Below are 144,179 nucleotides of genomic sequence, written 5' to 3'. Positions count from 1 at the left end.
CATTTTCCATAGGCTTCTCCAAAAACAACCACCACCACAACAAAGTTATCCTTATATAAATCCCCTTGACTAGCATTTATTCTACATCCATCATTTGATCTAAAATCAATACTCATGTCTCTAGTCACCTGCTCAGAGATGCTATTCATTAATTTTTAACAGCTGAAATCTAACTTGATCTCATTACAAATGGATGAGCGTAGGCTGACTTTGCTGTTCATTTTTTTTTTTTTTTTTTTCCCGCTTTCTGTCATAGAGAGCCAGCCTGGCATCTTTAAAAAGAAAATGGGCCAAATGAAACTTAAGCTTCTCATTTTGGCATGCTTAAAACCCAGCATGTAAATATGGCCCCTGAGAGAAGCAAAGACAAGCTTACAAACAGATGTTTTCACAGGTAAACCATTGATTTTTAACCTTGAGGAGATAATAAAGCAATGTCAACTTCTCTTTATCAGCAAGACAGGGAAGTCATCTATCACCCCCAGGGGTTTATGATGCTTATAAATGAACAGTGGTGGCAATGTCAGTGTGACACCTTTGATACTGTAAACCCTTAGATCTCTTTGAGGTTGGGATCTTAATACTGAGAGACTGAACTAGAAGCAGTGTATTTATAGAGCTGTCCTATGGCTGCAGGTACCAATAGATTTTTCTACATATCTTCAAGCTCTTTCACATTGGCATTGGCCAGAACAACTCCTCTAATTTTTCAGATTATGGTGCCCATTGCAAACTTTTCTAAAAGTAGTTAAAACGGTACAAAATTTTCAAATAGATTTATTTCCTTTTGAAACGTATTTTATTTAAAAATCATCAGGAAATATTAATAAATAAATGAGCAGAGAATCCAAAGGCAATAATGAAGTCAAAGTGCCTCTAATCTCACACCAAGAGAAATCCACCATCCGTTCCTGTGCAGATTCCTCTAGGCTGAGATCTTAATATGTTTGTGTCATTAAAAAAATACTCATTTGGTAGACACTTTTTTTTTTTTTTTTTAAATGTTGCTGGGAATTGAACCCAGGGCCTTGTGCTTGTGAGCAAGCACTCTACTAACTGAGCTACATCCCCAGCCTGGCAGACACTTTTTAAGTTCTCCTTCATTTCAGATAGTTTCTTTAGCATCTTTCTATATAAATAAATATTCCTTTATGAACTCATTGTTTTGTGGTTGTATATGATCCCACTGTATGTATGGGTAAGCTATAACTTATTTAACCAAGATTGTTGTTGGTGGACAATGAGATTTATTATCATTTTTACCTATTCCAAATAAATGCCATGGTGTGTTTCTTTGCTAATTGGTATGCAGAATAACAGCTTTTCTCTAAATTTTATTAAGCATACATGCACATAGAAAAGTATACACTACTATGAGAGTACGGTTCTAGACTTTGCCAAGTTGAATGCTACTGTGCAAACTGTGTGTGAATTAAGGCAGAAGTTGCTGTCACATTCCCAGGAGCCCTGCTGTGCCCTCTTATGACTATCCACCTTCCAAGGGACCTGCTATTCTGACTCTTGAAGTCCTAGACAAGTTTTGCCCCACTTTGTACCTTTTTAAAGGAATTGCACTTTACGTTCTTTCTTACATCTGGTACTTTCTCTCAGCACTATGATATTCATCCCTGTTATTTTCCAGAGTTGTAGCTACTTATACTCACTTTTCTGTATCAAGAACCAATACATATTTTCGGAAGAGAAAATATGTTGAGTTTTGTTGGATATATTTAGATCTGTAGAATATACTGAAAAGAGAAATGCTCTTCCTGTTTTCAATTTGTAAGTCATACAAAAACAGACCTCAGACTGTAATTGGCTCACAGATGATAACTTCCTGACCCTTCCTGTATATTATTCAATTCTTTGAAAATAACAGACTTTATCTGTTCTATTGTGGGTGGACATTTGCTTTCAATTTTTGCTTCTCAAGAAGAGTACAAGTATGAGCACTCTTATGCATTAATGTCTTTAGTGAGCATATAGTTCAGTTACTTTGGAATATTTAAAATGCATAATCATAAATTACTTGTCATAAGTTGATGTGTATGCTCTGTTTTAGTGGATGTTGCCAAATGTTTCCCAAACTGATTATACCAAGATACGTAAGTACCTGATAATTTCTGTAATTTCATATCTTTGTTAACAATTGGGATCATGTGTCATTGCATTTTAAATTTTGTACTAATCTGTTATATGTGTAATGGTATTGCATGCAGTTTTAATATTCATTTTTAATAATGCAATATGAAGTTGAGTGCTTTATCTTATATCAAATGGCCATTTTTATTTGTTTTATTATGAAGGTACTATACAAGGTTTTTGACAATTTTTTATTGATTCTTATGCCTTTTTCTTAATTTGAAGGATAAATTTATATATATATTCTGGGTTTAGTGGAATCTATGTATAGTAATTTTTTTCTCCCACTAGTAGCTTGCGAATTAATGTTTTCTTTGGATGAATTTCAAGAATTCTTGAAGTCAAATAAATAATTTCATCTGTAGTTAACACTTTTTGCATCTCACCAAAGAATCTTTGTCTCATACGATATCATGATGCTATCTACCATCTTTTCTTACCGAAAGCTTTATTGTTTTACCACTTGCATTTACCTATGATGTGTTTGGCATTATTTTTTGGAGAGTTCAAGTAGGAATCAGTATACTTTTCCCCCTCTTATGGAGAGCCAGTTGACCTAGCACTATTTAGTGAGAAGACTGTCTTCCCTTCTGTTTTTCAGTAACCACCTACTAAAAACCATACACAGTTTAGGCAAACACATACATGTGGTCACTTGTGGATATTATCTCCTATTGAACTTATTTTGGGTTGCTTTTAAGTGTTGTTTGTTTTAAAAAAATCCAAAACCTGTTGAAGAAGTATATTTCTGATTTTTATTTTGTTCACCTTTCAGATGGAGGATTAACAGATTTTCAGACTTTATGGTTTGCCATCCTAAAAGTGCTTATATACAAAAGAGGACATTGTGAATTTTGACAAAATTTGAAGAATTCGAAAGCTCTGTATTCCTCATCAGCAGATGGAAAGCTAGATGCTATGGAGATATTAAGCATGGAAGAAAGAAGTAGGGAATAAATATTTGGGGAACAGCATGAAGCTGGTTTCTCTAGCCAAGGAGAGCTCCACTTCTGAAATGATAACTCTAGCAAGACCTTCCCCACTATCCTCCTAGTCTCGTTATGATTTGTAGCTATTGGTTTTGTTTTTGTACTGACTTGTTAATTTCTTTTCTGTTTCCTTATTCTAAAAGGGAAACTCTCTGAAAGCAGAAGTTCCTCAGTATTTGCCCCTTCCCCATGTTTAAAATGACAGCTCCCTCTCCTAAGTACTCAATATTTGTTGATTGATTGGACCTGAAAACATATTTGTAACAACTAGCAAAGCTGAGTAAGTAAAAACAACCATCATTGGGCTATCTTTTATGGGTAGATGTCTGGTCAAAACAGAGCAGCTTTTGAAGAAATATTTAAAAATGTCAAGATGCTGCCTTTGCATCTAATGACACAAGTGAGACCTTATTTCATGGTTAAGTGATTTGTGTTAGAATGCATTTATAAAATGCAAGCAGATTTAACATTTTCATTTCTCAAAAAGAATGTATTTCATTCATGACGACATCATCAGTGTTAATCAATCTTTGAACTCTGTTTTTCTCTATGCATTACAGTGAATATGTTCCTTTGATGTGGCATAAGCCCAGTGACTCACAAAAAGGAAAGCAAACATGTTTGGAGGGGAGTGTGTGTTCATGGAAGTGGAGGTAGGAAAAAATAATCTAGAGGTAGGATAAAAATAATCTAGTAGAATATGTGCAGAGTAGAGATGGTGGATTGAACTATATGTAAAAGTAATTACAATCAATCTAATGCCTTTCTAGAAAGTTTATTTTGAATTAAAGAATTTGAAGCATCATATTAACTTAAACCATGTGCTTCTAGCCTCAACAGGTTGTCCAAAGTTTACTAGCTTGCAGTCACATCTGCTTATATAGAACAAAGTGGCACAATCAGATTATTTATTTTCAAATCGAGGGATGTGTTCTACCGACTAAAAAAAAAAAAAAAAAAAAGTTGAAGAACTGCCAAGTTGATGTTGATGTGTGTCAGAAATGAGTGTATATCAGTGGTCCACTTCACCTGCTGAATGTGGCCCTATTTTTAAAGGGGACATGTTTTTACTTTTCTTTCTCTTTCTTTCCCCCTCCCTAATATCTCCATGTCTTTGGCCTCTGCTCTTCAATCTTGGGAAAAATAGGATTACCCTTCTTTCTCATCCTAGGCCAAGTTATCTGTCCTTGAGTACAGCTCACTACAGGAATGAAGTAGTTCAGACTTCAGGATCGAGCGAGAAGATCTAAGAAATCTTGCACATGGGCATGGTGGTGCACACCTGTAATTCCAGTCACTGGGGAGGATGAGGTGGGAGGATTGCAAGTTCAAGGCCAGCATCAGCAACTTTGCAAGGCCCTAAGCAACTTAGAGAGATCCTGTCTCAAAATGAAAAGTAAAAAAGGTCTAGGGATGTGGCTCAGTGGTTAAGCACACCTGGGTTCAATCGCTGACACAAAAAATAATAATAAGTGAATTGTCCATTTTTGCTGCTGTCAGAGCATACCTGGAATACATTCAGCCATGATTCAGGGCTACAACCTTTGAATCATCTCTTTAAAAACCAGCTGTACCCCTGAAGGGCAGAATCACAACTTTTGGAACAGGAGTTTCCTGTGTTCCTCCTTTGCTAGCAAAGTAATAAAACTTCTTTGTCCTTTTTTCTCAAAACCTTATCTTCATTATTGGATAGGCATTGGGGATGAGGACTGAAATTTTAGGAACAGGTGACCATAGATGGGTGACTGTCTAGTCTGTCTCGGAGAACCCTGATTTATATCTACTGCTTGGTGAAATGGTTAACGGGACCCGTTTTGATCCTCCACAGTGCTTCTGTTTGTCCACGCCAGCCGTGGACACTGTGGGTGGCCTTTCTGGTGTAGTGAGATTCATATAGGTAGGACAAACCCCGAGGAAGAGTTTTAAGCGCACAGAAAGGATGTTTAATGGTTGCTGCTGTTGATGTCTCTCTCTCGCTTGGCATATAGCAAAATTTGCATTATCTCCTCAAGTGAAAGGCAGAGGTTCAAGGAAGGTCAATCGTAGAGTTCGCCAAGCCAAACAAGATAGCTGACACTTAGGGAAATCAGTTCTGGGTTGCTTTCTCAGCTCTGATGGGAGCTTACCCACTGCCAGTGTTATTTTGGCAGCCAGACCCAACAAAGCTGCTCACATGCCAATGCATTTAAAAGCTCCAGGAAAAAAAAAAAAAGTCCATTTGCCTCTCTCCACCACATACCACACTTCTGGGATTCTGAAATGTCTTACTGAGCACTTTATTCAATCTAAATTTAAATAGAACTTTTCACCACTTCCCAAGAGAGAAACAACAATGAACTAGATGAGAATGAGAGGAACTGGAAGAAGGTAATGCTCCATATCATTTGGTTAATCTATTCTTGTTTATTAATTTATTACATGGAACAGTAAGTTTAATGGCTTTAACTTTGAAGTGGAAAAGAAGCCCCTAAAGTATACTTTCAAAAAAATGCAATAATGACTTTAGGAAGATCTAGGACAAGGATTGCATTTAATGTTTTAAGTTTATTTTTCAAGGCCTGCTTTAACCTTAGCCTTCAGATTTATCATCTTACATTAGCCAAAATAAACTACCACCATAAGAAACCATGTATTATTAAAATCAGAACAGTTTCCTGTATTTATTAGTTTAGTCATAAAATTGCTATTAGAAATAGCATACAGATGAGTTTGATATCCATAAAATCATTGAAACATAACATGACATTTACTACCTGTGGTACATAATTATACTCACATACTTTTAGATGCATCTATTTCTGTCACTGAATCATTATTTTCAGCAAGTTGTACTGCATTTCCAGAAGTAGAATTTTAATTTTCTCATTCCTTTTTTTATACTTCTAAGTTTGAAGATATGTAATTTCAAGAAAGGTTCTTCAGCAGGGAAACATCTTCTTAGGGTACACATCATTTTTCAATCTTTTTGATTTTTCAGTAATTTTACTTCTTGGTCTTGTTTATGCTATGAAATCTATCAAACTGTACAATAGTGTTTAATTATGGATGCATTCACCTATTGAGATATCTGGGACTGCACCTTAACTTTTAAAATAAATGTCATAAACTTCCAAATCACATGAATGAAAATGTGCTTAAAATGTGACTTTTATGACTCATGTCTGTCTCCTGCATTGTTTTTACTTTGTCTCCTCATTAAACTTATAGAACACTACAAATTAACATTAGCAGTCTTAAGATTTTGAGTCTTTTAAATGTAGAGTACAGAGCATACATTATAAATTTGTTGAGTTATATTTTTAAATAATGAATTCATTGAGGAGGGTGTGAAGGAAGTGAGTGAGGCCAGCCAGCCACTCAATACCACCAGCCAATGTGACTTTATGATTTTTCTCCTCATCAACTCTATAGTTTCAGGGAAAATTAAAGACTTCAATTTGGAAATTCAAGAAAATTGTAAAACGTTCATCCAATGAAAGTCCATTATATTATCAACATTGAGATTTTGTGTATTTCGTCTGAGGAAAAGTAAAAATCTAATGCTAGCAGTGGGTTGTAAACTTAAAAGAAGAAAACATTTACAAATAAACATTCAAATGAGTACACGTGTCTCCTGGATGCTTTGTGTTGTGGAATATTGTTTGCTGACAAAAAAAAAATAAAAATAAATAAATAAACTTCTCCATCTATAAAAATGCCAGATAATATTTGAATATAGAATAGCATCGCTTAACAGTCTTCGTTAACATCTACACTTCCAAGTTAAAATACCCAGATTTATTTAAATGAAATTTACCTGTGACAAATATCAGAAAATGGACATGAAGGAGCTAAGACCCCTGTGGAAATTCCAATTTTCTAGCTGCCTTCCATGGACCTAACAATGGGGTACTGTGCAGAGAATCTTTTCAGTTCTACTTTCTCATGGCCTCAGTTTCACAGCTTCAAAGAATTTGGATTCTCCAATTTTATTTGTAACATCACCTGTTTAAATTATGATAAGATCATATGCTAAAATATCAATTGTTGTGCTGATTTAATTTTTAGTGTCTAGGACAAATTGGAGGGAGACATCAAGGGCTGGTGAGAAGAGAAGGAAAGTTTCATAGAGACAGGAAAATGTGATGGAGAGACTGGGAATCCCACGGGTCCCTTGTCAGAGTCATTGGAGAACTAACTGCAGTGCCAGTGGCCTTTCTCCTATTATCAGGGGAGATTGGTGAGGCAAACTCCCAAAGGGCCAAAGTGTCCAGGCTGATTCTTGATTTTTTGAAGATTTTATCCATTCATCTGATCTACCTTTTTTAAAAATTTATTTTTTATTTTAAAAATATTTTTACCTTTATTCTACATATTATTTTTATATGGTGCTGAGGAACAAACCCAGTGTCTCATACATGCCAGATGAGCACTCTACCATTGAGCCACAACCTTAGCCCCTGATCTACTTTTTAAAAATGACTTAATATATTATACACACACACACACACACACACATTATGTGTCAATTACGTAATACTTGTACATAACTTTGGGGTAAAGTATGGTATTTCCATCCATATATATAACATATTATAATCAGATCAGGGTAATTGGCATATCCATCACCTCAAATATGTGTCATTTCTTTATGTTAAGAACATTCAAAACCCTGTCTACCAGCTGTTTTGAAATATACAATTAACTGTTGTCTGCCATAGTTAACCTACTGTAGAACATTAGAAGTTATTCCTCCTATTGAATTGCACTTCTCTACCCACTAAGCACCTCCTCTCCATCCTTCCCCAACCCTTCCCAGTCTAGGTTAACCACTATCCTACGAGATGAAATCTTTAACCTGCTTTTTCAAGCAGCTCAGAATATGTTTGTCTTCTCAGGGGCAGGAAAGTCCTCCATATCTATAAGGTAAAATAGCTGCAATGAATCAATGTGAGACTAATGAAATCAACTCAAATTCTGCCAAGGCAAGATGAAGGGGGAGAGGCAGCCCCTGTGACCCTCATTTTCATGCCAAGTCACATTATATAAATAACTATACTTTAAGCCAAGCCAACTGCTGTCAGCCTCATTTTGAGGATAATTTCACCATGTTTGCTTCATAGTTACATATTTTCAGTCCTTGTTTTTGGCAATATTCACTTTCACAGGACGCTTTCCTTGTTTAAAATTCAATGGCAACCTTCTTGAATCATTGGAAAGAACTACGAAGCTGGTACTGTCTTTGGAATGCCAGTTGCATAGATTACACAATCTATTCTTTGAAACATATGCTTTAATAATTTCTGTGGATCAGAAGTGTAACCACATAGCAAAAAAATGCAAACACTCCCACAAGGGGTAAAAAGTAAAAGCAGGTTTCATGGAAATACTTTTAAGAAACATGGCAAGTATTACATACTTTTTTTTTTAATTTTAAAAATTTATTTGTATTGTAAACGAATGGGAAACATCTTGTTTCTCTGTACATGAAGTAGAGGCATACCATTTGTGTAATCATACATTTACCTAGGGTAATAGTTTTTGATTCATTCTGTTAATTTCCCCCCCCCCCCAACCCTCTTTTCCCTCTATACAGTCCCTCCTTCCTCCATTCTTCTCTCAGCAAAGGAAACTATCAGCAATGCGAAGACAGAACCTACAGAGTGGGAGAAAATCTTTGCCACTCATACTTCAGATAGAGCACTAATTTATAGAATATATAAAGAACTCAAAAAACTCCACACCAAGAATACAAATAACCCAATCAACAAATGGGCTAAGGAAATGAACAGACACTTCACAAAAGAAGATCTACAAGCAATGAACAGATATATGAAAAAATGTTCAACATCTTTAGTAATAAGAGAAATGCATATCAAAACTACCCTAAGATTCCATCACACCCCAATTAGAATGGCGATTATCAAGAATACTAGCAAAAATAGGTGTTGGCAAGGATGTGGGGAAAAAGGTACACTGATTTGCAGCCACTCTGGAAAGCAGTGTGGAGATTCCTTAGAAAACTTGGAATGGAATCACCATTTGACCCAGTTATCCCACTCCTTGGCCTATACCCAAAGGACTTAAAATCAGTATTACATACTTTTAATATTAATGAAGTCATGTAAGTCAATAAGGAAAATACTAAAATCTTAAAACTATACTATATAAAATATAAATAATATATATTGCTTTAAACTTCATATACATATCCATAGAGAGGATACTACATACTCTCAGGGTACTTGGCATGTCCATCACCTCAAATGCAATATAGTATGCAAGCGTGCCCATTTGGTGTGTTTGGAGCCTCCACACTTTCTCTGTGTCTCTCTGTGTATACAGACAGGTGGACGCTATTCCATACACACCTATGCATAACCACACAACTCCCCTTCCTTAATTTCTTTTAAAATTCCCAGTGTGTCATGTATGTCCCTCTATGTCACATAGATTTAGCCCATTCTTTAGGTATCCCAGGCTGTGGCAATACAAGCTATCACAGGATGCTCCAAGGACACCTGGTTGTTAGGTTTTCCAGTGGTTAAAAAATGGAAACAACACAAGCTTCCACCAGTAAGAGGATGAGGGTTCAGTGAATTATGGTGCATCGTGCTGTAAGATAGTTCTGGGCAAAAGGATATTATGCATATTAAATAAAATATCATTGAATCCTCATAGCAGCCTCATGAGAAAGGGAAACTGTTGCCTCCATTTAATATTGAGAAGAGTGAGGTTCAAACAAGTGGCATTATACCCCTAATAATGGCATAGCCTGGATTCAAGTTTAGGGCTAGGGTTTGGATATGTCTTCCAAAGAAACATATATTAAAGGCTTGGTCACCAGCCTTTTGTGCTACTGGGTAATAGTAGAACCTTTAAGAGGTGGGGCCTAGTGGGAGGAAGTTAAAACACTGGAGGTGTACCCTGACCCCTTTCTCTTTTTTTCCCTATCTCCTTGGGGTGAAAAGGTCCATTGTGTCATGCTTTCCCACCATGACATACTGTGCTAATGTGGGCCCAAGTGAACATGCACTGAAACCTCGGAAACTCTAAGCCAGAAAGCTCTCCTCCTTATTAAAAATGTGCATATGTATATAATAATATTTTGATAATTTAATATTTATAATATATTTTGTCCTATATTTTGCATATTATATATATGTTCACACATACAAAATTTAAAAGAATGATATAGTTTTATCTAGAAAATGTGGTGGCAATGAAAAATACTAGTTTGGGAGAATAGTTAGAGTATACTAAAAAAAATTAATTCACAAAATCATGATGTAGTATTGCATTTGAGTTGATGGATTGCATATGTGATTCTTTTCTACTGTTATGTTTTTTGTTTTGTCAGTGAATATTATTTTTATAATAAAGATACAGTTTAGTCAATAAGATGAATCTACTATCTTCCAGAAAGGTTAATTATGCTTAAGGAAATATTTGAAGTCATTTTTGTCCACTAAAGGAGAGTAGCTAAGTATAAAAAGGAACAAAATTATTATATTATTACAGTGTTACATCACATATTCACCGATTTAAATGAGACACATGTATTATTATGATCACATTTATAGTAGTTTTAATTCTTTGCTCTTGTATTAGTAAACTTTTTTTTCTATTATAATATTTAACATCCTGCTTCTTTCCTGGAATATGGGGATTGATTTTGCTTCTGCATTTGTATAAGATAAAGCTCTCTTTCTAGTTTTTAATTTTTTTCTAACACTTATTGAAGACCATATGGAAGAATTTTTTTTTTTTTGTATTTGCACTTTATAAACTGCAATGATGAAATCTGCATGGCTGAATTTAGCAATACAAGTCCAACTTGTGTCATCAAATTATTAAAATTGAAATGTCCAAAAATACTAAGAATAACCTCAGGAACAGAAGTAAACAAAGAGTGAGACCTATCTGTACTGTCTCATTTCATTCACTCTATTATGTTCTCCCTGGGTCAAAAAAGGATGTTGAGGCTATTTTTCTTAAACTAAAGGTGTTATTGTTTAGATCTGAGGTGTCCCTAGAGAAACTCATGTGTCAATGCAGAAATGTTCAGAGGTGAAATGATTAGATTATGAGAGCTGTAACCTTCTCAGTCTATCATTTTGATGAATTAATCATTTGAATGGACTATTGGTGGTTACTGTAGGCAAATGGGGCATGGTTGGAGGAAGTAAGTCACTGGGAGCACGCCAGTTATATTCTGTCCCTGGCTTCTTACCCTTTCTGTCCTCTGCTTTCTGGCTGCCATAAGCAAGCTCCTTCAGATTGTGTATGTGTGTGTGCATTTCCTTGATTTTTGATGGTTTACCAAATGCATTTTTTTCTCTAATTTTTCGTATACGTGGATGAACAATATCAAGATATGCTTTTTATCTTTACATAGACTTAATTCCAGAACTGATTGAAATACCTTTCTTTCGTGCCAGCTTCCTGATTAAAGGCCTTATTCTTGGCGATATGATATGGTGCGACCTGGGCTTCTTATCTTTTTTAGAGGCTCTTTATCTTTTTGAGAGGTTGAGAGCTGTCATGTAACTGTCACTGTTAGCATCTGAAGGGATTTCAAAATTCTTGTTATCTGCAAAAGTGTAACTGATAGCCTAGAGTATGTGCATTAGGTTGACGATCTCTGTCTGTCTCTCTCTTTTACTCAGAAACAGTTTATCTTAGGTGTCTAATTATTGTTGATATAACCTGCATATTGTTCTCACTTCATAAGACATACTTTTCTAGTCTTTCACATAATGGTAACACCTTATTGTTCCCGATAGAGTTAGATATTTCTACTCCAATGCTGTTAAGCCCATTGCATTTTAAAGTCAATCCTGTAAATAATATTTACCACAATGATCTGTTGTTCCATGCCACTTAGAAATATCATCTTGCTTAGTCCTTTTCTTTTTAATCAATTGAAATTTTACTCTGAGGAAGGGAAGAGATTTTTCAATGCATACAAAGCATGTGCAGCAAAACAAAAATGCTTTTAGACAAGACTCAAAGGGTTATTTCTCATTATTTTTGGCATCCTTCTTTTCAGTGAGACAGGTCACAAGCATATCTACAGTTGATCAGTTGACAGATCAGCAATTCTATTAAGATGAAAACTAACCTTGGAAATGCTTAGAAGGAAAGGGTGTCCTTTGATTTATTATGCCATTTTATGCCTGTGCCATTATTTTCCTTTCAGCTATTCAGGCTATGTTAAGTGGAAACATCTAGCATTTTTAATAAAGTGCTTCATTCAGACCAAATATTAACCAGAAGCATTTTAGAAGTCTTCTGATTAAAGTAAATGAAATAAAGATCATCCAGTTCTGTTCAATATAGAGAGTAATGTGTAATGAAGAGAATACAGCAACATTTTGGGGATGACAAACAATGCTGTCATTTCTTTTTAGTACCAACTAAGGTCTGGGAGTTTTTCTCGGGAATTATGGGGACATGTGCTTTTTAGTAGGTGGTAATGCATGCTAGTTATCTTTCATCTTGATAAAAGTTATTGAGTGATATGTGGTTCATTTTTATGATTATGTAATGTTATTTTGAGTTGTTTTTACCAAGAGTCAAGATTAGCATCTATTTTATATAATTTAGATTTTTATAGCTTAATTAAAAGTTAAATATTCAAATTTCCTTAAATTTCAAAATATTCTTATCAATTTATCTGTCATATCTTTAGAATTCCATAAACTAATTTCCTCAGTATATTCTTTTACAACTTCTAAATGACTGTTCTTAAATTATTTCAGAATGTATATTTTTCTAAAGTATAAGATTTAGAGGAAGGGTTTCTCAGAATGAATGAGAAGCTGAAAGGAGAAACTGCTAAAATTAGATTTCTTTTGCATAAAATTTTGCATTTTCCATTTAACTTTAATTTTAGAAACTTTATTTCTAATTCATCATAATATTTAATGACATTCTTGGTTGAAATAGACTTATGAAAACAATAGCTCATTAGAAAATTTTTACTCCTAATATTAAAAATTATAATTGGATCTCTGTTAGTGTCTACCTCACAACTAATATATTACATGTGATTTTTGTAATAAAGTGGTTGTTTCAAAATAGATTAGATCATTGAAATCTTCTTACTGAATTTAAGAACTATTAAGAAAAACCCTTGGGTCAGATGAACAATCACACAAGTGCATTTTGACAAACAAAACTTCAGAAGAGTAAAGAATTTTCTTAAATTGGGGAAAAGTGGTTGATCTAAAAATAATAACATTGAAAGATTATGAGAAAACACATGGAAATATTTTAATGGTAATAAATAAGAAAAACTTGAAAGTTGCATTTTTATCACTTGTTTGATGACAAAATAAACTAAAAATGAAAGTTACTGATTTTTTATTTCATTACCAAAATTTCACTGAGTCCCTGCTGCATTTCTGTTAATATTTGTTGTGGTTTGGTTTTGAAGTGTCTCTCAAAGTCACGTGTTGAAGGTTTGGTCCCCAATGCAGTGATATTTGGAGACGGTGCTTTTGGGAAGTAATTAGACCTTAAGAAATCTGACCATCAATGATTAATAATTTGGTGGCATTATTGGGATGTGGTGAAAACATACCTCACTGGGGGAAGTAGGTTCTTGGGAGAATGTACTTGGGGACTGTGTCTTGTGCCTGGTCCCTTCTTCTCTCTCACTCTGCTTCCTAACTGCCCTGAGCTGAGAAGCTCTCCTTGGTCATGCCCTTCTGTAATCATGGTCTGCCTCATCTTAGGTCTTAAGCAATGGAACCAGCCTACCATGAATTGTAACCCCTGAAACCATGAGGCAGAATAAATCTTTCCTTTTTAAAGTTTTTATTCAGGTATTTTGGTCACAGCAATGAAAAGCTGACCAACACACCATTCTAGGCTCAGAGTAGGCAAAACACCTGCTTAGGCAAAACAGGGCCTTGTAGAGCTTCTCAGTGTACCTGAGAAAAGAAGCATCAGCGTCAGCTCTTACTCAAACCATTGAAGAATAACACCAGGATCCTAAGAAAATGCTTGAGTCCCAACATTGGCAAGCCCCTGGTTCTGCCAGATGAGCAAAACAGCATGTCAACCTTTATGAGTATGTCTGTACTTAACCAAATTATTGGAAGTGAATGGGCCTTATTTGAAATTAAGCTAATATAGGATAAGCGTAACATCTGAATTCTTAGTTGTCTTTTGAACTGTTAATATATTATACCACTTTGATATTTCGTTTTACATATATTAAGTGGAATGTTGTCAATAATAACTTCACATAAGTGTTAATGGTTTCAAGGTGTTAAGTTCCTAAGATAGTTAGATTTTTCTCTAGATGTTGATATCAATGTTCTTTTTTTTTATTGTAAACAAATGGGATACATGTTGTTTCTCTGTTTGTACATGGTGTAAAGGCATACCATGTGTGTAATCATAAATTTACATAGGGTAATGTTGTTTGATTCATTCTGTTATTTTTTCCCTTCCCACCACCCCTCCCACCCCTCTTTTCCCTCTATACAGTCCTTCCTTCCTCCATACTTGCCCCCCTCCCTAACCCTAACTCTAAGCCTAACACTAACTCCTCGCTCCCCCCATTATGTGTCATCATCCACTTATTAGCGATATCATTCGTCCTTTGGTTCTTTTAGATTGGCTTACCTCACTTAGCATGATATTCTCCAATTTCATCCATTTGCCTGCAAATGCCATAATTTTATCATTCTTTATGGCGGAGTAATATTCCATTGTGTGTGTGTGTGTGTGTGTGTGTGTGTGTGTGTGTGTGTGTATGTGTGTATGTATATATGTGTATATATATATCACAGTTTCTTTGTCCATCCATCAATTGAAGGACATCTAGGTTGGTTCCACAATCTGGCTATTGTGAATTGAGCAGTTATGAACATTGATGTGGCTGTATCTCTGTAGTATGCTGATTTTAAGTCCTCTTTGGCTGAGGAGTGGGATAGCTGGGTCAAATGGTGGTTCCATTCCAAGTTTTCTAAGGAATCTCCACACTGTTTTCCAGAGTGGCTGCACTAATTTGCAGCCCCACCAGCAATGTATGACTGTACCTTTCTCCCCACATCCTCGCCAACACCTGTTGTTGCTCGTATTCTTGATAATCACCATTATAATTGGGGTGAGATGGAATCTTAGGGTGGTTTTGATTTGCATTTCTCTTATTACTAGAGATGTTGAACATTTTTCTGTATGTTTGTTGATTGCTTGTAGATCATCTTCTGTGAAGTGTCTGTTCATTTCCTTAGCCCATTTGTCAATTGGATTATTTTTATTCTTGGTGTAGAGCTTTTTGAGTTCTTTATAGATTCTGGAGATTAGGGGTCTATCTGAAGTATGAGAGGTAAAGATATTCCCCCACTCTGTAGGCTCTCTCTTCACATTACTGACAGTTTCCTTTACTAAGAAAAAGCTTTTTAGTTGAAATCTATTCCAGTTGTTGATTCTTGCTTTTATTTCTTGTGCTATGGGAGTCCTGTTAAGAAAGTCTGATCCTAAGCAACAAGTTGAAGGTTTGGACCTACTTTTTCTTCTATAAGATGCAGGGTCTCTGGTCTGATTCCGAGGTCCTTAATCCATTTTGAGGTGAGTTTTGTGCATGGTGAGAGATAGGGGTTTAATTTCATTCTGTTGCATATGGTTTTCCAGTTTTCCCAGCACCATTTGTTGAAGAGGCTATCTTTTCTCCATTGCATATTTTTGGCACCTTTGTCTACTATGAGAAAATTGTATTTATTTGGGTTTGTGTCCATGTCTTCTATTCTGTACCATTGATCTACTTGTCTATTTTGGTACCAATACCATGTCGTTTTTGTTACTATTGCTTTGTAATAGAGTTGAAGATCTGGTATTGCGATACCCCCTGATTCGCTCTTTCTACTGAGGATTGCTTTACTATTCTGGGTTTTTTATTCTTCCAGATGAATTTCATAATTGCTTTCTCTATTTCTGTAAGGTACATCATTGGGATTTTAATTGGAATTGCATTGAATCTGTATAGCACTTTAGGTAGTATGGCCATTTTGACAATATTAATTCTTCCTATTCAAGAACATGGGAGATCTTTCCACCTTCTAAGGTTTTCTTTAATTTTTTTCTTTAGTGTTCTGTAGTTCTCATTGTAGAGGTCTTTCACCTCTTTTGTGAGATTGATTCCCAAGTATTTTATTTTTATCAATGCTATTGTAAATGGAGTAGTTTTCCTAATTTCTCTTTCTGCAGATTCATCACTTATGTATAAAAATGCATTGGATTTATGAGCATTGATCTTGTAACCTACTACTTTACTGAATTCACTTGTAAGTTCTAAGATTTTTCTGGTGGAATTTCCAGGTTCCTCTAAGTATATAATCATATCATCAGCAAATAGGGATAGTTTGAGATCATCTTTTCCTATTCGTATCCCTTTAATTTCTTTGGTCTGTCTAATTGCTCTGGCTAGAGTTTCAAGGACGATATTGAATAGAAGTGGTGAAAGAGGGCATCCCTGCCTTGTTCCAGTTTTTAGGGGGAATGCTTTCAGTTTTTCACCATTTAGAATGATATTAGCCAGGGGCTTAGCATAGATAGCCTTTACAATGTTAAGGAATGTTCCCACTATCCCTTTTTTTCTAGTGTTTTGAGCATGAAGGGGTGCTGTATTTTTTCAAATGCTTTTTCTGCATCTATTGAAATAATCATGTGATTCTTGACTTTAAGTCTATTGATATGGTGAATTACATTTATTGATTTCCTGATGTTGAACCAAACTTGCATCCCTGGGATGAAACCCACTTGATCGTGGTGCACTATCTTTTCAATGTGGTTTTTGTATGCGATTTGCTAAAATTTTTTGAGAATTTTTGTGTCGATGTTCATTAAGGATATTGGTCTGAAATTTTTTTTCCTCAATGTGTCTCTGTCTGGTTTAGGTATCAGGGTGATATTGGCTTCATAGAATGAGTTTGGGAAGGTTCCCTTCTCTTCTATTTTATGGAATACTTGGAGAAGTATTGGAATGAGCTCTTCTTTAAAGGTTTTGTAGAACTCGGCTGAGAACCCATCTGGTCCCGGACTTTTCTTTGTTGGTAGGCTTTTGATGACCTCTTTTATTTCATTGCTTGAAATTGGTCTATTTAAATTGTGTATGTGCTCCTCGTTCAGTTTAGGTAATTCATATGTCTCTAGAAACTTGTTGATGTCTTCGAGGTTTTCTATTTTGTTGGAGTATAGATTTTCAAAATAGCTTCTAATTATGTTTTTGTATTTCACTCGTGTCTGTTGTGATATTTCCTTGTTCATTCCAAATTTTAGTGATTTGGGTTTTCTCTCGTCTTCTCTTTGTTAGAGTGGCTAAAGGTTTATCAATTTTGTTTATTTTTTCAAAGAACGAACTATTTATTTTGTCAATTTTTTGTATTGTTTCTTTTGTTTTAATTTCGTTGATTTCAGCTCTGAGCTTAACTATTTCCTGTCTTCTACTACTTTTGGTGCTGTTCTGTTCTTTTTCTAAGACTTTGAGCTATAGTGTTAGGTCATTTATTTGTTGAATTTTACTTCTTTTATTAAATGCGCTCCATGAAATAAATTTTCCTCTAAGTACTGCTTTCATAGTGTCCCAGAGATTTTGATATGATGTTCTTTGTTCTCATTTACCTCTAAGAATTTTTAAGTTTCCTTCCTAATATCTTCTCTTATCCATTCATCATATAATAGCATATTGTTTAATCTCCAGGTGTTGGAGTAGTTTCTGTTTTTTACTCTTTCTTTTATTTCTAACTTCAATCCATTATGATCTGATAGAATACAAGGTAGTGTATCTATCTTCTTGTATTTGCTAACATTAGCTTTGTGGCATAATATATGGTCTATTTTAGAGAAGGATCCATGTGCTGCTGAGAAGAAAGTATATTCGCTCTTGGTTGGATGGTGAGATCTATGGTTTCTTTGTTCAATTTTTGTTTGGAAGATCTGTCCAGTGGTGAGAGAGGTGTGTTAAAATCACCTAGTATTATTGTGTTATGGTCTATTTGGTTTCTGAAATTGAGAAGGATTTGTTTGACATACATGGATGAGCCACTGTTTGGTGCATAGATGTTTATGATTGTTATACCTTGCTGAATTATGCTTCCCTTAAGCAGTATGAAATGTCCTTCTTTATCCCTTCTGACTAACTTTGGCTTGAAGTCCACAGTATCTGAAATGACGATGGATACTCCAGCTTTTTTGCTGAGTCCATGTGCATGGTATGTTTTTTCCCATCCTTTCACCTTTAGTCTACGGGTATCTTTTTCTATGAGGTGAGTCTCTTGCAGGCAACATATTGTTGGATCTTTCTCTTTAATCCAATCTGCCAGTCTATGTCTTTTGATTGATGAATTCAGGCCATTAACATTCAGGGTTATTATTGAGATATGATTTGTATTCCCGGTCATTTGGTTCATTTTTTAAATTTTATTTATTTATTTATTTATTTGACACGACTTGGTTCCTCCTTTATTTGACAATTCCTTTAGGATAATTCCTCCCTTTGCTGATTTGCTTTTTGTGTTTCATCTCTTCCTCATGGAGTATTTTGCTGAGAATGTTCTGTAATGCTGGCTTTCTTTTTGTAAATTCCTTTAGCTTTTGTTTATCATGGAAGGATTTTATTTCATTGTCAAATTTGAAGGTAAGTTTTGCTGGGTATAAGATTCTTGGTTGGCATCCATTTTGTTTCAGGGCTTGAAAAATGTTGTTCCATGCCCTTCTAGCTTTTAGGGTCTGGATTGAAAAATCTGCTGATATCCATATTGGTTTCCCCTTGAATGTAATTTGGTTCTTTTCTCTCTCAGCCTTTAAAATTCTGTCTTTATTTTGTATGTTAGGTATTTTCATTATAATGTGCCTTGGTATGGGTCTGTTGTAATTTTGTGTATTTGGAGTCCTATAAGCCTCTTGTACTTGGTTTTCCATTTCATTCTTCAGATTTGGGAAGTTTTCTGATATTATTTCATTGAATAGATTGTTCATTCCTTTGGTTTGTTTCTCTAAGCCTTCCTCAATCCCAATAATTCTTTAATTTGGCCTTTTCATTATATCCCATAGTTCTTGGAGATTCTGTTCATGATTTCTTACCATCTTCTGTGTTTGTTCAACTTTGTTTTCAAGGTTAAATATTTTGTCTTCAATGTCTGAAGTTCTGTCTTCCAGGTGTTCTATCCTATTGGATATGCTTTCTATGGAGTTCTTAATTTGGTTTATTGTTTCCTTCATGTCAAGGATGTCTGTTTGTTTTTTTTTTTTTCAATCATTGAAAGATCTTTTGCTTTCTGTATTTGCTCTTTTAACTGTCGATTGGTGTGATCATTCAATGCCTGTATTTGCTCTTTCATCTCATCATTCAGTGCCTGCATTTGCTCTTTCTTCTCCTTGTTTGCTTCCCTGATCATTTTAATTATGTACATTCTGAACTCCCTTTCTGTCATTTCTTCTGCCATGTTGTCATTGGATTTTATTGATGTAACATCTAGATTTGTTTGGGGCAATTTCTTCCCTTGTTTTCTCATATTGTTCAGGTATCGGTGGATGGCTGAGATATTGCAGATTTCCTCTATTGACTTATAATGTCCCTGAAGATTTCTAGTATATCCCCTCTTAGCCTTCAGTAGGCTGAAGTCTTGGAGGAAGTTGATAGTGCGGTGCTCCACAAGGAAGCTGCCTCTCTAGGGGTGGTGGCCTTCAGGTGGGGTATATTCCCTGCTAGTGGGCAGAGGTACCTCCACTTGTTGACCAATGGTCATCCAAAGGGGAACTAGGCTGCGGGCTGAGGCAAGGCCTGTTTGGGCCTGTGTCTCTGGTTTTACCGTCCTTGTGGGAAAACCTCACCCAGCAGGAAAGACTCACCTGGTGGGGAGGTCTCGCTGGTCAGTTCCCCTCCTAGAGTTTCCCCTCAATCTACAACTACTGCCTGGGCTGGGCTGCCTTCCTCTGCAACATTCCCAGTGTCCCGGACCTACCTCCTGGGCCTGGGAGCCTCACCCTTCACAGATGAGTCTCCTTAGGCTGCCTCTCCTAAGAGAATCTGCCCACAGTCCTGGAACCTTCACTCCGCCCCTAAGCATGTCTCTGTGTGACTCTTCCACCAAGAAGTCTCCTAGATCCTGGGACCCTGCTCTGCACCTAATCACCTGGCTATGTGGCCCCTCCTCTGAGCAGCCACCTGGGGCCCCGTATAATCGCTCCGAGTCCCAGCGACCCACCACATGCCTCTTCCTCCAGACAGCCGCCCAGTGTTCCGGTGGGGTCACTAGGAGTCCAAGCAACTCACTGCGTGCCACCTTCTCCCGCCAACCACCCGTAGCCCTGGGCACTCACTCCGCGCTTCTCCTCCTCCTCCTCCAGGCAGCCCCCTGGTGTTCAGGAGCAGTTGCTCTGAGTCCAAACAACTCACCACTCGCCTCCTCCTCTTGCAACCGCCTGAAGCTCTGGTGCAGTTACTCCGAGTCCAAGAGACCCGCCAGGGTCCTCCTCCTCCTCCTCAGGGCAGGCCCTGGCGTTCAGGAGTGGTTGCTCTGAGTCCAAACAGCTCTCCTCGTAGCTCCTCCTCTGGGCAGCTGCCCAGAGCCCCAGTGGTGGCTCCAAGTCCAAGCGCTGTGCTGAGCGGCCTCCTCTATGATGCTCCCAGTTGTGCGAGTTCACTGCTCCAGCGGGGGGAGGGGCGTCTCGCCGGCAGCTCTACTTCACAAAGTTCCCTGCGTTCCAGGACTACCACCCCATCCAGGACACCTCCCCAACGGGAGAGACTCACCTGGCTTCTTTGAGTTGGTCCCAAGTCTCTCAATATCTCCTCTTTTGAATCCTGAGTCCTGGAGCAACATGAAATTCAGCCACCCTCTAGTCCACCATCTTGAAACCCACCCCACCCCATATCAATGTTCTTGAAATGAAATACATTCTTTCCCTGGTGACAGTCCATAAAGTGGGAAGGCCAAAGTACTGAATGAAAATTAATAGTGTATTTAAACTGCACAATGAATCTTGAACTTGGCCTGAAGTTTGGTATTTAATTATCATATGAGAAATAATAAAAAGAAAATATCTGAAGCATTCTAATGTCCAATACATGAAACTATCACCCAGATTCTTAGGACATGTTGGCCAAGTAATACACATTAGAGTGATTGAATGTGGTTAAAAAGTTACAATACCAATATCTGTAAAATAAAATCACAGTTTTAATCCCCACAGATGAAAATATTTGTTTTCTGAAGAATATAAAGCTGGAAATGTAAACAAGCATCCTGTAAGATTTGTGATTGAAATTGGCTTATGTGAAAATAAAAAAGAAAAAGTAAATGATAAGATACAATGACCATTTCCTTGCCATTCTTCCACTATATCTGTCTATATTCATATCTATATCTGTGATCTAGGTAGTGAGCTACCAATTCTCTGTATGTAAAATTTATATCGATTTGTATATTATAAACAAAACACTTTCCATGCAAACTCTATATGGGTATGTAAACAGATAAAATTTTTAGATAATTATGTTTGTATGTATACACACAGTTTTTGATACAATAAATATTACAGCATTTTATATTTTTGCTTCCTTCACTTTTCATGTAAAGATGATGTAGTTTTCACATAAAAGTAATCAGCAATTAGTTTTCTCACTTAAATTTATTTTTCTATATTAGCATCTCTCAAAATGAATAATGTAGCTTAGTTTCAGGAGGCAAAGAAAGCAACACCAGATTAAGCAGGTTAAACTCCTAGAGCCAAATTAAATGTGTTCAAGAAAGGAAATTCATTAAAACAAAATGCTAAATATTGCTAATAAATTTTCCTAATGCTGCAAGAATCAAATGCTAAATATAAAAAAACCCATCTATTTCACACATTCCATCAAACACAAAATTTAGAAATGTAGTTCACAAATCACCTGCTGTCAGACAAATCCTTAAATATATACTTGTGAATGGACTATAGAATAATGTTGACACTAATTTCCTACCTACATAATAGTTGATACTCTCCTAAAATTCTTGTTTGGTTTTTAAAACTTGCTCCACTTTCTTTCTTTTCTTTCTTTCTTTCTTTTTTTTTTTTCTTTTTTAAATACAGCACCATAGTGGCATTTGTCCTTCGAAAGAAAAATCATTCCACACAAGCAGAATTGTCAAAGAATGTCAGATGTTGAGAAATGTAGTGACAAATTAGAAGGGGCCAAGTCACTTAAGAAGTGATGTGCAGACAGCTGAGGGTAACAAGCACCAAACTGAAGAAGAGAAAGCTGGTGAACAGCATCCCAGCCAAACATAGTCTGTACTTGGCACAATGTCCAGAAGACGTGTTGATGTTATTGGTAGATATCTGTTTATTACCCAAGGCTTGATCGTGATGCTTTCAAATTAAGTACTTTAATAAATTTGTCAGATGTTTTTGTTTTCTGATATTTACTACTTCTTCATATCAATATGACATTATTTATAAAGACCTTGATTTTGCCTAGCTTAAATTTCTAACAGTGCTCAAAATAGTTGTATGAATATAGTTCCAAGTCAAAGATTGTATTGTTGCAGTTTTTACAAAGCATAACTAGTGAAATTTTGTGTATAAAATTTGAACCTCTGAAAATAGAACCACAAGAAATTTAATCAAATTAAACAGTCTTCTAATTCAAAAAGACTGTTGAAAAGTCATGATATGAAATACCATATAGGATATTATGATGTATAGAAGACCCTCCTTATCCATGACAGATGTATTACAAGATTTCTAGGTGATACTTGAAATCAGATAGTAACTAATCTTTTGTATACTTAAGGTTTTTTGCCTCTACATACATATCTAATAAAAGTTTAACAAATTAAGCACAGTAGGAGATAGTAACAATATGAAATAATAAAATAGAAAATAATAAAATAGAATAAAATAATAAATATAAGAGTGCACTGTAGTGAAATTGCTTGCATCACTACTCTTTGGGACCATTATTAATGAAAATAAGGTCACTTGATCACATGCACGGTGACATCACAGTAGTTGCTCTGATAAACAAGACTAAGTGACAGCAGATAGCACACACCACATGAGAATGCTGTACAAAGGAATAATTCACATCTCAGGTGCAATGGGCAAAGATGGCATGAGATCTCATCATACTGTCACCAAATTCAAAGTAAAATCAGCTAAAATGGTGCTATATGAAGAAGGGTGGCAAACTGCACCACTATAATAATATGGTTCTGTTTGTGGGAAAGTGATATGAACTCATATAAATCTGGTTTGTCTTCTCCCCAGAGTCCCATTGATTCCTTATACTTGGACTGATATCTCAAATAAAATACATATCCTTAGAATTTTTCATAGGTTTGAGAAAGAATTTCCAAAGACTTTTCTTTGTTTTCTTTTCTTTTTTTGTTTTTTCTTCAGGTATATTTTCCAGGGAAGAAAAAAGGCTCAGTACCATTAGAATATAGAGGTTTCATTTCAGAGCTATCTTCAAAGATCTCATTTATTCAACCTGAATATATGTATGTATTTCCTAGCCTCTAGGAAAGTTTATATTTCTTCAGGAATAAATATATTATTCCTATAGTGGTTCACCAGAGCTGGGTCTAATTTTCTAAAATGTGTTTCAGGTAATTGGGTTTAGGAAAAGTTACAAATGTCTTTCTAACTTTATTCCATGTAAAGAGGTTATCTACACCTTTCTTCCTTGGATGTGGTAAAACTTTTAACATATGCACCCTGATAACTCATGCACATTACAAAATTCTCATTCAAATTACATATTCTCAGGGTGGGAGTTGTAGCTCAGCATGAGGCACTGGGTTTGAGTCTCAGTACCACAAATAAATAAATAAAACTAAGGTCCATCAACAACTAAATTTTTTTTTTCAATTATGCATATACATCAAAGAAATTTGTGGATTTTCTCTTAAATTGCTCCAGACCCTGCATAAACCCTGAAGAATTTTAGTTGTATGTTAAACTTATACAGTCAAATTTCTAGTCTCCCATTCTTGATCCTGTTGTTCCTATACATACCAACATTTTTTTTAATTGCTATTAGTCACCTTACTGTCTCAGTAACTCCTTCAATTTTGAGAAATTGTCTTTTCAACAAGTGGAGTAAATTGAGGATCCAAAAAAAGCTCTGGTAAGTCTACTGTGAAATTGTATGCATACAAAATGGAGTTCTACTCAACCATAGAGAAGAATAAAATTATGCCATTTACTGGTAAATGGATGGAACTGGAGAGCATTATGCTAAGTGCAAAAAAGTCAGACTCTGAAAGTCAAGGATTGAATATCTTCTGTCATATGCAGCAGTTAGAAGGAAAAAGGAATAAAAAAGAGTGATATCATGGAATAGAAGAGATAAGTAGAGTAAAGGCAGGTGACCAAGGGCAAGTAAGGAGGTGAGGGAAAGAAGGAGAAATGGTAAATAAAGTTGACCAAATTATGCTGTGTGCATGTATGAATACACAGTGAATTCCATTTTTACATATAACTTTAATGCACCAATTCAAAAGTAAATAAATGGAAGCAAAACTAATAGAGTATTACTGTCATTTAAATTGAAAAATGGGGTCCAAATCTTCAACATGTCGGCTTAGGATCAGACTTTGTTAACAGGACTCCCATAGCACAAGAAATAAAAGCAAGAATCAACAACTGGGATAGATTCAAACTAAAAAGCTTTCTCTCAGCAAAGGAAACTATCAGTAATGTGAAGAGAGAGCCTACAGAGTGGAAGAAAATCTTTGCCATTCATACTTCAGATAGAGCACTAATTTCCAGAATATATAAAGAACTCAAAAAGCTCTACACCAAGAATACAAATAATCCAATCAACAAATGGGCTAAGGAAAGAACAGACACTTCACAGAAGAAGATGTACAAGCAATCAACAGATACATGAAAAAATGTTCAACATCTCTAGTTATAAGAGAAATGCAAATCAAAACTACCCTAAGATTCCATCTCACCCTAATTAGAATGGTGATTATCAAGAACACAAGCAACAATAGGTGTTGGCGAAGATGTGGGGAAAAAGGTACATTCATACATTGCTGGTGGGATTGCAAATTAGTGCAGCAACTCTGGAAAGCAGTATGGAGATTCCTCAGAAATCTTGGAATGGACCCACCATTTGACCCAGCTATCCCACTCCTCAGCCAAAGAGGACTTAAAATCAGCATACTACAGATATACAGCCACATCAATGTTCATAGCTGCTCAATTCACAATAGATTGTGGAACCAACCTAGATGTCCTTCAATTGATGAATGGATAAAGAAATTGCTATACACACACATACACACACACACACACACACACACACACACACACACACACAATGGAATATTACTCCACCATAAAGAATGATAAAATTATGGCATTTGCAGGCAAATGGATGAAATTGGAGAATATCATGCTAAGTGAGATAAGCCAATCTCAAAAAACCAAAGGACGAATGGTCTCGCTGATAAGCAGATGATGACACATAATGGGGGGTAGGAGGAGTTAGTGTTAGGGTTAGGGTTAGGTTTAGGGTTAGGGTTAGGTTTAGGGTTAGGGTTAGGGAGGGGGGTAAGAATGGAGGAAGGAAGGACTGTATAGAGGGAAAAGAGGGGTGGGAGGGGCGGAGGGGAAGGGAAAAAATAACAGAATGAATCAAACAACATTACTCTATGTAAATTTATGATTACACAAATGGTATGCCTTTGCTCCATGTACAAACAAAGAAAAAACATGTATCCCATTTGTTTACAATAAAAACAAAAAAAGAATAACCATTCTAACAGTGGAAAAAAATGACAAATGGTAATTGTATTATATTTATGGAGTACACTGTGATGTTTGGATACATGTATACAGCGTAGAATGATTAAATCAATCTAATTGTCACAACCATCAAGCCCACTTTAACATGTATTTTTGCAGTGACGCATTTGAATGTGGTCTCTTGGTTATCTGAAACTATACAATATATTCTTAACCACTAAGATCTGTAGTGCAACAGATCTCACTGTCTTGCTATCTTTTCTGAAACTTCAGACCCTTTGTTCAGCACCTCCTCATTCAAGAGGGGACATTCTGATAACCCTGACAGCTTAGACCAGGACTACCTCTTCCTCTAGGCACTGTCAAACCACTGGAGCGTGGACTTCTTTGATTGACAGCGTTTGACTAGGAATTCAAATTACTTAATAACCCTTGGGTTACACCGCATACCTGTTTTTTTTTGTAATCTGATTTTGTAGTTCTTATCTTTTCAGGAATTTACCCATTTCATTTATATTGTTGAATTTATAAATATAAGGTGGTTTGTAATAGCCCTTTATTATCTTTAAAATAACCCTGTGACCACAGTGATGTTCTAGTGCCTATTTTTGGTGTTGGTAATTCATGGATATTATACTTCTTTCCGTTTCTCTCATCTTGTTTGCTCAGTCTGAACAAAGGCTGATTTATTATGTTGCTGTCCTCAAATAACCAGCTTTAGACTGCATTGAATTTTCTCCACTGATTTTAAAATTTTAATTCAACGATTTCTGCTCATAATTTTAAGTTTTTAATTTTTTTCCCTTCAATTTGGCAGCCTTGATTTTTAAAAACTACTTTACTGAGTTATCATTGACATGAAATAGTAGTACATGTCTAGTATATATGATCTGATCACTTTGGGGGTAAGTGTACATCCATAAACCTATCAGCAAAATTTATGCCATAAACATATCCTCCCCAGTCTCCTCCCACCCTCTTTATTACTATTTATGTAATAGGAACACAAATTGAAGACCCACCCTCTTAGGACATTTTAAATATGTAGTATAGTATTGTTAACTATGGGTTATATGTCTATATATCTCTAACACAATGTTCATGTTGCATAACTGAAACTTTACACCTCTAATTCTTTCCTATTCCCTTTCCCTTTAGCCCCTGGTAACTACTCTAGTTTTACAAGGTGACTCCATATAAGTAGTACTATATAGTATTTGTCTGTCTGTGTCTGGCTCATTTCACTTAACATAGTGTCTTTCAGATTCATGTATATAGTCACCAATTACAGAATTTCATTTTATGGTGCATGACATTTTATTGTATGCTTATATCAAAATTTTCTATCCATTAATCTGATAATGGGCATTTGGGTTGTTTCCATGTCTTGACTCTTGTGGAAAATACTGCAATAAACATGGGAGTCCACATATCACCCTGAGATTCTGACTTCATTTTTTTTTTTTTTAATAAAAGCCTGGAAATGGGATTGCCAAATCATGTGACAGTTCTAATTTTAATATTTTAGGTACCTCCCGACTATTTCCCTTAGTGTCTGCATTACTTCACACAGCCCCTAAGAGTGAACACTTCTTCCTTTTTCTCCACATCTTCATCAGCACTTATCTTAGAGTTATGAATAGTCATCCCAATACGTGTGGGGTGACATCTCATTGGGATTTTGATTTGTGTTTACCAGATGATTTGTGAGATGGAGCATTTTTCATATTCTTGTTTGCCATTTGTATGTTTTCTTAGGTAAAACTGTCTATTCATTTCCTTTGCCCATTTCTCATTTGGATCATACTTTCCTTGCTATTGATGTTTTGGAGTTCTTACATAATTTAGAAAATACTTCTTTATCACATATGGTTTGCAAATATATTTTTCATTCCGTATGTTGGCTTTTCATTTTATTGATTTTTTCCCATGCTGTGCAAAAGCTTTTTAGTTTGATATAGTCCTTCCTGTCTATATTTGCTTTAATTGCTTGTGTTTTTGGAGTGATATACTGGAAATCATTGTTTACACCAATGCCAAGGATCTTTATGCCTATTTTCTTCTGTTTAATGATTTCAGATCTCACATTGAAGTCTGAAATCCATTTTGAATTATTATTTGTATGGTATAGGTAAGCATCCAAAATGAAATAAAATAAATTCCTAGGAACATACACTATACCAACAGTGATACAAAGAGAAAGAGCAACCTAAACAGATCAATAAAAATTAAGATGGAATCAGTAAATACAAACCACCCAGAAATAAAATCCCAGGACCAGATGGCTGCACAGTCAAATTCTACAATACTTTTAAATAATTAATGCTAAACTTTCTAAAACACTTTCAGAAAATAGATTAGGAGACATTTCCAAACTATTTTTATGAGGTCAACATTCACCCTGAAATCAAAGCCAGAAGAAAACACCACAGGGAAAGAAAAATACAGTGAAATATCCCTTATTAACATAGATGTAAAAATATCAACAAAATATTTTCAAACTGAACTTAATAGTACAATGAAAAAGGATCATACAACAAGACCAAGTGGGATTTATCTCTATGATGCAAGCATGATTCAACACCTACACAAGTCAATCAAAGTGATATAACACATTAACTGTATGAAAAATACAAATCACAGGTGAAGAAAAAACATTTGATAAAATGTATTACTTGATAAATAACTTTCAAAAAGATAGGTATACAAATAACTTCTCTAAAACAAAGATCATATATAAAAATGCCACAACTGACATCATACTCAATGACAGAGAAGCTAAAGATTCCCCACTACATGAAAGGTATGAATCTACATCATGTACAACCATAGAAATGAAATGATGTAGCCCATTTGTGTACAATGAATTAAAATGCAGTCTGCAAAAAGTAAAAATACATAATTTAAAAAAGGATTTCCCACTAAGATCTGGGAAAAGGCAAAGATGTTCACTCTTGCTACTTTTGTTTGACAAAAGTCAATTATTCAAGAAAAAGAAAGAAAAGGCATACACATTAGAAGGAAGAAATTTACATTATCTCTATTTTCATATGAAGAAAATCCTAAAAATTCCACAAGAAAAACTATTAGAATTAAAAATTCAGTAAAGTTGTAGCATCAACATAAAAAAAAATTGCATTACTAGACACCCACTTCTATCCAAAGGAATTGAAGAAAAATCCCATTTACAATAATAAAAAGAATTAGCTGGGTGCAGTATCATATACCTGTAATCCCAGCAATTTGGGAGGCTGAGTCAGGAGAATCCCAAGTTCAAAGCCAGCATTAGCAATTTAGTGAGGCCCTAAGCAGCTTAGGGAGTCCTTGTCTTGAAATAAAAAATTAAAAGACCTGAGGATGTGGCTCAGTGTTAAAGCACCCCTGAGGTCCATTCCAGTACCCCTGCCCCACAAAATAAAATAAAATAAAACTTAAGAACAAATAAAAATAAGAAATGAAAAACTTTTATACTAAAAACTATAAAACACTGATGAAAGAAATGAGACAAATAAATATGATATTCAATGTTCATGGATTGAAATAATTAATGTTGGTACAATGTCCATGCTACCCAAAATGATCTACAGAGTCAATGCAATTGCCATCAAAATCCCAATGGCATTTTGCACAGAAATTAAAAAGAAAATCATTCTCAAAATTCATACGGAATCACAAAAGACCCCTGAATAGCAAGAAAAAGTGAATGCATGACTTTTTTTTTTTTTTTTTTTTTTTTAATTTTTGGTACTGGGGATTGAACCTAAGGGCTTTTAACCACTGAGGCACATCCCCAGCCCTTTTAATTTATTTTATTTAGTTTTGAGACAGTCTATCTAAGTTGCTTCGTCCCACTTCTTAATTGCCTCTGCATGGGTTGCACATTCCTTTTTTAGTTCTCACTCAGACGTTGCCAATTTGTACAGTTTCTGATGAATTAACATCCTTTTGGGTGCGTCCAGCAGAATTAGTTTCAGATGAGAAAGTGCCTGCTTGCTGTTTATTTTTACAGGGGCCTGTCTTTCCTTAGATTTGAGATTTGTTTGTTGAGATTGGATGAATTAAAAAGAAAAGTATGTAGTTTCATATTTTCTAGTGTTTCTTCCTTGCTTTCTACATATAAATTTTAAGCCTGAAATATACCAGTTTCCTTCTGAATGTTTACCCACACAAATTTTTAATATTCTTCTGTCCTTACAGAATAATAATAAATGTTAATAACATTTATTTATTTAATAACTTTTCATTGATTACTCTGTGTGTGAAAGGTATTATCTGGTAGGCAGAAATGAACACAACAGAGAAATATCTGGAAGCTCACATTCTCAATATGGTGGGCAGACCGATAAATACGGAAAATAATGGATGCAAGTTTTATAATGTTTTAACTTCAAAGTTAGATATTATGACAAAAGAGATAAAGAAGAGTAAAGGGGTAAGTAGTGCCATTAGAGAAGAGCTGTTGACCTTAATTTTAATAAAAAGGTCTTGGAAAGCTTTCTTGAAAAGGGAAAATTCGATCAGAGTTGAACATAAGTGAATTCATCCGGTGGACATCTGGGATGGAGAACCATCACTTCCAGGAGATGAAATAGTCAGTACAAAAGGCCCTTGACATTTGTGGAAGAACACGGAGACCAGTCTGACTGCAGTAGAGTGGGCGAGGGGAAAAGCAATGAGCATGGTGTCAGGGAGGTGGGAGGAGGTGAACAGGTCTGGTGAGCTTTGATCATAATACCTTTGGCCTTTATTCAGGGGGACTGTGCAGGCTTAGTAGGGTGTCCAGTAGAGGCATAACATGATCTGACTTTCATTTAAAAAAAAAAGCATCAGTCCAGCCACTGTGTTGGGAATAGTCTGGGGTATTGAGCATGAATGGCATAATCAAATTTTCATGCCATTTAATAAGGGTGACCTTTAAAGAAGATTTCTCCTTTGAGTCCAATTCAGAGTCCTTTCTCCCTTCCAGTAAAATTGTATTTAATTGTCAAAAATGAAGCATGACTTTATTCTACAATTAATGGGACTTAAAATGCTAAACTGCAAATCATAATGGCTTAAACTATGCACCAGGAAAATTTGGAAAGTATTCTGATGCATTTCACACAACCAATTTTTTCGTGCTATTTCCATCTTTGTTACTAATCATATACGTTTAAAACATCCTAAAAGGAGCATATATTAAATTTGTAATATTGTCATCAGTCTTAAAATTTATTTAACCTGTAGTACCTATAATTCTCATTGAACCAGACAATGAAATAGTTAAGGTTAATATTCTGTAGTTTAAATTTAAGAAGAGCAACAGACATGATGTTTTTAAGCAATATATTTTGCTACCCATTTCCCTACTCTTTCTCCTAAAGTAGAATCATTGTGTATAAAATTTACTCTCACTCCAGCTTCCCATTAAGCTTATTTACAGTTTGTATGGTGGTATAATTAGCAGACCTATACTCATTGTGCTTACTGCAGGGACAGACCAAAAGTTATAGCAAACAAAAATGTTGAAAATGATACTGATCAAGAGTATCCTTATGTTTTTGTTAGTGCATTTTGATGTTTTCAGTAATATTTTTTAAAAATACAAATCTCATCATAATACTTAATCACAATTTTTCATAAGTAGCATCAAATTCAGTTCAAGTTAAATCCATGTGAATCTCATTTTTTGGACTGCCTATAAATTTTAGTCCCAAATAATACCTCCCAAATTAGCTTATGTTGGCCATCAGATTCACTTCTAAATACCAAATGATGAAATAGTGCCTAGAAAAACAGGCTTTTGATTTTGTTATTATTGTTGAATGACTGAAGTGTGATGACATAATATCTGAAACAGTTTTCTTATCTCATGTATATGCACATCTGCCTTCTTGCTCTCAACATTGATAATGTACAAATACCTCATATTCAATATGTATATAACTGAGCAAATTTCACCCAATTTATTCTTTCTGAAGTGTTTTTACTGTAACCACTATCCATTTGGTTCTTTAAATTAGAAATTCAGGGTCACCCCTGACTCATATTTTTCTTTTAACTTCTACATGCAATCATTCCCTATTAAATGACAGAACTTGTACCTCTCGACTGTTTTGAAACCCTTTTTGTTCATTGTATTTCAACCACTGCCACCTGAGTTGAAGCCATCATCTCTCATCTTGATGACTGCACTGGCCTTTTAAAACATGCAACTCAGCTGCTGTCCAGCACAATCTCCTTTCTCCACAGCCCACATGACCAATCAAGTTCAGATCTATTTTCTCACTTCCTTATCTAAATCATTTTGGTAGTTACCCATCACTCTTAAGGACAGAATTTCATGTTATGGTCTCCAAGTCCTATGCAGGTGAGCCTCACACCATGCTATAATTTGCTCCGGTTCACTCCCAGCCTGTTCCTCCCTAGAGTCCTTAGGATGTGGGCTGAATTTTCCCAGCAGGATGCTTTTTCCAGGTCTAGAATGGTCTTGGACTTTCCTACCTCTGTTCTCACTCCCAAGTCACTCCTACCTCCCCTAACTCGTCTTTATGAGAGGTTCACTTCTCAGGTCTTGGCTTCAGCATCTTGTTTATACTTGGGTGCGTGGTCTCTTTTGGGTTTTTGTTTTACTTTATAAACTGAGTACTTCTAAGGTACTATGCACTTTTCTTGACCAATCTTCACTTTTAATTATTATTTTATTATAGACCTTATCCCAATATATTGTAGGTACTGTGAGTTATCAATACTGTTTGGTTTAATGCTTTAACACCAGTTCTTTGCACAGTGTTTGAGACATCATATACAATCAATAAGTATAAGTTGGATCAATTAATAGACGAATTTCAAAAGAACTTTTGGAATTGAACTACATTTTTATCAAGTAAACTCTGACCAATGTCAACCCTACTTCTAGTGATATGTTTCAAATTATTTTTAAATATTGTATTTTTGTAATCATATATTTTCATAATAAATTTGAGCTATATTTTCAAAGAATTGTTTTTCATATTTTAGCATTTTCATAATTATTTAAAAGTGCATTTTTCTCAACATTTGATCTTTGAGGGTTATTGCAGTCTACTTATTGAAATTCTTGTATAAGTACTAGAATTTCTATTTATGACTTAAGGCATTAAGGAAAAAGTACATGGATAGTGACAGAGAAAAACCAAATATACAAAGCATTCCAGAAAATAATGACAAATAAGTATACTTCAAGTAATTTAATAATACAGAAAAGCTATGTACAGAATAAAACATTATATTTAAATTATATTTATAAACATATCATAAACAGGATTTATGGCGTGCATTTACAATAGTTCCTTTTTTGTTAAAATATGCCACTGGTGTTTGTAATATGGAACAAATACCTAAATTCTAATATCATTAATATATGCCAAGTATTACTACTTTATCTGACACTATTCATCACATTCTAATTAATCATCAAAGAAGAATCTGCGATTCTTTTTAGATATAGACCAATAACTCTTGGGAAAATTAAATCATCTTTCAGAAACATTTCATTCCTTGATGCTAATAATTCAGAGCAAATGAATAACAGCCAGATCATATTATATAATTTTCTTTAACACTCTGCATCTAATGTATGGAAATTTCATTCTGCATGTGAAATCTGCTTTTTTTTTTTTTCTCAAAGTCATTTGCAGTATTGTGATAAGTAGCAAAAGGTCGTTCACAAACTATCATGTGAGCTTCAGCTGAAACTGGAAATGTTAAAAAGAGCGTTGTTGGTAAAGGCAAGATGAGGTAGGTGGGTCACTGTGAACCAGAACAGAAACGCAGGGTGTTCTCATCCATTTAGTAATATGTAATCTCATTTTAACCTCTGTCTTTTCAATGTTGTACTTAATAACATGACAATGACTCAATTTTCTAGGTTAATTTGCAATTCATTCTTGTACTCCTCATAGTACATAAACAGAAAAATGGTCCTATGGTCTGAATATTTGTGTCTTCTGCTAGATTCATGTTGAAATCCTAACTCCTGGGGTGACAATACTGAGAAATGGAACCTTTGGAAGGTGATTAGATCACAAAGATTCTGCCTTCAGAGTCTTTATGGCATAGACCCAAGGGAGTTTGTCCCTCTTACCCACCATGTAAATGCATCGCAAAAAAGAACCATCTATGAATGAGGATACAGGCCCTTGCCAGACCCGGAAACTTCTTTGACCATGGACTTCCCAGTCTCTATAACCCAAAGAAATATATTTCTGTCCTTTACAGGTTACCTTGTCATTGACAGTTTGTTATAGCAGACCAAATGGACTAAGGAAAATGGAAAGGAAAAAAAAAATTCTTTAAGGTCCATTACATATATTATTTCTTGAATGATAATCTCTGTTTTGATAAGTAGTAGTTGGTATGGGTAGTTGAGAATTTCTATGCCCATTTAGTGACATACTAGGTGATAAACCCTGAGTTATCAAGGCAATTAACTCTGGATCATCGGCCTTCGTACCTGCCGCCCACTGCCGTATTCCAAGAACTGCTTTATATTCCTGGATCAGGGAGCAACACAGAAAGCATGAAGGGATTGCTGTAAGGAATTCTACCTTTTATCACAGAAATTCAAGGATAACTGCTCCTACTTATATTTTTAAGAAAAACAATCGTCTTTGTTATCACTTTAAAAGTTACTAGTGGCTGTTTGAATGCCAAGTCCCATTATAGACAATGAACTTATAAACACATAAATATGAGTTAGGTGACATTAACATCTTCGGCTAAACTGTAATGCTTTAGAATACCCTCTTTTGCAAAGATGAACCTCAGATTCCCCATTTCTACCTTCTTTGAAAATTCTCTTCTATCTTTCCTAGTAGCATATTTTAGAATAAAATAATAACTCTTCAGATATGTTTCTTTTCCTACCTTTTGGATTTGCATAATAATTTACATACTACTATGTGCCAAGAAATGTTAGTGGCCACTATAATCACAGTGATTAATAATGTGCTATTTCAGGACAGTGTATGAAAACATCATCTCCTACATAAAAATAGCAAGAGTAGCTGGGCACGGTGGCACACAGCTATAATCCCAACAGCTTGGGAGGCTGAGGCAGGAGGATCAAAGCCAGCCTCAGCAAAAGTGAGGCACTAAGCAACTCAGTGAGACCCTGTCTCTAAAGGAAATACAGGATAGGGCTGGGGATGTGGCTCAGTGGTAGAGTGCCCCTGAGTTCAATTCCTGGCACCAAAAAAAAAAAAAAATAATAGAAGTATTAAAAATATTTTACATGGGATAGATGTATAAAATATGGAAAAATTAATTTACAAAATAGTGCTAACTGAATCATGTGTACTAATGATGTTCTGTGTACCAAAAGTTCTCCTTGAAGAAGAAACTAAGACACACTTGGTGCAGAGTCATCACTGTGTTTCATTTATCAATATATCCCCCAAATAAATTGGCTTTTATTATAGAGAATTGGTGTTACAAAAACTTAATATAATTTATCTACATAGCCAATTATGAAGACTAGAATAAACTTCTGCCTATTCATCTTTTCAAAGATCAGGATTAAGTGTGAGTTAATTACTCTAGATGAGGAAGATCCAAGGACATCCTACTAAAAGTTACATATATAGGGGAAGCCTACGTTTTCCCCAAAAGATTCACATTAATACTTAAAATTTAGGCCATGGGTGGATATTACGCGTGAAGACCTACAGTGACATGTAATTTAGCACATTTTGAGAAGGTACCTCTAAAACCATAGTTTGGTTGACCATGAAGTCCCAACGTGAATGAGACCCGTGGAGAAGAATGGCATAACTTATATGAACCACAGAATTAAGTATTTCTTAGGATGATTATTGGTGTCTAATATCGCTTAGAGAATCACAAATACCCAAGGGTGTAGCTTCCTACACTGACTTCATTGGGTCACATTAGAAAACAGTATCCCAACATTGGTGCATTTCCTGCAGTCAGATATTTTATGCTTAAATAGTGTCATCATGACAGCAGCATTGTTAGCTTCTCTGCAGGTGCTGTGGATGCCTTCATACTTGATGCCCAGTCATTGGACTTGTTTGACCAGTGATGTGCAGAAGGAAATGAGTACGCCAGGTCAATACGTAAAGCTGAGAACTTTATGTGCCACCTTGTAGCAACTGCCAGAAAAAGGCTGCCCAGCTAGCCCACTTATCCAAGAAGAATGTCAAACGCATGATGAAAACTGTCCCAGGTGAGCCACAGACAGGGGGTGAGAAGCAATGCTGTCCCAACTTCTGTTTCTGGAAACAGAGATTCCCAGCAGAGTCTAACCTAGATCAGATCAACCCAGCTCATCTGCAGATTTGGGAACCACAATAAATCACTGTTGTTTCAAGCCACTGAGTTTTTGGGTGATTTGAAACTCAGCAATAGATGACAGATATAATCATGGATAACAATCCAGCCCAGAATCACCTTTACCTGGCCTCCTTTTTTTTGTACACCCACATCATCCCCTGCAGTGTCAGATGAAGGTCAGGTCCTCCTACTCTTATTCAGTCGCTTCTGTTTCAGCTCAGGGTCTCTTGCAAGTGATTACTGAAAAGAGAACACAGTTCCACAAATAAGGTGACGTGCATAGCTCAAAGTCATCAAATTCCTTACTTAGAACAAGAATCATAAATTCTAAAAGACACGATTTCTGCAGAGACAAAGCTTTCACTAAAACATATACCATAATAAAATGCATTGCACACAAAACATTTGGTTCCTCTGACTACAATATTTGCATACACAATAGTTTCTTCTCAGTTTTTCCTTCAAAACAGAGAGTATATGTGCGCCTTCTATGTGAGTAATTAAAGGGCTTACTGAAGAAATTTTCCCAAATAGGAAAACATTAAAGAATAATTCAAGTCCTCATTAGTGAAATGACCAAACTTTTCGTACATTTAAATGTCTTTTGTAAATGTTTTACAGACAATATGTTTCATAAAAAATAACAAATTTTGAAATAAGAGTGTATTTTACATGTATATATACAGTTTTATATATGTTAGACCTTTCTCATTCAATATATTATGAGCACTTAATCACATTTAAATTTTGTAAAGCACAATATTAATTGCTGCATATCAAGTCAATATATTAGTACTTTATTCTTAACCAGTTGTTTTTTTGTCCTGTTACAAAATTGCAATTGAACACTCTTATGCACACTTTTATTTTTGTTTCTCTATTTCAAGTTAAACACTATAAATTGAATTATTTGCTCAAGACATTAAAATGCTCTTAAGGTTTCTGATTGCTATTTTTAAAAATGATTTTGGACACTTTGAATGATATATTCAGAATTATATCAACTGAATCAAATTATATAGTTGGTATTTCAATAGTTTCCTCCCTAAATGCCATTTATATAACATATAGTACATATTACATATAATCCATATAGTATGTATAAAGACAAATAGGTATTAATTCAGCATGAATGCCTCTGTTAAAATAGAGCCATGAAGTTTGAAACTATTTCTTCAACATTGTATTCAAACACTACAATAAAATCTGAAAAAAAATGTTCCATAAATGGTTGCTCAATGAATGAATAAAACATGAAGTGGTTGTCTCAACAATTTGTAAGACTAAGGTTTATTTTCATCTTCATATAATGCTTACATGATTCTCAGTTATTTCAAGTACTGCTTATGTGGTTTAAGTGTTCCCGTTGTTTGTTCTTCTCTGAGAACTTTTTATAAATTTTGAAAATGTCTCCAGGATGGTTCTGGTAAAATTCAAAGGGTGGCCAGATCTTCTACGGTTAGTTATACCAAAAACTGCTCTGAAAGGAAGCTGCAAAATCATATTCAACATTGCAGATCCATCCTAAATTTAAAATGAGTATCCAGAGTGGTTTCCAGTGGAGCCACAAAATGAACAAATTTATGGGAATATCTGTGGGAAATTCCAGTGGGATTGTTAATCTCCTGAATGATGAGGAGCATCTAATATCTGACGTGGTTTTGTTTGAAAGGATCTGGTAGCTTACTTTGAACTAGAATTTCATGAAGGTTTTCTTTGATTACCCCAGTGGACATATCCTTTTTTCAAATCTAGGTAGTTGGCACCTTACATTTTAATGTCTATGACTTTCTCTATACATGTTCTTTTCTTGTTTCTGTAGAATATTTTACGATCAAGAAATACATTTGTGTTTTCCAGTAGGTACAATTCTACCTTTTCTAGTGCTAGAAAAGCTTTCCACAATCCCAATTGTGGAAAATCACAATTTAGAAGTAATCATTGGAGTTATAAATTAAAGTTGATCTTTGAAACAAATGCTATGTATGCTATTTTAAAAATGTTTAGCAAGCTAAATGAAATCTACTTTGTAAAGGTAAATAGAAAACTAAGAACCAGAACCAAAGTGTTTGCTTAAAATAGACTATGTCAGTTAGCTTGAACAGATACCTGAGTATCTGATTGCTTACTGTGGCTAGAAAAAGAATTGAAGGTATTAGTAGTCCACTTTCTTTTTTTCAAACAAGACTTCCTAAATGAAGAACCACTGCAGAGTCTAAACAAATGTCAGTGTTCAAAACATGCTAGAAAACATTGGCACACAGAAGATTAACAAAACTGGGCTGCAAGAGAAAATTTGCCAAAGGCATAGTATGCTTAAAATATCCCAAAGAGACTGGGTTTTGGAAAACAATTCTTATAGAAATAAAGCTATGAGCAACCTATAAACATCTGTTTCATTTTGGTCTGGGGTTAGGAGTTAATCTCATATTCAGTTAACAGATGAAAAACAAGGCTTGCTCCCTGCAAACACATGAATATTTAGTTTACACAAGCACATGCACCTTCTGAGAGAAAAAGACCCGGGTACCTGTTATCTATTGCCACAACAATGCTGCTGAACAATCAGCAAAGCTTGGTGGTATGTAATTTAGCATGTGTTTTTCAAGGTTATGGAGTAACTGGTCTTGGCAGGATCTGGCCAGTGCTGTTTGTTTCTTCAGCAGAAGTTGTCATCCTCTTCTGGAAGCCTCGGACTTGCAGGGCAGAACCTTCTTATGATGGCAGCATTCCAAGGGAAAAGTGCAGAAACACAGAAGGTCTCTCGAAATCTAACATTAGAACTGGCAAGCCATACTTCTGCTACATTCAATTGACGGAAGCAATTTTATTATGAGAGTCAGATGGAAAGAGTGGATAAACAGACCCTACTTCTTTCTTTGCTTTGTCTGCAATAGCCATTGGAAAGACTACAGCTTACCGAGGGGTGAGATATGGGGACTATTAATGCAACCCACTGCAGCTCGTAGCTTTCTTACTCTTCAGGTTTTACAACCACTGGTCTAGAGTATCAGGCACCTACCTATACATTAGAAATATGGGATAAAGGTAAGATGCTCTGTTTTAGTTTTTTCCTCTTAAATGATGCTCCCTGAGACAAGGCACTACAGAAGCTGATTCCATTTTTCTATCTGTACGTTGATTTAACCTGTCAAGATGCCGAAACAAGAGAAACAATAGTTTCTTCTCCTGCCTCCTTGATCTGCCATCCACAATTATTTTATCACATATTAAAAACAAATATCTTGTAATCCTAACGGCTTAGGAAGCTGAGACAGGAGGATCAAGAGTTCAAAGCCAGCCTCAGCAAAAGTGAGGCACTAAGCAACTCAATGAGACCCTGTCTCTAAATAAAGAACAAAATAGAGCTGGGGATGTGGCTCAGTGGTTGAGCGCCCCTAAGTTCAATCCCCAAAATAAATGTCTTAAAAATGTCAACTTAACCTGGTGATTCCTTTTTAACTTTAAAGATGATTTAAAGAATCATTTTTAAAGAAAGTGCAATTGTCACTAGCAAAGTAAGAAAGGAAATGGTCTTGAGTAAAAATAGGAAAAATTCAAAGCAGCATAAAGATTGCAGGCAATTCTATGGACAGTGACTGGCCAATGGACAAGTAGCAAGCACTTCATTTCTTTGGGTTCACATTCTTTTTTTTTTTTTTATTATTAAGGGTCTATACTGGATTGAAATGGTAATCTGTATTTGACTAGTCATTTTCAGCCTCTGGCATGAATATAGTCTCAGCTGATGCATAAAATGCTTGGTCATTTTGGGTTTTTTTTGTGGGGGTTAGTGTGTAGGGTGATCATTGTCAGTAATCATAATTGCCACTTTATCTTATTAAAAGAGATGACAACCTCTGCTCTAAAACAGTATGCAACTCATGACAGCCATTGAAAATAGTGGAGACACTTTGATGATTGAGGTCATTTGCCAGCAGGTCACTAATGAATGTCCTCAGGATCCTGCTACTCACCTCTGTTTTGCTCAGCCCTGCCTCTTCTCTGTCCCACAAACATTCATCTACGTTCTTTCCTTTTGGTCTCTTGCAGTGAGCCAATCATTTGACATCCTTACTTCTGCTGTAGTTATAGAGCTTCCCTGCCGTACAATTTTAATTTATGCTTGGAACTGTCGTTTACACATTGCAGATATCTCTAATCACACTTATATAGTGATGTAATGACGCAAATCATTTATGTTTTTCTTCCTCCGTCTATGGACACGTTACTTAGCATATGGTCGATGTTCATATTCTCAAATTAATAATTTAAAAAATCTATAAGGCAACAACAGATCCTGAGTGGGTTATCAATGAGAATTATGTAAATTAAATAACGAATTACAATGTAGGGGAATTTTTGTGTTTTATTGAAGACTGTGTATTGTCTAGAGCACACTGTCATGGGTTATCCAGTTATGGTCATGTTTATTTTATATCTTATATAAATCATAATTTTAATTTTGAAATTATTCTTTAGTATTTTGAGTTTTTGATATTGAGTCTATGATTACTACACGTAAATAACTATTATTGCACTTCAGTACTACAGGACCCAACATTAAAGTATCAGCCATAGCATAATTCTTTTAATAAAGAACATGGTTTTCCCAGAGTCTTTGTGAAGAATTGCTGCTGTAAACATAGAAAAGAAATTGTGCTTTATAAGAGTATTTTTTACTCTAGGGTAGTATAAACTGGCTCTGTGTTCATTTGAAAAAAAAATTATTAATATCTCCTTCTGTCTAACCTGACTTTTTAATTCTTTAACTATAGGCATTTGAAATGATCTGAAGCATGATGATATTTTAAAATTAGTATAGAGACAGAAAGAAATAGAAGTCACAAAACATCTGCCCTCTTGATGTTTTCCCTGGTCCAAGTTACCCTACCTAAATGTCAGACACTATTTCCCAATTATTATGTTTTGATTACATTACATAATTTCATTCATTAATTACATGGCTTTTCTGAAAATTTTCCTTGGATGTTTTGAGCAACTCATTGTGTATTTATAAAATGCCCTCTCCATATACCTGTATTTATGGTTCTAAAGATCATACATATTCTAAAGCTTATATGGAAAGTGCAAAGAGCTAACCAATTCAGGACTGAAAACAAGAGGACTCATGCTATCTTATTCTGAGTTATTATAAAGCTTCAGTAATCAAAACAGTGTTTTATTAACAAAATAATGGACACATCAATCAATATAACAGAATAGACAACACAGAAACAGAGTCACACGGATATATCCAAATCAAATAGATGAAGGCACAAAAAGCAATTCAATGGAAAAAGTATAATCCTACCAACAAAAACCACAGTAATGTATGTTTATAGACAAAAGCCAACAAGCAGAATGTCATCAACATAGACTTTACAAAAATCAATTCAAAATGGATCATAAACCTAAATGTAATATGCACCAGAATAAAATTTGTGAAAGGAAGTATATGACAAAAATGTAACTGATCTTGGGTTTGGTGATGAGTTTTTAGATGAAATATCAAAAGCACAATTTGCAAAAAAAGTTGACAAACTGAATAGAAAAAAAAAACAAGTCAGAGGATCAGAGAAAATATTTGTGAAATACATAACTGATAAAGAACTTTTAATCAAAACATACAAATAACTTTTAAAATTCAATAATAAGAAAATGAATATTTCTACTTAAAAATGGACAGAAAGGTCAGAAAAGACACTTCACCAAGAAAGATGTACTGATGTCAAATAGACATAGCAAAAGATATTCAACATCATAGATCATTAAGAAAATTCAAATGAAAACATGATATCATTACACATCTACGAAAAGGAATCAATTCCCAAAAAGCATGCAGTCCATCAAACACACTCCAAGGTAGTTATCCATGTATCTGAAAACCTACATACTCTCAAAAGCTTGCATGTGCATTTTTATTTCATAACCACTAAAAAACTGGAAGCAACCAACATGTTTTTCTGTAGGTAAATGGATATTGGAATAGAACTACCAAGCGAATGGATAGCAGGAGAGATATCTTACTGTTGGAGCAGGACTATGTGGACAACCAAAGGTAGCAGGCTAGAATGATTCATACATTCATAGAGTTGGAAATGTCAATATGAACTCATGTTTAGCTTGCCGTGGATAGGCATCTCCACATGTAGAAATTTCTATGGCTGTATGTATGCCTACTGGATAGTATATACACAGTCTATCAATTGAGAAGACCTGGAAGCAATGACACCCCAGTTGCAAAGAACATACATAGTAGCCAGGACTTGGTTTTTATTTCCATTCTAAAATAAACATACAACATGAAGTAGGACTCCTTTGAGAATGTCTGATTCTCAACAGAAAAATATACAAAATTAATGAAACACAGCATCATGGACTGCCACAAAGACAGGAAGTTCTCAAATTCACATCCATGATGGTATGGATATTTTATATGATGCAGAAACCAAATGGAAGATTTCCTGAGGGTCAGAGCTGTAAAATTTGAGCAAGATAAGATAGTATTTACAGTTCAAAGTATGAAATAGACATCTATGAGTCTATACTCATATAAATAAATAATTGAATAAGTAATAAATAAATCAATGAATGGGGGAGAACAAACAAATTCCTAACGCAAAAGAATCCCTAAAAATTTAAATAGATAGACCACTCTTAAGCAGATGAAGTATATTTTCCAGTACAAAACTGCTGGTTGCCCATAGAGACTTCTTATCAAAGAGCCCATTATGGTAAAAAGGAGGAAACTTTGGAGCAGAGAAAACTAATGAACACTAGCTGATTAGTTAATCAAAGTTCATATCAATAGAAATAAGTCATGTGAATTCTGTGTAACTTGATACACTGTGATGAGAGATGCACTCTTCCCCTGTGATCTTCCTCCCCAAACCCAATCCAATCATGAGAAAAGTCTCAGAAAATTCACAAATGAGGTTCCACTCAGAAAATGCATCTCAAAACGAACAAGGTCATCAAACACACGGAAAGTATTAGAAACCGTCACAGCCAAGAGAAACCTAAGGAGATGTAATAATTAAATGTAATGTGATATTCTAGAAGGTATCCTGGAAAAAGGACAGGAAAAATTTTAAATCAGAATAAAGTATGAACTTTAGTTAATAATGTATCAGTATTGGTTCATTAATTCTGACAAATGTATTATACCAATGGAAGGAGTTTGTCGTAACTTGGGAAACTGGGTAATGTGTAGAAATTCTTATATTCTTAGTGGTTCTGTAAATAAAAATCTCTTCCAAAGTTAAATGTTTATTCTTTAAAAGGTGTGTTTTGATTCATAGTTGTATATTGCAGGGTGAAAAATATGGATTTTTATTAACTTACAACCACCCAACACAAGTATCTTAAGAATATAGTTAACATAGATAGATATAACCGAACACTTTTAAGGCTTGACTACATTTTATTGTACTGCCTTTTTAAAAAATCTCTCTTAAGCACTTCTTAGGGAATATTTGAAAACATTTTAAAAGTTCATTAATTCTGTATTTCAATAGCTTCTGTATTAAATGTTTCTAATTCTTGTAAATATGGCATAATGCATTATAATTTTGGCCTTGGAGAAATAAAAGGCCAAGCTTTTTCAGCTATGTCTTGGAATCAGTTTTGACATCGTGTTTACACAGCAAACAAAGGGGCAAAACACTTACGACTTTTCTGAATGGTCTAAGCCAAGATGTAATTTAATCCATATGTTTTCCACAAATGGTTCATCAATTATTGATTAAGCTTAATGAGTATGCTAATAAGAAGAACTCAAGTGGCTTCTTTAGCCCTTCTGTGCTTTCCAGGACCTCATAAATTTTTGAAATGGTGACTGCTGGAAATAGATTATGGATTGGTGCCAAGAAGCCATAATGCAGACCACATATGGTGTTCAAGGGCTGATGTTTGTCCTTTTAGGATAGTATCAAAAATGTACTTTGTGTGACTTTTGTTCTCAAACATAAATCATAAAGTTTCCCCTGGTGTACTTGTTACATGTCTTATTCATGTTCACAGGAGATTGTAAAATACAGATTTTGCTCATTTTGGAGAGTAAATCATGAAGGATCAAATTTGACTCACATTGTCTTTAGAGATAGTCATGGCAACTGAAGTTGTAAACAGAAACTTCTGTTGATTGATTTTACTTTAAGAAGTTTTACTATTACCAAAGTCCTGAAAATAATTTCAAGAACCTACTCATTTACCTCCACATCATAAATGACGTGGGGTTGAATAATCTTGCTTTTAAATTCTGACTATTAATTCATCAGAAGAAAAAAAATTCAAGCTCAATTGCCTTCTTGACTGACTCTTGGTAAAGACAAAAATATAATATATTTAAAGCATAAAGTATGATTTTTGCATGAGACAACCAACTACCCCCTGTTGTATTTATATATAACCAATCTTGTAAAACATTATCTTGAAATAAAATGAATGTGAAGCCATTAAAATGTTTTCTTAGAAACGATTACTTGAAGTTTGCTTCACATGTTTAGAATTTACATCCTAGTTAACTAAACTCTCTCTGAATGAATATTATAATGATGATTTGTTAAAATGTTGAAAACTTCTCATTCAGCATTGTAGGTGTTATTATTGTATTTCAGAAGATATTTTTCTGATGTAACTTCAATTCTTTCTCAAGATTTTGCTAACTCAAAAACACCCAGAGAACTAAGTAAGAGGTATAATGAGAATAAACCACATTAGAATATCAAATTCTCTGTGTTAGGTATTCAGAAATGACACCATTATGAAAGTATCACTCTGCATACATCACTCACAACCTACATAATGAAATCAATAGTTAGGATGTTACTGAGTATGTAAATAAACATGACTGGTTTTGTTTTGCTGCTTTGATATTTTTTTAATGACAGTGATATTTAATATGTCTGAGTTCTTAAGCATCAAATGCTAATTTATTTTAGATAATTTAAGTAATAAGTTTAATGCTTTTATCTTGAACTATAGTAAAATAACAAAATGTCAAATCATTTATTTCCTGATGTCCCTACTATTGTTCCTGACATAACTATCACAAAATAGGTATAAGAAACCCATAAACAACAAACTAAAGAATACATAAAATTTAATTGTTGTTACTCAAGAGCAAGAGTTTCAAATGATGAGTAAAATATTGGTCAATTATTCAAATATTTTTAATCAAGGGATAAATAATTTATTCAAACTTCTGAAACAAAGCTTTTATCCAGGTATTTTGTCCATTTGTTAATGCTGCTTAAAACTAATGCTGATAGTATTTGCTTATACTGATGTTTACTCTTTTTTACTACTTTCATTTGTTGAGTAAGCTTAAAAATGTGTAGCCACTGGAAATATCATTTTCCTCAAAATTTCTTCAATACTGTTTAATATCAACAGGTAAGATGACTGCAGAAAGAGATTTCACAATTAAGTCATGACATAATTAAAACTGTGACTGACAGCTACCATGCCCTTTAGCTTCAAAAGCTGTTTGTGATGTTATATCATTCTTTCTAGGTCAATTTATTTCTGTAAGTTATCAATTTCAGTTTAAAGGTATTTTACTCTCAAACACATTAATTCTTTCACTCCAAGAAAAATCAAACTTTACCAGAAAACCATAAATAATCATAGAAATAAATAGCAGGATACTAATTTACATTTAACCTTTGTTTTAAATGATTAATGGATGCTATTTATGTAAACTATTTCTACAATGCAGCATGAAATGAAATTTAAATTGCAGATTTTACAGTGGCGTATTTTAACTAGTGACCCTATCCCTATGAAGAAAAATAAAAGAAAACCAATTACATTTGTAATAAAGATGCTAATGCATTTCTTGTTTTAAAGTTATTTTAAGTTGTGATTGTGTAAGAAACTTTTGTTTCTAACGAAATTGTAAAAAGACTCTCTGGTGAAAGTTTGTCTTCTTCATAAAAAAAAAAAATGGATTTGTTTCTTTCTTGACTTGCAACTAAACAAATTGCCCTCTCTGGACCAGTTTTTATGGGGTCAGCAAATGGTTTGGTGCTTATCAGCTTCTGCATCCATGCTGAGGGAGAGTAGGGGACTTTCATTTTGCAAGTCTGTGGAGAAGCTGGGCACCTGATCAGACTGCCCTAGTGTAGTGTGGTCTGAGGAAAACTGAGTTCACAGATATATGTAGACTTTGCAGTGGGAAGGCTGACATCTGTCCCTTTGAGTTCACCTGATCCTTTTGTTCCCCTAGCATCCTAAAAGGAAATAAAAAGGAGGTCTTTTTTCCCCTACTTCCAAGGTTTACAGACTAAAAGAAAATGGCAGCCCTGTACTGGTGGTATAAGGGCAGACTGAAAGCTGGCCAGTGCTCCAATCCAGGCACAGAGCAGAAGATGCCCTTGCTAACACATTCACAGATCTACTGAAGCTCACAACTTATACCTAACCTCTAATGTCAAATAACATACAGTGAAATAACATAAAACCAGAAGGGACACAGATGGAAAAGCTGAATCTGAAGAGGATTCCACCAAATAAAGCCAACATGGGAGACACAACATCTTAAACATGCATACTGATATAAAATCATTTAAAAAACAATTTTAAGTATACACATTTTATTGGTAAAATGTAAATTTTTAAAAACATTACGTACTTTGTAAAAAAATGCATCATGAGAAAAATATTTCCCATCGTTTACCATTATCAGGGCTAAAAAATCTTGAAATACAATCCAATATCCATTTTTATCAGTATACACTTATATATATATGTTCTCTGTTGAAGAACCTTACAAAGACACTTTGAAGTAGGAAGATGGCTTTGAGTCCTTCCATCATTGTTTAAAATGATTTTTATTACTGCATTGTAGTTACACATAATATTGGGGTTTGTTTTGACATAATCATACGTACATGGAATATAATTTGCTCCATTTCAGTTCCCAGTACCTCCTTTTTCCCTCTTCTCATCCTTTCCCTGGTTCCCTTCCTCTAACCTACTCATTTTCCTTCTGTTTATTTTTTTTATTGTTGTTTTATAGACATATATAAAGGTGAGATTCACTGTGGTATATTCACATATATACAGTCTATAATTTGGTCAATTCAATTCTGCAGTTCCTCCTTTTTTCCATCCCTCCTCCCTCCCCTTATTTCCCATTCTTCTGCTCCAATGATCTCCCATATATTTTCATGGGCTCTCTCCCACACATTTTTTATCCTTATTTTGCTCTAGCTTCTGCATATGAGAAAAAGCATTTGACTCTTGGCTTTCTGAGGTTATTTCACTTATTTCACTTAGCATGATGTTCTCCAGTTCCATTCATTTACAGTGAAGGCCACAATTTCATTCTTCTTTATGGGTAAGTAGCATTTTGTAAATATACCACATTTTCCTTATCTGTTCTTCTGAATTATTTTAGATAAATACCAAGGAGTGGGATAGTGGTGTCATATGGTAGTTCCATTCCTAGCTTTTAGAGGAATCTCCATACTGCTTTCCAAAGTGGTTTTCCTAATTTGTAGCCACACTAATAGTGTATGAGTGTAACTCTCACCATGACTTATTATTATTTGTTTTCTTAATGATTGTCATGCTAACTGGAAATGAAATCTGTATAGTTTTGATTTGAATTTACCTGATGGCTAAGAATGTTCAATATATTTTCATATATTTGTTGATCATTGATATTTCTTCTTTTGAGAAATATCTTTTTCCTATTTATTGATGGAGTTTTTTATGTTAAGCTTTTTGAGTACTTTGTATATTCTAAAGATTAATTCCCTGTTGTAGGAGTAGTTGGCAAAGATTTTTCTCTCTAGATTCTCTCTTCATATTGTAAGAGCCATTTTTTTAAGTGAGACAAAAATTAATAGTTTAGAAAAACAAGAAGGAATTTATTTTGAAGCCACAGAACAAACATACAAAAATATAGAAATCTTAAGAATCTTAGGACTGATCCATATGAATGCTATCAAATGTAGAATAAGAAAATGGCAGAAGAAACAATGAGCCCACTATAGAATATTTGAGTTGAGAAATGATTTATACCTACCCAAGATATCATGTACCTGTGCAGATAGATGAAACAATTCATGAATATGACATTTATGATATAGAATATCACACATATAGCTTATATGAGAAAAATACCAAGCAAAGACTAAAATCTGAAAATAAATTAGGAAAAGATGATAGAATGAAAGAAAATAAAACTGAGATGAAAGACTACTGAGCAAGTAACAATATACGTATGTATATTGGAAAACTGTGAAATACCAAAATAAATGGGACCAAAAACTCAATTTTATATGTAAGAGTTTGCATCATTGTGACATCTATGAGAGCAATATTTTTAGTCAATCCTGTCATTCTGAAAGCAAAAATGTGCAAGTAGAATAAGAAATAAATACACATATTTCATGAAACTTCAATGAATTCTCTTCAGATTTGGACAGAATCAGTACAGAGGTTAGTAAATCCAATTAGGTTTATATATTATATATATTATATATGTGTGTATATATTATATATAAAGTAATACACATACTTATCCTATTAGTATAATTAAACAAAATAAGTTCAGAAAATTAGCTGAAAATAAAATTTTATTTAGAAATTAAGAAATAATTATTGGGTAATATTGCCCCCAAAATTTTTTAAGCAAAGAAAAAAACTATAATTGCACAATTATTGAATTTAGATATGTACATATAAACACATGGATATAAATATTTTATGTATACATGTACACATGACTTGTGAGACACAAAGAACCATCCAGAGGAAAAGAGAAGTATTTAAAGGTACTTATTTCCATTATTAAGAAAGACGGTTCTTTAGTGTTCATATTAAATCGTTTAGCCTGATGTTCATTTTAAGAAAAAGAACAACAGAATAGCTTATAAAATGAACAAAAAAGTCTATAATTATACAAATTGAAATGAATGAAATAGAAGTTTGAGAAATAATAGTAAGAATGCATTAATCCACTTATTAGCGATATCATTCGACCTTTGGTTTTTTGAGATTGGCTTATCTCACTTAGCATGATATTCTCCAATTTCATCCATTTGCCTGCAAATGCCATAATTTTATCATTCTTTATGGCTGAGTAATATTCCATTGTATATGATGAGGACACATAATGGGGTAGGGAGGGGTTAGTGTTAGGGTTAGAGTTAGGGTTAGGGAGGGGGGCAAGAATGGAGGAAGGAAGGTCTGTATAGAGGGAAAAGAGGGATGGGAGGGGTGGGGGGAAGGGAAAAAATAACAGAATGAATCAAACAACAATAACCTATGTAAATTTATGATTACACAAATGGTATGCCTTTACGCCATGTACAAACAGAGAAACAACATGTATCCCATTCGTTTACAATAAAAAAAAAAGAATGCATTAATCCAAAACTGCTGCTTTAAAAGTACCAGTTTAATAGTTAAGTAGTATAGCCTGATATTAGGAGACTCAAAACATACAAGATTAGAAATAATAAATAATGTATAATCTTAGATATCAAAGAGATTAAACCACTACTAGCTTTAATTCTATGATTAAAGTTTAAACCTTAAGGCATTGATGATAATGAGCAAAAGACTGCTAAGATTTCCCATGGACAGTGTTATAGTATCTATATAATTCAGATGAGGGGTACACAATTTAATTATATGTATGTAATATACACACACATATGTATTATATATACCTTAATTATAAATGCAGGTATATGATTAAATTATAGATCTAGTTTATATGTATCCCCCATCTAAATTATGTCAGAGTTCTACTGAGATAATTACACATCAAAAAAGTTGCTGAATAGCTTTAACAGTTTTCAAAACTTGAAAATCTATACTTAGAATTTTAGGGAGTAGGTATTCCATTTGCTCTCATTTTCACCTGTTGATAAAAGTGAGAGACAATGTCTATAATTGTGAAAGAATTAATTGCAAATGACAAAAGTGATCCAATATGGTGTAATTAACATATCTAAACGTAGAAGAAGAATAAAAGAAGAAAACAAAAAGATTCTAAATTATAATAGGGGGCAGATGCACAAATATATGACAAACATACCCTTTAAAAATATAGAATTGCTGGATACATTACAACCAGGGTATTTTACAATTATATTTATTTACATTCAAAAAATAAAAAGGAAGTTACTGAGAGATGAAGCTCAGAGGTAGAGAGCACTTTCCTAATGTGAATGAGGCCTTAGGTTCAATCCCCAGTACTGAAAAAAAAAAAAAAAAAAAAAAAAAAAAAGACAGAAATTTGTGGGTGCCAAGGAAAGAAGAGAAGAAGGAACTTAAAGCATAGCAATTGCTGACCCTGTAATTGACATTGTACAAATGCCTATTTTTAACTCCATAGAGAGAATAGGGAGAAAATGGCTAAGTGCAGCAGGAAAGTATAACTGAGATACTACACATACACATATACCCCAGAAGAGTTAAGACCCTCAAAATACTATAATAGCAGCGGAAGGGTGGGTTAGAAAAAGCTTTCCTATACCAAAAGTATCAACTATGAAAATTGTATGTCAGTTAGGTATAGAAATTGTAAACAAGGATCCTTCTCAACAATTTGCAGCCCAATTTGGGAAACTTCAAAGAGAAACACTAAGAATGGTCCAGAGTCAGCTCTATGGGCACAGTGGCCCAGAGTACATAGGAAAAGCATATAGAAATTGTTTTCTGCCAGACACTTTCTACCTAGGTTATTCATGATTTCTATGACTTAAAGTTAGCCAAATATGAGCTTGAAATGTAAACAATTTTTTAACAGGAAGAAAATGAGGTATTCTAAGTGCCAGGAATACCAACAAGAGCAGAATCAGATTCCCAAAGATTTCCATAAAGGTAAATTTTTTTCCAATAATCACTTTTTGCTTATAAAGGGGAAAGAAGCAACTGACTTTTTTTTATCTCTTGAACCTCCTTGAAATCGTCACTTTTGGAACGTAATCAATTCTCTGTGTGGAGAATCTCAGTCACCACCTTATAACGGAGAGAAATCCTCAAGATTGTGGATTCATAACCTTATGAAAAGTAAGCATGTACCTCTAAGAGTAGTCTCCGAGGTTATCCTCTGATGTAGCTATTTATTTCTTGAGGAGGTAAGAAAAGCTGTGGTTTCTTCTTGTCTGGAGTTAATAAAGTGTGAAACTCTGAGGACTTAACAAAATTGAACCCGTTACAATTGGACAGAAAAAGATATGGAATTGTAGCATCAATCAAAGAAAGGTAGAGTAGTCTTATTGACTTCAAAGAAAGTAGATTTGTAAATAAAAAAAATCTCAAGAAAACAAAGGACATTATATTATGATAAAGGGAAGAGTTTTCCAGAGTACAATATTAATCCCTAATGTGTATACCTGTAACAACGAGGTGAAAAATACAGGAAGCAAAAACTGATAGAACTACAAGGAAAAATATTCAAACCCATTATTATAGCTAGACATTATATTCAGGTGTGGTGGCACACACCTGTAATCCCGGCTACTTGGCAGGCTGAAGCAGGAAGATTGCAAGTTCAAGGGAGGCCTGGGAAATTTAGTGAAACCTTGAGTAAAATTAGAATAAAAAGGGCTAAGGATGGAACGCAGTGGTATAGTGTTTCCTCAACATGTTTGAGGTCTTGGGTTCAATCCCTAGAATTGCAAATAAATAAATAAATAAAAATCCTATCGTTAGAAATTTATTATGAACAAGTATATTTCCTCAGCTTTGGTAACTTAGATTTAATGTACCAGCTTCTTAAGAGATACAGGCAAGTGAAAGTCATACAAGGAGGAAAAGATAATTTCAATGAACTTATATCTATTAATGAAATTTAAGCAATAATTAATAACTTTTCAAAACACAAATCTCAGGCCAAGATAGGCTCATTGATGAGCTCTACCAAACATTTAAGAAAGAATTGACATCAAGTTTACTAGCTCTCTGTTATGGTTTGAATGTGAGGTGTCCCCCAGAAGCTCTCATGTGAGGTAATGCAAGAAGGTTCAGAGGAGAAATGATTGGGTTGTGAAAGTCTTAATCCAATGGGTGAATTAATCCACTGATAGGGATTAACCAAGTAGTAACTGAAGGTGGGTAGGGTGTGGCTGGAGGAGGTGGGTCATTGGGGGCATGGCTTTGGAGTATGTATTTTGTATCTGGCTCCTGGAGTCTCTCTCTGCTTCTCAATCATCATGTGAGCTGCTTCCCTCCACCATACTCTTCTGCCATGATGTTTTTTTTTTTTTTTGTCTTAATGGAGCCCTGAGAAATGGAGCCTGCTGTCTATGGATTGAGACTTCTGAAACTGTGAGCTCCCAGATAAACTTTTCCTCCTCTAAAATTGTGCTGGTTGGTCTTTTAGTCATAGAAAATAGAAGCAGGGGAGATGTCCTCAGCCTTATAAGAAAGAAAAACTACAACCTAATTGTTATCGGCTAGGGGTTTGGTTTTGGGTTTGTTGTCTCTGTTTGGCAAAGAATTGAAAACAGGACACAGATAGCAAGCAAGAAGTAGATTTATTGCAAAATTGAGAGATCATCTGCTCTGAAGAGAAAGGGTCCCAGAGCTGAGAATCTGGTTGGGGGAATTTGACCTGTTCTTTTTATGGTCTCTGGAATTTCTTCCTGTACTTATGTCATCCCCTGTCCATGCTCTCCTCACTATTATTGATTTTTGCCCCCTCTGTCCATGCATCTGCTTTAGTTTTTCTTCTGGATATCCTGCTCAGAAGTTTGAGTACAGACATGTCTGTCTAATTGGGTCCCCCCTTGTGTCCATGAGCACTTTCATCAACCAGGAAGTTGACCTCATCAGAAGACCCTCTACATGCTCCTTTGTTCTGGCCCTACCCCTGACCTCCTTACTCTCCACCTTGCCTTAGCTGCCTAAGCCCTTCTGTATCTCCCCCACAATATCTCTCATGAACATAGACTCAAAAATCCTAAACAAAGTTATCAGAAAATAAAACCCAAAAACATATATAAAGTTATGTGCCATAACCAAGTGCAACTAATATCAGGAATTAAGATGGTTTTACATTTGAAAATTAGTTAATTTTTTGGCCTTTCACATAAACAGGTTAACAAAAACAGTCTCATGATTATATTATTAGGTACAGAAAAAGCATTTGATGAAATACAAGGATTTAAGATAAAAATTCTCCCCAAAGTAGGAATAGAGAACTTCCTAAATGGATTAATAATATCTACAAAAAATTTACACCTAACATCATACTTAATGGTAAGAATCTCAATGCTTATAAAATCTGGAACAAATTCCTCACCATTCCTATTAAACATACTGGAAGTTTCAGATAATTCAAATAAATAAGAAAAAGGAATCAATTCATAGATCTAGAAAAAATAAAATATCTTTTTTCTTAGACAATGTTTATATAGAAATTACCAGTCAAGATCAAGAAGTGTTCCTGGAACAAGTAAGGAATTTTAGCAAAGTTGGATGATCAAAAGTTGAAATACAAAATTCAGTTGCTTTCATAAACATTGGCAATGAGAAACTGAAACTTGAAATTAATAACATAATGCCACTAACACTGTCTACAAAGGAAACAGCAATACAGAGAAAGAGATGTATATAAGGACCATTAAGAGAAAATCTTTAACAATCTACTGTAAATATCAAAAATTATGCAAAAAAAATGAGGAGATATTTTATGCTTTGATAAGCATGGAATGAGGAGATATTCCATGGTTTGAAAAGCTCAATATTGTTAAGACACACATTCTAACCAATTTGGTCTGTAGAGTTAAAGCAATTTCAAATAAAATCCCAGCATACAATTTTTCAGACATCATCAAACTTATTCTAATCCTTTTCTTGAAATCAGACATATAGAGTAGACAATATAACAAACAAACAAACAAAAAACAGTGTTAGAGGCCTGGAGTACGGGCACTACTCAACTTTAAGATTTTCTGTAAAGCTAAAATAAGTGAGGAGAATGTTACTGGTAAAAAAATAGACAAATAGACCAATGGAACAGAGCAGCAATCTAGAAAGAGACAACAAATGTGGTTAACTATCTTTGATAAAGTAATAAAGGCAATTAAATAGAGAATGATGCAGGACTGATTGACCATCACATATATAGAAATCAAGACTCTAAACATAGACTTTATATTGTTCATGAAAATTAACTCCATAGAGATCACAGACCTAACAGTAAAATGTGAATTATAAATATCATAGAAGATAACATTGCATGAAATCTAAGTGATCTGGAGTTTAGTGATGAGTTTCTAGATACAACATAAAAAACACAATCCTTTAGAAAATGAATCAGTTGTAAGTTATTAAAACTGAAAATTTCTTCTCAATGAAAAACATTTTTCTAAGAATAAAGAAGCAAACAACCAACTTGAAGTAAATATTTGCAAGACATATATATAAGACTTACATATAAAATTTTTAACATGCTCATAAAGGTCAACAATATGAAAACAAACTCTTTTAAAAAAAATAGGCAAACAATATGAAAAAACACTTCACTGAAAAACCAGAGGGGAGGCAAAAAGCATGAGAAAATATGGTCAGCATTGTATGTCATCAGAGACTTGCAAATTAAAACAACAGAGATGCAACCTTGAATCTATTAGAATGGGTAAGATCTAAAAATTTAAAAATGTCATTTCCTATTGAGCAATAGGAACTCTCATTCATTGCTGGAAGGAATACAAATGGTACACTTTGAAAGATAGTTTGGCAGTTTCTGACAAATGAAAACATACGTTCACTGTGGGCTGACAGATCTGGCTCCATGAGAATGTTACAGGCCAGACTCCAAGGGAAATGACTAAACAGACTCCATTTTACTCTGAGACTCCATGTTATGTAGGAAATAAGCTTCTCCCATGGGAACACCCACCTCTGTACCCATCCTCAGTTACTTAGTGTGACATGTTTAGCAATACAAAATGACAATTCTTATGTAATGAAAAATTGCTGTCTTTTGATCTCTATTGCTCTTAACCAATGTGCCGTGTAAATAGTAATTGTGTGGATGTTAGTAACCATTCTTTAGTTTGTACCTAGGTAAGGGTCATTTTGACCCACTTCCCCCTCTATTAAACCCATGATGTTAGTTTGTAATTTCAAAGCACAGCAATAGACACTTATGATTGATGCGATTTTTAGTATAAGAACCCCTCTAACCCTATGGTCAGAGCTGTTCTCCCAATAGCCATTTTTTGGGGCATTGTGTGAGACAGTCAGCTGACCGACTTAATAAAGACTCAAATTTGGACTTCTCAGTGGTGATCAGTCTGTTCTTAAGTTGCGCCCCATAACATCTCCTTATATTTCAGCAATCACATTCTAGAATATATGCCCAATTGATTAGAAAATGTATGTGTATGCAGAAGTATGCATGCAATTATTGCAGCTTTATTAATAATTGCCAAAACATACAACCAACCAGATGTCCTCATTGAATGGACAAACAATTCTGCATCCCCACAATTGAATGTATGCATTATAAAAAGGAAAGGCTTAGAAAGCTGCACAAATATGGAGAAACCTTAAATGCAGATGACTAAGTGAAAGAAGACAATATAAAAAGGCTACAAATTATATAGTTCTGTCTATGTGACACCTATAAAACTACAGAAATGGTGAAGAGGTCAAATGTAGCTAGGAGTCTGGAAGGAGAAGAGTGATAAATAAATGATGCTCAAAGGATTTTTAGTTTAGTGAAACTATATCATAGGATATAGTAAAATATTGATAATTTATGCATTTGTCAAAATTCATAGAACTATAACACCAAGAATGACCTAATGCAAATGGTGGGTTTTAATGAATAACAATGTATTTTTATTGATTTATTATTTGTACCAAATGTAACACATTAATGAAGAAGTTTATAAGGTGTTATGGTTAGTTGGGATTGTCAACTTGATTGGATTAAGAGATGACTAAGATTAAGAGAGTTGTGGGTGTGTCCGTGAAGGTATTTCCAGATGTGATTGGCATGTGGACAGTAAACTGAAGTGAGAAGCCCACTCTGAATGTGAGCAGCACTGTCCAATAGGCTGGGGGCCCAGCTGAAACAACAGGTGGTAGAAGGGAGAAGGTAACCCAGAGGCAAGCTCCATTCACTGCCTCAGTTGATGCTGTGCCTGTCTGAGTTGCTTAGGTCCAGCTAACTTCCAAAGCCACCTCTGACCGGGATTCTCTGGGCAGTTTTCAGGCCTTCAGTCCTGGACTGGGCCTGCACCATTAGTCCCTCTCCATCTGAGGCTCTGACTTCTTGTACTGAGCAGCTATTTTGTCCTCCAGTTCTCCGATTTGCAGACAGCCATTGTGGGATTACTGGGCTTCAATCCACTAAGTCAGTCTCATAAATTCCCTTCCTATAAGGAGAACCTCTGAAATACATGTAGGAATCTCTAAAATCTTTAGCCAGTGCTATTGGTTCTGTTCCTCTAGAGAACCTTAATGCACAAGGGAAACTGTATACATGGGATCACATATGGGAACTTTAATGTGTTATTTTCTGTTCACCTTTTTTTCTAAATTTAAAACTAGTCTTAAAAGATTATGAGTTTGAGCCATGGGGTGATCCAAGATGGCGGACTAGAGGGTGACTGCATCTCCAGTCGCTCCAGAACCCAGGATTCAAGAAGGGGAGGCATTGAGAGACTCGGACTAAAATAGAACCACGGGGTGAGTCTCCCCCACCGGGTGAAGCTCGGCCTGGGCGGCAGGCCTGGATAGGGGCGGCTTATCCGAGTAGGCCAGGGCAGCTAGAGTCTTCCCAGGCAGCCATGCGCACTCTGGCGGTGGGCTCCTCCCACATGGTCAGCCTCTCAGAGCAGGCCCCCCAGTGACAGCCTTTCCACACAGAGCCAGCTCCAAGCCCTGGAGCCTGTAGCATGCTAGGGGCAACTTTCTTTGGAAGCACTGCATTATCAAGTTACTCCAAAACTTCAGGCTACTGAAGGCTGGGAGGTGATACACTGGAAATCGACAGGGACACTATAAGCCAATAGAGGAAATCTGCAATATCTCAGAGTCCCACTGACATCTGACCAATATGAAAAAAACAAGGGAAGAAAATGTCCCAAACAAACCTAGATACTATATCAATAAAACCCAATGACAGCACAGCAGAAGAAACGTCAGAAAGGGAGTTCAGAATGTACATGATTAAAACAATCAGGGAAGCAAACGAGGAGATGAAAGAGCAAATGCAGGCACTGAAGGAGGAGATGAAAGAGCAAATGCAGGCATTAAATGATCGCACCAATCAACAGTTAAAAGAGCAAATACGGGAAGCAAGACATCATTTCAATAAAGAGTTAGAGATACTGAAAAAAGATCAAACAGAAATCCTTGAAATGAAGGAAACAATAAGCCAAATTAAAAACTCCATAGAAAGCATAACCAATAGAATAGAACACCTAGAAGACAAAACCTCAGATATTGAAGACAAAATATTTAATCTTGAAAACAAAGTTCATCAAACAGAGAAGTGGTAAGAAATCATGAACAGAATCTACAAGAAATATGGGATATCATGAAAAGGCTAAATTTAAGAATTATTGGAATTGAAGAAGGCTTAGAGAAACAAACCAAAGGAATGAACAATCTATTCAATGAAATAATATCAGAAAATTTCCCAAATCTGAAGAATGAAATGGAAAACCAAGTACAAGAAGCTTATAGGACTCCAAATATACAAAATTACAACAGACCCACACCAAGGCACATTATTATGAAAATACCTAACATACAAAATAAAGACAGAATTTTAAAGGCCGCAGAGAAAAGAATCAAATTACATTCAGGGGGAAATCAATAAGAATATCAGCAGATTTTTCAATCCAGACCCTAAAAGATAGAAGGGCCTGGAACAACATTTACCAAGCCCTGAAAGAAAATGGATGCCAACCAAGAATCTTATACCCAGCAAAACTTACTTTCAGATTTGACGATGAAATAAGATCCTTCCATGATAAACAAAAGCTAAAGGAATTTACAAAAAGAAAGCCGGCATCACAGAACATTCTCAGCAAAATATTCCATGAGGAAGAGATGAAAAACAACGGTGCAAATCAGCAATGGGAGGAACTAGCCTAAAGGAATAGCCAAAAAAAGGAGAAACCAAATCATGTCAAAAAACAAAAATGAGTCAAATGACTGGGAATACAAATCATATCACAATAATAACCCTGAATGTTAATGGCCTGAACTCATCAATCAAAGGACATAGACTGGAAGATTGGATTAAAAAGAAAAATCCAACAATATGCTGCCTCCAAGAGACTCATCTCATAGAAAGAGATACCCAGAGACTAAAGGTGAAAGGATGGGGAAAAACATACCATGCACATGGACTCAGCAAAAAAGCTGGAGTATCCATCCTCATTTCCGATAATGTGGACTTCAAGCCAAAACTAGACAGAAGGGATAAAGAAGGACATTGCATACTGCTTAAGGGAAGCATAAATCAGCAAGACATAACAATCATAAATATCTATGCCCCGAACATTGGCTCATCCATGTACGTCACACAAATTCTTCTCAATTCCAGAAATCAAATAGACCACAGCACAATAATACTAGGTGATTTTAACACGCCTCTCTCACCACTGGACAGATCTTCCAAACAAAAATTGAATAAAGAAACCATCGATCTCAAAAACACAATCAACAATTTAGACTTAACTGACTTATATAGAATATACCATCCAACAAAGAACGAATACACTTTCTTCTCAGCAGCACATGGATCCTTCTCTAAAATAGACCATGTTTTATGCCACAAAGCTACTATTAGCAAATACAAGAAGATAGAGATACTACCTTGTACTCTATCAGATCATAATGGATTGAAATTAGAAATAAATGACAGAATAAAAAACAGAAACTTCTCCAATACCTGGAAATTAAATAATACACTATTATATGATGAATGGATAACAGAAGACATCAGGAGGGAAATAAAAAAATTCTTAGAAGTAAACGAGAACAAAGACACATCATATCAAAATCTCTGGGACACTATGAAAGCAGTACGTAGAGGAAGATTTATTTCATGGGGCGCATTCAACAAAAGAAGTAGAAATCAACAAATAAACGACTTAACACTACAGCTGAAAGCCTTAGAAAAAGAAGAGCAGACCAACACCAAAAGTAGTAGAAGACAGGAAATAGTTAAAATCAGAGCCGAAATCAACAAAATTGAAACAAAAGAAACAATCGGAAAAATTAACAAAATAAATAGTTGGTTCTTTGAAAAAATAAACAAAATTGATAAACCCTTAGCCACACTAACAAAGAGAGAGAGGGAGAAAACTCTAATTACTAAAATTTGGAATGAACAAGGAAATATCACAGCAGACATGAGTGAAATACAAAGCATAATTAGAAGCTATTTTGAAAATCTATACTCCAACAAAACAGAAAACCTCGAAGACATCAACAAGTTTCTAGAGACATATGAATTACCTAAACTGAATCAGGAGGACATACACAACTTAAATAAATCAATTTCAAGCAATGAAATAGAAGAGGTCATCAAAAGCCTACCAACAAAGAAAAGACCGGGACCAGATGGGTTCTCAGCCAAGTTCTACAAAACCTTTAAAGAAGAGCTCATTCCAATACTCCTCAAAGTATTCCATGAAATAGAAGAGGAGGGAACCCTCCCAAACTCATTCTATGAAGCCAATATCACCCTGATACCTAAACCAGACAGAGACACATCGAGGAAAGAAAATTTCAGACCAAAATCCTTAATGAACATTGATGCAAAAATTCTCAAGAAAATTTTAGCAAATCGCGTACAAAAATATATTAAAAAGATAGTGCACCACGATCAAGTGGGTTGTATCCTGGGGATGCAAGGTTGGTTCAACATCTGGAAATCAATAAATGTCATTCACCATATCAACAGACTTAAAGTTAAGAATCACATGATTATTTCGATAAATGCAGAAAAAGCATTCGATAAAATGCAGCATCCCTTCATGCTCAAAACACTAGAAAAAATTGGGGTAGTGGGAACATTCCTTAACATCGTAAAGGCCATCTACGCTAAGCCCATGGCTAATATCATTCTAAATGGTAAAAAACTGAAAGCATTCCCCCTAACAACTGGACCAAGGCAGGGATGCCCTCTTTCTCCACTTCTATTCAACATCGTCCTTGAGACTCTAGCCAGAGCAATTAGACAGACCAAAGAAATTAAAGGGATACGAATTGGAAAAGAAGAACTCAAACTATCCCTGTTCGGTGATGACATGATTATATATTTAGAGGAACCTGGAAATTCCACCAGAAAAATCTTAGAACTCACAAGTGAATTCAGTAAAGTAGCAGGTTACAAGATCAATGCTCATAAATCCAATGCGTTTTTATACATAAGTGATGAATCTGCAGAAAGAGAAATTAGGAAAACTACCCCATTTACAATAGCATCGATAAAAATAAAATACTTGGGAATCAATCTCACAAAACAGGGGAAAGACCTCTACAATGAGAACTACAGAACACTAAAGAAAGAAATTAAAGAAAACCTTAGAAGATGGTTTAGAAGATCCCATGTTCTTGGATAGGCAGAATTAATTTTGTCAAAATGGCCATACTACCTAAAGTGCTATACAGATTCAATGCAATTCCAATTAAAATCCCAATGATGTACCTTACAGAAATAGAGCAAGCAATTATGAAATTCATCTGGAAGAATAAAAAACCCAGAATAGTAAAGCAATCCTCAGTAGAAAGAGCGAATCAGGGGGTATCGCAATACCAGATCTTCAACTCTATCACAAAGCAATAGTAACAAAAACGACATGGTATTGGTACCAAAATAGACAGGTAGATCAATGGTACAGAATAGAAGACATGGACACAAACCCAAATAAATACAATTTTCTCATACTAGACAAAGGGGCAAAAAATATGCAATGGAGAAAAGATAGCCTCTTTAAAAAATGGTGCTGGGAAAACTGGAAATCCATATGCAACAGAATGAAATTAAACCCCTATCTCTCACCACGCACAAAACTCAACTCAAAATGGATTAAGGACCTCGGAATCAGACCAGAGACCCTGCATCTTATAGAATAAAAAGTAGGTCCAAACCTTCAACTTGTTGCTTAGGATCAGACTTTCTTAACAGGACTCCCATAGCACAAGAAATAAAAGCAAGAATCACCAACTGGGATAGATTTCAACTAAAAAGCTTTCTCTTAGTAAAGGAAACTGTCAGTAATGTGAAGAGAGAGCCTACAGAGTGGGGGAATATCTTTACCTCTCATACTTCAGATAGAGCACTAATTTCCAGAATCTATAAAGAACTCAAAAAGCTCTACACCAAGAATACAAATAATCCAATCAACAAATGGGCTAAGGAAATGAACAGACACTTCACAGAAGAAGATGTACAAGCAATCAGCAGATATATGAAAAAATGTTCAACATCTCTAGTAATAAGAGAAATGCAAATAAAAACTACCTTAAGATTTCTTCTCACCCCAATTACATTGGCAATTATCAAGAACATAAGCAACAATAGGCGTTGGCGAGGATGTGGGAAAAAAGGTACACTCATACATTGCTGGTGGGGTTGCAAATTAGTGCAGCCACTCTGGAAAGTAGTATGGAGATTCCTTAGAAAGCTTGGAATGGAACCACCATTTGACCCAGCTATTCCACTCCTTGGCCTATACCCAAAGGAGTTAAAATCAGCATACTACATAGATACAGCCATATCAATGTTTATAGCTGCTCAATTCACATAACCAGATTGCGGAACTAACCTTGATGCCCTTCAGTTGATGAGTGGATAAAGAAACTGTGGCATATATATACAATGGAATATTACTCCGCCATGAAGAATGATAAAATTATGGCATTTGCAGGCAAATGGATGAAATTGGAGAATATCATGCTAAGTGAGATAAGACAATCTCAAAAAACTAAAGGACGAATGATCTCGCTGATAAGCGGATGAGGACATATAATGGGGGGTAGGAGGGGTTAGCGTTAGGGTTAAGGTTAGGTTTAGGGTTAGGGATAAGGAGGGTGGTAAGATTGGAGGAAGGAAGGACTGTATAGAGGGAAAAGAGGGCTGGGAGGGGTGGGGGGAAGGGAAAAATAACAGAATGAATCAAACAACATTGCCCTATGTAAATTTATGATTACACAAATGGTATGCCTTGACTCCATGTACAAATAGAGAAACAACATGTATCCCATTTGTTTAAATAATAAAAAAAAGAAAAAAAATTTTATGAGTTTGAAAAAATGTCCCAAAGCTGATTATACACATCTAAGACAAACCTAAGGCTATCACATTGATTAATAATCAATTGAATTAATTGTGAAAGCCTTTACATTTTTCTTCTAGGATTGGAACGATGCCTAGGAAGTCTGTTGTCACCACTTCTATTTAACATTTTATTGAAGATCCAGCTGATGCAATATAGCAAAAATATTAGAGTTATATAGTTTAGAGGAGAAAATAAAATTATGCATATTTGAGGACAAAATTATTTTCATTCAGAAAAAGTTCAAAGATTAAGTCAAAATTCTAATAGAACCAAGAATTTGGCTTAAGAAAATAAAGATACAAAAGTCAGTTATGTTTCATCAAAAATAAATTATGTTTCAGGCGTAGATATGCTAATCACCTTGATTTGATCATCACACAATGAAATCACATATCAAAATATGACTTTGCACATCATAAATTTGTACAATTACTATGTATCAATTAAAAATAGAACACATAAGATCAATTGTATTTCCATGTACAAGCAATGAACAATTGAACTTTGAAGTCAATATAACAAGTTCAATTTTCAGTAGCACCAAAATTATGACTTTTACAGTTTTAGATACAGCCACAGATATGGAAACTTTCCATGTTTAAAAAACACTCTTTGATTTTGATTTTTCAATGTACCTTAAAGTCCCATGTGCTAAAGGCTCAGTTGCCAGTCTGCAGAGCTCTTTGGAAGTGATTGGACCTTTTGGACATGGATCCTGGTTCAAGGAAGTTAGAGAATCGGAGGTGCACCCTCAGAGGAGATCATGGAACATTGGTCTCTTCCTTTCTCTCATTTGTTCCTTCTCTTTCTTCAAGAACCTGGTTTCCCCTGGCACAGGGGTTAGCTATGATTTACTTTCTTACTACAGACCCCCAAACCAAGGGAACAAAGTGGCTCTAAAATAAGTAGCCAAAATACATGTTTCCTCCTTTAAAATTGACTTTCTCAGATATTTTTGTCAGAAAAATGGAAAGTTAAGACAAACACAAATAAGAGAAGTTTTCTATGACCTGCATTAACAGAGCTATACCATCTTCCTGGGCTGGAAGAGTCAATATTGTTCGGTAGATAATCTCAATGAAAATTTCAATGGAATTTTAAAATAAAATTCATCAAGCCAGTTCTAAAATTTATATAGAAGATAACAAGAACTTGAATAGTCAAAAACATGTTGAAAAATAACAGATGTAGAATATTAATACTACTTGATTTCAGGATTTTCCTACTATCAAGATAGTTCTGTGTCAGTGAAAAGATTTCAGGATTTTCCTACTGTATCAAGATAGTTCTGTGTCAGTGAAAAGATGTACACATTACATCAGTGGAACTCATACAAGTATGGTTTGATGATTTTTGACAAAGATGCAAAGGCAATTCAATGTAGAAAGGAAAGTGCTAGAACAATTGGACATCCTTATTTAAAAATATGAACTTTGTACATACCTCATAGCATATAAAGAGGTAAATGTATCATACAATTAAGTAATTAAACCAAAGGATTCAAATTTCTAGACTATATCATAAAAGAAAAATCTTACCACATTGAGTTAATTAGTAGTTTCTTAAATAATACACAAAACAACTCAAAAGAAAAAAGAACAAATATAAGACTTTATAAAAGTCTTTTGATGTTCAAATAACCCTGTTAATTAAAAAATAAGATACAGATTGAGAAAAAAAAAATGCTAAATATATATCTTAGGTCTGATGAGACAAAATATCTTAAAATTCATGAAATAAAAAGTTTAAAAATATGGAAAATAGTCTAAAAGATTTAAAAAAGACTGTTCACCCAAGGAGGTAGATATTTGGCCAATCAATAAAAGCAAAGAGTCTCACTCTCATTATTAACTAGGTGAATATGTAAACTTAAGAAGTGAGATATCATTTAACACCTTTTAATATAATTACACACAAAAATTAACAAGATTAAGTGCTGATAGGGATAGTGTGCAATGAATATGTGTTGATAGCAGGATTAGAAAAAAATAACACTGCCCTTTAGCATCTTATAAATTCTGATTATATTATATAGAAATCCCACTCCTAGATATTTACTTACCCAAGGGAAATGAAAATAAGTGCACATAGGAATGTGTACATCAGTAGTCGTACTGGCTTATGCTTTACTGGAAAAAACTGTAAACAACTGCAATGATTTTCAATAGGTGACTAGGTAAATACTGTGCATCCGTTAAAATGGAATACTACTCAGCAATAAAAATGAATCACGTATTACTGATAGGAATGGACACATGTATAAATCTCAAATGCATTATACTAAGTGAAAGAAGTCAGGTTCAGATGGTTACATATTATGTGCTTCTATTTATATGACATTCTGAAAAAGGCAAAACTAGGTATTGGAGAAAAGATACTTGTATGCAGATCAATGAAACTCAGATCAGCCTTTTTAAGGACTCCTTGGGGCATGAGACTGATAACCAAGTATCTTTAGTCAATATTTTGTGGCGTTGGAAATGTCCCTTATTTTAATTTCATAGATGGTTATAACTATATTTGTCAGATGATTACTATATATATTTTACACCTCGATAACCTTTAAAAATATTCTTTTCTGTATGTTTTATTAATTTTGCCTTCTCTGATGTATATATTGTTCTTTTATTGTATTTTTCCCCTAATAGTCTTTGAATTTTTTTTTTCGTAATTTTTTTTCCTAGTGTGTCTTTTCTGAAAATGGAGAATAAAAATCAGGCCCCGTGTGATCTAGTAGGGGAAACTGGGAGTGGGACAGTGCTTTCTAGGCATTCCTAGTTCCCTCCTCTCCTGATATCCATTGTACTTATTATCTCATTCCCAAGGTCTTGGGTGTATATTTGGAAGGAAAGCTCGGGGTCCATTAGCTTGTCATTATGGCTCTCTTATTTTTGCAGGACTGGGATACCGGGAATTAAATTCAAGGGCACTCAACCACTGAGCCACATCCCCAGCCCTATTTTTATTTTAGTTAGAGACAGGGTCTCACTGAGTTGCTTAGTGCCTTGCTTTTGCTGAGGGTGACTTTGAACTCGAGATCCTCCTACCTCAGCCTCCTGAGCTGCTGGGATTACAGGCATGCACCGTTGAGCCCAGCTGGTTTGTTTTTAAACACTAATGTGTATTTAAGGATGTGTTGCTATCTGGGACCATTTTGGTCTGGCTTCTCTTTTTCATCCTCTATGCCCTGCTGTGGCTAGGACACCATGTTTTAAGTGCTGGACGCATACTAAAACATGTTACCTGGAATCACTAGCTTTTACTGAGCTCCCTTTCCTAGTCCTCCTTCCTTCTCTTGGTGGGCACTAGAAGCTCTTTCTTTAGTATCAGATGGATTTTATAGTAATGTGGGGCAGGTGCCTCCCTGTTCTGAATTTGTTGCCCCCAAAATAATTGTAAAGCATAAAAAGTCCACAATATGGGTATTTCTCCAAATCTTAAAATCAGACATGCAGAGAAACTGCAAAAACCCCTTTCAGCCTAATTTAATATTCTATTTCATTTCTTATATATTTTACTTCTGAGAGGGTATGTTGTATATTGTCTTCAGTTCTTAAAAAAATCATCTGTGAAATGGGTGTGATCATACTAGAATTTTAATAATTTGGGCATCTTAGGGGTTCTCTTAGTGTGATTCAGTATAGAATTAATCACTGATGAGAAATGGCACACCATCTTTTAATAAGAATAGGAGAGCTTAGATTGATTATGTAAGTGATTGCAGTGACTTTCTTTAATTTAAATATGACTATGTCAGAAAATAATCACTTGCACTAGTATTAACATGATTATGAATAAGAGGTTTTTTAAAACACATTTTTCTTTCAGTTCTCTTATTTGCTACATTCTGAATCACAATAGCTTGGTTTATTAGAAATGCACACTATTTTCTGCATTCTATGATGCATTTACTAATAAGTCAGAGTCAAAAGATAAGTTCTCTCGTATTTAATTCAGGAAACCAATTTACTTTTCTCAAAACTTTAATACAATTTGCAAAAAGGTATAGCAAGAATATTAAAACAGAGAAGAAATATTTTGGAGCAGACCATTTGGAAAGTAAATAGTAGCTTTGGATCATGTTTATTGAACATAAACTCTATCCTCATAATATTGTTTAACAAGAGTGCCAAAATGAGTTCTGTGCTTCTCATACACCTGATTCAGTCTAATGTTATTAGCTCCAGTTAGTTTTTTTTGTGGGGAGGTGGGTTCTGGAAAATTGCTACTTCAAATGGTATTGCTATTGGTTTTCTCCCTTATCTTTGTAAAAATGGTAAGAAATATTTCGTTCTTGGATGTTCAGATGTAAAAAGATGATGCCACAGACTTAATCTGTGCCAGATTTTTGTAATACATTTTAATTCAGAAGACAAATTTGTCAAATTCAAATACACACCAAAATAGTTCTTTCTAAAGTTCTATCTTCTCATGTTTGAAAATCAACAGGAGTGTACAATGAATATATTCAAATAACCAGCTGTCAGATCAAGGAATATAATATCAACCACACCTTACAGGTGTCCTTTGTCTCCTCTCCCATTACCCCTTCTCATCTCTCTAAAAATAAACATTAACATTAGTTTTTTTCCAGTGGTTTGGAATTTACACAAATTGAATTATAAAGAATGAACTGTTGTGTGTCTGAATTCTTTCATTTGAGATCGTTTCTATTTATTCATATTTATGTAGAGAAAAATAGTTCATGTATTTCCACTGTATAATTATTCTACAATATATTTATTTCATATACAACTGATGAACATTCAGTTTATTTCCATGTTAGTAATGTTATGTATAATGCAATGCAGTTGTATACATTTTTGTATGTATCTTTGTATGTTTTTGTCTTGGCATGCATCTAGGAGTAGATTTACTAGATAATGAATGCATTTTGCATATTTTCAAATTTGGCAAATACTATAAAATTTTTTTCAAGTAAATACACCAAATGTCCTTCCCATCAGGAAAATTTAAGAGATCTATTCTGTTTCTATAATTTCATAAGAATTGCTTTTAGCCCTTTTAATGTTTGTTCTATTTGTGGATTTTTTAGTACTATTCAATTGTTATTACAATATTGATGTTTTGTCTACAAAGAACCAGATAATAAAAAAATTTGACCTTGTAGACCATATCATCTCTTTTGTACCTACTCAAGCTTACTACGATAGCACAAAAACAGCCATAGAAAATACCTAATGAGCCTGCTTGTGTTTCAGTATATTTTGATTTATAGAAACTGAAACTTGAATTTCATGTAATTTTCAAGTACATGGAAATGCTATTGTTCTTTGAATATTTTTAACCATTAAAACTCTAAAAACCATTTCTAATTTACAGACCAAAACATTCAGGGCATAGTGTGATAACACTTTTCTGATGACTTCAATGTTTTTCTTTCACGTTTATATTTATAATCTACTTGAAAGAGATTTTGTATATTATGTGATGCAAAGAAGTAACTTTCTAGTAGTTCCACCTCTTTGCACTATTGCATTGGGGATTTAGTGTAAACATCAATTCTGGGAGGGACACAGATATTCAAGTGTTGTATGGAATCAAGACAGAGTGCAGTAACTACCTACTTACTGTCAATAAAATTTGAAGTGTCTTATGGGCCAGGGCATGAGAACCTAGAAGAGTCTGGAAAACCCAGCAGTTTAATTGACTATGAATAAAATGTAGAATTTTATCAAAGGTATTTTCTTCAACAGGAAGGGATTTCCCTGTATTTGTACTTTCAAGAGGATGGATATTAAATAGAGAATAGAAGAATACTAAGCACTAGTGTGGTATACTCTACTGTTGGATGGAGATAGTTCCTGAGATGGCATCATAATTTGAGTAATAATTAGAGAAACAACAGTTCTTATTTTCATTAGGTCTAGCATGGACTGAAACCTCTGAAATAATGGCCCCAAATGAATCTTTCCTCCTTTAAATTGTTTTTCTCAGGTATTTTGTCACAGAGATGGAAATCTGATAAATACAGCATTTTCATTGGTACTTTACACTTATTAATTGGGTTAGTTACTAACAAGATTATGATATGGATATTATTAATATGGTTATGTAATAGATGACAAAATGGAGTATATTGTAGTTGAATAATTTATACCTGGTAAGTTGCTGCTCATCTAATAATACCTGTATCATATGTAAGTACCTCAATACTGTGAATTTCTTTGACTAAGAGACTAAAGTCCTGCAGAATTTAGGATCTTAGTTCCTCTCACCCTTTTTCTCTGATCCCCATACTTATAACTGTAAATGCCTTATAATAATAATTAGTTCAGACTCAACCCCTCTTCTTATGGCTTTAAATCTCTAGTCTTATCCAGTTGCCCTGGTATTTCCTGTGCTATTGCTTTGTACATGGCTTCTTTCTCTCAGCTGCCTTTTCTAATTGATGTCTTAGTTAGATGGCTTTACCACTTCTTACTTTTGATTCCACCAGAAAGCTCTGACATTACTACTTCAGAGTTTTATACTCTGCATCCCTATTGCCCAAGTTGGATAGAGAATGAAGATAAGTCAAAAAAAAAAAAAAAAAAAAAAAAATAGAGAGAGAAAAGAAAGAAAGAAAAAGAAAGAGGATATTTTTCAACTAGATACCTTGATAATGTTAATACAAATTTAAAAGACATAAGGGATGAATAAACCAGAAATATAGGAAAAAATACAGATATTGTCATACTACTTGGATTTAATATTCTAGAGCATGAATAACTCTAGGTGGAAATATAATCCAGAGCATAGATTTAGGAGGGAAGAGCTGTATTGAGGTTAGAATTTAGAGACATTAGTGTATCCCAAAAATGTGCACAAATACATCTGTAAATATTAGTGTTTGAATTTTGACGAAATAAAGTGGATCAGATACTAAATTCTAAAACAAATGGGAATAATTCACCAAAAGTTTGGTAGTAGCGGTAAGCTGGTATAGCACTCAAAGATGAAATGTCTTCTGTTTTGCACGTATGTATGTATGTTTGCATACATTTGCCAAAAAAATTCACAACTTGGATATATATGGTCAAAATAGTGTCTGGCTCATAGATCTCCTTTCAGATTCTGCTAACAAAAATGTCCACGAATCTTCCTGCTCTTAAATTCGTGGCACTCAGAAAAGGAGTGCACATTAAGGACCACACATCATGTGTCTGACTATTTGAACATTATAAATCAAGCTACGAACATTATCTGCTTCTGCAGCTTGTTTCCTGGGATCATTCTTTTTACCTGGAAGCTAATGGAAAGGTGCTCTCCCCAGAGAACCTTGTCCCTGGGAACCTGATTAGAACCCAAATCTGCTGCAGCAGCAGAGGGCAAGCCAGCTTAGCTCCCTCGGGAGCAGGTCAGACAGACTGCCTACCCACCCACACCTCAGCTCACTTTTCTTGCTCTAAAATGCCTGTGTGTCCTAAAATACACAAAGCAGAGGGAAGAGCAGAAGGAAGCAGAATTATCTGGGAGTCCAGATCCGGGGTTTTGCTTCACGTGATTTGGCGCAGTACATTTTAAGAGGAGAAAAAGTCACTTTTTCTGTCTGGTTTCCTTCTTTACATGCTCAGATAGTCATACCCCTACTTATTCCAGCCTGGTATTGGGGAGCAGGGGAGCCAAGAGACCAGTCAATTTCTCTTTTAAAACTTCAATATAAACTCCACCCATTCCAGAACTTTCAAGCATTATTTTTTGTTTGTTTGTTCTTTTTAGATGTACGTGACGGTAGAGTGTATGCTAACATACTATATATATACCAAAAGGAACTTATAGCAGGAAAGTGCATTGCCCTGGTTTTAGAGTGTAATTTTCCATGAAGACTAAAAAATAATTAAAAAAATAAAGCTCACAGCTGTGTCTGAACCACAACTAACAGACAGAGCAACATGAAACACTTCAGATTATTTAGCAATATAGCTAAATGTGAAAAGATGCTGGGGGAAATCTGAAGAGTTTTAGTAGGAAATTATAGATTCAATAATAATTCTATATCCTACCAAACTTTTCATGTAATATATATATATATATATATATAAATCTCTTATTCATGTATATTTCTCTAAAAAATTAGAGAATGCCAGTCAACAAATGAAATTAAGTTAAAAATGGTCATACCTCACTATTGAAAGACCAGTGATGAAGTAAATATTAGTTGTAATGCAATGGCCAAACATTTAATGTAGCATCATTTATGAAAATACTAATGAAAAAATTTTCATCTCAAACCTTATATTCTAATTTCCAATAATATATATCAAAGAGGAGACAGTAATGAGAAAGGTGGGTGGTAATATATGAGACTTAAGATTTCAATTTCATTTTAGACTTCATCTTTTCAGGAAAGATTGAATGCATACATTCAATCACCTGTAGAAATAAAATTTCAAGGAAAGTGCCAGCTAAAAAATGTCAAAATACTATTTTTCTCCATTTCTAAAACCTTGAATTTAAGAGTACTGAAAAACTATTAAAAACCAATATAAAGTCATACTTATTCAAAAACAATAATGGAAAGAAAAGCTGTTATTCTTGGAAATATTTGGTCACCACAAGCAATGGATAAATGGCAAATGCATTAACAACTGCAGTTGGCCAGAATTTGAACCCTAACAACAGTAGGGAGAAACATCTCTAAACACTCCACAGAACTTCATGTTATTCAGGAACCAGAAGCAACAGTTGCCTGGACATGGGAGTGAAGGAGACAAGGATTAAAATAATCATCAGAGGGGCTTTAAAACCCTGAAAAGTAGTTAGGTTTTTGAGTCCCCTCTTAATATGGGGATTCTCTGCAGAAAGGCTTAGGTGATTCATTCCACAGTTATTTTCAATAAACCAGCAACCTGCCTAAAACTCCAGATCATCTTATCTTCAATAGAACATTAGAAGACAACTTACCAGACACCTGAGGAAACTCTCTAGTACAGAAAGAGAGTAAATGAATAAAGCAAAAATAACTTTGAAGAAACAGAGATTCTGTGGGAGAAGAAAATTTCAAAAATATTTATGTAATTCTTTTAGATACTCCCTTATTTTTAAAAGGACAAAATGTCTTGAATGAAATATTTAGAAAACAAAGCCTCTTGGAAGTTGCAATAGGGAAAGAAGAACAGAACACTCAGCCAGATTAAAAAGGGCGAAGGGAAAGAGACAGAGTGTAATCTCAGACACCTTGCAGAATCATATGGGTAGAGCAGACAACAAATTTCTAGAAAGAAAAGTGCAACCACACGTGAAGGCTTCAGATTTTTTAACCACCACAATATAACAGAAAACAAACAGGTAAAATTCTTCAAAAATTGGAAAGCAAAAACTTTCAGCCCCCAAATCCATACCTACTGTGAAGCTAGGAAAAAGATATTTTCAGATGCACGGAGAATCAAGCCATTTCCTGCCATGTGCCATTTTGTATGTGATGGTGAAAGGTCAGGTTGGTGAGTAACCAGCAGGGAGCTTAGCAGTGAGACTTCTGAGTCAGGAGTGTGCTACAGTGCTCATCTCTGAATAATATTTTATAGGGTAATAATAATATTTATTATTATTTTATATTTATAATAATATTTATTCTTTTATATTTATAATAATAATATTTATTCAATTAAATGCACAAGATAACTGCAATAGAAAGTTAGGGAAGGAAAGCCGAAGGGGTGATGGGATAAAAGCAAGACATCTCTTTACCATATCAGGAACTCAGTAGATAAAACCTGCAAGAGTTGACATGCTTGGTCACAACATGAGTGCATTATTTAGCAGCACCGAGTGACATAAGAAACAGCTGTGTCTGTAAGACAAAGCTGCTCCCCCACCCTTTCCGTTGCATCACAACCTAGCTTGTCAGTCTGAAAGCTGCACTCCCGGGCCCGGCCCCCGGCTTAAAGCCATCAAAATCTGTTTGTGTAATGGCACACAGCTTCCGTGAGCGAGCAGGCAGATGGAAAGGGATTCCATTCCGTGTCCAGTGTGGTTTTCGTGGGATTCCTTACATTGTTGCCACGACTCGGGATGGGTTCTTCCACTGTCTCTTAAGCAAGTGGAACACCATCTGACGCCCCAGTGCCCCCCAGACACAGCCTCACCTTCCATTCTGCCCGAATGCTCTGCTCTGCATTCATCACCAGACTTCAGGTTAGTGAGTAGGCCGGTTCCCCTAGGCTGATTTATCTGGGACCCTCGCGGTGGCTGAGGGGTGGAGGTACCCCAGCCACAACTTTTATAGTTATGGCTGGCCCCTATAGTCGGTCTTATCTGCTGGGTGGGTTCCTGATTTTATGGTGGAGACTTTCTCTCAGGGTTGAGGCTCATCTCAGGCTTGCGCACTCGTACTCAAAAACCCTGATATCAGGTCCTCAATTCTGCTCGGCTTTTGCCTGGCCCCACATTGATGTTTGTGTGATGACACAATCAATGTGCTGCCTTCTCGTCTCCAGTTGACTACTCTGTCCTCGGGACCCCCTGGCCACAGACTTGGCTGTATCAGTCTCCACCATGGGACCTGGATCCTCCAATCTGGCAGATTCAACCCTGGGAACCCTTTAAACCTTTATTTTCTGATACTCCTTTGCCCCTCACTGAACTTGAGAATTTGGTCATGCTGGTCATGGCAAAAGAGGAAAAATTAGCTTCAGGATTAGAACATTTTACCTAAGATTTGTGAAAAGCCCCGCCTTACCTGAGATAAGGCTCTGCCTCACAACCCTGCTGCATGTTAGAATGGCTCCAAAGTAAGCCAGACTTTAACTCATTTAAAGTTGTGTTCAAAAGTTTGATGTTTGTTGTAAAGATTACTACGATCTCAAACAGGGGATATAATGAATAACTCAGCCCAAAATCAAGATAGCTATTGCACAAACTGAATATTTTACTGTTGGTGATTCCGTTTTGTATTTCCTTGTGAACTCTAACTGTTGCCTAATATTTTGCAGAAGTACACCGTAGATTAACTTGAAAAGCTATCACCTATAGGACAGATAATGTAGACCCCAATTAGATAAAAGGGGGTAAATAACTGTAAAGTCATAGACATTGAAGTTAAAGCCCAGTACTCTTACTTTATGACTGGTGAGACTGGCTTGCTTGATGGTTAAGATTAAACTTAGAGATTGAGATTAAATACAGAGGTCAATAAAAGTCCATATTTGGGTCTTGCCCTCAAAGTCAGCCTGAACCCAGGGAACAAAAGGACCTCTCTAAGGAGCTTTGCAACTCTGGGTGGGTCACACAACCTCCTGATCAAGGAGATTGATGAGGCCACTAGAGAATGAAAAGCCACTCAGTGCACCTGCTGCAGAGGAGGATCATGGAAAAAGGGAGACACCCCTAATGCTTCCAAGGGAAGCCACCTCATCAAGGAGACCCTGCCTAACAAATGGCACTAATGGACTAAGAAGCTGCTCTTAAATTCTCTATGAGTGACCCCTGTGGGAACTCTGCTGACTCTTTAACAGACAGGAACAGGTCACATTGACCAGCTTGATCTTAAAACACCTAGCAAAACAGTTAAAACCAAAATATATCCATTCTTGGGCATTTAAAAGAAATAATAGTTAAATGTAACTTAAGGTGTACACTTGTGTTAGCCCACTAGAATAAAGACTAAAATCTACAAAAGACAGATTCATAGGCAAATGTGCCTGATAACTATCAAGAGAAACTGCCAGAGTCAGAAGTTTTAGTCAGTTTAAGGCCTACAGACACAGGTAGGCTTAATCTATGTTTGCTAGTATCTCTACTAAATGTTGTGTTTACATTCCTGATAACCTAGACAATGTTAAAGTTCCCAAACAAAGGCCTTGTTCTCTCCAGCCTTTGCTAGGCCTTGTTATGGGAACAACTTCTCAGTTCTTCCACCTCCTGGTGAGGAATTATTGACTTCTGTCATCTTTATGATATGCATTGGCATGTTCCAGATTCTGCAACATTTATATTGTATTAATCTCATTTCAGTACTCATGTCTTTTTGTTCTTCTCTCATAGAAGCACCCATCTCCAGATGCCTTTACAACCAGATTTCTACCATGGACCCCTCGATTAACCCAATTTCTAAAAAGGGAACTCCAAACTGCTTGCCCCATGCTGCCCCCTTCCAGCTCAAAGAAGCCAGATTGATCATCGCCCCCTTTCCCTAAAGCAGTAAAGGAGTTAAGCCAGAATTGGGTACAGGCAGTTAGTGTAGAAATCGGGGATCAGTTAAATAGAGGAAATGGAGTCCATGAAAGCCATCTGCCTCTGGAAGTCTGGAAGGTGAGCACTGCCCCTGGGAGAATGGACTTTTTACATCTCACCTGCAAACCAGCCCTAGTCACTTAGGCAGGAAGGAGAGATAAGGCGGGAAAGAACTGGAGAACAAAAGATTTTCTTATGAAAACAGAAACGGGGGAATGTAATACAAAGCTGCTCCCCCGCCCTTTCTGTTGCATCACAACCTAGCTTGTCAGTCTGAAAGCTGCTGTCTCCGCCCTTTCAGTGCAGCCATTTTCCCCACCTCCCAACTACTGTCAGTCTGTGAACATCCTAGCAAGCTATTGGTTCATCAGTCAGCTTGCAAGTGTCCTTCTCTATTATTGGTCCCCTGTTAGCCTGGCAGGATTCTTAAAGATAGCTTCACTGCCATCTTTTCTCTCTTCCTTTTCCCTCCCCCTGACTCACTTTCTTTCTCCTCCTTGCTTTCCACTCTCTCTAGCACACACCCTTTCTCTTTCCTTTCTCTTTTCCTCTCATTTTCTCTCTTACCCTGCAGGGAGACACTCTGTTTGCTTAATAAACTCTCTTATGTGATTTCCCGTGTCCTGCGTGGTTTCTGTGGGTTTCCTTACAATGTCAGTTTGGCCTTATTGCCTCTGGGAGCAAGGATTGTTGAGGAATGGAGAATGATGCATTAGGGAATGCATTTGTTGTTTTTATCACATGCTTTTATTTTTACTATTTGAATTTTAAAATCTATATTATTGTTGTAAAGTTAGATAAATCATAAAGAGATGAATAGTTCAAACTCAACATCAAGGGCAAAGTTAAAAAAAATTGACAGAAAATAGAATGGGGTTGGAGATGTAGTCGGTGGTAGAGCACTTGCCTAGCATGTGTGCGGCCCTGAATTCACCCCCAAAACTGCCTCAGAATAATAAAATTAAAAGAATGGGGTGTGTGGCTCAGTGGTGTGTTGCTTGTCCTGGGTTTCATTCCCAGTACCACAAATAAATGAACAAATACATAAATAAAATAGAAAGCTAAAAAGAAAGCTTTCCAAAAGAACACAAATATCAATTATGCTAACCACTGGATAAGGGACAGAGATATTCTTCATTTCCACCCATCAACTTCAAAGACTTGTTAGACTTTTAATATCTATATTTATTTATTTTTATCATAAGAGAACAAGGATCCTGGATCAGAGAACAGAATTTTTTTTTTAAATATTTTTATTTACCGCAATAACAACATGGGTTCCCACTGTGCATCTCTGCCTTGGCTCAAAGTCATCATGGTAGATGTTGCCCAGTTGGACTCCAGGGAAGGAACACAGAAACTAAGTTACTGGGAGCTTTATAGGATCAGCTGCACAGCTCATCCCTCTCCTTTGAAGAAAGGAAGAGAAACCTTACCTTTCTAATGTAAGGGAGGAACAAGGTCATCAGTTGTGTTACAGTCCTTTGAAATGTAAAGGATTGCCTCAGGGATTTTTAACCCTTTGAAATGTAAATAAGTAGCAAAATGGTTCCCAGGGAGACACATTTGTAATTCTATCTAGAAAATTCGATATCTCTGACTTCTCAAATGTGTCTACCATTCAGTTACCTTTCAGTCTAGGTTGTCAATAATCTTCACTCAGTAAGCCCCAAGGATGAGAAATATGAAAATGTTAGTCGTTTGCCAGCATTTCTTTCCCACACTTCCTTGTATCCGTTAATAGAACCACTATTCCAATTGTCCAGTCTGGATTTTTGTTTTTCAGACATTTCCAATAAATGCTTAAATTCTATTGTTAGGTAGTAGCTAACAATGAGCAGTGAAATGCATGGCAAGTCACAAGGGTTCTTTAAATTACTTTAGGGTCTTCTTTAAACTACTTTTGAAGTAGAAGAGAAAGCAAAATATGATAGTTAATTTGTAGAATATAAACAGAAGCTAAAAAGTAAATGGGAAAACATGTCAAAAGAAAAGGATTAATGGGACAACTAATAGCATTCTTGAAAATCAGGACCCAGTCCTTGTGCCCCTGGTGTTGAAGATTAAACACCAGAGAAATGCCCAGGCAAGAGTAGAAAGCAAGTTTTGGTTAAGGGATAGAACAGAAACAGACTTCTCTGGAGAGAAGGGGACCCAGAGCTAATGCCCAAGGGAATGGGGGGATGTCTTGCCCCTTCATAGATTTTAGGTGTCCTTTCTTCTCCTGCCCACTCCTCCTCTTATCTTTCCTACATGACCACAAGGCAGGAAAAGAGCCATGGGGGTGATTGCTGATGCAGTCCTTTCCCTTCCCTGAAGGTATTAGCAACCAGGTGAGGCGGAAGACCTATCTACTTATTTCCTTTCTTTGATAATCAGTTGTCTGTCTTTCGGTTGGCAGGCTAGATGGATGGATGGATGGGAGGATGTAAAGTGTATAGAGAAGTGCTTGATTCATATAATAAATTGTAACTGTATATTTCCATTGTCTGACAGCATATAAACACCTTATTTTCACATACTGAAACATTTGTGTCTAAAAATTTCCACTCATTTAACTTATTTTAACACTGTAGATAGAATACTGTTTTTCTCGTGATAGAAAAAAATATACATATTGTTTCACATGTGTTTTGTTTGTGCAGAGAACCAAACTGCAAATGCATTCTGCATAAAACCTGCCACCTTATGTTACACTGCAAAGCATTAATCCTTTAAAAATAACAAACAATTATTTGATCATAAACTGGAATAAACAGATACACTTTTTCCTCAAGGACATTAGCTTTTCCACTGTGGGAGTGGAAGGGGCTTCCACTATCATCAAAATCTGTTTTGAATATTATTGCTGAATAACAAACTGCCTCAGAACTTAATAGTGAAAAATATCAATTGAATTATGGTTACAGGTTCTGTTGGGTCAGAAATTAGGACAGAGTGCAGGGGCCAAATGGTTTGCCTCTGCTTGGTGTTCTCTGGTATCTCATCTAGGAAGACTCAAAGAGGGGTGGGCAACTTGACGACTGGGAACTGGAATCACTGGGAGTCTCATTCACATGTCTGGCACCTGGGCTGAAATGCCTTTCACACTGAGCTCAGCAGGACTGTCAATCAGAGTGCGTAGATGAGTCCTCTCCATGCAGCTGTGCTTCCCACAAACATGGCAGCCTCAGGATAGTTGCACATATAACTTGACAGCTTGTGGCTCCAGTGCAAGGTTGCCTATGGGCAAGGCACAAGCTGCATTGCCTGTCGGGACCATATCACCTCCATAATATTTTATTGTTTGAAGTAGCTCCTAGTCTATCCGGGTGTCCAAGCAGGAGACTAAAACCTCACACCTTGATGGGAGGCAAGTAAATTAGTTATATAGTCATGTTTAAAACTTCTCACTGCTAAGTGTGAGAAACTGAAGCCTAGGATCCTACGAAAGGCAATCTCATCTTAATTCATTTCATCATCTCTGGACCTCATTTTCATTGATATATATCAGTCACTTTTTGTGAGAAATCAGATCTTTAGTCTCCCCATCATTCCTGGAATGTTCTGGCAACATGGTGGCAAGGAAAACTCTACCTCCTTCTTGAATTCAGTGTTTATCATTGATTGAGCCAATTGTGAGAGAGGAACCCTTGGCAGGGAAACTTCCTAATATTTTGAACATCAATAGAACCCATGGTCTGTTCAGAGCAAAGCAGATGGACAGAGAATAACAGGCCACAACTGGGCCAGCATGCTGACAGCAGTGACCCCCACCAAATTTGCATCTACCCCACAGCACTCCTTCTCCTTAGAATCTCCTTCACTGGCCTTGATGCTTCTTCCAGAGTGCACCAGTTTTCTGGAAAGACCCAGAGCCAGGGGAAAAGCAGTAGCTTCCTGTGGATTCAAATCGTTTGAGACATGTTGTTTGAGGCTAAAAATCTCCCGTGAGAGACGTTTCCTTAACCTCATCAGGGGTGCCAGGACCTTGAGTCAGGTCACAGAGATCTTGGGGTTTGAGACTCACTGACACCTGGGCGTTGAAGAGGACCCCATGTGGAATGCCAGGATCCAATGACATCCTACATCCTGTCCAGCAGGACATCAAAGCAATGCAGAGTGACTCATGAGAACCAGAGGTATGTCCTGGTTCAGCTGGTGTACACACCTGGGACTGAGTGCCAGAGGTGGTGCATTATGCCCATCCTGCCAGAAACTGATGTGCCTGAGCATCCTATAGGCTGTCAGCTGTGGCCAGTAACCCTGTGCTTACTTGAATTCACATCACCTCATTCACCGGCTCCAAATGTCTTACCATGTAAGAGAAAAAAGATGTAACAACCATCTCCACTCCCACAGCACAGCAGCTGACAGATCCAGTTGCGGTAGTTCTTTTTTGTGTGCATTGTTCAGGATAGAGCAAGATCTTTAGCTAAGCATGATAATAATCACTCAACCTTTATGGTGCCCTTAATGTGTTTTACACATTAGAAATGATGTGCATTCTCTGTTTAAATCAACATAACAATCCTGCACTTAAGTATCAAGTATCTCAAACATCAGTACTGCAAAATATTCATTGGTTTTACATGGTGGCAGATGAGTTTGAAAAATGTTGATAGTCTCAATAGTGATATAAATGGTAATTCTCCAAGAAAGGAGTCTACTTAGATTTTTCCAACCTTTTTTAATCATAGAGCAACTTGGAGTGATTGAGTATTTTAAGGAACACAAAATTGAAGCTTGAGAAGATGGCACAGAAGTGAATCAATGGAAAATATGGTATCCTGTGAGGAGTGGTCTAGGAAGGATTTGGGAATAGGTAGAATTTAAGCCATCATGTGAGAACTCATACCACCATCTTTGAAATTGGACACTCATGATATATATGGATGACCAGTGACTCTTAAAGGTAGTTATTATGTATTCTTAGAAATGTGGCATCCATTTTATACCTCTCCAACAGAGGCTGCAATAATATTACAGGAGCAAGGAGCTTCATCTCCTTCTCACTCCCAGTCACATGCACCAGGTAGAAAGATGCTGAGCCACTGAGATGTTCCCAGGCTGCCCTTGTGCTATGTCTACCTTCTCCAAGAATGTGGAAGGCTCTTTCCTGAGTGCAGCACTACATGGAGCCCAGGACAAAAGCCATTAGGTATATTGACACCCCAGGACCTATACAAGCTGCAATCAATCCTTGTTCTATTTGTTTTACTAAATTGGCATCCTAAACATACCCTTCTTTTCTTTCCTCTTCCTGATATCATCGAAATATTTCAGTCTGTTTTTGCAGTATTTATACATCTTTTATACAACCACACATTCATTCCACCAAATGTCTTTGAAGAATTCCCATCTGTGATTAAAATATTTCACATCTTCTTAACTTTCTAGTGATTCTGATCAGATTAAAATTGGCCACATGTTTAGAACTTGTGACAGTTCAGAAAGGAAATTTCTTTTCATATCACATAACATAAAGGTAGCCTTAGTTATATTCAATGATTTCCTAGATCCAGGCCTTTGAAAATGGTGTAACCGTGTTATTATAAATCATCATTTATTCATAAATTTGTATATGCATGAACATTTGTGGGATGGTGAAAGACTGGATCTGAAAAATATCCAACTTATAACTTAAGTTGAATCTTTAGTTCTTTCTGAGGAACCCATTACTGCCCACATTTCACAGTTGTGAAATAGAGGCACAAGGAAATTAAAGCAGTAATTGTAGCTCAGACAGCCTAGCTTCTAGAGTCTACAGAATTAATAAGGAATTCTCAACAAACAAAATGCTTTACCATTTTTAGAGTTTAATTGTTGTTTCTATGACTATGGGCTTGATAAGCACACAGCATTTTCAACTAAAATAGTACATCACCCATGATAGGGCTGCCTTCTTACCAACTCTTTGGGAGATCCTTGGAAACATTTTGTGATGGATGAAAATTTGTCAATGGAGCCATGTTATTATGAGACCAAAGTTTTAAAAAATTGAACTATACAACTTGGAGTTTGTAGATGTTCAGGGACAGGTTTGCTGAGGGTGAGGATGAATGATGCCCACCCTACCTAGCCTTACCCAGCAAGCTTACCCAGGCATTGGAGATGGAGCTCTGAAGGCACGGATCTAATTTTATTTAGGGTTGCACAGGACATATAGAGGCACATTATCCCATCAGGTTAACACGCTTGTTAAGGTATAACAGAGCCAGCCTATAGATGAACTATACGTCGAGGGTCCAGATAGTGTAAACAAGCCAAGCATGCCTAAGCAATTCTGCCCAGCAACAGGTCTGAAACAAAGGACTGGGGGAAGGGCAAGCTCCAGCCTGAGGCAGGGCAGCGCAGGCAGCTCACATCACAGCTTTCTGTGATGCATGTCAGAACGAGGCCTCCCCTCAGCTCAAACTCAGCCTCAGCAACTGCAAAGACCTTCATTCCATGGCGAGTCTTTACCACGACCTCAGTTTCTCTGTTCAGACTGTTTGGCTTCTTAGACCATGGTGTCAGTGACTGCTGTCAGATAAGCTTGAGGGATGTTCCCTACAGGAGTTATTTAAAATGCTTCCATCCCAAACCATTATTGAAATGCCACAAAACTAAAATTCTCACAGCTATATTTTACACATTGAGAGCAATTTTCTGGATAAATTTCGTGGAAGAAAATCTATGTTATAGGAACATGGATTTCCTTATTCCTTTATCTCCTGACACTTACAAGTAATACATATGGTTAAAACAGCATGATAGAGTATTTTTACTTTAAAACTTTTTCTTGGCTTGAGGTGAAAAAGGGTAGATTATTAAAATGACACAAGGCACATCCCTTTTTTTTTAAAAAAGGTATCAATTTCTGACCACTAAAGGTGAGGACAGGAAGAAGCTCGGGGAGTCTCAGAGTTGCAGAGGTGCCAGGCTGGGAGGGGCATGAAGCCTCCTGTCCTAACCTGAGCATTTCTTACTGTTGGTGTGCACTTCACTTTACAAGATTCAAGCACTAGGCTTTCATGTAAGTAGCATTCCTGATATGTCACATCTCCACTCCCCAAATCCCAAGTGTTCACTCTCCATGACCTTCAGCTATGCCCAGGAGGGGATGTTGGGGAGGCTGCATAGCATGTAGTGAGGCACCCAGCCACTGCCACTGGCCCAGTCCTTGCTTCCCTGCACATGGGATTGTGGAGATGAAGCCACAGAACACTTCGAAGTATCCAGTGCCTTGCCAAGGGTGTCTCCACCGACGGCTGCAACCCACCCTCCCCACACACTTCAGGGAGAGATCTGAAGACCAGGAAAAGGATTCCTTTGGGCCACAACGACCAGTTCAAAGTGAACCAAGTCTACACTGGCTCAAGGGGAGCATATCCGTCTGTACTCCATCAAAGGGAGCAAGTTTCCGTCTACATTGGCTTATAAAAGCAAGTGAGTCCCCATCTACCTTGGCTTAAGGTGAGTGAGTATACAGAGTAAGCCGTAAAGGGGGCACAGTGGTCCAGGCCTTGGAGAGGGTGGCTGCTGGGCTCCAGCCCTTGCCCTGAGGCCTATGTCAAAAAAGACAAAAAACAAAAACAAAAACAAAAAACCTGACTTTTATACTTATCTTTGAAATTTCAATTTTATTATACAATCTGTGATAAAAGAAATCCAGAATAAATTTCTCCCAAAGCATGGGAGAAAGGACAAAGAGCAGGGCAGGGCAAAGGATTCCGGGGAAAAGTGTTCATGATGTGATCCACAGGGAAAGTCTCCATCATGTGTTTTGCACTTTGGTGGATGCAGATGTGCTCCTGCCTGGAATCTGTGCAGAGAAGTCTGAGCTCGTATCCACTGAAGTACATTTGATAGGAACTCAGATCTTGATGAAGACAGAAAGATCCCTGGTAAAGCAAATTCATGACAACTATAAAAAACTAGAGCTACTTTTGTTTTCTACAAGATGTAAGAGGATATTGCATTAAAACACCCTGATTTTATTCTATGATATTGAATAAATACCATATATGACACTTTGATTTCAGAACTGAAGGGGGGAGGGTTGGAGAGGTACAGCAGCCGCATCTCTACACTACCGAAGTCATGTTGCTATAGATTCACATCTTAGTGGCATCTCTTTCTCAGGTTTGAAAGGAACCCCCATGGGAACCACAAAGAAATGCTTGTAGAGTGTACCCAAAATGAGCGGTGAGGGAATTAAAATGTTCCACTACAATCATCAACTAAGTAGGAGGGAAGATAATCACATAACAAAGCAAATCTCATGGAACCAAAACTTGTGCTGCTGTTCTTCTAAGGACACAAGGTCTGCTGAACCAAGGGCCCACCCTGTGGTGGTTATAAGGTCACAAGCTAAGCTGAACCAGGGCCCCTCCCTTATCTCCTTTAAACACAAACCACACTGAACCAAGGGCCTCACCCTGATCTCCAGAGAGCGAGAGACTCCTCCAGAGCTGGTGCCCGTGGGAATAGGGGTATTTTGCCCCTTTATAGATTTTCAGTTTCCTTTCTTCTCCTGTCTATGTGACCAAAAGGAAGGTAAAGAGCATCCAGGGGGCGGTTGCTTGTGTTGGAAAGTGCAATCCTTCCCCTCCCCCAGGGGTGTTAGCAACCAGTTGATGGGGAAGTTCTATTTATTTAATTTCCTTTTCTTTGATGATCAGCTACCTGTCCTTTGCCCCTGTCTCACTAAATCTTGATAGGGTCTATTGATGTTGATGTGAAGCTAGGACTCATGGCTATAGATATCTCCATTTGTCTGGGAAGGAAGATTTCTTTACTAGCACAGATGCACTATAATAACAACTGACTTCTGACCCACTGTGACCTCATTAGCATAGGATTGGCTTGTAGATGAAGTCCCCCTAAATAGGATCTCACCATGACAGTTCCAGAGAGGACCTACTAAGGTCAAAAACTACACCTCCCAACCTGAAGGAGGAGTTGAGCACCTGATTGGTGAAGAGTGCAGAAGGTGGTCCCAGCTCTGGTAAACATCAAACCATAATAAAGTTGGAGACAGCATTGTCTACTTCATTGTTCTCTCTTTGGGGATGGCTACTCTCACTGTTGAAAGTGCTCTCTGCTTAAGCCTCACTTTGCTTAAGTCTCACTGTGCTTTTACTTTATTTTCACTTATAATAAAGTTCTCTTGTGTGGCTTTTGGTGTGTGGTTTTAAATTTTCTTTCATTGGAACTCGAGAACTGAGGTTAGGAGTTTCAGCACCCTGTTTTCCTGTGACACTGTGAAATTATGTTCTGATTTGAACCATTCCTTACCATCTCTTCTACAAACTCATTGGTCCAATCTACCAACTATCTCCTCTACATGAATGTAAATAACTGTTTACATAAACTCACTGATTTTCCCTTAAACCGTTTTTCCCAGTCCCCTCTCCAAGTAACAACCCAGTTAATTCTTTAATAGTTCATGAGATTCTGTTTTTCTACTTTGGAGCTTTGCATTTCACCCAGAGGAAGATCTCCAGTTCTCTCCCCATACCTTTGAGGAGTCTACAGGGCTTGGAACCCCACTGCTTGTCTGACCTGTCCTCCTCCTCTTACTCTTGCTTTCTCTGTTCTCCCTATTCTGGCCTGTTTCCGGGCCAGGTGTACAAATACAGTCAGCTTGCTACTGCCTTAGTACTCTTTGGAAATTTTGCTTGGGATGCTCTTTCAGCAGAAGTTCTAAAGGTTAACTCCCTTCTTCCATTGACTCTCTGCTCCAATGCCATCCTATCTCAGTTGCACGCTTTTATCTCCCCTGCTCAGCATTTCTTCATAATGCTTATCAATACCCCAGATATTAACACATGAGTTGTTTATTGTCTGTTTCTATGGGGGTCTCTCAGTCACGTCCCATGTGGATAAGAAAAGGGTTAACTGCCGGAGGACGATGTGGGTTATAGATCAATCAATTACACATAAACTTATCTAATCAACAAAAACACAAGAGTCAATACTCTTTTTAAATGAGAGGGGTCGAGATGGGTTTGGTCATACTAGATCTGGCCTCTAGCAACATTGAGTCGCCCAACTCTCTCTTATTTATAATCACACAGGTAAAGGGGGCCAAGAGGAGGAGCTTCTTCTGTGATGGACAGGATGGGGTGGAGTTAGGGGAGCCATTTTCTCAGGGAAACTATCACTGAACTAGACAGGGAACCACTCTCGCACAGTGCCACAAACGTCCCTGCAATCTGGGATAGTCCTCCATGGTAGCCAGTTTCTAGAAGCCAGACCTCTGTGTCCCATGGCTCAACCTAGTCTGATTCTGCTAAATAAGGATGGCTTCCCACATGCTTCCTTCCCTAAAATATAAACACAGTGAAGACAGGAACCGTGTTTAATTCTTGGCTGTGTCCTTGGTTTCTGTAACTGTGGATGGCACAGATAGAATTCTGTTTTTTTTTTTTTTTTTTTTTTTTTTTTTTTTTTTTTTTCTGGAAAGTGAGCAAATCTTAAGAGTCAAAATTTGCACTGTAGACTAATAATAAATCCCAACTGTAAACAGTGTGTCAAGTCAAGTGGCAGAGAAAATATAGAAGTAATGTGAGTGAAGCCATAAAATAAAAGGTGTACTAAATGAAAACAGAGATTACAATATCCATATCATAAAAGATGCAATTTCAAATAAAAATGATAATCTGTACAGTGACAGGAGGTACAATTCTCAATTATGAAATGTTATGAGCAAGTTGCACTAAATATCTTGGTTCATATATATAAAAAATCATAACTGTAAAAAATCCAATGAAAACTAAATTTTCACAAGAAATCTTGAGGAGGGTATCATGGTTTTTCTATTATCAGTTTCTCTGTTCTGTTTCTTAGCAACTGATCTTCTCATAAATACATACCATTAAGTGGAAATTTTCTCAGGCAGAATGATTTAGAGGTAATTCTCCTTGGAATTTTGGAAAATTTACAGCTATTGTGTCATGTAGTCTAACAGTATCCCTGTTGCCTGTAGTGATAAATATTGTGTTAGAGGTTAGGGAAAGTTTACTTACCTGAGAAATAACAACTCCTGCCTCTTCCCCTGCAAACTTTGGCCAGTGACTTTCTATGTCTTATGTCTTATTCATATATAATACATAAAATATATGTGTATATATATATATTCATACATATTATACACACACACACACACACACATACACACACACATATTTGGCTAGGTGCTGTGCAGACCCAATTTAAATCCAATAGTAAATCCATTTTTCTCTTACCCTTTTCCTTCTAAAATGACACAGGAGTAAGCTAGTATATTGAATTATTCTTCTTTTTCTTATAGTGAGTAAAACACTGGTCCTTCTCTCCTCATTTGATTTTTGAAGCTTATTTCAAATATAAATTGCAAATTTTTCTTATCAATGCATTATTTCATCTTTTCCCCTTAGTTCTCATATAGAAGTGATAAACCATTATTGGGCACCTAGTGGTTGGGATATTGTCCTTTCTTTTCTCTGGGCTAATGTATAATCATGATTTCTTTCTACAAACCATCTTTCTTTTTAATCATCGGCAACTACTTATACTTTTTTGTTATGCAATTTGATAGTAGTTGATATATTGGTATAATTATTTTAATAAAATCAAATTATTATATGACTATTGTTTCATAAAATTCTTGTGAGATGAAATTGAACTAAAGTCCGTATTAAAATTAAGGACTTCAGGGGAAAGGCTTAGGTATGTAATTAACAAGCTTAAATGTGTAAAGAAAATTTCTCTAACTTGAAAAGGGAAATTTGGGAGACTTCATTTGTATTTTCTTTGCGATCATATTAATATGACCTTTTTCATAACAATTTTCAGTTTTATATTCTTTTTCAAATCTTGTTACATCTTTGAGTTAAAAGTTTCTTAAAAATTCCAGTGTTCTTAAAATACAATTCCCCCTATTATATTTAGAGCAAAAGGCAAACATAAACCCAAGTAATTACTTAGCTAATGAACTGTGATCTGTCACATTACAAAGGGAACAGACCATTAAGGAAACCAAGCACATCCTAATTTGAGAAATTTAGCAATTCTTAATTTCTAGCTGAAGGAAGCAAGAATATGCTTTAAATCGTTACAAATATTGCTATGTCTTATCTTTATATTTTCCTATGTAATTTCAGCCTCTCAGTTTGAATCTCTCCACCTTGTCCCTCTGAATCTCTCATAATATAAAGATCTATGTTAACAATTTGACAGAACTCTTCCTATTGTATTGTTTTATCCTTCTGACAGCCAAACTATCAGTCATAATGAGATTTATTTTGTGGAAAAATTGCCTCTGGTAGACAAACTGCCTGAACCACTGAGTAAAGAGATTCCAGGTCCTATTTCAGGTTAGTATGAAGGGAAACCATGATCAATTAGGGGCGTTTGCTTCAGATGAAGAGATGGAGCAGAGCAACTGGGTGATAGGGGATCTCCTATCTTCTCCCACACATTAAGATACGTGAGCTCTGTGTCTTGATAAAAATAATTCCTGGCTCTAATGCTTCATTCTTAAATCCCCTTGACGGTCATTTCCCCAGCTGCCCACATGTTTGGATCACTCCCCCAACCCCGCAACACAACCCCTGTTCTAGTAATCACTTCTACTTGCCCACTCTGTTAGCTCCAGAATTCTACCCAGCTGCGTCTCTGTGGCAGTATCACCCGACTGCTTACGGCATCCTGGCACCATGCCAACTCTGCCCAGCCTCCCTGGCTTCCCATTGTTGATACTGTCAAATTCACTGAACACTGAATACAGGTGTTTGATCATGCTGGCCTTGTCCTCCACACTCTGGACTGACAGCTACTTGGGTCATTCTCATGTTTTCCTTGTGTTTATTTTCTGAAAGCTATTCTAGTGAGATCTCTTTCTTCTTTCTTATTCTTTTCTTTCTTTTTTTTTTTTTTTTTTAATTGGAGGTTGAACCTAGAAGCCCCTTACATTCACAGACTTTTTTTTTTTTTTTTTTTTCTTAACTAAAAGAATGTTACAATGGGTCTTGCCAAGTTGTTGAGGGTCTCCCTACATTACCCAACCAGGCTTCAAACCTGCGATCCTCCTGCCTCAGCCTCTGAAGTTGCTGGGATTACAGGCATGCACCACCTCACTCAGCTCCTGCCTTTGTGTCCCTATATTTTCTCCTCAGAGAGTTTACCCATTCTTCTGCCTTTGATAATCAGCTTGATAGATTTTACTATCAATTCCACAGGACTTGTCTGCCATAATACTAAGAATATTGTAGCATGCAACTTGCATTCCTCATGATTAGGCCTCACCCTACTTGGGTCACATTCTCTGTCCTCATTTCTAACCACCCATCTCCTCAACCACTGAAACCCTCCCCGGGGACCCCTCATCTTCACATTCTAAGCTACAACCTTCATTCTCCCCCTACTACCTTGCACTAATCCGTTCACTCTAATTACAGACATCCCCAGATCTACTTCTATTTTTAATTTAACATAATCTCTGGAACATTCATGCTCCCTCTTCCTAAAGTTTTTCTGCTTCGGGCTCCTCTATGTTCCCACATGTCTCCTCTTTCCTTGGCTGCTCCTTAGAAGATCCCCAGGTCTCAGTCATCCACTCCAGCTCTTCTCACCTCCTCTTCGTGGTCAGAACCAGTGGGTGGCATACGAGGGCATAAGCCTGGAGGCAGGGTGATGGGGAGGAGGGGAAATATCCTGGTACCTACCTGCCATCAATCCTGCCCACTTCTGCCCATTGTCTCACCTGCTGGAAACTTCTGTGCTCTTCTTGCTTCTTTTAAATTAATTAATTTTCTCCTTTAGTTACATACAAATATTTTCTGCAGTTTGCTTCTGCTATAAAGGTTTAATTATAATCCCCCTTTTATAGGGTAAGAAACTGAATTTAAGAGAGGCTGCGGAACTGGAAATCAACTCAGGCAACTTGATTCTAGAGTTTGGACTCATGAACACATATTCTACTTTCCTCTTTTATCAGAGAAAGATAAAGACAATTAGTTGGAGAGTCTCTCAACGTAACTCCTTAATTATTTAATACTATCAACTTTCTATATGTAATGCAGATGTATGTAAGTACACACATTTCTATAGTTGTCTTTAGTTCCTCATTTCCATCATGGAGGATGTGAAATCTTCCTTTTCTCCAATAATAGACCCTTTTGAGATTTGATTTCTATTTCTTTATTTTTCTGCAATAATTTTGGTCTAGCAAATAGCTTCTTCTCCTATGAATTATTTTCTTTATGCATAAAATTGCTCAGTTACAAATAATTTCTTCCAACTCCCCCACTTGCTGTAAGATTTCTCTACTGCCTTCCCTGCCAAAATGTTGTAAATGAGACTTTGTCTACTTATTCTGTTAAATTTCTTACTCTCTAATCACTTACTAAACCACAGAAATATGGCTTCACCCTAGTGATGCTTCATGTAAATACTTTTGGAAACATCAATAAAACTGCATGGTGGCCACATTTTAGGACCTGTGTATTTATTTTCCTGACCTTCTCTGAAGCATAGGACATTATTGTCTTCCTTTCACCCTACACTCTCCTTCCTTTCATTAAACTGGACTGTGCTCCCTGATTCCCTGCCACTCCCTTAAATTGATATTTGTGGTTTTCTTCCATGCCTTTCTTTAGAATTCAGTATTCATTCAGATACAGTCCTCATCTCTCATGTCATTCCCCAGAGGTTGGTCTTGAATTTTAATGTGCATGTGAGTCACTGATGATCTTCTTAAAATGTATTTCTGATCCAGGAGGTCAGAGTGGGGCTGAGATTCTGTTTGCTGCCCAGCTTCTTGTTTCCTGAACACTGCTGCTCAAAAGACAATACCTTCAGTGTAGGGCAAGGGGTACTCTATCCCTATGGTCAGTCTTATCTCTGTTCTGAGACCCCAGGCCTATCTGTATTTTGGACCTGTTTCCCGAGTAGTATATCTCTGACCTGACTTCTCCAATCAGATGTCTTTCAACATCTAATCCAACATGGAATTCACTATCCACACAACAAAGCAAACTTCTTCACTATAGTCCACATGTGGTATTAACAGCATCCACCATAAGCACTGACAGGTATTCTGACATTGGATCTTTCCAATTATATTTTCCTGCATGTTTAGTCACCGTATTTGTATACTTATCATGCCGTTGTTACATTTTACAACGTTTTTCTTCATCTTAAAGTTTTCTTATCCCAATGGAATTCTGACATTTTTATTACTGTATTAAATATTTGATACTTTATTAGTTTTTCACATCGTATTTTTCATTTTGGGTTTCAAGCAATCCCATTTCTCTAATTTGATACTTCAGATGTTCTCATGTATTTTTTAAAATTTATTTTTATGGTAAACAAATGGGATACATGTTGTTTCTGTTTGCACATGGAGTAACAGCATACCATTTGCATATTCATACATTTACATAGAGTAATGATGTTTGATTCATTCCATTATTTTTTTCCTTCCCCCACCCCTCCCACCTCTCTCTTCCCTCTATACAGTCCCTCCTTCAGATGTTCTCATATTTTTATCGATTAACACATGTGTTCATTTTTATATTATATAATTTTTTCTTAAGATATTAATAATCTCATTTACCTAATAAAAATATTTTAATTAAAATTTATTTCCTGAGATTTCATGTCACTCCAATCAGAATGGCAATTATCAAGATTACAAGCAACCGTAAATGTTGACAAGGATGGGGGAAAAAGGAACACTCATACATTGCTGGTGGGATTACAAAATGGTGCAACCACTCTGAAAAGCAGTGTGGAGATTCCTCAGAAAACTTGGAATGGAACCACCAGTTGACCCAGCTATCCCACTCCTTGGTTTTTACCCAAAGGATTTAAAAATCAGCATACTACAGTGATGCAGCCATTTCAATGTTTATAGCAGCTCAACTCTCAATAGCTAAACTATGGAACCAACCTAGGTACACTTCAACAGCTGAGTGGATAAAGAAAATGTGATATGTATACATATATATATATATATATATATATATATACATGATGAGCTATTACTCAGCATTAAAGAAGAATGATGGAATATTACTCAGCTTTAAAGAAGAATGAAATTATGGCGTTTGCTGGTAAATGGATGGAGTTAGAAACTATCATGCTAAGTGAAATAAGTCGAACCCAAAATACCAAAGGCTGAATGTTTTCTCTGATATGTGGATGCTAATTCACAATAAGGGGGAGTGCTAGGGAGGAATAGAGTTACTTTAGATTAGGTAGAGGGGAGTGAAGGGAGAGGAAGAGGTATGGGGGTAGGAAAGATAGTAGAGTGAAACAGACATTATTACCTCATGTACATATATGACTGCATGACTGATGTGATCCTACCACATGTACAATCAGAAAAATGAGAACTTATACTCCATTTATGTATGATTTATCTAAATGTATAAATGTACTCTACTGTCATGTATAATTAAAACAAAATAATTTCAGAAAATTATTTCAGTGTTTTCATAAATAAAATATTTATATTATAAATATCATCATTCACATAATTACTATATTTTGCCTATTATTTCATAAAAATATTGTCATATTTTCAATAATTTCACAAGTAGGATATTTTTTAATGTTATTAAATTTGCACAATTATATACTTCTTATTCAACATGAAGAAAGCAAACACTTTTGTATCTTTCTGAGGAAAGATACAAGCAGTATAATGCTGATCAATATTAATTTAAATTTCTATCAAACAATTTTGAATGTGATGGTATATTAATCTAAAATAAATCATCTTCGGTTTACAAAGTTCATGTTGAATGATTTTTTTTTTTAATGACCACTTGTATATTGAATTGTACTAAGTGCAGGAAATAAATGTTTTAGTTGGCAATCCAAAAATATATTCCTGATAAAATTGCTAAAAGATGCATACCAGAAATAAATATACTTAAGGCAAAGAATGGTGAGTAGGTGTTTCAAATTTTTAAAATGAGATCTGTAAAGAGGTTTATTAGAATGGCATGTTTACATTTCTCTAGGCGTCTAATATTTATTTTTAGACTCTTGACTTAGGATAAAATCAGGATAAATGAAGCAAGAAGGGCACAGTTATTGATGGGCTGTTGGGTACACATGTTTACAAAGAATTTCCCTTTCAAAGCATCTTCATAAATCAATATCAAAGTTTATTTTATCATCCCTAAGTAAACTTTATTTTAGCAAACTGGTAATCATTCACTGCCGAACTCTTAACTGGTCATGTTGACACAAAATATACCCTTTAATTTTGTTCCACTAACATTAATAGATGCACAACATTCTCCTTTGTATAAAAAAACCCTATAAATATCTGCCTGTGTTAGCTTGGTTCAAATGAACCATTCTTTGATGTGTCTTCACAAATAGAGCCAAGTTTAGCTGATTCTCAGCTGCTTACCAGAACAATTTCCCAATGACTTCTTTTAGATACTTTTTTTTAATAATTACGGGTTTCTTTTATTTCTTTGAGCTTTATTTGCATGAGGAGAATAGTAGACTTGAGTCAATTTCCCAAGTTCAGCTTTCAAAAATGCCGGAATTCATTCAAAACTTTAGTAGCCCTTTCCTTAGATGAAAGTTTGAATAGCAATGTTTTTTATATATATATAATAAGAAAATAATGAGAATAGAGGGAAGAAATTATTGAATAATAAGCCAAGTTGAAAAACTCTGACCAATATTTGCTTTTCTGTAATCTTTTGGTTAAACCCTATAATTAGTTTCTCGATATCTTTTCTTTTTTAAAATAAAGAATCAAAAGAAAAAAATGCATGATAAAAATTTATAAGTTGCTGGTCATTTATGCTGGATGATAAGTTAATGTAGAGAACTGGTATTGTGGTCTTTATCATGCATATTCTTTTCCTTATTTCAAAAAATATTTTTTGTGTGCCTATCATGTGAAAGTCACTGTTTAGTCACAACAAAAGAGAAAGTGTCTGATTATACTAATCCTACATTCTGTCCAATAAAGGTTGGTACTAAACAAGCAAATAAAGTTAATCAAAATTTATTTTGATTCATGGAAATTTCTCTAAAAGAGTATGCAACATAAGATGAGAACAGGGTATGGATATATGAACTCTAGTAATCAAAAATCTCTGGGAGAGCTGGGCGTATATTCAGAAGAAATAAAATCATTTTATCAAGGAGATATCTATATTCCCATACTTACTGCAGCACTATTCACAATAGCCAAGATAAATAAAGTAAACATTAATGGATTAATGGATAAAGAAAATGTAGTGTATGTATACACAGAAGAATATTATTCACCCATAAAAAGAATGAAAATGTGTTACTTGCAGAATACGAATAGAACAGTTAGATGTTATGTAATTGTAATAACTTGGAAACAGAAGGCCAAATGTCATATTCTCCCTCAGGTGAAGGTGGGAAGAGTTGATTTCATAGAAATAGAGAGTAGAATATTGGTCACTAGAGGGTAGGAAGAGAAAGGAGAGAGGAATGTTGGATAATGAGTAGCAAATTATGGTTAAATAGGACAAATACATATTAATGTTCTACAGCATAGTAAGGTGACTATACTTTAGGACAATTTATTACCTATCTTATAAAGAACAAAAAAAGTTCAAAGTTTCACAACACAAAAAAATTTCCAATATGTAAGGATAAGAAAATGAACAACATCCAGATTTGATTGATACATATTATATAGCTGTACCTAATCATCACATTGTACCCCATAAATATGTAGAATTAAAATAAGTGACTGAATACAATCTCTAAGAAATCACCTCTGTGCTGAGTCCATCCGCTGAAGATGGTGGGAACTATTTCATGCAGAAGGAACCCAAAGGCAAAGGCTCTGAAGCTGAACCTAAACCTGGCTTTTTGATGAGTGACTTAAGCTTGTTAAGCAAGTGGCAATTGTAAGACGTGTGTTAAGATATTTAGGAGAAGGCATGATGGAGTCAGCCAGGCATGAGAAGTTGTGTTGCTCAGTTTTCCACCACTGTCACAAAATACTTGTGATAATCAACTTATGGAAAGGAAGGCTGATTTTTGGCTCACAGTCTGAAGGGTTTCAGTCCATGATTGGTTTCCTCCATAGTTTTGGGGCCTGTGGTGAGGCAGCAATTAAGAATGTAGAGCATGTGATGAAGCAGTACTACTCACCTCAGGGTGGAGGAATGGAGAAAAAAGGAAGAGGAGGAGTCTGGGTTCTTAGCAGTCCTTAAGAGCATTTAAGTCTAAAGACTTAAATTCCTCTCTCGAGGCCTGATTTATCAAAGTTCCACCATGTTCCTGTAGCACCAAGGGCTGAGGTCCGATCCTTTAACACATGGGCCTTTCGGCGACATTTTAAATGAAAATCGAGCATAAGGAGTTAGAATTCGTTCTGATGACAACAAAACTATTAGAAGGTTTTGAACTGGGGAAGGTGTTATCTGATTTGCTCCTGGAAAACACCTCTTTGGCTGTCACTTGGAAGTCATTGTCATGGTCCAGGTAGGAGTAAGCATGCTCTGTGCCAGAGAGCTCACAATGATGACATTTAGAAATCAACAGGTGAAGGATATACATCTGTGGTAATGCTGACGGGACTGCTGATTTATCAAACAGACTTTGAGGAAGAAAGAGATATTAAACATGCTTTCTTGGGTTTGGTAGCTTGGTACAGACTACAGCCATTAGCTGTGGCAAAGAAGAAATGGTGAGAAGAAAAACTTGAAATTCCATAAATCTGTTTAGGGCCCATTATTTTGCATAGTTTATAAAATATGGGTATGTTATGTCCATGTATGATCTGATTCCTAAGTATCATTTCTAAATAAAATAGCAATAATTTATTGAAATTATAGTAGTTTCTACACTTGAAAGTACCTTTTTCTCACTTAATAGAGAGTGAAAAAATTTTATTCTATATACAACTCATTTGAGGATTTGCTTAGGGAGAGTCACATTTTTGAAGAATATGGCTTAATGAGTTTGATTAGTTTGACACAATATATGAGTCGCACAGCATGACCACTAGCTAGTGCTAAATCCATGTGGTCCAGCATAGAAGAGGAAGAAATAGTTCTGCCATTAGAAGCAAGCGAGGAGCAAAAGAGGAAGAAAAGAGCTGGGTCAGGTGGAAGATACCCTGGAAAACCACTCACTCCAACACGCCATGTTCTCTTGAATCCCAGGTAAAACAACAAAATAAAACCTGGGCTTATTGGGTGTGTGCTTGTCCGTAAATGGTTAAGAGGCTGATGGAACTGTAGGAGCAGGAAGGTGCAGCTGAGTTAGAAACTAAGGGATATAGACTTTCAAATGAAAGGGGACTTTGAGTTAGTTATCAGAGTTCATGGAGTTAGAAATTCAGTCAAATATAATGAGACCTCCTCAGGACCAGAGATTTCCTGATAAGAAGAGATAGTCAGATAAACATGCTCTTTACATAATCCTGTCACATATATATACATACATATGTGTATATATATATATTTATATTTATATACACCCACATACATATGAAATATCATAATTCTCTTGCTCCAAAAGAAAGATATATTTGAATAAATAAATATACAATCAAGAAATCGTAGAGTCCTTGTTTTATGCACCTATTTTTTATGTGTGCTTTGCATGCATTGTGAAAACACTTTCTTCTTTGCCTAAAGCCATGGGACTTTTTTTTAAAAAATAATACTTGGCATATAACAGGTGCTAAATAAGTATTTGGCTCTAGCTTTTCCTGATCAGTCTTGCTAGGGACTTTTCAATTTTATTAACCATTGCTTAATAAAGCCTCCCCTTATCTCCAAAAATGAGTTAGAAACACAACCTCTTATATCCTTTGTAGTATCTTTTACTACCGTACACATTTTGCAAGCTTGATTTTAAAAAAAAGGCACTAGTTTAGTGTTTTTTTTTTTTGGGGGGGGGGGGTGGTGGCAGGTACTGGGGATTGAACTCAGCGGCACTCGACCTCCTCAGCCCCCTGCCTTTTTTATTCTTTTTGTATTTTATTTAGAGACAGGGTCTCACCGAGTTGCCTGGAGCCTCTCTTTTGCTTAGGCCGGCTTTGAACTTGTGATCCTCCTGCCTCAGCCTCTCAAGCCTCTGGGATTATAGGTATGCACCATCACACCTGGCATGTCGAATGTCCCTCCCTTGAACAAAAAGCTTCCTGGATTCAAGGATCTTACCTGCTTTGTTCATTCCTCTATCCTCAGACCCCAAAAATATGTATTCACTGTCTGAAAAGTGTTGTAAACAGAAAAACAAAACTCTGAACAAGATGTAATAAAACCCTGGGGAGTGGCCTCTGCCCGAGTACTCCATACACATGAGTTCCTGCAAAGACTTCCAGAAGCCTCTCCTGTTTGCACTTAGGTAGGGAGTAAATGGATCCATCCTAAATATCTCATCCTCTGTCAGCTAAATATATCACTCTAAAGGTAACAATAAGCATCAAGGAAAACCTTGTATTGACACATTGAAATAGGGATTTCACATAGCACTATTGGAAAATGGGTAACTCCCATGCTGGGGAGAGATGTCCCCTCAGCAATGCTCAATACTCAGGGACAGCTTGTGTACTCATTCCATGTCGGTGAGAAAGGAGGAAGTGGAGGGAGAGCAATTGGGAGATCAAAGGACGATGGCTCTTTATTGTTTTGGTGCTCATCTTGACTACTGTGAGTGACCACTGTGAACTAGACTCGTTGCTTCCTGGAATATCCCTTGACTATTTCAAATTGCATTGGTGGAGAAAAGGCAGGCAGGCAGGAAGTTAGGACTCTATGGAATTGTTCAAAGACTCATTTTCCTTATTCATGACTGACAATGATCCCAAGATCACATTGTGATTGTTGCTGCACTGAATCCCAAAGTAAATATCACTTGGGCCAAGTCTCAACCACTGAGGTGGGAGAAAACTTAGAAAACCACTAGATGTAGAATGGAGGCATTTAAACAAATACAAAAAGAGCCAAGATTTTGAATTTTGAACTTCTGAGTATCCTTGACATGGGATTGCCAGAGGAGAGAGTTCCTCCCTACCTTTCAGATGGAAGGTGACTTCATTTGAATACATCTTTGGTTTGTTTGTTCATTTGTTTGTTTGTTTTGTGGTTTTGGGGAATCTAACCCAGGGTTTCACAAATACCAGGCACTACCACGGAGCTAAATCCCCAGAATGAATTTTTTATTAAATCTTTTAATGACACTCCTGGGTATTGCTTAATAGTGGGATAACTTTTGTCTTAAAATTGGAAAGGTGGATCATAGAATTTATAAGGAGTGGAGCAAGATGTTCACCGAATCAAGAGACTTGCCGCCTGAAGAAATGGAAAGATGAACACATGCAGAATGATTCTAATGCCATAAGACAGAGGTGAGCTATGAGATTGAATCAGGCTGCATTTATCAATGTAACTCCAATTTATAATTCCAAGAAATAGAGATTAAATATGTTAGGCACTTGAAAGGGGCATTTATAGTTATATACACTGATCGCACCCTACTTGAAAGAGATTTTGAAAATTCAAGGGGACAGGAATGCTGAAATGGATCTAGTATGTGCAATCTGCTCAGACATGGACTGAACCACACTCCCCACCAATGGTTCAAAGAACTCTCTTGGTAGAAGCAAACAAGTACTTTGGTAAGGCAACTAGAGCATCCTTTAAGCTATATCTGTAGCTGGTTAATAAAAATTTCCCTATTGTTTTCTTTAACTACTGCATATTTTTAGTATAATAATTTATACTATATATACATTGTGACAATTCTTCCTAACATTGGTTTTTAATGCTAGATAGCTAATATTTGAATGAACATCAAAATTTATTTAAATGTAATGCCATCATTGGGTATTTAGATTTTTTAAAATACCAAATATTTTAAATGGTTATAAAATAAAAATTTTTTTTCTACAAAGCTGCTCAAATTTATGATTATTAATTTGGAATACATATTTATAAAGTAATTCACTTTAATGGTGTCTTTTAGTAATCTTGGCACATATTGCCAAATTGATTTCCACAAAATATGAATCCTAATTTCTGATTCACTATAATTATGTACAAATATCCATAATATTTCTCCCTTGCTGACATTTAAGATTATGATTAAAATTATTTTCTTAAAAATTTGAACTCCACAGATTTTTAAAACACATTCCTTTTTCTCTAAATAACTCTTTAATGAGCAACTACTGTGTAGTAGACCATGCCCCAGGTACTCAGGATAGAGGACTGAACAAGATAGACAAGGTGTGTGCTCTCTATTCCTCTTAGAGTATACCTTCTGGGTAAGGAAAGGGGAGGCTAAAGGTGATAAATAATGAACAGAATAAATTGGTTCATAATATACCTGGAGGCCTGTGGTTGGCTAGGGTCATTTGACCAGTTCATCGGACTGCCTCCTGAGTAGAAGAGACCTGTGACATCACTGATCTGGAGCATTTAGTGTCTCCTGTGAGCCTTATGAGAGACCTCTGTTTTTCTAACTGTCATGATTGGCAAAGTTATACAATCTCTGTGATACCCTAGGTCTGATCTGAAGGTAGCCACAGTACTGAGCACAGCCCTCACCTGAGCCAGGAACAATAGATAAAAAGAACAAGAAATAAATTCTCATGGTTTTAAACTACTGAAAATCTTTTGCTGTTGTTAATACATAGAGACTGCATGTTATAATCTGTATATAAGGTGTCCGCTGAAAGTCCTTGTGGCAATGCAGGAATGGTCAGAGGTCAAATAATCAGATTAGGAGAGTCATAACCTCATCAGTAGAGAACCCATTTGCTGGATTATAAATTTGAACGGTTTACTCGGTGGTAACTATATGCAGGTGGGTTGTGGCTGAAGGAAGTAGGTCCCTGGGGACATGTCCTTGGTGATTTAATTTTGTTTCCGGCTCCTCACATTCTCTTCACTTCCTGGCTGCCAAGAGCTGTGCAGCTTCCACCACTGTGCCCTTCCACCATGCTGCCTTATCTCAGGCGCAGAGCTATGGAGTTAACCCACCATGGACTGAACCTCTGAAACTGTGAGCCAAAATAAAGTTCACCTCATCTAACTTGTTTTTGTTAGGTGATTTTTTTTTTTTTTTTTTTTTTTTTTTTTTTTTTTCACATTACTGGAGATTAAACCCAGGGACACTGTACTTCTAAGCTACAACCCCAATTCTTTTTCTATTTTATTTTGATACGAGGTCTGACTAAGTTACCAAGGCTGACCTTGAACTCACAACCCTCCTGCCTCAGTATCCCCGATCACTGGGATTACAGGAGTGCAATGCCATGTTCAGGTTCTTGTCAGGTATTTTGGTCACAGTGATGAAATGCTGACTAATGCATGGTGTCATATATTTTATTGCTTTTAAAAAACTGCATTTATTGATTATTATTTAGAATGAAAACTATTCTCTGTTGGCTGACTACCTCTGTCTCCTCTTCCAGGAGTTGTCTATTCACGTCTTTTGCTCATTATTTTTCTAATAGTTGGTAATGATTCTCTTTTTGAACAAAAAGCAATTTGTTGATCAAAGATCTCAATTTTTTTGTATCAGATGTTAAAGTTTATTACCTTTCTGTTAGTTTTTGAAATTGAGCATAACTTTATTATTCCTATGCTATATTTCTGTAATTATGCCTTAACAACTGCCTGTTGACTTTTGAATACAAATAATGACATGCATAACACATAGGTAGATTTGAAAGTCAAATAAGATACCTAGAAAGGGACCAATGTTAACAGGAAACTTGTGAGAGGAAAATATGACATGAAATGCTAGCTCTCATGTGGGCAAGAGGAAAACACTTACTTATAGAAATGGGTTAATTGGAAATCACTCAGCATGAAATCATGGCCTCAAAGGAGTCCCTCTGTCACTGGTGAGAGCTAAGATAGCTGTCTGTTTTCAAATGCAGCTGCCCCTGAGGTACACCTGCTTACGATCTGTAGCTCAGCTAACTACAGTTTTCTTATGTAGCTTGTGCATTGTTAAACATAGATTATAGATATTTATGATTTTTTAATGGGATAACTTTCTTCTGTCCCCTGCCACTCCTAGATTTTGAGGAAAGAAAGATAATGGGCTGGAGTACTTCTGTTGCAAGCTGACAAATTTTGTCTCTAAAAAGAGAAAAAGGAAGTGAGATATATTCATTGAGTTGGCATGCGTGCTAAATCAATATTGACTTATCAGTGAAAAGTGAATTAAAAATAATAACTGAAAATATAAATAAAACCATACTACAATTATACCCAAGGCAGCTTTTGGTTGGAGTAGTGGCAGGTTGGTAGTACTGAGGGCACAAAGACCTTTTTTCTTTATTTTAAATTTTGATTTTGTTTACTTGTTTTTGTTTTCACAAGCTCATTGATAAATTCCTGGGCACGTTTTCTTGTATTTGGTGACAATTCAAAATAGGTAGGCATCTTCAGATAGTATTACCCATTACTGTTCCAGAGCGCATTATTTTTAGTTGGTAGTAAGCAAAGAAAATGGCATCTTCAAGAGTATCATCTTCTCCATGTCTGCCATGTAGCCTATCAGTTTAAATGCCCATTGGTAATAAGCTAACACCTATCATAGGGCATGAAAGGCTGAGTTAGGTACCAGCACTGAAGTACTGAATGGACATTGCAACTAAGCTCCAAGATTTCCCCACCTTTAAGAGCAGGGCTGCAGTATGTCTTGGTGTGGGTGTGCTTGCTACCATCGTCTAAGCAGGACAGCCTCTTGCACATGGAAGTTCTTCCATCACTGGTAGCGATGAAGAATGATACCTTTGTTTCACTGACTTCATTCCCACCTTTATGATTTTTCCGTGTAAAGATTAGTGACCATCAAACACATCACCTAGGGGAAAGATATTCTTAGTAAAAATTCTCAAAACTAAATTTTACACCTGGGATGGGTTCTTACTCATTTACTACATATGTATTGTACCCCCATTATGTGTGTCATTGCCCTTGAGAGTAATCTAGGTTTGTGCTATTCACTTTCAATAACTTGGTGTATGTGAAAGAACCCTGTATATTAAAGAAAAAATTGTAAAGTGGAAAAAAAAAAGAGCATGGGCTAAATGATCAATGCTGTCTGTTCTTTTGTTCAAATACTCTTTCCTACTTCCTTTTATCTTACTTTTTCTTTCCTTTTGCTGATAGTCATTATGAAATTTGCTTGTCTATTGTCAGCTCCTTTCCAATCTCTCCTATTTACTGAGAAGAAAAGAAAATAAAAAATCTCTTCCCAAAATATGCACATGCTCTGTTTTACATGAACCAACACCCGTAACTTAAAATACATCACATCAAGAGTATGATGTGGAATGCTGGCAAATAAATTTTAAAATAACTTAAATTTTTTTCTTTCTTTTCTTTTCTTTTCTTTTTTTTTTTTTTTTGCTAACTAGTCCACTGTTCTAGCTATTGCCTACAAAACTTGAAAGGGAAAAATAAATCCAAATAAATCCTTTCTCAAGATATGTTCACACTTACATAATACAATGGGAGATCCCTAAAGATTCCCAAACAGTGTTCCTTTAAATTGTTGGAAATTCTTTTATTCTCAATTTCCACATAATGGATTTAAAACCAAATCCCTTATTCTTCAAAATGTGACAAGGAGTAACTTGAAAGTTACTTAAAAGTATTCATTCATGTGACTAAATCAATGAAAGGAAGGACTGCCTTTACATTCTATAACTTGAAATTTTTCCTCACATCTTTTCACTGGAACATTGACTTTGGCTTTCTTCTATTGTTGTTAACAGCTGACAGTTCTTCAACAATCTGAGAATTTTCTTGTTACGTTGACTTAGAAAAAAAATATAAATAACTGATATATATATATATATGTATATATATATATATATAAAAGTTTAATATATGTGTCACTTAAAATTTGACTGACTCTCACCCACCCAGTTGTAGTGGTGCACAACTGTTCTCCTAGCTACCCTGAAGGCTAAGGCAAGGAGGATAACTATAGTCCACAAGTTCAAGACCAGTCTCAGCCATATAAAAAGACCCTGTCTCAAACAAAACATCAAAACTCAAAATAAATAAATAAATACAAATAAACAAAATAAAATTTTGTTAACTTTCAAACTGAACTCTGAAACAGGTATTCTCAAACTTTTATATTGGATGGGATTGTCTAAACATTTTTTGTTATAAAACATTTAAGACTTAAAAGAAGGACAAAGAGCACTCAATTACTTTTTTTGAAATAGCCAAATTTTATTGGAAAGAAATTAAATTTGAGAATTCTTAAATTAGAAAATTAGCATGCATATGACACATCTAAGATTTCATTTCTACCCCTACATTTTTAGAAGGAAAACCATGACAGATATGATTCCTTCAATCTTTCTTTTTCAATTAATGTATTTCCAAAATGTCTGCTAACCTGATTGATATATGTAATATCAGCTAGCTAAGTAGCCAGTCAGGGCACTTCAGCCATTGCTGTTAGAAATATATATATATACTCTGTACTAAAATGGTGTTTGAGTTACCTACTAAAAGTACTTTAAAAGCCAAAAATATTTGCAGTAAATCTCTCATAAGCTTTTCCAGAGGTAGCCTTCTAAGCTGGATCTTTTGATCCAGAGTAGGGATGAAATTCTTTAGGTCTTACCAAGTTTTCTGAGTACTCGTCAATCAGGATATAATGTTTCTAAGTTTACAATACAAAAATCCACTTTTTTGGTTTTGAGAAAGAGTGTTTAATCATATTTCAAAAAACATTAAAGACGAATTAGTGGAGGAAAAAAATAATCAAATCAACTATAGAACTCTGATGTCTCCAAATAGAAAAATAACAATTGTTATGTCAAGCATATTTATATGTCCTCAGACAAAAGGAAAAAAATATGTGAACACTTATATTTGTTTACCAAAATATGCTCCCATAGAATGAACCAAATAGTAAAAAAATAGTGAAGATTTTCTTATAATTTATATATGTATATGCATATGTATATCCCAATATGTTCATAGTTCATAGTCAACATTCATAGATGCACTTGGCAAGAGGCATAGTTTGGGGGAGCAGGAGGATTCAGTGGCTCTGGGGTCTGAAAATGACAAGTCAAATGGAAATGATCATCCCTACTGTACAATAATGCAAGATCAAAAAAGCAAATAACATCCTGTGCTTATTTATTTTTTGACATGTTGTCATTATGATTTTTGCATTTATTTTGTGTTTTTTAAATATTGCATGATCATTTATCTTTATTCCTAAATTCCATGGTGCTTTCTTAATTTGTTCCTGAAGTGAATGTTTCATTCACCTCATTCTGACTAACGATGAAACTCAGGCACACTTACATCCCTAGAAGAGCCTTCAAGAATTCGAGAAGTAGGAAAGATTCTAGGTTACTAGGAAAATATTTAGAAACCAACCATCATATTGCAGTTCTGAGTACACAATCTTGTCCTATCACAGTGATTATATTAGGAGAAATTCTAAAATGCTTGAGCAAAAGGAGGTGGAAGACTGCCATTAATTTGTTAATCGGCTCAATAAATCATGAATTTCTACATTTTGTTTTCTGCAGTTAATGGAAATTTAGCTCTAAAGAAACATATCTCTTTTTTGAAATCCTACACTTAAATATTTTCTAAAGTTAACTGACTGATGAGAATTCTTAATCTCATCCTTTATGGATCCCCATGATAAAAGATTCAATTTAATCTTGCCTTAAGGACAGAGGCTGTTTGTTTAACTCTCTTTTCTCAAGCGGTAGAAATTAAAACTCCAATCTCAAAGCAAAACCAAATTAGCAGGAATATATCCCCAAATTCTGTCACTTATTCACCCGGATAGCTCCCTGAACACATAGTCACTTGTCCTCTGAGTCATCTCACTACTCCCCTTTTGTACTGAGTATTCAAATAAGCCTGAAAAGGGACCAAAGGGATGCTGGCATCTCTTCCTCTGATAATGGATAATTGAGCTCAATATTATTTTATGACCAGCCCCTGTGATTTCAAATAGCCTTAACAGGTTGCACTGTATAAAATCGAGCTAGGGAATGATTCTTTTGAAAATTAGCATGTTCAATCAAAATCCAGCCGGCTTTCCTTTTCAAAGCATCTGTTGTCATTTCAAATTCATGAACCACTTTAGCACTGTCTGTGACATCAATTGGCTTTTGAGCTATCAGTTCTTCCTATGTAGCAATGTGTTCTATTGAATGTTAGTAAAAGACAATCTCAGACTTTGATGGTTTATCAAAGTGTTTTCATTAAGCTACCTTTCAGAATCATTTTGGTGGTTTGCATTGGGGTTAGAGCCCAGGAACTTCTATGCATATGAAAGAAATGGAAAAATATAGTTAGGTTCACCCAAGTATTTTATCTACTGTTCTGCTCCCCCAAAGAAAAATTCCTATTCCTGAATTAAGATGATGGTCAAAAGGTTCAGAGTTCCAGCAGTGTATGTATACCCTCCTCAACATATCCAGTTTACCCATCACCTATAGGTCAGATAGGGTATTATGCTGACTTACAGTATTAATACTACCCCAATTAAATGAAAGGGGTAACTATAAAATTATAGGTACTGAAGTTGTAACCTGTTACTCCCACTTTAAGACTGGTGAAACTGGCCTGTCAGATGTTTAAAACTAAAAACATGGAGACCAAAGTCAAGGAAGTAAAAGTGTCAAGGACAAAGCAGCCAACATTTTGGTCCTTGCCCTCTAAGGTCAGCCAGGACCCAGAGAATGACAGGACCCCTCTCTAGGGCCTGTGACTCTGGTGAGTCACCAGATCTGCCTATAAGAGAGATTTAGAGGACCCTAGGGAACAGGAAGCCAACCAGTGCACATTCTACAAAGAGAAGGGTCATTGGAGATGGAAATGTCCCTCATGCTTCCAATGATGGCAATGTCCCTTATGGTCAGCAAGACTCTGACCCATACTGGCAGATGGCACCACTGGAAGAGGAAAGCTAAAGGAGCCAAGAGGCTTCACACATGTGCCAAGAGAGATCTCTGAGGAATCTTAGCTGACTCTTAACAGTAGATAGGAACAAGGTTGGTTTTGATCAACTTGGTTTTAAACACCTGCAGTTAAATTCCAGGGAAAGAAATTCTTCATTAGCAAATATAGATGATGCAAGTTATATAAACAATATCCTTTTTGATACCTTAGCTTATGAGGCTTATTTATCTAGAAAGGGGGACCTCCTATTTCAATCCCCCAGAGACTTTGATTATCATTTGGACTTGCAAATGGCTTTGGACATAGTAGGATATAGTTTCCTTTGTCTCAGGTTATAAGATATAGAAAACTATATTTCAGATTATTATACAAATTAATCCAAAGATCTCAATTTGAGGAAAATTTATGCATGTTTTGATGGTGGGCTTTTATCATTCCACTAATTAATAGTTTAGTTAATAAATTAACTGTATTACATATCCATAACTTCTTTTCCCTATCCCTCCCTGTCTTCAGATGTTTATTATTTGCCATTTGTGTATTTCTCCTTCAATATAGTCACATGCACAATGGGAAGAATCCAGGTTTTAAAGACTGACCAAAGTTGAAGTCTTGTCTATTGGAAAAGAATAAATATGTAGCTTTAACAACTGACATCTTGTGAAACTCATATGTATTATTTTAATTATTTGTTCATCCAACATACATTGATTTAGCATCTACTTGAATAAGATGCTGCAAGTTACTAGAATAAGATGGTAGACCCAAACTAGTCTGCATCCTGCTTTTCCATGCAGTAAAAGAGATTAACTTGGAACAAATAACCTGCATTCAAAATTGTCATAATAATAAATGTAACTCCAGGGTACTATATAATGCTATGATGATTGTGAGGCATAACTGAAGCAACTCGATAAATACAACTTTAATTACTCCTGTGGGCTTTGTGATGGAAATGGGGGTAGGGAAGGTGGTATTTCTAAACTCCTTTCCACACTAAATGGAGTACCCAAGACCTTTGATTGTGAAATTAATTTAAATCTGATTTAACCCTAACTACACACACACACACACACACACACACACACAGTCCATGGCTTTTTAGCCAAATGATCTTATTTTCAGTTAATATAGATTTACTTTTGTTTGCTATCTATTAGTAAATGGTACTTTTTATATGTTGGGGTTAAACACTAATCAGTGCTACAATGCTCACAGTAAAGACTAAAGAATATAAAAACAAGGGACTGGAGAGAGAAAGCTCCCTACTGCTCTTATCTCCAATTTTTAGGAGAGGATCTAAACAGAGTGAGCTGGTTGTAAAGGAAAGGAATGTTCTCATAAAATACCTGAGAAATCCACCTGTGCAGTGCAGTGGGTATGCAGCTTACCCCATATTGTGCCGTCCTCCACTGAATTCTGGTCCGCTGCTGCCAAGGAGTAGGTAAGTAATACAATGTACAAAACTTCTCCATTGGGATTTTCAAGTTCTCTCTTTAGGACCCTCAAAGAGAATGCTTGGAGTATTTGCAGCCCTGGGTTTTGAACAATATAGCATCAATTTTTAACTCACTTGCTTACATGCAGGACTCCTGATTAATGTTGTTTTTGTTTTTGTTTTTTGTTTTTTGTTTTGTGTGTGTGTGTGTGTGTGGTTCTGAAGATGGAATCAAGGCATCTCATGCATATGAAGCAAATGCTCTACAACTGAGCTACACTCTCAGCCTGCATGATTAGTTTATGTACATAAAAGAGAATGTGAACATTTTTATTTTTAGAAAATTCTTTGGAATGACTTTAGTACTGGTTAAATAAATAAAATAGTGTTATATTGCTTTATTATGAAATTGACATTTAGAATACTTATCATCAAAAAAATGTGTTCTGCTAGCCTACATGCTTTGCAAAGATTTTCATATTGAATAATAGTAAAGACTAAATTTCATCTTTAATTATTCACCTCTCACCTTTGTATAATTTCTTATTACTTAAATGAAGTTTTTAGATTCTTCTGTAGGTCTACCCTGTATCTCAAAATGATAGTTTAAGCTCTGGGAAAAAGGCATGAACAATGAAAATTACCATCTAGCTGTTGATGAAGAATATTAAGGAAGGCATGCTGAAGATAGCGCCTTTCAGACTGTGGTTGGGCTTCTTTGGACACGGCATAACCTTGGCACATTGGAGAATTCATCAACTGCTGGTCTTCTGTCTTTTCTTTATTTCTACATTCAGTTTTATTTTTACTTTAATCCTTTAAAATAGCATGTTAAAATGAATAATTCCATAATTCTAATTTATAAATTATCCATGAAAGGTATTCTTTTTTCAAGAAAAAATTAACTTTCTATTTCAGAACTGGATTTGAGTTTACTTTTTCCTGTGGTCATAGTTTGCTATATAGTTCTCAAATTTATAATGAATGTGAAGGGAAAAATAAAACCCAAGGATTACAAAAAGCATTTACAGCAACTTTCTCGAATGTGTCTATTCCCTAGAGTAAGCAACACTTATATTGGAAAATCAATTTCTATTCTTACGAAGATAAGTATGAATTGGTAGGTGCTCATAAAACCCTAGCCTGAAATAAATTAAGCCTTAAGGAAACCATGTTATGGGCTAATAAGGATTTGTTAAAATTGTCTTTTAAGACATGCAGAAGAAGCACTATTGTGTTTTCCCCAGTCATTGTGCTCTATCTAAATAATAGGGACACATTCTATGACAGAGGTAAAAATGAAAGTTGCCAGATTAAAATAGAAACGACATTTAATTTAAAAAGGAACTTTATTTTGGTCTCAATATGTCAGTAAATAATACGCATTGCTAAGGTATATGAGATTGGTATAACTTCTAGTCCTTTACAGTAAGTAAAGAACTATATTCTCTTTTAGGAAAAGTGACTTTTAAATTTAAATGCACGTAAATATGCCCATTTGACCTATATATAATCTGTGTATTCTTCTATGAATCAATCAGGAAAATGTCTTATCCTAGAATAGACCCTTGTTATATTTATTGCCAAAACAATGCCCCTTTTATAACTGCCTTATGGATAATTTCTGTAGAATCTAAAGTATCTTTATAACAACGTGCTGATTAAGTATATGGTATATTTTAAACATGTATGTATATACTCTGTTCTGCTCAGAATATACTTTGGAATCTTGAAGATAACAAGGGAGTCTGTATTATCTATGCAGCTTCAGTATACATAATTAGATTGGCTTCAAAAACAAATATTTGTTTTCAGAGTCACAGAGGAGCGCCCTTCCACAAAAAGAAAGAGAAAGAAAGAAAGAAAGAAAGAGAGAGAGAAGAAGAAAAAGGGGACTCACTTGTCATTTAATTTCTGAAATCTTACCAATAATTATCTATTCCTTTGGGACCTCTCATATTTTTTCCTTTTTTATGTTCGTTTTTTGTTTTTTTTGTTTTGTTTTGTTTTGCTTTTTGGTATGGGAGGTTGAACTCAGGGGCAATCAACCATTGAGCCACTCCCCAGCCCTATTTTCTACTTTATTTAGAAACAGGGTCTCACTGAATTGCTGAGGTTGGCTTTGAACTCTCTATCCTCGTCCCTCAGCCTCTTTAGCTGCTGGGATTACAGGTGTGTGCCATCATGCCCAGCAAACCCCAACCCCCATTTTTAAGGAAATAATATAAACACCACTAGAAATCACACATTAATGATTCTGTAAATGTTATAAATGACATAATATGAATTAGATGCTTAATTTTTTCCTAAGAGCAATTTTCCCTAGACTAGAAGTTGAAAGAAGCATCTGTGATTGATATATATCATAACTTTGTGCATGTGTATTTGTGTGTGTGTGAGAGGAGAGAGAGAGAGAGAGAGAGAGAGAGAGAGAGAGAGAGAGAGAGAGAGAGGGGAGACAGAGAGACAGAGGAAGAATGGGGAGGAAATGCAGGTTTGGAAAGAATGTGCCAAAATAAATGAATAATTTGGATAATATTACAATCATGTTACATTTTATTATTTAATAATACAGGGCAGGGCTTACACTTGGTGTTATGTGCCCTTTTAGGTTTTTATGAAACTGCCATTTAGAAGCCTTCTATCCAGTGTTTGCCAGCTGACTTGGTTAACACCTGTCACTGGCTTGTAGAGCAGAGAAATGGTTTTAATAAGGTTTTAATAAGGCTCTTTCCAGGCAGAAGAGAAGTGCATTGTCTCTCTCCATGGAGGGATGGGGGCTTTCAGATCACGGCACAGTTGCTTGTCTCCATTTAGCATGCAGGATTGCTCAACTAATAACTGGACTTGCTCACTACAAGCAGGTGTTTCTTTCTATCACATGGGAATTTATCACTGGCATATAACTTAAAGTTAACTTTTCAGGAAGTTAACCACAATTTTTCATGAAGTTAACCATTTCCTTTTTTTGTTATTTCAGCACAATTGCCTAATATAATTTTATTTCTTGACTGCAATAAAGTTTATGAAGTTTATATCTATGTGTGTGTGTGTGTGTGTGTGTGTGTGTGTGTGATAGGTAAAAATAATCTGAAAATTTTGCTTAAAATTTAAGCAAATTTTAAACAATTCTGAAACCTCATGCAATAAAAAGATGAATTATTTTTTTACCAGGATGGAATTAAAGTCTCAGTAGACAGTTTAGATGTCACTAAAGTGGGGAACAATAGTGACAAAAAATGGTCTCTACTTTTCTCCTTTTTCTTTTCTTTAAAATTTTGCATACCATGCTTTCAATGAATATGTTTGTCTGTCTTTAAGGGTTATGATACGTATTTAGAGTTTATTTGTCTTTAGATTGCTAACAATGTGATAGAACAAAGATATTCAACTGTCAGATGACAGGTACAGACACCCTGGGTGGGAGATAAGAAAACAATAAAGGGTAGACTCAGGAAAGCTTTCTGGCTGATGATCTCAAACAAGAGGAACACTGTCAACCTGAACATCCCTCTGCCTTCCATGATTGGCTTCTTTTTGGCCTGTTCTCTGGGAGAATTTATTTCTTTGTTTTATTTACATATCACTTACATTTAAAATAATGTGGGGTGGGGGAGAAAGAGGGGGGAGAAGGAGACAGAGAGAGAGAGATAGATATTATCAGGTAGAAGTAAGGAAAAGAAGGCTCACATTCCTTGTCTTCTAAATCTGGGATTTGCACCAAAAGTTAATATATTGCTACTACATTGAGAGATTAGCTTATTCTAAGGCTATTTTACATTAATCTGCTGTGTTGGTCAACTTCACATTACTGTGACCAAAAAACCTGAATAAAAACAACTTAGAGGAGGAAAGCATATTTTGGCTCATGACTTCAAATTTCAGTCTATGGTTGGATTGACTGATTGCACTGCTCTGGGCCAAGGTTGGGTAGAACATCATGGCAGAAGAGCGTAGTGAAAGAGCATTGCTCTGTTCATGGTGACCAGGATGCAGAGAGAAAAAGGAGAAGGGGCCCCAGGGAAAATGAGATCTTCCAGGTCACTAGCCCGTGACCCATCTCCTCGAGCCACACCCCACCTACCTACAATTACCACCCAGTCGGTCCAAACTAAGATGTACTGATTAGCTTACAGCTCTCATAATCTCATTCTTTCTCCTCTGAAATGATCAATGCATTCCTGCATTAACACAGGAACTTTTGTGGGGCACCTCATATCCAAACACTATCCCAAAGTGTCCATGATGTGTTTCAGTCAAAAAAGGGATGTTTAAAGTGAGAGAAAAATATTTCCTTAATGATTGACAGTACCATTTTCGAGATTGTTAGCATTATGGATAAGCATCAGAGCTGTGTGTACCACCTAATAATGTATTTGGGAGCATTTTGTAGTGTTTAAGAATGGTGGATCTGTAGACAAAATTCAAATCCCTTATGACAGAATCCTAGCCATTTTTGGCAAGGTACTTGATTTTGTGTGCATCCCCTTTTTCTCTCTCTTTCTTGCTCTTTCTCTCTCTCCTCCCTCCCTCCCTCCCTTCCTTCCTTCCTTCCTCTCACCACAAAAAGGAAATAGTAATTATAGTAACCTAAGATTATAAGATTGTTTATAAAACTAAATAGCAAAATATGTAAAAACATTTAGAAGTGTCTTCTATTAGTTTCCTATATTGATGTAACAAATTACCACAAAATTAGCACCCTAAAGAACATTAATTATCTCGTTGTTTTGTAGTTCAGGAGTCTAAATCATGTCTCGGTAGCCTGAGGTAAGGTGTTAGCAGGACTGTGCTCCTTGCTGGAGGCATCCTAAGACTCTGCTTCCTGTCTTCTCCAGTTTCTGGAGGGGTCTGGCCTTCCTGAGTTGCTGGTGCTATTCCATTTTCCAAGCCAGCAATGGCTGGTCTGGGCTCTGTTGTATTACCTTGCTCTGATTCTCTGTCTCTCTTGTTCACATTTAAAAGACCCTTGTGATTGAAGTGGGCTCACCTAGATAATCCAGGATAATCTCCCAATTCAGGTGGTTAGCAATCTTAATTCTCTGTTGTATACAGTGTGACATATTCACCATTGCCAGGGATTAGGACTCCAACATTTTTAGCAGGACCAATGTGGTCCCATATATAGTAAGAATTTTAAAATGTCAACTATTGTTAAAATGCTTTTTAGAATAAATATGAGTGGATTATTCTTTTTCATAATCATCAATTCAACAGGAGGATAAGGAAATTATTATTTGTAGAAATAAAGTATGTGAGCTAGAAAATAAAGTTTGTGTATTGAAATGAATACTAAAGAGTGAATGATCAGAATAAATTTTCCCATTTTGTATAGGACCTGACTGGATCCAAAGTGATTTTTATAATTCTTGGAGAAGTACTCTTTTAATTTAAAAAAAATTTCTATTGCATTTGTTTTTGTCTAATTTTAGCCATTTCATTATATGCACAATGTGATATTGATAAAAATTATTGGGCTCCAGAGAGAAGTACAATACACATATCTGCATTGTTAAATTCAAGAACAAAAAGTCCCTAATACCAAGTGAGGAAAGGGAACTAATAAAAGTGCCTAACATTTTAGACATCATTTCAGGTGTTCTGTTGGTTTGCTTCATTTTCACCAAAAGTCATGTGTGATTCAGAAGTAATTGTCCTGTTTTATGAATGAGAAATCTAAGATTTAGAAAGGTTGAGCACATTGATGAAATTTGTACAGTTAGAAAAATGTGAAACTAGTGGATTGATAGGCATATATTTAAACCCCAAATACTTTGCTTATCTCTCCAGTCTTTTCTGCTTCCTTTTTAAACTGCAGCTTATATTGGTTTCCCATCTGTACTATTATTTTTTCTATAAGACACATTTTAGTCTCCATATTACATTTATAACATAAACATACAAGCTATAATACAGCATTTTGGACAGTTGTGACATCATTTCCTAATGCCCCATTAAGTTAGTGGAAACTACCATTTTAAGGGCAAATAATATTTTCCATTCAGTAGTTGGTATATTTATAATTTTCAGTCTACGCGTGTTTTCAATTTCACACCATCTGATTCTGAACTAACAATTTCAGGCCGGTGATATTTGTCTTTGTCTCTCTCTTAATGAACCAAATGTTTCCAAAAACATTTAATAATGTAATTGTGTTACTAAGAAAGATAAAGCCATTTCCTCTGCAGAACATATTCTTACTGTCCCCCCAAAATTGGAATTTAGTTGGCAGTGACCATAGGAGTGATTAAGGTCAGTTTGGTCATGCTTGGCAACTGGTTCTCTTCAAAGACAAAAATTATGTTTAAGATTCTTTTTCCTCTCCCCTTCAATTATTCATTTCCATAATAATAGAAATATTACAATTATTAATACCTCATGGAGCTTTGTACTAGACTGTGAGCAACTTGAAGGCAAATTTATATTTCTACATTAGTCCTATGTCATTTCACAGGGGCTTATGGTAGGGTTGTGCATGGAGTAAGCACTTAACCAGTGCTTTTCAAAGCACTTTCATGAAGCTCTTTCCTTCTCTTTCCTCATAATGGCTTTTGTTTGATAACAAATACCTTTATGCAGTTATAACAAAGCATAAAAGCAATTCCAGCATCCAGAGTTTCCCTTGGCTTGCTGTCTTTGAGTCCATTCTCCATGCTTCACCGATTCTCTTGAAGAAGACCCAAGGCAAGTAAAATTGCTAGAAATGTAAATTACTCCTTCATAGCTTGAAGTTATGGTAAGAAAAAATGTACTGGTGAAAAGTTTCAAATTACTGTATACATAATTTGCAGGCAAATCAACAAAAATTATAAATGGTTCAGTGAGCAAAAGCAGTACACACAAAAATAGATTTAAAAAAATGAGAATGTGCTTATCTTTGTTAACACTGGTATTTCCTAATTGTAAAGTATCTCTATAGAACTGCAGCAGATAGAAATATATGACTTATTCATAGTTCCAAGAGAATACATTTTGGAATCAGAATATAATTGACTTAAACTGTAAAGAAAAAGGATAATTTGCTCTATTCCATTGATTATTTATTTTTTTATGTTGGCATACCTTATTGAGTTTATCAAATAGAAAGGCAATGTTTCCAAATATTCTTTTCAGAGAAAAATAGAATACTATCACTATAAAAAAAAAGCTTCCACCAATATTGATGATTATACTGAAATTCTCTAGATAAGGATTTTCTTATTGAGAAAAGAGAGATGTGTGAATTAAATGTTGTTCAAGTGGTAAATGCTGTTCAATTTCTACCATCAGAATTAAAGATACATTTGAGGTTTACTAATTAACCTTTGGCATTCTGGAATCAAATGAACTTGAAATATTTCATCTTTATTGTTGTTCTAGACTCCTGCGTATATTAATTGGACATAGAATTGCGCTTATTTACTCTTTGATCATTTGTTGTTTTCTTGGTTGTTGACTACGTCTCCATACTTTGGAATACTTGCCAAAATGTCAGTGCTAGTTGAGGAGATTGACTCATATGAAAGACCATATAATGAAGTCTGGATAATGTGCCACCACAGGAAGATAACAGAATCAAGGAGAAAGGCCAGTGCAAAGGAATATTTCTTCGGCACCTACTTCTTAGTCAAGCTGAATGTTTTAGAGTTTGAATGGAGGCACCTCTGCCTAATTCCTAGGTTTCCAGGCTGGGCATCCCAGTATCACTTCCATCTCCCTTAGCTCTTGTGAGACAAGTTGAGCATCCTCATAGTGAAATTGTGAACTTTTCCTTGGCCGGAGTTAGTGAAGGAGTTTAACAGTTCGACTGTCCTTCCTACCCTGGGTCAGCACTCACTCTTCTCAAATAAGACATCTAGCTCTTCTGTGGATCTATTTTCCTCTTTCAAAAGTAGTTTTAAAAGGTTTTTGCTATACTTATATTTTTAAATAAGCCTGAGCTTATCTTAAGCATGTTTTGTTCTCTTGACATTGTGATTCTTTTACATAATCATACTTGATCTTATACCCTTTTCCATTTGTACAGATCATTAAAAATTCTGAGTTCATCATAAAGCTCCCTGTCATTTGCATTAATTTAAGTGCCCTTTTTTTCTTCCTCACTGGAATAATTTGTGATTATATTAGCATAAGTTTTGTTATAGTCTTCAGGCCTTCCTGAGTCGTCAATATTCTTAAGACTCTTAGAATATGGGGTTACAAAAAATATTTCCTGGAATGTATTAATGTTTTATTATTATGGAGTTATTTATTATTGACTGAGTTATCCATGTTGTATGAATTTTTGAATGAAAATAGAGTAGGCATATAGTCAATGGACTACTGGTATATGGTTAACAGCTAGTTCATTAGGGATGGGAAAACCACAGAGCGGACCATTTCCCGAATTCCTTGGTGTAAATTCTCCCAGTGTGGCAAATTTCAAGCTACCTACACTGGGACGTTGAACAGAACTAGGGAAGAGATGTGAGCAATTGGGTCTGGGGAACCGGTGTGCGTTGGCTCCAGTACCAACCCTGGACCCTCAGTTGCTTCATCTGGAATTTAGGCATCACTGTTTGTTTTTTATTAATAAGGTACTACAAGTAATTTTTGATTTTTTCTGTATTAGACTTTATACATTGACTTCTTATGATAGCACAGGGGAATTCAATTCTCTCCCAGGCCATTCTCTTTTGCTTTCCTTTCTCTTCCTTTCAATATTATTGAGTGACAGTCTTTGCTTAAATCAATATTAAACTTTAGTTTGTGTATGAATAAATAATTTGCACTGAATACTCATCTGTACTATTGTTATTTTTCCTACTTTCTTCTAAAGTTAATGATTACCTTTTTAAAAATTTACATAGTTTTCTTCATACCTATTGCATATCCTCCAACGATCTCTCCATATAACTCCCTCTCTCTGTGTCTCCGAGTCTTTCCCTCTCGCTCTCTTACACACACACACACACACACACACACACACACACACACACACACATATTTTCTTGTAGCTTCACCAAAATAAGAAGACAGGGGAGTGGCAGAGAGCATGCTGGTGGTGCCATGCATTTGTCCTGACTCACTTTGCTTCTTACCAGGTTCTTTCTGTCTAGTGCTCACCTGCCGTTCTGGGATGGCTTTTTGTCATTGAACTCCAGATGGTGCTTCATTTTCCCGCCAAGATTTGTGGTTTGTGTTCCTGGTTTTCTATTTTCCTGTATCCTTCTCCATATTGGTTTCTCCTTTCTTTGTGTGTGTGCGTGTGTTTCTATATCTATATCTATATAGATCTTTATATCTATCTCTCTCTATATATTCTAGCTATTTTCTGAGAAAGGGAGGTAAATATTTTGAAATGGCATCAGTTTTTTTTGAAATGGGGGGAGGGGGATACCAGGGGTTGAACTCAGAGTCACTCAACCACTGAGCCACATCCCCAGCCCTATTTTCCTATTTTGTGCTTTATTTAGAGACAGGGTCTCACTGAATTGCTTGTAGCCTCTCTGTTGCTGAGGCTGGCTTTGAACTCGCTGTCCTGCCTCAGCCTCCCGAGCCACTGGGATTACAAGAGTGTGCCATGGCGCCTGGCGGAAATGGCATTGTTTCAGTGACCTTTTTTGGCTGCTGTGACCAAAACCTGACAGGAACAATTCTAGAGGAGGAAAAGTTTATTTGGGGCCCCCAATTTCAGTGGTCTCAGTTTGTAGACAGCAAACTCCCTTGTTTTTTGGCCTGAGGTGAGGCAGAACATCGTGGCAGAAAGGTGTGGAGGAGAAAAGCAGCTCAGGACCATAGAACCAGGAAGCAGAGTAAGTGTCCCCTTACCAGAGACAAATATATACCCCAAAGGACCTACCCTCAGAGACCTTCTTACAGCCACACCCTACCTGCCTACAGTTACTACCCAGTTAATCCTATAAGGGAATTAAGGAGCTGATTAGATTAAGTCTCTCATAACCCAATCATTTCACCTCTAAACTTGCATTGCCTCTTACATGAGCTTTAGAGGGCCACCTCATATCTAAACCACAACAGGTGTATGTCTGAAAATGTCTGTATGCTTTTCTTCCACTTAATTGATGGTTTCAGTGGGCACAGATCCCTAATCTGAGATTCTTTTTTCCTCAATATTTTGGAGGCACTTTTAAATTGCTTTCTCCTATCCACTTTTGCCAATAAAGAAATTGAAGTCATATGACAACTTTCTCTTTGTATGTGAGTAGACATGTTCTGGATGTTTGAGGCGCAAAGGGTACTACCGTCAAAAGGTTGTGGGCTGGGAAAACCACAGATATGTGAATCCCCTTGAGCTCTTGCAATGTAACCACTCATATCCTCAAGATCTTGAAAATTTCCCCAAATTATGTCTTTGATAATTTTTTTTAAAAATCTTTTTGTTTCCTGGTGGTACTCCTTGCTTTTTGGATATTGGTTTCTCATGGTTTTTAAAAATATTTTTCTCCTATTTCTATGTCTTTTCTCTTTACTTGGAAGAGTTCTTCCATTATATTCTCATCTCACTTTTTTTTTTTTTTTTGTACCCGGGATTGAATCTAGAGGTGTTTAATCAACTGAGCCACATCACTAGCCTTTTTATTTTTTATTCTGAGACACAGCCTCATTAAGTTACTTAGGGCCTTGATAAATTGTTGAGGCTTATCTTGAACTTATTCTCCTGCCTCAGCTTTCTGAGCCACTGGGATTATAGGTGTGTGTCACCACGCCTACCTTCAATTATATTTTCTTACTCTTCTAGTTAATTTTTAAATTTCTATTCTTATGCTGATAATTCCAAGAACACTTTTTTTCTTTCTTTTTCCTGAATGGTCTTTATCACTCTGAGGCTATTAATAATGTTTTTTTGTTTTGTTTGTTTGTTTTGTTTTGTTTTGCTTTTTTTTTTTTTTTTTTTTTTTGGAGGATTTCTTCTCCCTGAATGGTGACTATTTTCTCTAAGATCCTTTAACTCAATCTTTCTCTTGGTTTCTGTATCACAGATTAAGAGACTTTTTCCAGAATCCCAGTTATCCTTGATTGTCTACGTCTGCTAAAGAGTAATTGGCAACTCTGAACCTACAGAGGGTACTGGGGGCTTTTGTTGACGTTGGTGGGTCACTTTTTGGAAAAACCCTAAGGTAAGTATTGTTAAATATCTCTTCTTAAACTTTTTAGGTTCTCACAGAAAATAATCTTCTAGTCTTTTTCTTGCAGGGTTAGGGTCAGCCAATGTTTTTAGAGCCCATTGGGGGTAATTCAAGTGGGTATGAGAGCAGAAGAGGTCTCAGATCTCAGAATCCACTCTGCAGAGGTGATTGTTTTTCCTTTTGAGAATGAGATTCCCAACCTGCATTATGGGGGTTTTACAGCCCACAGGACCTCAGTTTTAACTCTCCAGAGAATGAAGTGTCTGTATTTGTTGAGTTAGGATTAGGTGGTCAGTTAGTCAAGGTGGTGGAAAAGGTCCTAAGCATCAAATTTCCAAAGTAGCTTTCCATTAATTCTTAATAGCTCAACTCATCCTTTTATTTATCCCAAGATACTTGAAGTTCCCCATTTCTGAGCCTGAAAATTCTGTGTATGGATTGAATTGCCTCTTGTTTTTTTTCTATTGCTGATTTTGATTTTGGTTTTTGGTTTGTTTTTTCTTTATTCTGTTTTATTCTGCTGCATCAGTTAGAACATCTGCTGTTCAGCTTTTAAAAGTTTGTTGCTGTTGTCTCCTCTGTATTCCCTCTACCTTTGCAGGTTTTTATCTAGTTAAAAAAAAAAAAAAATTATTGTAGCTTTAGTGTGGTTGTGGTTGTGAAGGGAACAGATCAGATGCATGGTTAAATCTTCCACCTGTATTTAGAAGCCCTTTCTCTCAACTTTGTGACATCTGCTTTTCTAAAGCACAGAGCACATTCTAGAGAGACCCTGGTCTCCCAGCTGATGATCACAGACTCCAAGAGTGCGTGTTCATCACATCCCAGAGTTTCTGTCATTTCCACTTCACTGAGTCTGCTCTCTGTGCTTGCTTGTCATTGTATCCATGGTAACGGTTCCCCTCCTTACTTACTGAAACTTCAGAGAGATAAAATAGAAAGGAAGTCGGAGCATCTTTGTGCAAAATATGTTTCCTTTTCTGGACAAAGGCTTGCTTCAGAACAGGAGATGGCGGTGATTAGGTGGGAGATATGAGGGAATGGAACAGCATAATTTCGACTGATTACAGAGTGTTAGGAATCTCTAAAAATCAACAAAACTTTGCTGGTATTAATGCTGGCTAATGCTTTCCTTTGGGGGCTTAATCTCAAAAGGTGGTTCTTATTGTCTGAAATTAAACAACGCATGTTCAAGTAATTACAAAGATATATGTGTCTACTTGTATCCAAATTATACTTGAGATAGGAAAGAAATTCTAATTCTGCAGTGTTTGGGACAGGCACAGAACATTATTTCCTTGTGCCTGAAGAGACAAAAATAATCCCCAAACACTAAAATATAAAATCCTAAATGACATTTCCTCTAATGTGACACTTTTGCAACCCCTACCCTTTTACTGGGATGAACCACAGGGTGAGAGGGGGACAATGAAGCTCATGCCCACTTTAGTGCCATGCAGATGGCTTCTACCTGCCAAATCGCAGCATCAGGAGCACAACCTGGTCAACTCTCAAGAGCATCTTAATATGTTCTTACTCATATGTGGAGATTAAAAAAGGCAAAGGAAATTAGAATGGAGGTTGCCAGGGGTCGGAGTGTGAGGGAAGTGGGAAGAGATTGGTCGAGGACACAAACTTTGGTTCTAAGCCCCAGGGTCCTAATGCACAGCACAGTGACTGTAGTTAATACTGTATTGTTTACTTGAACATTGATAACAGTAGATCTTGAGTATTTTTGGCATGCAAAATGCATGGCGTCCATGTGAGATAATGGGTGTATTAGTTAGCTTGATTGTAGTCATCAATTCACCATGAATAAGTATGTCAAGTCATGTTGTATACCATAAGTATATACAATTGTTTTTGTCAGTTATTCCTCAGTAAAACTGGAAAAATTTTGGCTTTAACTTGTCCTTTGTCCTACAAAAAATACAGAATATTGTACCCTATAGAGGAATATCCTAACATTCTCCATTACTTTCTCTGTTTTCTGATTATTTTTCCTCCATTATTTTCTGTGTAGTAAACATGAGCATGAAGACTATAAAGTTCATACTGTGGTCATGTCTATATATCTGCAATCTGGTGGATTTTAATGATCAACTTTCTCCATCCATTCATCTTTCCCTAGGCAAAGTCAGTTGTCCTTCTTTATGCTCTGGAAGTGTGGGCCTGCTGAGGGAGTGATCATAAATCCTCCTCTCTCCAAAGGGGCCATTAGCAAACTCTTCTCCCTCGCAGTTCCTGTTATCACTGATGCAAATTCACAGGCTAACTTCCCCCGCCACACTCCCTCTGGTCCCAAGTTTCTTCAGGTGTTTGTAGATGTAAATCTACCACCCTTCGAGTCCTTGCCCTAGAAATTTATAAGAACATCTCTTACCCACAAAGAAGAAACCATGCCCAAGAATGCAGCAGAACTGTGGACTTTGAAATCAAGGTTGAATTCCTCTTAGGAAAAAAAAAAAAAAAAAAAAAAAATGGATGACTAGTTCATGACTTTGGAAACATTACTCCCTGTACCTGAAACTCTGATCCCAGTCTCCTAAAGTTTCCTTCATGAAAGTTTTGAGAATTAATAATATTTGTAAAGCACATAGCTTTTTCATCTAGTCACTATGGGTGCCCAATTAATAGTAGCTAATGTTACTATTTACAAATTATGAAGCAAATTAAAAAATAATTATAACAAAATATTTAAAAAGTAAATAGCGCTTGCATTTTTTCAACAGAGTAAATAGTAAAGAGATATTTTAATTTTGCTTCTATATGTTAAACTGGTAGGCAGTACATTTTAGTCTCTGTGACCAATGTGGGAATTGTTTGGCTTATGAAATGTGAGCATGATTTTGAAAGTTACATGTGTCAAAGAACACATTCATTACTGCTAATGGAGCTTAAACTAAGTATCTTTTTAATGTCAGGCTTGAAGCCTTTTCATTAAAAGATTTACTGTCTCTTCCACTGTCAAATAAACAGCCATGCATTGTTTTTGAATAACTAATAATGATAAACATCTTAGATAAAAATTTAATACAACCTAATACTCCCAATAATGAGAAAAGATAATATTAGCATTTAACTTTAAAATGACCTTTCATTCTGTCACTAGCAGTTTATCACAGTTAAAATTCAACTAATTTCTTACTTGATCATGGTGAAAATATAAAGACCTGTAAGATGAAAAACCTCAATGGGGACGTCCAGGTTTAAAAAGACAGAGCAACCTGCAGGTGACCTAGAATATCACACTGGGCACTTTCTTAGGCTGCTTCTTGGATTTAGTAATGGAAAATGTTGACTAATTTTGAGAAAGAAATCGTATATAGTTTAAATATCAATCTCTATCTCAACACAGAATGAAAAGCAGAGCAAGTCGTTGACTTTATCCTCAAGAACACACTGTTTAATCAAACAAAGGATTGTGATGTGAAGCAAGATGAGTCCTAGGTACCTTGAGAGACTCAAAGAAGCAGGAGTCCAGGCTGAGGGGTGAATGGGGTGTATCAAAAGGATTCAGAGAGGACAAGGTTTAAGCAGACAATTGAATAAACTAGTCCAGTGGAAAGATACGTTAAAAGCCTAAGTGGCATCGCAACATGTTTGAAGAATTATCATTTCGAAGTGCTTTGGAACCCTTAAGCAAACAGCACTGTAGAAAAGGATTCAAGGATGATAGTTGCTTGCACTGTTTGTGATTTTCATTGGACTGTTTCCTGCTAGTGCACGAAACAAAATTTTGCAAACAAAAATTTGGCTCCTCGTTCTTTTGTAGATGACTGCTTGGTGCTGCAAAGCAGAGCTAGCGACTGAGGATCATTGAGAAAGCCACAGGTTTCATGAAAGCATTGACCTGAAATGCTTTGCTTTTAAAGCTCTGCATTTTCTCCAGACCTGGACCTCTTACATGTCTCAAATGTGTACCCTGTCTTTCCTCCGTTTTCTGTGTGTTTGTTTCTAGTCCTGGTTTTCTCTCTCCTGCATCTTTCTCTTCCTTTGATAGACTTCCATCTCTTAATGTTTGCTTCCTGCCTGTTCCTTCCTCCCTTATTTGACATATAAATCTCTGTGTGTCCAGCTCAGCAGAGTCCTAGCAAGATAGTACACATTGTGGACGATGGACAGAAGGCCATAGTGTGTCCCTCTGTGATATCCAATGAGGTCCCTAACCCTCTAATGTCCCTGTCGTTGGGATAGACACTAGAGAACAATGAGCACCATTCCCACTGTTGAAGGTGGGGAGAACAGAGGCAGAACTTTACCTTACCATATGGGGAATAGACAATAACCCCAGCATCTCCCATATATTCCACTCTTCTCTCTCATTGCACATTTCTTTTCCCCAAATCTTTGAAACACCTACTTTAAAGAAAATCAAAAGTAAGATCATAGGATTCTTATATATTGCTCTACTTTTGCAGGTCCCCTGACATTAAAGCAAGTGTCAGTATCAATCTTTTCTTCTTGAATCATTGATTTTTTAATCCCATATTCTTCCACCAATAGCTACTAATTGCAGCTGTCCATCACTCTGGGGTGGACAGGAGAACAAAGGTGTCTTTTCAGTCAGTGAAGCTGGTGGTCTGCAGAGCTGCAAAGAAGTACAGTGATTGAATTCTGCATCCAGCCAACTTTTGCAGGGACCGCATAATAGGCTTACTCATCCAGCTGCATGCCAGCCGCCTTAGCATGAGGAGGGAGAGGAAGGGTGTGCTCATCCCCTTCTTGCACGTCTCTTCTTTTTTTCTCACTTTGGTTTGGTCTCTCGAGTTATCTGTTTCTAACATTTATTTTCAATGCTTTAATTCTCCTTTTGAAAACTTACGTTTTGTTGTAAAAATATAACAAAAACCAGGGGTACTACATGAACAAAGCTGCATTGAGGTGCTTTTGTACCACATTTTTCATCTACCGAAGGCAGGGGGCGCTATATGCAAAGAAATCAACGGCAGCAACAGCCCTTTCAAAGACAGACACCTGAAGCCGTTTATCGTGCCACATTATAGAATTGCTTTAAAATGTATCATTTCTCTCAGGTGCTGCCAAATGTACGATGATGCATGTCCTTATGGAGATACACAGACAGCAAATGTCACACACATATTCTTCTCATCGAAGAAGCAATGTGTTGTAACTAATAATGATTTCTTCAAATCACAGATTAATTGGTGTGCAATTAATTTAGCATATCCCAAACATAGCAGAGTATCCTCCACCTGAGTTAATCTATAGTAATGAAACATTTATGCAGATTGTATTATTGCTGGGATGTTGAGATGCTATCCTTCTTAATAAAAGCTACAATCTCACATTGACCAGATAAAAGAGAAGTTAGAGAAAATTGACAGGGGCAAATAAAAGAACAAACAAACAAACACACCAACAGAAAAGCCCAACTCTTTGTTTTTCCTTCTAAATAGCGGACATATTTTGAATGTTTTCCTCAAATAGTTAGAATTTTAAAATGTCTTAGTCTGTTCCTTGAAAACAGATAAAAGGAAAAATGAAGAGCAATGAACATGATTCACAGGAATTATAAGCACAAAAGGTAAAATGTAGTACAGAGTATTACATAATTTCAAAAGCCTTCTAAAAGAGCTAGAACTACCATCTTCGAAAGGTCAGTGAATATTGAAGTGTTTTGACATGCCATACGGATAAAAAGCCTCAAGGACAGGCAATTCGAGTTGTTCCAAAAAAAGGTATTATTTCTCTAAAACATTCACTTTTGATATTTCCCCATATTATAGTTATCTTCAGATTAAATTGCACAGGCAAGACATGTGAGACACTTTGAAAAGCTTCTTTGCAGCAAGCACAGTCCAACATCCAAGATGAATCATCTAGGATGAAGTATTCATCTTTAAGTGTTCAAGTCTCCCAGACCTTCAGAAGATGCCAAAGTAAATTTGCATGTTTAGAAGGACTAACAGAGGAAAAGTCACATCAATGAGAATGAATTTCCAGGTCCAGTTCATAAATACTCAAATGTCATTATCTAAATATAATGTGATATTTTAAAGTTCAAAATGACAAGAAATATCATAATGACCATATCAGTTAAGGTGCAATTTACATGTACTGATGCTCTTTGTATTTGGGAGTTTGTTCATTTGGAGAATTAGTATAAAATACTAGGACAAAATGGAGACTACTTTAATACCTAGTGATGGATTAATTGGACTGTTTACATATTCAGGGACTTCACTGCCACCTGCCTAGTGACTCAACACTCCTGGTAGTTTCAAATAAAATAAGATAAAACAAATCAATAGCAAAGCCATAAGGCAAGAGAGGAACAAAATTAATGTTTTGTTTATGATAAGTACATCCCAGGGAGCAAGAAGAGGATGCTGTTTTTGCTACTGATCTTCTTTCTTGGAAACTTCAGAATAGTCATTCCAACAAAAATAAGAGATATAAGATGTCATAGCTTAAAGATATTTACTGCATGTTATATAATACATTTACTAATGGGTTGTGGGTAATCGATTTTGCCTACTTCATGTTAAGTCCTCTTTAGATAATCAAAGGGTGGTGAAAGACACAGAAGTCACAATCCATGTCCTCAAAGATGTTAATAGTCTGTTGAAGAAAACAGAGTCATACACATTTAACCAAAGGATACTATATTGCAGGGCAAGGGAGATAGAGGTCAACTGCTGTCCCAAAGAACAATTTTGATGTGGTGAAAAAAAAAAATGGATTGAAATCAGAAATATCTGTGTTCAAATATTGGCTCAATGTCTTTTTAGATCTGCAATCTTTTTGCTTGCTCTTAATCTCTGTGAGCCTATCTCATCAATAAAAAGAGATAAAACTGGCTTTTGTCATGTCACTATGAGGGCTAATAAGAAGATATATGTAAAATCACTTATGCATATAACAAAAAATTTGTAGTCCCTTGAAAACTGTGCCACTCAGGACTTGGTACTTGGGATGTATCATGGTTATCTATGGAGACTCCCTCTGGGCTCAGAGGCAACAGAGCAAACTCCATGGGGTTCTCCTTTCAGGTTTGTTCTTCTCTATTCTTCTCAATCCCTTTTTGCCCGTTTGTGCTAGTTTAGAGGCAGAAGTTATTACATGCATGGGTGGAAGAGAAAGGGTTCTAGAGGCCAGAAGAAGGGTGGTCAAAGCAGCAGAGAAACAGGGACACTGTCGTGGATACTGCATTCGGCTGAGCAAAGACTTCCCCACACACTCACTCACGTAAATGACACTTTTTGACCATGGACCTACTGCTCTTGTGGCTGCTGATGTAACAGCACATGAAATAGACCTTTTCCATGGAACTTTTGTTTTAGTGGGGCCAGAGTCAAGTGTCAGGAGTCAAAGGAGCGGGTATGCTAGATGGTAATAATTGATGAACAATAAGTAGGAAGTAGAAAACTGTGTCGTGGAGATGCAAAAGTTTACATAGTTTGGGCAGAGAAGATCTCAGTGAAATACAGAGGATTTGAAGGAGAGAGTTGTATAGAGACCTGGCTAAAGGGAATTCTCAGCACAGAGAATAACAAATGCTTAGCTCCAAGTCAGGGACAGCTGCTTAAGCAGAAGGAAGGAAATTGGTGTCGACAGAGTAAAACAAGTAACAGGTGTTAGTAGGAGACCAAGTTGGGAGACAGCAGGACAAAATCCTGTAGGAATTTAGAGGTGATGTTCATCTGGGTTAAGAGAGGAGTGGGGCATTGGAGGGTTTATCAGTCGTCCACTCATAATAATTCAGTGTAATAAATCACTCTCAAAATGAATTGCTTAAAGCAACAATCATCTGGTAAAACTCAGGCATGTTTAGGTATCTGGTATCAGCTGATTTAAGCAGAACGTTTTTCCACAAAAAGACTGGGTCCAGATCTTCTCTATATGTGTTTTAACCTTTGACCTTGGGCTACCCAGGGTGTGTTTTGCTCATAGCAGTGAGGTCAAGCGCACAATGCAAGATAATCCTTTGCTGATGTTGCATCCACTAACATCACTGGTTGACAAAGGCCATGTTTCTGCTGGAAGCCAAGGGACAGAACATTCACTCCCCCTTTGGGTGGAGAAGTGTCATGTCTCTTTTCAAATGGTATGGTTGCATCATGGAATCCATACTGAGACTGGAGCGGTGGATCTCACATGACTAACCAATTCTGACAGGACAAGTCTGGCAACTTTGAAAACAGACTGAAGGGAGGAAAGAAGACTTGGAGGGAAACCAATCCAAGATGATGGTGGTGGCTTGGATATGGGTGGTAGCAGTGCAGATAATGAGGAATGGCTGCACTACATCATATTTTGAGACTATAGCATGGAAGAAAATTGCACCAGGCAAATTAAAGACAAGAAGGCTTTCCTCAAGACCCTGCAATAGGGAAGAAAGATTGTACCCAATTCCATTGAAACAAAAGATAGGAGGCTTCCTAAATCCTGGGATGAGCGAGTGAAAAAATATTAGGAAATGATACAGGGAAGGTTAATCAATGTGATTAGCGTTTGCTAATTGCCCTTATTCGTGATTGCTAATTGTCCCTCATCAAAAGAGTTCAGCTCATCTTCTCTCACAGGACAGAAGGGAAGCAGTACTATCTTCTTCCCTAGTGGGGGTGGCAAAGTGTTAAACCCATAGAATTCCAGAGATTAAAATATTTAATGTGTGTGTATAGAACTCAGAAAAAGTCCTGGTACATAGGAAGCTTTATTTATTCTTAAAGTCAGCAAATTCTCCTGAGGAGTCTGAGACCAGGTACAAGAGAAAGAGAGGAGTCAAGAATAACTTAAAGGTTTTTAGCCTGAGATTCTGCAAAAATTGGGTTGTGCTTACCAATTCTGAGAATGTTATAGGTACAGTACTGTTATACAGGAAATGGTAAATCCATAAGAGTTCAAGTTTGTGAGAGTTCAGAAGGTGGCTTAAAGTGGGTAACGTAATTTCCCATTATTCCTTACTAAAGTGTATATTGTAAACTGCATTTTTAAAAGTCTGAGTAGGATGTTAAGAAATTTTAATATGCCTGGCATCGTGGCACACAACTGTAATCCCAGTGGCTTGGGAGGCTGAGGCAGGAGGATCGAGAGATCAAAACCAGCCTCAGCAAAAGTGAGATGCTAAGCAACTCAGTGAGACTCTGCCTCTAAATAATACACAAAATAGGGCTGGGGATGTGGCTCACAGATTGAGTGCCCCTGAGTTCAATCCCAGGTACCCCCACCAAAAAAAAAAAAAAAAAAAGAGAGAGAGATTTTATCTTAGTTCTTTCCTCTCTGTACCAAATTAGATGCCTGTAGTTAATAGGAAAGGAATTAGATAATAAATCAGGAAAATATATTATTGTAAATCTTATCAAAAAGACAAAAATGCTATTAGAAACTTTTGAAAGTTTGATTGATAACTCTAACATGAAGTTATTTGTGTCATTAAGCAGTCACCCCTAATTCAGAAAGCAAAGAATTTGAACAAATATCCTTCTTACAAAAATTGTGCCTTGTTTATCAGTGTCCCCAGCTTTCAGAGTAATTCCTGCTACATGGGGTGTGCCTGATAAATATTTATGGAATGAATGAAACCACAGGTTGACACTTTATGTTTAGAGTAGTGTGTACATGTGCATATTGCTTTTGAAATACTGTGAATTATTTGACTCGTGGCATGTGCAATTCTGCTAACCTGAAATCTGCCAACTGATAGATCAATATATTAAAATTCTTGACTTGAGGTTCACATTAGCATTTTTAGATAAAAACATGGCCAGAAAGGTAAATTTCATCCAACCCCTTGAGAGAATTTCCAAGCAGTAATTGTTCTATTAATGATTACATTAAAAACAATGGCAAAAACAATTGGGAGTTTATTTTATTTAGATCAATCAGTTTACATAATATACAGGCATGTTTCTCTTCTGACTAAATCTTAAATATCACGTTTTTGTAGAAACCCGTTTCTCTAGTACTAAGGCTAATGGTTATCAGATTTACTTTTCTGATTTTCTTCCTTCCTTCAATCCCTCCTTCCCTTTCTCTCTATTTCTTCTTCCTTTCTTCTTTGCTTCATCTTTCTTTTTGAAAAAAAGTTTGATCCTTAAAATGGTAATTAGAGTTGGAAACAAAGTTTTTTTTTTAAAGATTAATAAAATCAGGGTTTGATCAGAAATGATACTTTTGTTTATATTATCCTCCACCACAAATTCCTGGAAGACACATGGTGAAAACATTTCTTCATAAAAGGAAAAGAATATCCATGAGCATACTGCACAGGTGTTATCTGAAGGAGTTTTCTGTCATTGGATCATGGTGGAATTCTTTAATAGTTTGAGCTTTGTTAGGCTGACACATTTATAAGAAGAAATAATGTGGAGAAAAAAAGAGCAAATATACATGTAAGGGTAAATGTTGATTATCGGCTTTATTGAATTGAGAGCCACCTAGGAAATTAGTAAAGCATACTACTGGATATGTCTGGGAGGGTGTTTCCAGAAATGATTGCGTGTGGGTTCATGAACTAAGGTGCGGGAACCCAGGAGTTTCACAGGCGTGAGATCACATTGAAAGACTTAAGCTGGAGTCTGGAGTCTGGTGTCGGTGAGCCATGGCAGAAGCCTGTGACTCTCCTGGGAGCTTCCCAGCCTTTAGTCTCAGACTGGGAATAAATTCTTCTTGTTCTGAGACTCCAGTTTCTTAGACTCCTGTTCTTGGATTTTCGGCTCTCCAGTGTACAGATGGCCATTGCGGAACTATCCAGCTTTTGATTGTGTAAGCCAAGCTAATAAATTCCTTTTTATAATATATGCAATATGTATAATAAAATATTATATACATTATATTCATATATAACATATATTTCATATTATAATATGAAATATTGCATACCTACATATTTCATTGGTTCTGTTCTTCTAGAAATCCTAAATAATATAATATACACAGTGAAAGGACTGATGGTTTGCGTTGGTGTCCCTCCAAAATTTATACATTGAGTTCCTCCCTTCTGAGGCAGCTGTATTAGGGGGTGAGGGCTTTGGGAGGTAAATATTTGTGGTCCTCAGGAATGGAATTAGTGCTGCTATAAAGAGGGTCAGAGGCCCACACTCCTGGCCACCCTCTACTGCATGTGGTTACAGCAAGAAGTGGGCCTCACCAGACACTCAGTCTGACAACCTGGATTTTCTAGACTACAGAAGTGTGAGAAGTAAATTTCTGTTGTTTATAAACCACCAAGCCTATGGTATTTTGTTATAACAGCTAAACAGACTCAGACAAACAGTATAAAGAATTACAGTTCTGTTAGCATTCAGCTTGCTTACTAGATGATATACAAGTATTTCATTAAAAGACATATGCATTTTATTTACATTTGAGAGAGGAGAGGTTTTCTAAGAAATAAAAATCAGATGTAACATTTCTCCTCTAATATAAGTATAATTTACTGCTGTTTTCTTCTCAACAAATTCTGCATAAACTCAAGTTTTGTGCTTTAAAAGTAATATTTTGTATTTTTATCAAGGCTGTTTTACATTATTTTTCTTCGACGGTAATATATATTTAATGTGAAATCTTGCAATCCTTCAGCCTTTGTTAAGTGGTTAATGATTTGTAAACAAACATTTAAAAGCTCATTAAGGAAACCTAAAATCCTTGTGAAAAGTTATTCCCTTGGTTGATCCAATTTTTGTACAGTGACTCTGTGTAGGGTCCTAGAATTGATTTCTTTTTTAATTCTACAAGCATTTGCACAATGAATTCCAAGGGCCTAATATAAAAACTTATTGAAATATTACATTCTGATTGGATTCTGTGAGCTTAATTAAGAGGTTAATTCTAGGTCAAAGTCTGTGATTTGTGGACAGGGGAGAGTTGTGACACAATCTTATTTGTTTTGAAAGCATAAATTTGAGTTGAAGTTTGATGTTGATTGATAGGGAGAAATTAGAACCAATTATATATATATATATCATTCTTTATATGATATTAAAATACTAAAGAACTTTTCTTATATTTAAGAGAGCTAATGATAAATTAATATTTGTGATGAGCAAGAAAGGAATTCTTTTATGCTATTCCTGAGAGTGGGGAAGAAATGCATGAGAAAGAACATGAGAAATGTCCATAATCATTTTTATTCTGTCTTCTATTATGTTCAACTAATTGCTTATTTGTCTACCCAGATTTGTGTGCTTCATGATGGTTAAGAATGTGTTTATTTATTTTTTCCTAATTACAAGTGTTTTTATTTATTTCAATTTTCTAGCTAATCCCTTTGATATATCTTTGTGAGCCGGGCATAGGTTAAAATACTTCAAAATTTGATTTCTATTATTTTCACAGATGTAGTTAGCTATTTATGTTGATATTCTCCCCTCCTTCCTTCCCTATTATTTTTGCATATTCTCAGATATACAAACAATTCAAAACTTTTATCAGATTAACTGTGTTCTCAGACACTATACAATCCTGTGAGTTGTTCGAGAATTTTCCGTATGGGTCACCAAGATTGTTGCAATGGTATTATGCAGTATTGAAACACTTGAGTCAATAAAATACCATTATAGTTAACACTCTATTCTCCTTACTGTTTAAATTTATTTTCAGAAGGATATTTAGGTGGAAGTTAAGTGACATAGGACTGGGAAATATATAACCTTTATTTTATTGTTATGTTTTTAAAAATTGTATACCATTGCTTTAGAAAGGTGCAGATGTTCTCAGCCTTTTAAAATCAGATTTGAAAATTTGGAGTTGGTCCATCAGTGGAAAAACTCTATCTAGATGTTTAGCTGATGAATACATCATTAAGACACTTTTCAGAGAAAAGAATTGCACTGCTAATACTGGAGATGTGTGTAAAGAACAAGGCAAGATGAAGATATCTTTCCAAGCAAATTTAGTTGTTTCCATCTCAAGTAGTGTGTTGAGACAGAAGTAATGCATTGACTTCCTTGGATCTTTAGGCACCAGGGAAAGCCTTAACAAGCATCCTCATGTTTTCATTAAAACAAAAGTTGGTCTTACAAGGGAAAAAAAAAAAAAAAAAAAAAATGTTTCCTTTCAGAGGAAGATAAAATAGAAGTTTAGTGAGTAAGTCATTGGAGACCCAGGGGAAATATACACACATAATCAAATTACCTTATATGTATAATTTGCTTCATGTATTTTAGTAACATTGATTCTAAAGAAAGAAGTAGATAACATTGAAATTATAGAAAAATACTGTGTTTTCACTAAGAAGTTTACTTTTAGGTTTAACATATTACTTCTTGGATTCTTTGAGTAGGTAATTTGATTAGATTATTATATCATATGACATTTTCAAGCTTTCCTATACTTGTAAGATTTTTCTCCATATCATTTCATTAATATATAAGCAATCTGAAACAGATGAATGTTTATGTCAAGTTTCTCAGAACAGGGGAATCAAATCACCAATGAACCAGCCAATAAGCCATAAGTATTTTTAGAATTTTTCAAGTATTATTTTTTTAAATTATTGATTCTGACTTGATATGTGGGGATCCATTCAAACAGAGGCCAGACGAGGTATATATATATATAACTGATCATTTTAATCTCAAGTCATTCATCATTCATTCTTTTTCATGGTTCAAATCTTTTGCCTACTACCTTGTATGACTATTTTGGCTTTTTAGACGTAACTACACACAGTGTTTTTAATAAAGTTATTAGCCTAACTGGAATAAAACAGATATATGACTTATATTTAGTGTCTGCAGAATAGGCTTTTTGCATCAATGATAATATGAAGATGATATGTGGCATGTTATCACCATGCATGTATATTTTTTCATACATAATCAGTTCTTTTGAGAACAAAAGTATAATGTCACATGAAGTGTCTTTAAAACTTCTTGCTGTCATGATTTGGATATAGTGTGAGTGTCTCCAAAGTCTCATGGGTTGAAATTAATCCCTCTTGTGAGGTGTTAAGAATGCACACACTGAATCTGATAAGGGCAGTGGGGCCCTTGGAGTATGATTGAGATTGGATGAGAACAAGAGTGTGGTGCTCCCTGGCTGAATCTGGGTAGCTTTAAAACAGGAAGAGACCAGAAGCACTTCCATGCATGCTTCCTGTCTCTTGCCATGTCCTGCCCTGCACCTTCACAGGACTCTGTGCCCAAGATGCAGTTCCTTAACCTTGCACCTCCAGAACCATGAGATGAAATAACCTTTCTTTCTTGATAAGTTACCCAATTTGTTGTATTCCGTGTTCTTAGCAACAAAAGAATAGGTTATTACGCAGGTCAAAAAAATGCTTAAGCATTTATTATTTTTTGATCAATCAAATTATTGTTCTTATTAGACACATGGAAGGAACAAAAGGAACTCTTTACTATTTTTCAGTCACATTTTTAGAGGAGTGGAATTTCAAAGTAAGATACAGAAGAGAAAATAATTTCAAAATATTTTTCTAAAAGATCATAATGAAAGGAAAGCCATCATTTGTGAACACTTATATGAAGAAGACTTTCTATGAAGAAGTGGGTTAGTAACAACAATGTGCCTTTGAAGGTATTTGCTCCAAGTCCTGAAAACCCTGTGCCGCCAACATGAGTGCTAGGGGCTTTGAGAAGGGCACGCGTGCACACCTTTCAAATCATTAAATTAAACTGAGAGAATGTTAGGCTTGTTCTAGACTTTTTTTTTTTTTCTCTTTTGGTCTCAGAACTAAGCAAAGTAAAAATATATAAAGGTATATACATCAATGATTAAAACTGAAATTGATAACTCAGTACAACAGTCCTCACTGAAAATTATTTCTGCTTTCATATTCCAGTACTGACAAAAGTAACTGATTAGTGAACAAGTGAAAAGTGAACATCACAGGCAGGCATATGACATGTTCATGAATGGCATTGACTGAGGGTTCTTTGTTGTTTATTGTCTCTTTTTCTAGTGTTGGATCATTCTATATATTTTCATACCTATTATTTTGCCTTAAGAATACTACCTCTGAAACTTTCCAAGTTTGTAAAAAAATTTCTTGTTAAATTGAGTTCTAGTTACATAAGGCTCAGATCAAAGCATTTCTATCTATTTATATATACAAATACAAATCCAGATATGCATATGTGTGCATATGCATGTTTTATGAAATATATTTTGAAGACGGATGAACTGAGTATCATATTGAAGAGGAAACTGAAACAGATTCAGAGAGGAATATAGTAACTTTATCAAATTCTCTTTAACCCCCATTTTCTAAGGAGTGTCTGTATTGGAGGATTCACTCAGGAATAGCCAATAATTTCTATGATTTAATTGGATATGCAAATGGATACAATCATAATTAGCTGTACTTTTTTCTAACTTTAAGTTAGTCTTCCATTTTATGTTTTGTTCAAGGTTTCAGAAAAATATACCTTCATTTATTCTTGGAATCAATACTTTTTAAAGCAGCAGATGTTTAAGATCAAAGTATCTTCCTTGATAGGAAGGTTAAGTGACAGACACCAGGAACTTAATTTCTATGGCAAATAAATTATTAGAAGTCCCAGGATTCCATTCTGATGAAACGTCATTCCAAATCTCCAAATATTTTTTGCTCTTTGCTTGGCAATAACATCATGCACCAAACTGTAGAAATCCTCATTACCTAAATTCAGGGGATAAAATGAATTAAACAATAGGAAGTGTCAACAACTCTAACAATCTCAAAAGATAATTTACTTAAGATTAGCCTGTGCTGAAGACTTGTGCTTTGCTCTTGAAAGGCCATTTGTTTTTCCTCAATGGTTTTTCAAGGAACTTTCCTTCCACACCCGTGTACTGCCTGACCACAGTTTGAAGGGCCCAGGTATCCCTGTTGTTATCAAGGGCCTGGTATCCCTGTGAAGATGCTGTCATGGTTTGGGAATGGTGCTGAATGCTGCTGAACAACAGGAAGTTCCTGTGTTTTCTAATCCTCATTTTATTTATCCAGTAACCACTGTGGGGACAAGAATAGTTTTTCATTGAATTCAGTTTCCAATAGCTAGTCTGCCTGTCTTGGAGAATTGTAATGTCTCATCAGTTTGAATTTTTACTACCACATGGCTTTACTTAAGTCATTCATTAACTATTATAATTGTCACCAATAATATCAGTCTGAACAATTTAAATATAGTATTAACCCTTAATTTCCTGGTAATTAGGAACTACACTATTAGGTGTAAAGGTTATGCTCGAGTAGATTGAGATTATCTGATGGAGCCTACTTGAGACATGGAGGGCCCAGTTGGGCTATCAATGAGATGAATTAAATCTTTCTTCCTACTCAGCCTTTGAAAACACAGAATAATGTAAGAATTAACCCAAGATAATCATTTGGTACTGTTTTAAGAAAGCATCCTTTCTGATTGCCTAGGCCGGCAGAGTGATGCTCTATAGAAATGGTACATTACCCCAAAGACATCTCGTGAGAAATTGGGAGTGGCATGCCTGTAGTCCTGACTTCAGAGCACGCTTGCTAGGAATGAATCCTCTATTCATAAGTGTCTTGTTTATTTAAAATGTTAGGTTAGCTACATAAGGAAGTCCTTTTGTTATTTTTTGCCATCAGTCAGTTATATTAGTTTTATGCTTTGTGCTTTTATTCATAAGAGAATTTCACACTAAAGCAGATAGAGGAAATGGCAATTGTCATTGAATTTGATTTCCCATTCAGTAATTTCCAATTTTCTTTCCCCCTAGAAAATCTGGTTTATTACTGGATCAGAAATAAAGTGATTATCCCAAAATGCATAAAACTAGTTATGATTAGAAATTTAAAATTTGGATGTAATGCATTTGTGATTAACTTGTAAATACAGGGAAACAAACTGTTTTCTATAGTTTCACTCACAAAACACTTTTGACATCAAATCTTTGTATGGTGCTGGGGGTGGTTCCCATACCAATCAATTTGCCAAATCACTGGACACTAAAATTCCAAGTAGTGAGAGTCCAGGTTCTCAGGGAATATTGACCAGTTTATTATAAAGAATATGGACACAGAACATTCAGATGAAGAGATACATTGGGCAAAGTCTGGAAGGGTCCCAAGCTCTGTGTTCCTGTGAGTCAGTGTGTCCTGCCCCCGGCACATGGATGTGTTCTCAACCTTCAAGTTCTCTGAAACCCACGTGTTAGGAATTTTTTTGGAGTTTCATTATGTAGACATGATAAATTGTTGATTCAGCTTCCAGATCCTCTCCCTTTCATGGAGGATGCAGCAGAGGGAAGAAAGCCCTAAGTTTCTAATTCTGGTCTGGTCTCCCTGAGGACCAGCCCCTATTCCCAGGCTATCTAGAACCCCATCAAGTGTCACCTTATTAGAACGAAAGACACTCTTCATTGAGGAAATTCCAAGAGATTTAGGAGGTCTACCTCAGGAACCAAGGTCAAAAGCAAGATTGAAAATAATAAAGGTGCTCTGTGCCAAATATTTATTTCTTACTCTAACATCCCAACTGCAATGTAAAACAACACATTTTTATTCTTACTTTTACAAGTGGGAAAACCTATGTAGGTATGCATTTATGTGAGAGACTGCAACCCAGAAGCTTTCTCTGATTCTTCTGAAGAGAATTTAAATTCACTATGAAAAAAATTAACATCTTTGAAACTGATTGTTGTGGGCAGAATAATGGATCCTCCCAAATATCCACACTAGTGAATGTGGTACCTTCGTGGCGAGAGGGTCTCTGCAGGTATGATGAAGTGGGCCTTCGGGTGAGAGGTTATCCTGGGTATGCAGGTGGGTCCAAGCTAACCATGTGACTCTTTCAAAGCAGAGAAGCATTCCCATTTTGGTCACAGAGAAAGACTGTGAAGATCAAGGAGGAGGTGAGAGATACAGTGAAGAGGAAAGGAGGGGGCCACAAACAAGAGAATGTGGCGGCCACCAAAAGCAGAGAAGGCAGGAAACCAGTTTGTCACTCAGATCCATGCTAATGCTCTGAGTTTAGCTCTGGGAGACATAGATCTTCCAACCTACAAAATTATGAGATAATTTATTGATTATTTTTAGGCCAATAAGCTGGGGAATTTGTTGTATCAGCAAAAGAAAACTGATATGAGTATTTTTTAAATTATTGCCTTTCTGCTTCCACCCCTAGTTGGGGGTAGCTTTCTTATTGTCCAGAAGACTGGATTTAATCAAGTTATGTTATACTTAGCCATGCTACAGAAAGCTTACAAAATTCTCAGTGAATATGTGTGTGTGTGTGTGTGTGTGTGTGTGTGTGTGTGTGTGTACTTCAGCATTTTTCAAAACGTAGGAGACATGAACATTTCTCGGTAGTGGCTGTCCTCTTTCATAACATCTTTGTTTTCTTCATTAAATAAACACTACTATAATATTGGCAACATATTCACTAAACCTTTAAGTTTTCATGGTAGTTACAAAGCTTGTTCTGTCCACCACCTAAGATTATGGAGACTAAGCTTCACTTTGAATATGAGGGGACATGCTTTTTTTCCCCCCAAAATGAATAATGTTAGACTTTGGGTTTAGGTCTTTCCAGTTAATTCTGAAAACATATCCTTTTTAAAAATGATCTCTTTTTTTAGTTCTGAAATTACTGTGCAGATAAATGTAAAAGCCACATTTTCTATTTGAAATACAGTTCAAATAGCTAGTCTATTAGTAATTATGTAAATAAGAATCAATGCATGTCAAAAATTTGCATCTGATATATCTGTTGTAAAATGTCATCATAGAGACAGTGAAAGCTCTAATATGAAAAAAAAACTTACTAAAAACTGTCATAAACTATGAAACACATGTGTGCATACATGTGTGCACACATCCCTCCCCGCCACAGACAGAGGTCTTGGGGAAAATGCTTCAGTTCCTTCCATGAACTAAGCACTGTGCTGTCAAGACTGTTCAATGTTTTAAATGACTGTCATCTGTAATTGGTGTAGCATAAGCTATGATAAGTGTGCAGATCAGGTAGGTATTACTCAGGTAGGGGATTAGGCTAAGAAACTCAATTTCTATTGCACATTTCACAATCTTTTACTAGAATATTAGCTTAATTTTATCTCCAGTTTTTCCAGTAATATGTGGGTTTTATCTGGAAAATGATGCATGTTTTTAATTTTAGTGACAAGCTACATTGATGAAATGCCATCTGATGGAGCATTTATCACTGTTGTGATGCTGTAGCACTTCAGGTGATACGCAGAAGGAGCCAGCTTGCTCACAAAATCCACTGCCTCCTGTTTTAGATTCCTAATTAATGCTGTTGCCAAATGCAAAACATATTGCACATTCCTGTGAATTCTTCTTCTTTTTTAATGAGGTCAATCAAGTGCTGCATTTGAGAATTATAAATTGTGCTTGATAACTTAAGGCTAAGACAAAGAAATCAAAAGGTTGCTATTTACATTGATCTAACTTAAATCTTTTTTTCTTATTTTATTGTTATTGCTTTCTTTCCAACCAGGAAAATGCCCTTATGTGTTATTTTTGGTTTTCTCATTTCAAGGCACTACTGCTTTAAAAGTAATGAACTATTACTAATATCTCTAGTAATAATCATCATCATAACTCACACTCACATGGTAAAATTTTATGAACCAAAAACTGTTCTAAGCACTTTCTATGTGTTAACTCTGTCTTTAAAACTGTCTTTTGAGATCACTGTTATTATTATCCCCATTTCATAGATGAGACCAAGGGAAAAACAAAATTAAAAAAAATTTTTTTGCACAGTAATTGTTTGATGGAGTTGAATTTGAACCCTAGTATTTTGCCTCCAGGGTCTAGATCCCCCAAATAAACTTAAGAATTCATGTGAACTTTCCATCTGAACAAGAGTGATGGTATACTAATACTTATTGAATTGCTCATATTTCCTCTCTCATGTTAGTTGAAATTTTCCATGATAAATTGGATATGTTTCATGTGAAATTTTGTGAAAATGTATTTCCAGTCTCTCAATAAAATTACCTACTATTTTATTCCATACATTTTTCAAAAAATTAACCAATACATAGAGCATAGAGACATAAAAATTATACAAATCATTGGGGTACCATGCAATGTTTTGATATATGTATAAATTGTGTACTGTTTACATCAGGTTAAATATATATATATGTGTATGTATATATATAGTATCTCTTTAAGCATTTTTTAAATGATGAAAATATCCTTCTTTAAGATTTTTGAAATACATAGTTGGTAACTGTTATCTGGAAACACCCTATTGTCCGATAGCCCACTAAAACCTCTTACTCCTCTCTATCTGCAACTTAGAACCAACTAATCAACTTCTTCCCTTGTCTCTCCCCAGGACCTACTTTCCCCAGCCTCTGGTAACCATCATTCAACTCTCAACTTCTATGATATCAACTTCATTGGATTCCACATGAGTGAGACCATGTGGTCTGTGTCTTTCTTTGAGTGGTTTATTTCACTTAAGGATGCCAAGTTTGATCTAGTTTGTCACACATCTCAGGATTTTATTCTTTTTATGACTGAGTAGTAGTAGTCCATGTTGGAATATGTGGCACTTTATCTTCATCCATTCATTGTATGATGGACACTTAGGTTGTTTCCACTTCTTGGCTGTTGTGAATACTTCTGCAATAAACATGGGAGTGCAGGTACCTCTTTTACACACTGATTTCATTTTGTTTTTTGGATCAAAACTCATTAGAATGATTATTGGATCATACAGTTTTATCGTTAACATTTTGAGAAATTTGCATGCTGTTAACCAGAGTGGCTGTACTAATTTGCATTTCCACCAGAAGTGTATCCTCCTCATCCTTAGTGATGTTGAACATTTTTCACATGCCCCTTAGCAACTTGAATGCCTTCTTTCTGAAAAATGTCTATTTAGGTGTACTCCCCATGTTTAAATCAGTGGGTTTGTGCTTTTGCTATTGAGTTTTGCATTCCTTATATATTCTGAATATTCACCCGTTGTTACATATAAGTCCTTCAAATATTGTCTCTCATTTTTTAGTTTGTATCTTCACTCTGATGATTGTTTCCTTTGCTATAGAGAAGTTTTCCAGTTTTTCATAATCCCATTTTTCTAATTTTGTTTTTGTTTCATGGCCTTTTGGGATCTTGTCTGAAGAGTTCTTGCCCATTCCAATGTTTTGAACCATTTACTGTACATTTTTCTTTTTCCTAGTAGTTTTCAAGTTACAGGTCTTACATTGAATTCTTCAAGCAATTGTGAATTGATTTTTGTAACTGGTAAAAGATGAAAGTCTATTTTCATTCTTCTGCATATGGGTACCCACTTTTCCTAGCATCATTTATTAAAACAACAATAGTAAAAACTGTGTTTTCTCCAGTGGGTGTTCTTAGCATCATTTCACTACAGATATGTGAGTTTGTTTCTATTCTCCTCATTTTGGGTCATTTGTCTGGTGTCTATTTTTATGTCGATACCATGCTGTTTTGATCACTACAGTTTTGTAGTATATTTTAAAATTACTTAGTATAATGTCTTCTGCTTTGTTCTTTTTGCTCAGGATTGTTCTGACTATTCTGTTTGTGATTCTAAACTTTAGGATGTTTTTGTTCATTTTCTTGTTGTCCTGTGTAATATTATTGGTACTTTGAATTGCTTTGAATTTATAACCCCAATACTATTTGTTCTACTGGTGTTATCGCTTGCTACATATTGCTTTCTGAAGGTTATAATTGTGGAAATGTTAAGTGATCTGAAATCACATCACAATGCATGTGAATTACAATGAAAGTATCCTCTAGAGTCCCAATGTTGGATGGGAGTCATGTCTACATTTAAAATTTTTGACATTCTTTCCATTAGCTGGTAAGACCATCATCTAGGTTCGATGACTCATTCTACATATTCTTTGCACTAAAGGAAAAATTTAAAATGGGTAAAAATACATTGGAAAAACTGTCAGAAGGCAGGCAGGTTTGGCTCCTTGACTCAGTTTTTGGTTTAATTTAATAAACTATGATAGGTATTTATGTACTGGTACTATCAAACTATAATGGAACAGGAAGAAAACTGGGGTAAATGATGACTTCACTGGACATGGAGCAGAAACTGGAATCCAACTCCATTGCAAAAACTGACCTCAACCAAAGCAATCAGGGAATCTAAGAACCAGTGATAATATTATCGGGCTCAGACATGATTTACATCCTTATCAATATGAAGATGGCCCACCTATTTAATGGAACATAGTTAAAGAGAGAATCTGAACATAACATAATACCCTTAGGTAATTATAGGCCTGTGACTTCAGCATATACTTAGAAGACAAGCGAAAGCCACACAAAAAGTTGAACAAAATATTAATGACTTATTGAACTTCTGTTGTTCAGAACCAGGTCATGGACTGAAATACCCCATATGATGATTAGTATGAAATTAGAGCAAGAATAAGGAGGGAAACTCATCCTCCTGGAAAGGAGGGTAGGGGAAGGCACCCGTCCTGCACAGATGTCTATTCTGGTTGCCCAAACACCAAATCTGCACACATCATATTCTTCTAAGTTCTATTTAATATCAAACCAAGGAGAATAGAATCATGGAATCAAAAGAAGTCATCCATAAATAACATTTAAAACAACAGAACATATTTCAGCTATGAATAAGGGTCACAGAATTATACTTCTATTTAAGCCTTAGTTAAAGATTAACACTTCGCTTAGGCAAAAGTTTGCTAAAATTTGGGGTGCTCAATTTGTCATTGTAATTTAAAAAGAAATTAAGCATGTTTGAATTAAGATTATAAATAGATTAAAGAGAAATGCAATGAAAGTTTTTTGAATATAATATGTATCTTTTTCCCCCCTGAAAATGTATTTGAAAGTATTGATTCATTTTTGGTGGGACAATCTTGCCAGAGACTAGAGAAAAGGTCAGTTTTCTGCAAATTTACTTTCATTATGTTGTCCCTGAAGGTAAAAGACAAGTTAATTTAAAATTGCAATTATATCTTTGAACCAAATATATCTAGATTAAAAATAACAAGGAGTTTTTTTTTTTTCTTTAGTGTTAAATTTTAAACAAGTGAAATTAACTTAAATGTCATTAAAGATTGTGCTTTATTTTAAGTAAATGTCTAACAGGAACTTGGTAATCCAAATTAAAATGTAATTCTTTTGAAATAGCTATAGTTTCAAATAACTGATTTTAATGACAAATTAGAAATTCGGTAAGAGGATTTTGATTTCTATTTTCAATCATGTATATTAATTTCATTGAACAAATTATCTACTTTTTAGTATGCAGACAAATATGTTTACTGTGGAAACAGTATTCTTGTTGATTACTCAGTAGAGCTCTACATTTCATTTCATACATAATTTGCCATGAAAATAAATTTTTCTGTAAGCTATGCATTAGGTCATTTCCCCCATGCTAATGATAGTTTTATAGGTAGAGGAGAAAAATACTTGTGGGTTCCATATTGTGCTGTTGTTTACATGTCTTTTTGTTATCAGAATAGAAACTGAAGCCCAGATTTAAATAATTTATCCAAGTCACAATGGAGCAGATGAATTTCTAGAAAAAATTTGTACCTAAAATATTCGAAGACTGTCAGAGTGTAACAGTTATTCCTGGCTCCATCCCTTCCAGAGGCTACCACTGACTTGGGTCACTGGGCTGCCTGTGTGCAGGCCTGACTGCTGCCAGTTTAGGATTTCAAGTCTCTCAAGGAGCAGTTCCAATAAGGCTGCCACCCAACATAGTCTCTGAAGCTGGGAAAGAGGGACATGTGGTATCCCAGCAGAGTCACATGGTCTGCACAGTGGCATATTGTTCAGAGAGGTGGATCCCTAATTTGAGAACCAAGATCCTCTACTTCCACACTCACCTGACAACTAAGATGAGAATCACACCTTGCCTTCTGTGACAGCAGGACTTTGCAATTTCCCCCTCTTCATTAACATCACTTTACTTTTCAGATTCTCTTGCCCAGACAACTGGTTTATTCATTACAGGAACTTCTTCAAAGACCTACCTATTCCTCAATGGAAAGTATCAACCTACATCAAAGAGTGCTTTTGCACAAGTCTTGGTTAGCAGTTACCTGTGCTGCAATGTTAATAGCTATGTGACAATCCTTAAAGACTGAGTTGTAAACTGAAGTCTTTGGGGAGAAAGATCCGTAAGGCAAAAGGAAATTTTGTACAATCAGATGTGGATTAAAGGTAGCATAATTTTGAGTGACCACATGAAAGAGCATATAAGTAAAGTTTTCCTGAAACAGACATGTGGATTTTGCATTAGTCCACATTTAGATCATCTGAGTACAGTTGCATAAAATGAACTAGAAATTTTCCCTCTAATTTTTATGTAATATCTGATTTTTATACTTTGGTGGTCTATCACATATATGAAAGTGTCTGTGCGTTTGCAATACAACTTCCAGGTCTGTCCTATCCCAGTGATGGTTCAACAATATCCTTCAACCACTGTCCACAGAAAGCTCACATTCTTTGGGCGATGATGTTACTACACATTCAGAAAAACAATGCAACAGCAATATGTCCTCTTTTTGGGAGATTCACATTGTAAATTATAACATTAAAGAATCTGATTCAACTTGATTTACAGAAACAAACCATAATGACTCAGAACAAAAAACTTGGTGAACTTTGTTTAATCTGGCTTTTCCTAGCAGTATTTGAAACCCTTTATTAAAAACGTTTCTTCCTACTGACGTCTTGCTGAGCCCATGTATCTCAAAGGAAAGTCTGGCAAATATTTCCCCAGGTCTTAAGTACAACACTGACACCGCTTGTCTCTTGTTTTTTTTTCAAGGTTGTAATCTGATAATATGCTCCTAAATAGAAATACTTTTATGAACTTGTACCTTCTCTGCCAAAAACAAAACTCAAAAATCAAAAACAAAATGGAAGTTTCAGGCTTTTTCCCTGACAGGTCCTTGTCCCCATTGTGTCTTTAGCACTCTTGGATCTTTAATCCACCTCTTAACAAATTCTTGTCATTATCTTTATGAGTCGACTCCCCCCATATCAACTATTATTCCTTTGTTGATTCTCCTAGGGTTGCCAGTTTTCAGATTTTATCACAAAGACCTCAGATGGCTAAAAATAATACCATAACTGAAGCTTACTTTGTATCCAAATCCAAAAGTTTGTTTCTATTCCATTTCCTGTTATCAGCTGTGTCCAAACAAATTGCTCAGTACAGCCTATCAAAGTTCTGCAGAGATTGTTAAAATTCATTGACAAATAGGCTCACTCCAAATTTTAATACAAATTACCTCTCAGTATCAAAGACCCTGGAAAAAATATAAACCTAAAGATTATGGTCCTTGCCAATGTTAAATTTTATAGGTTTCAAAATGAGAAAAAAATGCTGAAGTACAAAAATTAAACTATTTTTCTCTAATGAGCTTGATAAAATTAAATATTGTCTTGGATGTTTTATTATTTACAATTATACCTAAAGTGGATCCAGGCACCTACATGGAGTTTGGGGTTTCTTTATGCCTAGGCTATGGTGCATGGAAATAACCTCAGGCCCTCAGAATGCACATAGACCAAGGTGTCCTCTCTGCTGTGTTCCATTTTCAAGAGCATCCAAGAGTTAGAGGAATGTATAAGAATATCAAATTACTATCATTTTCATCCTATCACCACACAACAAATTTAAGCAACAAATAGGTGCCTAGTCTACAGAGAAAATTACGCTGTAGAACTCAGTGCTTAGTTCTACCAATGACAGTGGCCGAAATGCAGTAGTTTTGGAAGAGGAGGGACTGAACCCTCCTGGGTATCAGCTTCATCCAATATCAGACTCAAAGATCACAACATGTAAATATGAAGTCAATTAAAATTGACCAACTTGGGGAAAGAACCCTATGGGAAAGGACAAACGGCTCGTCACTATGTTGGAGACTGGCATTAAAATACTGTTGTCTTCTGGCAGAGCTTAGATACCCAGTGAGGTAGCAATTATTCTCAACGGGTACGTTTCTTTTCCACCCCACCACTCAAAACCCAGTAGTGTCCCTTTCTCCATCCACTTTCATGACACTCATACCAGGGGACAGAGTTGGAGGTGCAAGGTATCCAGTGACATCACTTCCCCAATGTCTTAGGTCCCAGTATTATTTTGTAGTGCAGCATATAGCTAAAGCCAATGCCTCCTGCTGTGGAGTTTCATTTTCTTTCCATTTATGCTTTCTTTTATCTGCATAATATTTTTGAGGTTTACTGAGACTGGTTCATCTATTATTAATTCATCTCTATTATTGTTGAATAATATTCCACCATATGGATATACCACATTTTTGCTCATCCATTTACCAACTGATAGGTATTGGAATAGTTCTGGTTTGGAAATATTATATTATCATAATATTGGAAGTAATACCACTATAAATAACACTTCTCTGAATGTTCAAGTACAAATCATTCATTTGACTCTTCTGTCCTAACCTACCACTGGGTGTAATTATCGGATCATATTTTAAATTTTTAAAAAACTGAAATTCTTTTTTTACAAAGTAACAGTGACATTTCTTATCAGCAAAGGATGAAGTTTCCAATTTCTCTACATCCTCATCAATACGTGTATGGTAAAACCAGTCTATTTAGTATTGTGATAGATATGTAGCACTATCACGGTAATACTGTACTTTGGACTGTCATTTCTGCAATGAATGTGGAGGATCTTTTTCATATACATATTTTTCATTTGCATATTTTATTAGGTTGAATGTCCATTCAAATGGTTTTGCCTTTTTCTTTTTCAATTTTTGTCTTCCTTTCACGAAATTGTGTTTACTATGTGTGCTTCTGTATAAAAGTTTTAAAATCAGAAATACATTATGAAAATATTTTCTGCTTCTCTGTGACTTATATTGTTATTTTATTAATGGTGTCTTTTGAAAAACACAAGTTTTAAACTTTTATGATTATTTTTATTTCTTTTAGGATTTTTGCTTCTGTGCTATATCCAAGAAATCTTTTCTGAATGTAAAACTGCAAGGGTTGATTTCTATGTTGCTTCTAGAATCTATAGAGTTTAGGCTTATAATCCATTGCAAGTTATTTTTTGTGCATAGTCTGAGGTAAGGGTTCAGGATTTTTTCTCCAACATGTGGATCTCCAATTGCTTTAGAGTTAT

The sequence above is a fragment of the Sciurus vulgaris genome (assembly GCF_902686455.1).
Source record: "Sciurus vulgaris genome assembly, chromosome: 12".
Classification (NCBI taxonomy): Eukaryota; Metazoa; Chordata; class Mammalia; order Rodentia; family Sciuridae; genus Sciurus; species Sciurus vulgaris.
This window is presented reverse-complemented; position numbering follows the sequence as displayed.